Here is a 119,466-nt window from a genome sequence, read left to right on the forward strand (position 1 = left end):
ACCTCTGCCAGAATAACACTAACATACTCTGTTTAGAAAAATCAACAGTAGGCTTTAGGCAAGACATATAAGAGTGCCACAATAGGCCTGACCCTACAGTTATCCTATGATTTATAGTCTTCTTACAGCAATGTACTGTATTTGACACTGGCTAAGGGGTTAATCAGTTCTGAGCATTGGCTTGGTAATAGGGTCCTGCCCTCAGGGTCTATTCAATCAATCAGAGTTGTCCAATGCTGTAATGCCTCAGTTCTGTGTGTAGGCAGATGAGTGTGCTGTCATTCAGCATCCTGGAGGTATATGGGCTTTGAGAAGCTAAGTGAAAATTCTACCTACACCAGGGCTGTCAAGCTCACTCCACGGAGGGCACTGACTATAAGAAGTGAGGTGACCATGTTGAAAAAGGGGTCACTAACTTCTCTGCGGGCAGCCTGAAGCCTTGGACCTGCTGAGAATAGGAAGCTACAGCCATTTTAAAGAAGAGAAATGCTTGGTCTCCTCCTGTTCAGAAGGAATTGTTCTTCAGGCCCTGTTGCAAAATTTTTTTTTTCATCTTGAGCAATACAAAGGAAAATTGGTATTAAGTTGAATACATTTATTCAAAAAAATACCCAAAAATTCCTGAAGGCATAAGCTCAGGAGGAAAAGGAATCTGGAATACTTTTGTAGAGGACATGGGGGACTAAAGAAAATATGCATATACTTAAAGGGACGTCATGTCAGAACCTGGAAGAAACTAACTTGGGTGTTTCTGTTGTTCTGCTGTACAATATAGCATCCAGTTTGTAACAGATATTTCTCAACCTCTCAGTTCAGTGCTTATGTGCAAGATTTTAAACAGTTCCTAAAACAACTAGAGCTGGACCATTGAACATACCTAGATTGTGTTGCTTAGCTATGTTCCCCTCGTGTGCTGTTGCTGCAGAAATTGGTATGCATCAAGCTCTCCAGACCAGTGGTCTACCTGGGTTTGCAGATGCCTGTTACCCTGAACTTAAGGGGAATTTCAAGCAATATCAAGCATTTGCAGTGCTGGTGGTCCTTCCATCAGCTGCCTCCTCCAGGTGACCTTTAAGAATAGCTAGTACTCATAAGATGAGTAGCCCCAAAAGACAAACACTCATAAAACTTACTGCGTTTATAATACAGCATATTCAGACAGTGCTTACATTGTCTGAAACAGCTTGGCTACTGTAGAGCAGCAAGGTGTTTCAGATGGAGAAGTGAGGTTCAGAACTCCTGCAAAGCATAGGGGGAAAGCACTTTGCTTAAATCTTTTGTTAATAATCATTCACAAGGATATCTGAAGCAAAATAATAGCTCTCTAAAGACAGTGTTCTTTATTTAACCTAATTGTAGTTCTGTATGAGATTACCCAGAAGTAGGTATCAGAGGAAAACTAAAGAAGCTTTCTGCAGTTATAGTGCATATGTGTGAGGTCAAGAGTTTTTCAAAAAGATTCTGAAATACTCTCTGAGCAGGGGAGGAGTGGAAATGTGATCCTTCTCTCTGGGTGGTAAATAGGAGGGGTAGGAAATTGTGTGTGTGCATATAGGGGAAGGGAGGGATAAACGTTTCTGTTTAGACCTCAGCAGAGCTTTCAGCAGCCAGTATTTCAAAATAGAACACATTTGACATAACTGCATATGCTCTTTCTTTTCATTGACAAAAGATGACATCATTTACTTGGGTCAAAGTAGTGATGATGACAGAAAAGCTAGTCTCAGATCATTCAGCAAGGGTTTTACCATTGGTTTCAATGGAGATAGGTAGAAAATCCATTATTACCAAAATTTGTAGGTAACAAAATGTACGCATATGTGAAAAGTGCATATTTCAGAGATGGATCAATATAACTTTAAAAATATAGACCTACAGAAACTGCATTTACTTTTGTCCAGAATAAGCTTTAAACAATGTGATCATTACTTCATGTACAAAATACTTCTGCATATGAAGGATTAGACAGAATGCATTTCTTACCTCTTTTTTTCTTTTTTTTTTTTTTATTTGCTTGGGTATAGCACTTTTTCTTTTCTTCTCTTCTCTTCTCTTCTCTTCTCTTCTCTTCTCTTTTTCTTTGCTTTGTTTTGCTTTGCTTTGCTTTTTGTTTTCTTTCTTGAATAAGACATTTATATCAATAACATTAATTTATCTGCATGGAAATAGAGCTGTGGGTGTCCATGTGGAGATGATAGTTTTTTGTGTTTGGCATCACCACTTGGCCTCACCTCTAAGTAAGAAAAATAAATTGTAATATGAAGAGGGTAAAAATTTACCTGTGTTTTCCTGCTATAGGTCATTTCTGCTGAAACTCCCAAATTACATTTAAAAAAGTGTTAACGTGTATTTGTTTGGAGTGGGGGTATTTGTGGATGTGTTTTGTTTTGTTGGCACTGATGTGCCATGAAAATGATTAAAAGCATCACCATGATGACAGTATCAGCCATTAATTACCTATGATATGGCATTTGGCAAACCCAAGGAAAATCATGGCTTTCTCCAAGCACCTAATTTTGAAAATAGTTACACAGCAGAGTTCATTAGACAAAACAGGTCAGGACACAAGTTTTACCACTGCTACAGCAATGTGGAAATGTCTATCTTGTCCTCTCTAAGAGTCTGTTTATTCTCACCCCTGCACCTGCATACACTTCCTCTTGGGTTTGTAAATTGATCATCTTCAAGCCCATCTATAACATTTCGGATAAAACACCTCCAGAGGATGTATGACCATAGTTATAACTACTCCTGTTTAAAATTTTTCTTCAAAATATAAGAATGGTCTAGCACATTAAGTATAGAAAAAAATTTAAAGAATATTTTTCTTTCTTTCTATTTTTTCTTTCATTCATTCTTTCTTTTTTTTCTTTTCTTTTCTTTTCTTTTCTTTTCTTTTCTTTTCTTTTCTTTCTTTTCTTTTCTTCTTTTCTTTCTTCTTTTCTTTTCTTTTATTTTCTTTTCTTTTCTCTTCTTTTCTTTTTTTCTTTTCTTTCTTTCTCTTTTCTTTCTCTTTTTTTTCTCTTTTCTTTCTTTCTTACAAAATATTTTTGTATAATCTATGAATGTTTCAATGTTTTTTGTTTTTTTCAAATGCTGTTCACTCTATTTACCATGGGAGGACAGGTGAGCTCAGCTAAACATCCATAACCAGCACAAACTTACTGCAGGCAACAAAGTCACATTAGGTAAGGAACACAAATTTGAAAACACATCTATTGTTTTAATATTTTGCAGGCTGGTAGTGTTAAATGTGACCCCTGAAATGTGACCCTCTGAGGTAATTTCAATGGTTAGTTTTTAATGGAAGAAGAGAAAAATAGTAATATACCAATGTAGTTGCTTCCAGTTCAAGCTCAAGATAATTCACTCTTTGTTGAGAGACAGGAATAACAATGGTTTTGTGAATCAAATGGCTATTATTATTATTATGAGCATTGAAATATTTAAATCATTCTGTATGAGAATAAATGAACTGGGGAAAAAATCACTAAATGAAAAAAGCACAATTGCTGGACAATGCCATGCAGGTTATTTTTAACGTTTAGAAGGAATCTGCAATATATATGGCCAAACAGATATGTAATGAAGGTAGCATTTTTAACACGATGCCTTTGACATCTCTTTTCTTGACATCAGCATTGTAATCAGCCACCAATGCTGCCATTTCAGCAGACAGTACAAAATTACCAGTCAAGAGAGAACAAAAGGAGGCAGTTGATCTTTTTAGAATGCTTTTAAATGTTACAATTCACAAATGAATGCTCATGCAGTGCATCATGTAGTACTGCATAGTCCTGTGAAGCTTCATTAACAAATAAAATATTTTTCAGCTAACTGCTCTTTAAGGTAGCATCATGTATAAACTGGCCATGGTCTGACTATGATCAGAAGTCCTGGAGAAAAACATCTTCTCTACCTAAATCAGTTTGCTTTTGTTTTGGTATACAGTGTAAATACATATTTTAAATTTAAAACTAATATGTGGGGGTTTTCTGTCACAAAACCTTTCTGTGCAGAAAGTTTCTAATAGCTTCTTCTTCACCATGCATCTGGGTATGAGACTATTGTGCATATGGTGTTTGACTTTAATAAAGAACATGTATCACCACAAAAAACATGATTCTGTAAAAAACCACTATATAAGTATTTAATATTTTGTATCCAAATATAAATGTTCCAAGATTTTGCTGCTTTAGGTGGGCAGAGAGTGAATCAAATAGATAACTGAAAATACTCAACTACCCAAGAGTTTCAAAATCAAACAACAATTTTGAACACTTAATACTTTGTTCATTCAAATTGATACAATATAGAGGGAACTGAATTTCAGGAAGTACTGAGAGCTGTCTGCTGTACACAGAGCATTTTAATTGCAGCATATTTCAGTAACATGTGCTATGATCCATACAGAAACCATTTCAACAGTTAAGACATTGTAAACATGCTGCTGTCATGGCCTTATTGGTCAGAGTCATCACTGATCTCCTGAGTCACCACAGTAGTATAAAAACCTGCTAAGTGAAACTGGACAGTGATTTTTTTTAGTGTATTCTGGTCCACAGTTAAAGTGAGAGGAAAAAATCCAAAAGGTCTGTGTGAACTTGACCTTGCAAACATTCTTAAATCAAAATCTAGAGATCAGTTTAGTCCTAAATGTCACATATCAGTTAGACCTCAGAGAGTTTCTCAGATGCCAGTAACACCTTAAGCCCTTGTTGCAACATTTTGTGCTTCAGAAAAGGGTGGAAAATATAAACTCCACAAACCATAATGAATGTCAGGAAGGTGGGGAAAAATCCTTTCTGTCCACTGCTAGTAGCCCAGAAATATGTTACAAAAATGGCACGAAATCCTTCTTCCATTCCTCTTGAAATAATAACTAATTTAACACTCTCAGATATCTGAAGGGAATGTTAGGGAGCATGGCACGCTGCTCACTCTTTACAGGCTGGAGTACAGATCCTGAGGCTGGAGCATGCCAGGTCTCTCCTTTGGGGCTGAAGGCTGCTGAATTGAGATCCTTGCCAATGAAGTGTATAGCACCAAGCAGCTGACAGGATCCTGATACCTGATTTAATGTCAGCTGAACGAACCTGCAGAGCTGGTGACGTTGGCCAAATCTCTCGGATTACAGTGGCAGCTTAGACACCCAGCACACATGCAGACACTTGTTGAAGATACTTAAATGTAGGATTCTTAACTTTACTTTCATTTCTAGCTGGAAAGCTAGAAAATGGGATTGAAGAAGTAGTGACTTTTTTCCCAAAGAAAATGCACTGTTGATGACAGACGTGTTTCATAATACATAAGCGACTTAAAGGCACTGAGCTAGGAGTGCAAATTAAGATACTGCAAATAAAACTGACCAAGTGAACATGTGTGTCACATAAGTAGTACACGAAAAGCACAGCAGAGAAACTGCTCTCTTTTCTCACCAAAAGGTTATGCCAGTCTCTAGCTACAATGCTTATAAACTGTATTTCTTGTCTCATTTTTCTCTCAGATATATAGTAAATAGTATCTTACATTTTCATAATGTTCTTGTTCTTATAATGCCTTTTAAGGGCCTAGGAAATAGTTACGGAAGCACAGTCCGATGAGGAGATTAGGAAAGTGATTGCATTGGCCATAAACAGCAGGACACAATCCTGCATCCTGATGTGGACTACCATAGCATGTCTGTTCCATGTCCAACTATTCCTTAGGAACACACTAAGTGTTGCTCTTTTTTCTTGGCTTTGCAGTTTTCACAGACTGGGACCAACCACTGAAGCTGACAAATAAAATACCCAATGAGGACATGGTCCTGCTGCCAAATAAACAGGGCAAAGCATACATATAAGTAAATGGTTTGCTGGATCTTTTTACTGTTTTAAGATTTTCTTATGAACTTTGTTGGATTAAGTCTTCACTAAATTTAAAATATCAAGTAGAAAAATAAAGCTGCTCACAGCTACTAGAGAAGCTGAACAAACACAAGTGGAAAAGGCCAAAACTTAAACATCAGCATTTAGGAAGCTAACCACTATTACCTTTAACACTGCTGAAAAATTCATTCCAGACTTGTATCTGGATTCTTACTCATACAAGAAAAATGATTACATTAAGTTTTCTTAATATTGTGGTCTTTGTGTAAACGAAATGCAATGTTAAAATGTCACCTATTTGGAAAAAAATGACTTAGTGTATGTTAGACAAACATATTGACAGAATGATATTTCCTGCCTGAAATCAAAAAGGGATCTATGTACCCATGGGAATTTATAATACAACTGGAAGAAAATAAATAGCCAATTGTTAGTGGGAGGGGGGTGTGTGGGTGAACTTTTCAATAAGGTTTTTTTTATTTCATTATTTTTAGGTCAACTATTTTCAATGATAAAATCTCATTTAAGGAGTTGATTGGAGAAAAGAAGTGAGTCATTAGTCTGAGTATGAGGTTATTTCTAGCTTTTTGAGTGATTTGGTTTTTCCCCTCTTTCTTTGCTCTCTCCAGAATTTCCAACACAATGGAATTTTTATTTGTTCAAGAGCAGGAAGTGTTAAGAAAGCTGAAAATTTGGGCTGCTTATCATGAAGTAATCCCTGTTTTCCTGCAGGAATTGGATGGTTTCCTATGAAGTCCAGACAATATTTCCTACCTCTGACTACTACCTAGGCTAGCTGTGTTTCACTTACGATGGTAATTAAGTTTTCCACTAAATGTTCTTATAAAATACATCATGTGTACAAAGCTTTAGAGCCCTCTAGTGCCTGTCATTCTGCTTCCTGTGTGTCTCCTCAGGAGTAATTCCATTGATTTTAATGGAGAGATTAATTCAGCCTGCCCATGCACAACTGTGTGCTGCTTCTGTCATCTAAGCTGGTACCACAGCAAGAAAAGCCTATGTGAACCTGAAAAGGTCATGGTAAGGCTGCAACTGCTGGAGCTTTGGGATGCTGTGATGAACAACTTACTAGTTCTAGAAACAATTCCATAGTTACCTGGATAGCAGCACACTCCTTTTGGAACTGTGCTGGCTGGGGAAGAACAAAACAGGTTCTGTAAATTGTATATTGGTTTATATGTGTTATATACAGGCTATTGGCATAGGGCTTTTCAAGGTTGTTTGCTCAGGAGTTTGCATGAGTCTAATTTAAAATGCAACAACATTTGTAAGAAAAATTGGGAAGTATGTGCTCAGTGAAATTTGAAAAACAAAGAAGGGAAGGGAAGGGAAGGGAAGGGAAGGGAAGGGAAGGGAAGGGAAGGGAAGGGAAGGGAAGGGAAGGGAAGGGAAGGGAAGGGAAGGGAAGGGAAGGGAAGGGAAGGGAAGGGAAGGGAAGGGAAGGGAAGGGAAGGGAAGGGAAGGGAAGGGAAGGGAAGGGAAGGGAAGACTGTAGGAAATCACAAATTTTGTATCCATATTTATAATATTCATATTCTTACCTAGAAAATAATGGCCTCCATTTGCTGTTAATGTATGGGTTTACAGGAATTCATCTATTAGGAAGCTCAAAAAGCAAAATGTGATTAGGATCTATACATTACTAAAGCTACCTTCTGTGGAGGTTTATGCCTCCAAGTTGCCAGCCAGAGGGCTGGCCGTGGGGGCAGGGACAGCCTATGCTGTTTCACTCATGGTGACAGGAAGATCAGCCTGTGAGCCCCTGCGGCAATGTATGCACCAGCAGAGAAGATCATTGGCCCAAACTCCTCCCCCGCCCCTTTCCCATATATAGGTTGTTTCTAGACTGTTCCTCTTTGTTCCCCTCTTAAGTTGTACAGCATTGGTTGATTTGAATTATGTATCCTCCCCTCCTTTGTAATCATTGGTTGATACCCCTGTCCCTCTTCCCTATGGCTTTCCCGGTTGGCCTGCGTGCCAAACCCATCCCTCTTTCCCTCCCCTTAAAACCCCATGCCACTGGGTGCTCAGGGCCCTTTCTAGACCAACTGCTGCCGACAGCTTGCAGCCTCCGGAGCTCCAGACCCCGCGCCCATCCCCGCTTCTCCACCCCGTCTCTCCTTTCCCCGGACCTTCCCCGATGTGCCTCTCAATAAACCTCTGGAGAACCGCAGCCAGCTTGCTGTGCGTCCTTTTGCCGCCGCACCGCCTCGCCTCCCCGCCTGCGTCTCTTCTACAACAACCTTTTTAGTGTAAGTCTTTATATTCATACTGTATCCATATATGTATTTATAACTTGGAGACATTCCATACATTTGGACCTAATTTCACTGGTCATATTCAAGACAGTATCTTTTAGAGGACCGGGAACACAAAATATCAGCATTTCTGATTACAAGGTGAGGGGAATCATTCTCAGGGGAATCATCAGCAGTACCTACAGCAGCTATGCCTAGCTTTTTGGAAATGGAGGGGAGGCAGATAGACTTTTATGGAAACACTCAAGATCCTTCATACCCCAAAACTCTTCTCTCCTATATTATGCCAACCAAAAAAAAGAAAGGGTTTTGTTTTGTGGTGTGACCACAACACATTTTGGAGGTAGGTAAGGTCACACATCACCTCTTATTTATGCATTGCTTATGACACAGAATGGAACACCTGCATTTTGAAAATGTCTAAATGTATAAAAGAAGAGTGGAAGAGATGTGCTGAATTGCTCTCATGAGTTATAGACAACCATCATAAAATAAGGTATTCTTAGTACATGGTGTCCATAATCCAACTGTTGCAAACACAGGAGGAAGATTAAGGAGGAGACAAAGTAGGGTCTTATCATTAAGCCATTGAATGGTGTTTTGGAGTCTTGAAATGCACTGAAAAAACAGATTGGCTTACAAGCATATAACAGGAAATATTAAGATAAAAGCAAGGAAGAATCAGGTCAAAGGAGAACAAAAAAAAATAGATCCTGGAATAAACTAGAAATTATTTGAGAAGGAAACTGAGAAAAATAGAAGACAGAACATAAGATGGGTATGAATAACCTGGGCAGTGGTGACTATAGCATGGGAAACTGCCATCAGTCTGTACCACAGATCCCCATATGTAGAAGGTGCAAATAATGAGCAGGAAATTAGAGACTTGGAGCTTTGCATTAAACCAAATAATGAAAATACCTCTCTATCACTCTGGAAACATAATTTTAGAGTATTTTTCACCATGGTAATCACTCAACAAAAGGCTTTTGACATAATAATGTTCAATGCTGCAGTGCTTAAAAGTCATGCACTCAGCATATTCAAAAAATGGAATTCATAAAGCTGAGTCAGAGATCCAGCTTTGTCCTACATTGTCTGGAGGGAAAATTAAGTCTGTAGGCTGGGTTTCAAGGCAGAGAGTATGTGAAACATGAAGATGCATGATCTCACCCTATCAGAGAGTTTCAGTGTGCCTAAAATGTCTTGCCTGCATTTAAACACCTGTTTCATGGCCACAATTCAGATTTCCAGGTTCCAAGGACCTGGCATAATTTCCTGGCCTTAGACACCAGTTTGCTCCCAGGGTAGTTTAAGTATTTGGCCTTTGACAAAAATGAGAAAAAAGAGACTGTGCAGGACCTGATCCCATATGACCCTTTCTGGCTAAATGCCCAAACAACTATTTACAGGGCAAGGCTCCTACTATCTGGTGTGATCGCCTTTCCCTTTCTGGTTGTAATGTATCTCAGTGATAATAGGAAGAGAAGCTAAGTCATGGTCAAATCACTCCAGGGACTGTCAGTACAGATGCCCTCCTAGAACACAAAAGCTGGATGTGAAAATCCTCTTACAGTGAGGAGTTAGATCAAAGAGGTCCTTCGGCAAACAGCTGAATTATTAGAATCTCATGCAAATGTGGCCAGAAGCATCAACTTCCTCTTGCACCCTTGCAGTCAGATATGATCTCAGGGATTCTAATTAGCTGTTCATCTCCAGGATCTGACATACAGTGCTGCCTAACAATGTGTATATCTAGGATGTCTCATACACCCCAGGACATAAGAATAAGATTTTCCTAAACTTAAACTCTCAATTCTGACTAAAAAGTGTTGGGATCATGTGTTTAAGTGAACGCTGACAGTCTGATTGTACGTCTAGTAAAAATACATGTGAACATGTCTATAAGTGCTTTATTCTACCTACTCTGTGGATAACAGAAAGTTGCATAGGCAGCCTAAACTGCATTTTTAGCTTTTGACTACTTGTCTCTCCTACTGCAAAAGAAGAATATAATGTGATGCTTCTGGGCAGTAGGCCAGAGAGATGAAAATGTAGCAGCATTAATATCAAAGGGATATAAGAATAATTTAAAACAGTACCTGTGCAATGAGAATTAATAAAATTAAATAAAGAAATAGAAAGTGTAAGTGAAAAAAGCACCCTGAGCATTAGAACTATTGGACTGCTGACTAATTTCCCATGGGAAGTAATAGGTGGGTTTTGTGCATCTTTATACAAAGTCCAATCAAATGAAAATGTTCTTTATACAATGTTCTGATATTAAAGAAGAAAATGTACTACTTTTCCACATATGCATCAGCTTTCTGTTTCAATGTTTTGAGAATAAAACTCAACTCACTTAACTTATTTATAGTGACATAAATCTGTATGAAATGTATTGACTTAAGAAAATTCAGAACCCTATTTTGCAAGGTGCTGAGACCCTCCTCCCCAGCTCTACGTTTGTACACACAGATTGGAAAAATACAGAAGGTTTTCTGTTCTTCTCTGCACTTAGCATTACAGTTCAAAGGTGATTCAGTGCACAATACTAAAATTGATTTCTTGGCTCAGTGAAAGCAAAAATTACATGGATATGCTACAAATGAAACCCAAGACCATTTCTCTATTTGAGACACAAGTTAATTAGCAGATTCCATGTTTTTTACAGTTTTCTGCAAATAAGAAAAAGTTGCTAGGTAAATAAGTTCAAAAATAGAACAGAATTAGTGACATTCAGGGCTATACAAAAGGAGTTTGAGAAAGTTCCAGAATTTTCCAATGAAAATTGTAGAACTCTACACCAAATATCAACTTCTTTCAGATTAGGTTTTCCAAGGAAATTATTGATCAGCAACCATTCCTGTTGTGGTTAAATATTTATCAACATTTTGGGGTTGATTGTAGATCTCATGAAAGTCAAATCTCAGCTGAAAGTTATATTTCCTGTGCATACATGGATAATTTGAGTTCAAATATTTTTTCCATTAAAGGAATATTGTAGTGTTCAGGGAAACAAAGGAATTATTGATATTTCTTCATTTTTTTATTTAAAAGAAGTGTTCTGTGTGGTAGTCAAAACCTGAATGTAGAAATACAGAAGCCTCTGTTGAACTTCTTTCTTGAGACAGTAGACATTAGAAATCCTCATTGATGTATATCAAGTCTCAATTAGTGTTGATAGAACACACTGTTATATAGGATCTATTTTGTCATTTACCTAGATCTACTGTTTGTGAATAACTGCAAAATTAATGTAAAAATCTAACTTTATTTAAAGTCTGTGGATTCCAGAGTTGAAGTAAAAATGGTAAGACTTATAAAAGGAAAGGTTTGGGTTGGAATGAAATGGTTGCAAATCTGAGTGCATTTACTCAGTTGGCAGTCAAATAATGACCCCAGACAGCCTGTGGTAAGCTAGAAGACCCCTGAGAGACTTCAGCCACCTATTTAAATTGTATGTTTCATATCTGAAACACTTTTAATTCAAACAAGTATTTGTGGGAAAGAATAGGCTAAAATCTACTCATGAATATACAGCCATGATTAAAGTAGTTAAAATTATTTAAATCTGACCCAAAACATTAAAGGTACCAAGGTTTTGAGCACAGTGGCTGTGCTATACACCTAACATTTTGCAGTACAATTACTGAAGATACAAAAAATTGAACTCATCTTTCCAGCCTGTTGATGCATTTGGATTTTAACCAAGCTCTTAAAAGTCAGGATACTGGAATAAGATTTAGCTTCCCTACAAAATGTATACATCGGACATAATTTTGTTGTCATTTCATCCAAGTGTACACAATTGCATGCAACAGTATTGCATATACATATTTGACAAAAGAAGTTGGGACTTACAATCAACAGGACATGTAAATCATTTGAAAGTCCCTTAACTTTTCTTATTTTACCCTCTATTTTATATTGAAAAGCAGTGAGGGACTGGCTGGCACCATCTCAGAGTACATTGTGGTTTGTTTCCTCGTTATGGAAATTTGTGGTTAACTTTGCATTTTGTTTTTTCTTTTCAACATTGTTTCATTGTTCTCTCCCCTTATGCTTAGAAGTATCTTGTTCAAAAAAGAAAAGATACTATTTCCCTGTAGAAATAAACCAAGGCCCACTCATGAAGAGAGCTATTCATAATATAGGGTTAGAATTAATCTAAAAAATGCCCATCTGTGTTATAGAAAAGACCTCTGATTCATGAAACTGTACTGAATGCCAGTTCAGTTTTCTGAAAGAGCCAATGTTTTACTACTACAAAGTTTAGACAAACATTTGCTCCCTCTAAGCATTAGTCCAGATCCTTAGAGGGGTAGTCATACCATGGCAGCTAATTTAGATACTTACTTCTGTTTATCATTTTCCAAAAGTGGCCAATCTAGTCAATGGGAAGAAACAGAGCCCTACAAGGGCTAAAGTCTAATAACTCTAGGGCTGTGTATCTTTCTCTTCTTGTTTGAGGAGTAGTTAACGACACTGTTAGGGATACTTGGAAACTAAAGAGAAGAATCACACTGTTTTACTACAATAATATTACTCATTCAAACTCCTCTGCCTCTTGTCCAAATAAGTGTTTCTTTCATTCCTCTTTTGCCATCATGTCAGAAGGAAACTCAGAAAGATTCATGGAGGGCAAGTGCTGTGTCATAAAGTGAAAGGAAACAGATGGTCACCCGTGACCTGAACAGTAACATTGCAAATAAGCAGCCAGGGCTGAACATCTGCACTCTGGTTTCTATAAGCAATAGGAGAGACAGAGTTCTTTGCTCAGATTCATCTGACAGTTTTTCATAGGTATTATTTTATATTTTGTTCATTTGTAGACTAAGATGTTTATTTATAGACTGAAAGGTAAATTTCAGCTTTAACCTCTGTGTGTGTGTGCACCTTTTTTTTTTGAGTCTGTTTATAAAGACACATGAAAATCTTCATGTAAACCACCAACCAAACCAGAATTTCAGTTAAAAACAAAAAGCTTACAATGCAAACCAAGGTGTCTTATGCTTACACTGATGGTGTATCCCAGAGACATTCTTTGTAGCATTGTTCTTTCATGAAGATAAGAGGACTACCAATATCATCAGAATCTTCATTATACACCATTCCATTACTTCAGAATTACTTCCATTAATTCAGAAATTCTGTGAGTCCTTTGTTTTACATCTCTAGCAAGGAATACGCTCTTCCTCAAAATATTAATTTCTGCAGGTTGACGTGTAAATTAACTTACTTGAAAGTAGCGAATATCCTTAAACAGCAGAAATATATATCATAACAGTGATTCCTCTCTTAATAATGCCTCTTTTCAAAGAACAAGCACTTTGGTTCTTTTATTTTGTTTTTTTGTCTGGAGAGTTTGGGGTTGGTTTTTTTTTTTTTTGGTCAACAAGAAAGGAAAAAAATTACACTAAGAATGGAGATAAGTAACTAACTTGCAACAGAACCTGTCAAAATGTTAATCAGTAGTTGTTTCTAATTCATTGGTCTCATTTTCAATGTATTCCTTTGTACTCTGTAGTGTAACTGTACTCTAGTTATCAATGGTTCATTGTCAAAAGACAACATATGTATGATTATCCACGGGAGTCTGCTCCAGATCTGGTATCCATTGACCTGGATGACAGAATAAACAGGATACTTATTTAATTCAGATAAAAAGATAAGGAGGACAGCCAGGAATTAAAACTCACCTTGAGAAATCGGAGGTGAAGGTCTGGCCTGAAAGCCGGTCAATAATAATAGTGTCAGAAAGAATCAGCTTCATAAATGTCCTTGATGCTAGAACAACACCTAATCAGAAGTTCTATGGAAAAATAATACAGACTTTAAGGCTACCATAAGAATACTAAAAGGCCTGGCACTACGAGATTATGTACAAAGCAGTTGTCTTGTACTTCATGTAAACTCCAAACAAATATTACGAGTCCGTATAGTCATTTTGTATACTGGCTGTACTGTCTGTGCTTAAAATAAATAGAAAAATGAGTGCTGGGGCCTTGACTCTGGGTAACACTTTCAGCATGCATCAACAGCATCATCCTGCCGCAAAAAATTATAAGCACCACACTGGCAAATCTCAGCTGGTTTCCCTGCACTTGAAGGAAGTTGTGGACCAATTACAAGAAGAATCATCAGGTGTTTAGAAATAGTACCTTGGAGGAAAGAATGAATACATTTAGTCATTTATACTGAAGAAGAGAAAGTAAAAGTGTGAGTATGATAACATGGTCCCAAAAACATCAAAGATCGGAATAATCTGCTTTCTCAGCTTATGGTGGATTGCATTCAAAGGGTAGGAAAGTAAATTTGGATAAGGTGAAAAGACAAAAACCCTGTATGATAGTATAAGAAAATGAGGCATTGCAAGAGATGGGCTGAGGAAGTTGTGGAATCTTCGTAACTGGAGGTCTTTAATACTGTACAAAAAAGGAACCATCAGGAACAATGTCAGTTGAATGTCAGTTGATTATGCTTGAGTTATTGATGAGGCAATCTGACAAAGTACCTTAAAGGACTACAGTTCAGAGAAACAATCTTTGATTCCCACCATTTTACCTAGGAAACATATTTTAATAGCTGATTGAGACAGTATCTAAAACCAAATTGTTCAAGCTATATATTTTTGATCCACAAAAAGAATTAAGACCTTGCAGACCCAACCACTGTTTAATTCCAACACAAAAGTAACTGTAGAGCTAAAACAGACATGTAAACAGCAGAGTAGTCATGTGCATCATCCATTTTTCCTGACATGCAGTGATATTCTCAAAAAACCTAAATTAACTAGGTGGGTAGTTCTCATTTCCACCCATAACTCAGATATTGCCGTCAGTGAGTACACATAGCTTTTTAAATACTAACTGTCCAGTTATTTGAGACCCAAGCCATTAAAACTAAGATTTCTAAACCTGGTTGTACCTGAGCTCCAGACAAACCCATTTCCCTATCCTGTCTGCACTTACTATTATGATGAAAGGAGAGTGGCTTTAAGTGAACAAAATCGTATTTTAAAATTCTGAAACAAGGATTAAGTATGAAAACACTTTACCCATAAAGATAGCACAGCAACAACAGATCATGGAGAATTAAACTGAAATTATATCAGATACAGTGTGATTTCATTCTGATACCCTATCAGAAAATACGGAGTTTTGCTTGAAGTGGCTAATAATTCCGGACAGCACCTTCAATAACCTCCCTGGGAAATTTGGAAACTCTGCCCCAGGAAGTAACAAATCCCAGGTAACAGCATTTCTGAAGTAGTTGTTCAGGGCCATCTCAGGCATCTGATGTGAACCACCAGTCTCCAGTCACCTGGAACTCATACTCGTCACCATGACAAATGCTACAAGTTCCTGAACCATAATCCTTCCAGTTAGCTCTCTGTAAATTCTTGATAGGAATGAAAAGGCATTTTAGTTTGACCTAGATATTTCTAAACTACATCAGAACAAAGCTAACACACTTGACTAAAAAGAAATTATTTTAAATTAAGCATATAAATGAATAGGGAAGGCTAAAGTGCTTGTATATTTTTGTAACAAAGGCCAATATAATATGTTAGAGAGATGTGCCAAATTTTACATGGTCACTTCCATCATACTCATGAGTTTGGAATTTGTCTTTTTTAATGCACAAACATGGTTCACCACAAAAGAGTGGAAAATTCACAAATGCAATTTATCTTACAAAAAAACCACAATCACACCAGACTGAACAAGGTTAGCCTTGGAAGGAAGAAGAAATAGATGACAGCAGGGGAGGATTCATCTGATCAAATGTAGACTCCTACAGTGCAAATCTGATCTAGCCAGCTGGATTACCCTTCTTGCTAGTGGAGAAAAACAAGTACACATAGGGTGTTATTCCTCACATCATATTTAGGATAGGTCAGATTAATTATGCCCCGCAGTGCCTTTGTCTTTCTAAAGACTGTAAATGGAGCCTAGGAAAAGTAGTTTGAATATAGAAGCTAGATTGCAGACTTGTAAAGTGATGTGAGATGAATTCCACTCTTAATAACCAATTAGAAGTTATGCAGAAAAAGGGAGCTAAAAAAAAACCCAACCTAGTTAAGCAAGAAGACCATCATTTTTCTTGTCAAGTTTTCCAAGGAAACATTTGTCAAAAACATAAACCAGAAAAAAAGCAAAATTTTTTCCTGGTAAGATTTTTTAAAATAAAATTTGCAAAAAAAACTATTTCAATTGAATTTTCATTACTCTTCAGATTTAAGCATTTATTAAGTTGTCTTTTCCTCTCTTTCACCAAGTGGTTCCAATGGAGATAAAAAAAGTGAAGATTTGGTACTAATGAGAGGCTAAAAGTACAGCTATAGACTCAACTCCATCATGGTGTGTCTTTGTTGACTTCAGTAGAATTCCACAAAATGAATTTGACCTTGGATGTTTTCAATCAGTGTGTTCCAAATGAGAAAAAATTGTTGTTAGTAAAGACCAAAGAGGGAAATAAATCAAAGACACAAAGGGCAGCCAGTCGTCCAATTCTCTCTGATGCTCAGTGGGAATTGGGTGCTTAACAGCCCTTAGTATCCTTGAAAATCTCCTCTTGGGATTTGAAAATGAAAAGAGAAATGGGTGACCTTGTTTACCTTCCAAAAATTGCTTGGTGAGAAGTTAGATACTTCTGTTGTTTTGGGGAGGGGGAAAACGAAAGAGAGGCAGAAACACTGAATAATTTTTTATAAATAAAATTTTACTACAGTGGATCATTCCAGCAAGAAACTGGGGGGAAGGGATGTCATTTGTTTGTTTCAGTTTTCAAAATGTGTGTTTGAATCAGTTTGCTTTCCCTTGTAAAAGGGAAAGGTAATAAAAAAACCCCATGTCTAGATCAAAACAGTTCGTGTTTGGAAGGGAGCATGTAAGATTGCTGCAACAATGACAGTCATAGCTCTTAAAAAAATGCAAGTATGGGAAGCACATACTTTTGCAAGATTATATAGGTATTAATTAACTCAAAGAGCCAATCAGTCTAGAGAGCTGTCTCTATCCCTTCTCATACATACATTAGATTCCCTGTCTCTTTTCATCAACCAAATTGAAATTAAAACAACATGTGTATATCATTTTCCTTCACACGTGGTGTGGGGGGTAGGAGAGCAGAGTCATTAATATATATGGACAAAAGTTTAAGATTAAAACATGAATCTCATTCCAGTTGTGACGATAAATAGGGGTTGAAATGAATTCAGGTCTCTGGACCACTTTGCCTTAACCCAACCATCCATACAGCAAATTACCTGGAATGATTAGATTGCAGAATTGTACCCATGGGCCCCTTACCCATTAAGCACGGGGTGCTAGAAACTCTGTCACTGCTTCAACAGAAATGAAAAGGGCAGCTAACATTATACAGGATGTTTCTGTTCTGCAGCAAGTGCCAGGAAGGCAGCAGCTTCTAATCCCTGCTAGGGAGTTCCCCTGCCCTTCCTCTTTTTTACATGCATTTGATTGAAAGCTTTTTACTCATTCCTTGCACAAAAAGGAAGGTAAACACAGCTGTAGGATTTTAATGGCCTGAAGATAAGTGCACATATTTTTGTTGTTTTGGTATTGCAGGCTGTTGACTGAATTTCAAAGAAAGCAGTAACAACAGAACAGTGAGGGATTGTACTGACTCAGGAGATGCATTAATATTCAGGCCATTCTACCAAATATGCTTGGGAATATTGTCAAGTATAATAAATTCACCACAAACTCCTGAACTGCTATACATTGCAGGCTACTATAGGCAGCTGGTGAAATCTAAGGTAACTGACCAAAAGCATGAATACGTGCTTTATAAATGATTCAGGCCTCAAGCTCCCTTTGACTAAGTGAGAATATGCAGCCAGGTATAAAATGAATAGAGGGGCAATGGCCTTTGTTAAAACAATATAAATGAACACAAGCATGACATGGTTATAGCATGTGACTGTACTCGGAGCATGCTGTACATATCTGATGTCATTACTTGTATTAAGTTCATTGTGTGAATGCTGACAAAGAAGAAAAGGAATTATTTAAGGTCTGTGAGTCCATTCTGTTTTAAAGATCATTTAGCTCCACGCAGTCCAGTTACAGCTTGCAATGAACATTTGTATTTCTGGGTGGTAGAAAACTAAACTCAACACCATACAGACAGTTAGAGATGCTCTGAGAATGTGTCTGTCCACTCAAAAAATAATGGCTACCAGAATAAGCAGTATAGAAGGCTGAAGCAGAACTGAGCCATAATTCTCTACACATATGTGCATATACCTAGTGTACACAAATTGTCTCTCAGTATGAGAGTTTGCTATACATATCTACTTTTCTCTTACAGATGCGAAACAAAGGATTTTTACTACAGTCACTATGCATCTAGAATGATTCTGAATCATTACTACTTTATCCAGGCTCTTTGCAACTCAGTATCCAAAAAATAGCCCTTTGCTGAAATTTTCTACAGTTACATGAGCAAAAATCTTTTTCACATTAGATTCTCCTTTTCCTACTGGAATTACATTTCAGAAATGCTACTTGACTCCCAAAAATAATGGATCCTTAAACATGCAGGAAAACATCTCTACTTTCCTGGGAAGCATTCAGGTCTATGAGAGATCCTCAAATTGTAGCAAAATGAGCAAAATGAGGTGAAAGCCTAATAGAGGTTGAATTTTACTGTTTTGATCTGATCGTTGTTAATCCTCAAGTCCAAACTCCTAGTCAGAAGGACCAAAAAAAAATTTACAAAAAGGAATAAACAATGGGAGATTCATTGCACAAGACAAATTATTAAAAACTAGATAGGTGACTCTTTTTACATTACACAGCTCATCATTTAAATACAATATAAAAAAACATTTACACTTTCTAATCTGAGGGAAAGTGTGCCTTCTGGTTACTACAATTTTATATGTGGTACCATAAAGAGATCACCTATCCTGAAAAAAAATGAATTTAAGATGGTTGCTCACTCAGGGATTACCTACAGTTTTACTGACAATATCACTTGCCCATACACAGCCACTTCCATATATTGGTCTGGTAAAATAATATACATAGCAAGCAGAGCATAGACCACGGCAGTGAATAACTGAGTAAACTTCCATTTCAGTTACAGTCAAACTGTAGTATTCACTGTCTGTTATATTTGTTTAATCTGCACATAGCATTATTGCAAATTTGTAGATTAATGGAGAACCACTCATACGAATGATCAGCCATATTTATACATACACAATCAAAAAATCATTTAGATTGGAAAAGCACTCTAAGATCACTGAGTCCAACCGTTAACCCAGCACTGCCAAATTCACCACTAAACCATGTCCTAAGTACCACATCTACATGTCTTTTAAACACCTCCAGGGATGGTGACTCAGCTGATTCCCTGGGCAGACTGTTCCAATGCCTGTCCACTCCTTCAGCGAAGAAATTTTTCTTAATATCCAATCTATATCTCCCCTGCCACAATTTTAGGCCATTTCCTCACTTATTACTTATGAGAAGACACTGGCCCTGATCTTGCTACAACCTCCTTTCAGGTCATTGTAGAGAGAAAGTCCCCTCTGAGCCTTTTCTCCAGGCTAAACACCCCCAGCTCCCTCAGTCTCTCCTCACATGATTTACTCTCTGGACCTTTCCCAAGCTCCATTGCCCTTCTCTGGACTCATTCCAGCAATTCATTGTCTTTCTTGTAGTGAGAGGTCCAAAACTGAGCACAAGATTCAAGGTGAGGCCTCAGCAGTGCCGAGTATGGGGTGATAATCACTGCGCTGGTCCTGCTGGCCACACTATTGCTGATACAAGCCAGGATGCCACTGGTCTTCTTGGTCACCTGGGCACACATTGGCCTGCGTTCAACCAGCTGTTGACCAGCATCCCCAGGTCCTTTTCCACTGGGTAGCTTAATATAACTCTTAAATTCAGTGCCTGCGTCTCTACTTAAATCAGATGTCTCTGCATTCATGCATTCTGCACATACAATTGGACAAAGAGAAAGGTAAGAAAAAAAGCAGGTTTAAAATGCGATGAGATAAAGCATTTTAAACCTAAGCCCAGCATTTCAGGACTGAATCATTCTAGTGTATTTAATTACAGGGAACACTGGAAGCAGTATCTAATTAGCTGAGCACTTGCAGCCTCAAATTTCTCATGGTGTTTTCAGGAAAATATTTCACAAATATCCATCATTGCCTGCATGGGCTGTAAACAGAAGAAAAAAAATCAAGCACAGAAATTCAAGTACTTTCAAAACAATAATCCTTGTGTACAATATTTTCAAACAATTTGGAATGAGAAGATAAATCCTTATGCTGTGAAACAAAATCTTCATGAAAATCTTAACTGCAGTCTTATGGCTGCTTCAGCACAAGAATCAGAACCCAGAAAAAACTAGATGAACCAACCCCTGATTCTTAGACTATTTTTGCAGCCCTGGCTCAGTTCTCTAGAATAAGACAGCTGCATTTACAAGAAATTCTCTCTTTGTCTGGCATACTCTCTTTCCTCCAAATCTTGAATGCTTTGAAACATGAAATCCATAATCAGATTAATTACACAAAATGAATCAGGTACATTGGTTTTCCAGTGGTGTCATGGTGACATGACAGCAGGAATTCCCAAATTCCACAGACATGAATAATCCAACAGCCTGTATTCCTAGTGTTATTCTTGATATGGATTTCACCATTAAACTCAGACAAGTGACTGTAATATAAATAGGAAAACTTGACTGGAAACACATCAGGGCCTTGGAGAGAAATTGGATTTTGACCCAAATTTTATGTCTGGTACCAATCTACACTGGGCTAAGTCAAATCACGACCTGACATTTGGGCAACTTCCCAGCTGGCTTTTACAGTGACAGTTCTGGCTCACCCTTAATGCTTTCTCTAGTTTTGGAGATACAAGATAGGGGTTGAGGGTTCTAGTTTTCAATAATATTCTCTATTTCAGGCCCAGACAAACAGAACTAAATTTAGTTAGAGCTATGCAGAAAAGTCTTTCTCTTCCAAGTATATTCTAACGTAAAGAAACATTGGAGATAATATCTTACTAATTTGAATATTATTTAACTGAAATTCCTTACACTTTACTGTAAAGACATAGCTAGCAGTATTATCTTTGCTAATGAGATGGCTTCCTGAGAGTTTGATACACAAAAGATTAGAAACACCTATTGCATTTATATCAGTGCATGAATGACAAGTAATGACAGTTAAAGAATCTTTAATAATAATCATGATAACTTCCTCTGGAAAACACTCCTGTAACTTTAATTGATTTACAGTATTTTGTTAAAAGAGATGGAAGTTCTTATGAACAAAATGAATATGTCTTATTATTCTGAGTTTTAAAGGACCTACAGTTTGCTCTGAAGAGATCTTATAAATCTATGAAAGAGTTTATAAGCAGAATTTTTATTACAGTTTATATATTTGCAAAGATTAAGGTGTACAGTAACTACTTTATTTACCAAGTCTTATACTAGAGGGGCAAACATAATAATAGCAATTAAAATGGAAAACAGCAGGAACAGAGCACAGCAGTCTGGTTACAATGGAATTCCTGCTGGTAGGACAACAGGAACACATCAAACAAGAAGCCGTACTGAAGAGAAAAGGAGCCAGCAAAAATAATGAGCTTTTAAATTATAAACAGAAATGGACAACCTTCTCTTTAAACAATGTAAAAAAGGTGAATATAAAATTCAGTTACATGAAATAGGCAGAAAGCCACTATGAATAGAAACACTGTAGACAAGTTATTACAGAATGAGGGTTGTTTGCTGCATGGTTGTCAGTGAAAATGTATTGCTCTTATATTCCTTTCAAAATTAAAATGCTGCATCTGGGGACAGCTGTTGACTGATAAGGAAGGACTGCCTGGATTTCACTGACATTATTTCTCTGCAACAGCATGTAGAAATTAATTTAGTTAAAGGGAAGACATGAAAATAAAACTGAAATAGAATGCATTTAAAAATGCCTCTTTTTCAAAACCTAGATTTTATTATTATTATTGTCATTGTTGTTGTTGTTATTATTATTATTATTTAGTTTTTATTTCCCTTCAATTTCTGGTGCTGAAATATGTTTCTTTCAGATGATTCCCTCCTGTCTGCAAATCCAAATAACTGAGATGTAATGACAGTTGTGAGCATTAGGAAGAGTGTTCTATACATGTTTTGATTGAAGATTTTACATTCTGTATCCTATTTTTAAAGGCTTTATATTAGTTTAGTGAATATCAACCAATACAAGATTTGTCTGGAAATGGACCAATAGCCACACCTTTGCTGTCATTTGTGCACAATGCCTAGGGATTTAATGGAATAGAATACCTGCTTTATATAAAAATACTCATTTTAAAACAAAATGAGATTGGGCTTTTTTTTTTGCCACCTAGAATCAGAAAGGAAACCATAAACAAGCAATTCCCAAATGTTACATTGGATGATGGTTCTCATACATCCATATTTAGGGATATTTTTCCTGGAAAAAAAATTTGCTTTTGTGTTTTTCTCACTGAAATTCAGTATCTCTTGCTTGGAAATAATCTCATTTAATATTTTCTGACATTCTATGGGACTAAAGGTTCATTCCAAACATTCCCAGTGGAAGTCTTAATTATAAGTTGCCATGAAAATTTAAGTTATTGAGATACAGCCCCACAATTTTCCAGTTTTTCTTATACTACAAAAGGTGGTTCTTGTCCTAGAAAAGATGGTTCTTCCAGATGCAGCAAATGCCTGAAAAAATATCCACAGATCAAAAATTTAATATTTTAGAGAGGAGACAGAACATTTTCTCCTGCTCAGGAACGGAGCTCAAAAACATTGCTACTGTGATCCCTAGATCTTCTGATTCTGATGAAATTTTATTGCTGTGACAGTGTCCTACTCAAACACCAGTGTCTAGACTCATATGACACAACATTAATAATTTACCCTTCTATTTATAAAGCTCATCCTCTTTTACAAGTCAAGATGCTCTAAGATAACTACTCAAGATGTTCAGTGTATTTTAAATGAGGTCACAATAACTTTTGATAGCATGACAAAGAAGGCCTTTACAAAGCTTCCAAACGGCAAAGAAATTTAAAAAGCATTAAGTTTGCAAAAGGAAGCACTCACAACAAAAGTATCAGATAACCTTAACTCTGCCTTTTCTGTATGTGAGTGCTGTCTTTCGTGGTACATAACTACCTATTCTTCTTACTAAAACAAAAGTCTCGTGCTTTCTCACTCAGGGCCAGGGTGTACTGTGCTCAGGGAACACAAGCTGTTCAATACTGCATTTGACCCACATAGTTTATTTCCTGCACACAGCCAAAGCCCTTCTCCAGGTACTTCAGCACAATTCAGTGTTCTTGGCCTTGCTCGTGTCTAGCAGGCAGTGGGACAGTCTGGTCATGAGCCTGCTCGTGTCAGTGAGGATCTTTCTATACATTCCACTGCACTTGTGCTTGACCTGAAGGAGGTGGATGTCCCATGGAAGAGCAGAACATGGTCCTTTAAGCAGGGGTGGTGGCATGACACATAACAATGGGGAACAGCTGAGTATGAAATCATTCCATAGCGAAATTTATTGTTCTTGTCGTATAGGTTTCCAGTGGAAAACAGAGACTCCTCCCTGCCCAACAGAAAAGAAAAAGAATAAACAAAAAGCAGTTTATTGGTTATTTGCTTTGAAAAGAAAAATGTACTGATCTGAGCAAAATACATCTCTCTGAAATAACTCCAAGTCTATATGCACTGTCATGTGTGGCATGTAAAGAAAAGCATTTTTCTCAAAACTTTGTATTTTTATGCATCTACCTTCATATTGAGTCAGAACACAGAAAATCTGGTTCAGAAAAAAAATAGTTTACATGTGCATTATGATGCAGAGGAATAAAAAAATTATTTTCATGAAACTACTGAAAAACAAGTCCCTGAGGCACTTTCAATCCAAATCTCAGCTTTCCCATCTACTACAAAAACACAAGATTGCTTCCCTCTTTTGAAAATTGGGGTCTTTTCAATAAAATGTCCTTCCTATTCTCCCCTTCTACTAACTCTTTCTCTCCTTGGGGATAAAAACATACCAGCTTTTCTTGTTACAGTTCTCAGAGCAAAACCATCTCCCTGGCAGCAACCAAGCAAAAATCTTTTAAGTAAGTGACTCTTAAAAAAGGAGAAAAAAGAGTCTATGAAACTCTGTGAGATCAGTTTGGACTCTTTAAGATAATTCAGAGCTGCCCATCAAGAAGAACAATCCTTGGTTTTTCTCTGCCAGGTGTCTGCATTTCTTCTTTCTCCTGGAATTTGTATAGATGCATGGTAAAGATCAATAGAAAACCAATGCAAGTGAAAAGTTTTTAAAAAATCTGTTTTCAGTTGAAGTTCTGGTCTCACTAACATTACTCACTTCTTTTTGGAGGCTTTTTTTTAATATTAAAATCTTAATCATACAAAGGGATCCTTTTTAAAGGATAGCTGCTCCCAGACAATGCCAGTGAGGAGTTGCTGGTCTGACTTTTTTCAACAATATTCATCACAGGAAAACTTCCATGGTTGTCAGGATGGAATTTATATAAGTCAGGAAAGAAGAGAAACTTGAATAACTGTGTCAGCATTTATCTGTGCAAACAGTGAAATTCACAGTTAAACAAAACAAAGGAAATCTTATTAAAATTTATATTAACTGTGTGGTACTTGAAAAACCATTTTCAAAAGTGAAGTTAAATGTTATTTAATAATTTGAGATAAATGTTCCAAAGAATTAAGTCCTGAAACATACAGAAAATATTTTAAGATAATGCATTAATCACACACAATCAGTGAGGGGTTTGGCTTTGACCGTAACACAACAAGGCTTTGATCTGTGTTTTCCTAGGGCAGACACAAAGTCAAGTTTTGGCAAAAGTCAGTATGTTGCAAAACATGAGACAGCCAACAGAGCATCATTGGTGCTTACTAAATATCTTGCCTATTTATTGTTTCGGAAATCCTACAAATAACAATAGATCAAAACACAGGTCCATGAACCAGTGCAGATATTAGCTGTCTAACTAATATATTCACCGAGCTTTTTTCAAACAGCATCCTTGAGAAAAACACCAAAACCAGATGGGTTTGCTGCTGCTTTCTTAGGCTGGCATTGCGTTCTATTTTCAAAGCTAATGTTTCACAGCCTTTTTCTAAACTAAAAAGCATCTGACTCAGAAAAATGTTCTTTTCTATATAGAGAAAGAAGCAGGCAGGATTGCTTTCCAGTGCACATCTGCGCCTCTCCTGAGAACTCAGGGAATGACTCGTGACTGCAGGAATGAATGATTCCTTAACCAACTGTGCCACCATGAGGCCGGAGAACCCAAGTGCACTAAAATCACACCAGTATTTTTGCAATCAAATGTTTTTAAAGTTAAGAGCCTTCATAAGCACCTATCTTACATATGTTTTAGAAATTTAGAGATTTAAGAATTCATAAAGTCAACCAGAGAGAAAACACTATTTTTATTCTAAATTACTTACAAACGGTTTGCCAAAGCACTGGAATTCACACTGACTTTTTTCTCTTTTTTATTTACCACTATGTATAAGAGTTTCAGAAATTACAGAGTATGAAGAATAATAATAATGGTTTTGAAGATTACATGGATTAGGTATGGCTTCATTAATATGAATTTCTTTCCAGTTCTTGCAAATTAAACTTAAGTAGTTTCAGTGTCTATTAAACGTATCAGTGTCACGTGGGGCCCAGAAAATACCTGTAACTATACTGGCAACCCAAGGGACCCAAACAGAAGTTCACAGTAAACATTTAATACATATTGAAAGCTTTAAGATGAGCACAAAGCACAGCAGCAGTCACGGCTTCTTGGATGAGGCAACCGGAGTGAAGGTCTCAGCTTTCATATCATATCCAAGCAGTTAATGCGTTCCCAAAAAATAGCAACTAGAGTCCTCAGCCTCCTTCCTCTACAAATGGATAAAGATCCACTTTCCAGGAGCACTGCTCTCCCACCAGGTAGGGGCATGTAGTGAGGGTGAAATATGGACAGTGTAGGAAGGAATGAGAGGGAAATGGCAGACAAGAAAGAGGGAGAAACCTTGTTTTCCTATTGTAATTGGGGCCTATTTACCAAAAATTTTAGGAAGTGGGGAGCAGAGAGCAGAACTCATGTCTCCCCTCCCACTCAGATGCTCCCATCACCATGTTATGGATCCATATGTTGAAGATCAACAGAAGACGGCTTCTTTCACCCTCAGCAAATAAGATTCCCTGGTGTGCAGGGTAATCTCTTGTGGGTCTCTTCAACTCAAAAAAATTTGTAAAACCCTTCCATGGAAACTGTACCTCTGAGATGAAGGTGAAGATAAGTAGGAAAGTGAGGAAGGTAGTATGCAGACTCAGGGGCTGGCAGTGTGGCTTGTAGAGTTATTTCCCTTCACTCTGAATCATTAGGGGCACCAAACTGCCACATCCTTAGAGATGATCCAGACACTACATCTGATGTTTTCCCCTTTACTAAACCCCCAGAACATCTGCAAGAAGTGAGGTGAAAATACGTAGAACAAGATTTACCTTACTTCCACTTCAGATCCCATTCTCATTTTTAAAAGCGCAGACAGTAAAAAGACAATAGAAGGAGTACATTCCATACAGATCACAAGAAAGAACATTCAGTTCAAAAAAAAGACAAGGTTACTCAGTGCTGTTGCCTATGTGCAAGTACCTACTTTGGAGACAGTAATTTTTCAGGTTCCATCAACAATATGGACAAAGAGTCTCAATTCAAACCCTAAATGTAGGTAGGAAGTTGCTTTTGAGACACCACAGGATTTCTGAAACACCTACATGATGATGTCAAATACAACACAAATCTCCAGAGAACATGCAGCTGAATCAAAAGGTCTACATGGGACCTACCTTTCAGCAACAGAATCATGCCCTAAATCACAGTAAGTTCTATTGGTATCAAGGACTCATGCAGACAATTACCTATAAAAATGCTGCATTTCAGTCTTCTAGTCCACAACTAGTTGTCATATGTAAGGGTTGAAATGAAACATAAGAAGACCTTGCACACCATCTAGACCATCTAGAGAGCCAGACAGAGGTCTCTATCAGCCCTTTGAGATGCCTTCAGATGCCTCATTTGCATCTTAGGTGCCTCTCCAGAAGATCTGGAGCTTCCACAGATTCTGTCATCACTGCCAGTCCATGCAGATGCCTTGAATTCCTAGTGTGCCTCAGAGCAGTGAATACCTTTGTACAGGTAGCCAAATAAAGATTCTAATAAACTTGATTCAACCCAGTTGAGATAAATGTCTGCCTGTGAAAGCAGCAGCAGCCAAGTTTCCAGAGCAGAGACTGAACTCAAATGTCATCTTCACATAGGATGTAGATATAGCTGAAACATCTCCCTCCCTGAGGGAGGACTCTAACTCTTTCCTGTGGTTTCCAGTCTGGAAGACCTGTGAATCCTTCTTAAAGATTAAAAAAAGTATGAATAGGAATAATGGGCATTTATAGAGCAAACTACTTAGAGGAGACTTATGTTGTAGGTGTCACACCTCTAATTATTTAAATTATTTAAATAAAATAATTTCTTATTTTATTATACACTTAAATTATTTAAGTGTCCACTAACAAAAAGAAATGGAATGTAACTTCCTTAAGCTGTTATAGAGAGAGTGAAATCTTCAACTGCTCTTCCCTCCTGAATAAGAAAGCTGGAGGAGATTTAAGCCAAATATGTGAATCCTAGTCTAACTGCTACCCTAGGGAAACGCTCTGGTGCTGCTTCTCTGCAAATTCTCGACTGACTGGGTTAGCTGATCTCTTGCTCAGGGGCAGCAGGTGTTATGAATCCCATCACAGATACCTGATACCTATTCTGCATCCTAGAAGTAACTTTGGTATCAAGGATGGAACGGTAAAAAACTTTGAATGATGATTCTTAATAGAAACCTTTTTTTTGCCTGTTTTCATTTCCCAAGCTTTTCATTTGCCACAGGACTGGCAAAAGAGAAAGATACAAAACTGCCTAATTAACTTTTAATTTTCTAAATTTTCATATTTCTTAGTAATAAAGTAACAAAGAAAAGAATTTTTAATTTTAACATTATTCATTTAATTTCATCAGTATATTCATTTAATTTCATCAGCTAAAGCACACACTAATTTGAGGGACTGGACAGGGAAACGTAAGTTTCTTCATCGGGAAGGGTAGTGTTGCGGTTTGGAGGATGTTGCAGCAGACTTTACCCTAGAGCTTCTCTACCCAGCCCGGTTCAGCGCCTCAGTGCTCCAAACCCTCTGTCCCAGGGCTGGACACTGCGCTCTCACTGGCCGGGGAGCCATAAGGCTAGCTCTGGTTCGTCTGCTTCCACAACCAGCGGTGATAAAGGAGGCGAGGAGGGTCTATGCGTTGTGTCCATGGAAGATGTTTATTTGCATGGTGCAGCAGAGGCTAACGACCTCCCCGAGGCAGAGATGCCTCGAGGGCGAAGGCCTCACATGCTCAGCACATGTGGAGCATAGACACACGTGGAGCATAGACAGCAAGATGGCGGAGGGTAAGGGGTTTTATAGGGAAACAGAGAGGGGCAGGGACAGCACACAGGCCCAGTGACCTCTGGGACAGGGGAGGTAAGGGGCGGAGTTAGGAGTACAGGAACCAATAGGGGAAACTGAGGGAGTGGCCAGGGCCACGTGGGGTTAGGGTACAGGAACCAATAGGGAAAACTGGGGGCGTGGCTAGGACTGTGTGGAGTAGGGAAGGCAGGACAATAGGTGACAAGTACAGTCGTTAAGAAAGGGGTGTGGGGAACTTGCAGCTATTATCACAATAGGGTAGCATTTTAAATTATGCTCAAAGAAGTTGCTCATTCTATTAATTATTCATGCAATGCTTTGTAACTAAAACCCAGCATACTCACACACATGTACCCACACACAAGGTGTCTGTCTGGAAGTTCTACTTTAAAGAAAAGAGTCAGTATCTTCAAATTTCTCAACTTCTCAAATGTGCCCCTGCCTTCCTCATTCTCTGCTGCCTCATGTTTCTGCAGCTCTTGCTCCTGGGTTGGGGCAACCCCTGGTACCAACACAGGCTATTGGATGAACAGATCAGGAGCTGCCCTGCTGATAAGGACATGAGGGTGCTGGTGGATGAGAGGCTGGACATGAGCTGGCAATGTGCACTCACAGCCCAGAAAGTCAATTGTATCCTGGGCTGCATCCAAAGCAGTGTGGCCAGGAGGGCGAGGGAGGAGATTCTGCCCCTCTGCTCAGCTCTGGTGAGACCCCACCTGCAGTGCTGCATCAGCTCTGGGGTTCCCAGCACAGGGAGGACATGGACTTGTTGGAGTGAGTCCAGACAGGTGGCACTGAAATGATTAGAGGGACCCTTCCCATGAGGAAAGGCTGAGACAAAAGGATGAAAGCCTGGAAAAAAGAAGGCCTCTGGATGACCGAATTGTGGCCTTCCAGTACCTGAAGGGAGCCTACAAGAACGATGAAGAGGGACTTTTTGCAATGGCATGTAGAGACAGGGAGGAGGGGAATGGCTTTAAATTGAGAGTAGGTTTCAAAATTAGGAAGAAATTCTTCAATGTGAGGGTGGTGAGGCACTGGAACAGGTTGCCCAAAGGAGTTGTGGATGCCCCATGCTCATGGGTATTCAAGGCCAGGTTGGATGCACCTCTGAGCAACCTGATCTAGGGAAAAGTTCTTCTTTTTTACTACACAGCTTAAGACAGGACTCAAAAATAGGTTTTTCATTTATAAAAAAATGTCTCAAAAGATCTAGTTGGATCACTTTAACTTCTAGTTCTGAACCCCATGTCATAACAGGGTTAGCAAATACACCACAGCACTATGAAAAGCAATACTTAGATACTAATGGGAGAAAATTAAAGGCAAATCTTATCCTCAGAACTACAGAAAAACCAAAATTATTTTTCAGAAGAAAATAGTTGCATGGCATTCATATGTACCCATCCACTCCTTTGGAATTTTATCATAGCTTTTGCTACATACTAATTTTTTTTCCCAGTTTAGTTGAATATTTCTTCAGTTCTTCAGATTACCTCAGAAAACAACCATTACTTAAGATTACTACCTCATTTAATACATCACATTACCAGAATTCCTGAATAATACAGAGGTAGCCATAGCTTATTTCTCAGTAAGGTGTTTCTTATAACATACTGATCTTGACAGCTCTCCAGACTCGAAGAAAATAAGATTATCAGAATTTGGGAAAGATCAGGAAAATCTATCATATATATTACGACTTTGGTCTTAGTTTTTCTATGAAGGATACTTTTTCTCATGCAGAAGACAGAAATGGATGCAGCATCCTGATGCTAGCATTGTGATGTGTATAGGTACTTTCCTGCTTTGGTATGTTAGAAGCTTATTCATAATTCATAGTCTTTTTTTCCAAGGACATATCATGAAATAGGCTGTAATTAATTCAGCATGAACATTCAGAAATGAAATTATCCAAAGTCAGGAAATGCAAGTAAAAAAAAAAAAGCTAAAAAGCTTTTTTGTTTTCACCTTGATGCAAGTAGGAAAATATATTAGGCCCCAGATTGCTCAGTTTGTTTTTGCACTTAGTTTCATGCAATGTAATTGAAATTCTCATGAGAGAAAGGCAAATGCATTTGGTCCAATGTGTTTTTGAACAGAGTATTGTGAGAAAATTATATGGATACTTAAATGCATCTCCAACTCCTTTATAATGATATAGTTTTCCACATATATCAAATTTCATGCATATTGATTGTCTCCAGACAACTTAGAGAAAGCCAGTTAGATTTAGAATGCTTTATTTTGACTTTGTGCTCCTTTTTAAGATTTGACTCGGCAGACAACAGGCTCTTTGGGAGTCATTACTTCTATGGCAAGATCATCCTAACTTTGACAGCCCATGTGGTCAACTCACATTTTACACAGCCAACATTTTATCATTACAGTATTATATTTTTTATAATGATACATGAATGCATGCACAAACACTCAAAAAAAAAAAAGCAATAATTAGCATTACGAAAAACTGTTTTTATCATTGTGCTGAACTGCTCCAATAGGAGCACGTGAATGAATCCATCTCAGGCAAGGCTACTTCAATCATTCCAAGATTCTGAAGACATAAAAAACCCCTTTATTTTTTCCCTTCAATTCAAAATGGATAAATGTATTTTTTCTGTCTTGTTCTGAAACATCACATTTCTGTGCCAAAACTATCCTTAACATCACCCAGAGTGGACAGCATTTAGCTCTGACTTCAAACCAAGTCATAAAACAAATATTTCATGACTTGCAAGGTGTAGAAATGAGAATTAACAAGACTTTTTTCAGCTTCCAGAAAGAATACAAAGGTTTACAGTCCAAGTCAATATACAGCTATTAGAATTAATTATTGATATGATTAATATTAATGTTACTTATTATGAAGGGCTGTTGGAGTAATTTTTAGATGTCTATAACCATTATGAATTCCACCTTTTGTCCTTCACACCTATTTATAACTAGACCCCTAGCATTCAAATAATCTTATGTAAGAGGCAGAAAATGTTATCTTCAAAAGTTAAAACTAGCTGTGGATTGATTTTCCTGAATACAATGGTATAATATCATCCTAAATCAATTTCCATCTATTTGAGAAGACTGCCCTTTGCATTTTCCAGATTCTGTCTAATTTCACATGAATACGGTATGGTCTTTCAGGGGCTGAAGATCCAAGTATTGCCTTTGATTAACTAACTAGTAAGGTAGTGGAGGTAAATAACCACACATCAGTTACCTTATATTTTCTGCCTCTGTATAAATCTCTTCTTTCTGTCATTTTAATTTACCTTGAAGCAGGTGCCTAATCAGTTAAAAAAGCTTCCTCAGAGTGACTGTGGGTAGATATTATGCAGTGAAACCACTATGCAGGATTGGCTAACTCAGAGTTGTGTTCAAGGTATTACAGGCAGACACAGTCGCCCTTCACCTCCCCATGTGAAATTCCCTTCCATCATCTCATGCAACATAACTTCAAGCACCTTAGGCCTCTAGAAAGTGCCAGGTGCTCTAGATTGATGAGATGTGACTGAATGTCCAGAAGAAAAAATAATTGTCAGAAAAGGAGATAGAAAAAGCAACTACTATGCAAAACCGTTTGTGCCCCAAAACCTTTGTGCCCAAGAAAAATAAGGCAGTGATAGCAGATTTGGTAACTGAACAGTATTTGCCTGCTTGGTTCGTAGAGTTACAAGGGAAAACTAGTTACTAGAAAATGCTATCCACACTTGTAACTTGACATTTGAATAGACAGAAAATAAATATGTATTTCATGCATGTGGTCAAAATGTTGCTCAGATGTTCTACTCTTGGATGGTATGGCTAAAGCACTCCGCCTATACATTCGTAATATTACCTCAGATGCATATTGTTTCCAAATAAGGAATATTTAATATTTAGTAACATACAGTCCTCATCCTAAACAAGTCCTGACAATAAAAAAAATATGACTTTACCTCCCAACTTCACTCCCACACACGCATAAACAAAACACCTCATTCCAAAGGACAAGAAGAAAGACAATTAAAAGTGAAGTTACCCATCAGTATGCATTATTAATATCTCACCTCATGAGGACACACTTTATCACTACCACAAGTGCTGTTCTGACTTTTCAGAACCAGTGTAAATCCCAGCCTCCCAAAGTGCCCTGCCAGAATTTTCTGTTCTCTTTGCTATTAACTGTGGATCATGACTTAATGGTGGGTCACAGAAGGTCCAAAATGAAGGGATGAAGAAGCCATAGAGGAATACAATTTAAAAGTTTCTCCGTGGCTACTTGTTCCCTTGCTTTTCAGTGTTTCAAATTTGCCTGGACGAAGTGCTCTGATTCTGAGAATGGGGCTGAAGTGCAGCTACAGTTAGAAGATTATTTTCTTTTCAACAGCATAAAGCCTTTGCTCTCTACTTAGTAGGAAAAAAAAACTGATTGAAAAGATTATAATATTTTAATGTTGTCCCCTTGCTCTAAATTTCCAGCGACAATCAGTATTTACATTTTAGAAGACCTAGTTCATACTGATATTAATTTATTAATCAGTCTTAGAGGTTTTTTTACAGTTCTTAATAATTTCATTGATCATTAATTTTAAAAGGCCTCAATAAATTGTATAAAAGAAAACAAAACAGCACAGAAAAACTCTAAGAAGCCCTGTCTGAGTGAGAAACAGCAGCTTTTACAGAGAACCTGCCCATTACTGCATGCTTCTTTGGCAATCTTTGAAACAGAAACTTAGCTGTCAGACCCTGACTGATGCTTTAATGTAAATCCTCTCATCCTCACTACTAATAAAAATTTGTTTGGCGCAAATAAAGATACAAACGTACCACAAGTGGTATTACTGAAATGTTGCCACTTGAGGGCAGTCGTTTCATGTCCGCTGATAAAATGGTAATTTAGCAACAATTTCCCACGTCGGCACTTGGGCTGTTCTGAGCCAAACTCTGCCACTGATGCACAGAAACTGAAAACAAACACAAACTACCACTTCTGAATAGCTAATCTGATCTGAAATTCATCTCAGCGAAACTTTGGGGAGAGAAAGTTAATAAGCTGTGGCAAAATTTGCAATCAAGGGATAAGTGCTCAAATGAGAATTCAAAAAAGAACAGTTTAAAGGATACTGAGAAAAATTAGATGTTTTCAATCAGCTGGACCTCAAAGATGTGCCTGAAGTAGGTAAGGCACTTAGAAGCAAATATAAGTGCTTTATATTACACTTACACTGCAAGCAAATCCTGAAGGACTTGTCCTGAAGCAACCTCAGCATTGTTAGTAGTTGTGGTTGAACAAAATGAATAAAAGATGGGTGACACTCCCCCAAAAAAGGAGAAAAGTGAAAAACATGTGGGAGATCTTGAAAGCAGGGCAGAGTAAGGAGAGGCCAAATTATTGTCGATTACCCATCTCAATTGAGAACTATAAAATACTGACAAACAATAAAGACATTTGTAAGATCTTGAAAAGTTCAAAGGAAATGAGCAAATGCCAACCTAAGCTGCGTAGATAAAAACCTTGTCACACCAACTTAATTGTCATCCATGACAGAATGGAGGGTCTCATGAAAAAAGAAAGGAGAACTGGGTGTGATATATCTTGGCTTTTGTGGCATGTCAATAATAGCTCAGATAGCATTAGTGAAAAAAAGTTGAGAAATCATGGTTTAGCTAAAGCCATAGTCTAGAAAAAATCATGCTTGAAAATCTGTACATAAAGAAAAGTTATCCAATAATTTACAGTTTCAACAGCAGGACATATTTTAGATTTCCCATTGATTGTGCCACTGCATTCAACCAACACTCCTACTCTGCTCTCATTCAAAAATCCCCTCCAGCCACTGTCTCACGGAGTTAATTCAACCACATGATTGTCCTGAATTACTCTGCAAGGCCCACACTCTGTGCTTCCAGCTTCTTTTCCAAAATGTGTTTCTGCTTTACTCTTAGACTCATTCATCCACAGAAAACAACCATCATTTTAGCCTAGATGTTCTTGCTGTCTCTGTATTACAGTCACAACAAATCTCCTTGCATATCTTGACGGATAGCTGAACAAATGCCATTTGCTATGAACCCATGTTATGTAACTTAAATTGTGTATACTTTTACATTGAGATACTCATTTAAATTAAAGTGCTTCTTTCTGTTTTCTATTTTGAGGGGTTTTGGGGGGGTTTTTTGTTTGGTTGGTTTTTTTAATAATTTTCAGTAGAAAGACACATTAATTTGCAAGATAACCCAAAGTATTTTTTTTAGCAAACTCAAGTTTTGCAGCAATTAATGGACTGCTCTCTTTGTACATACTTCTTCACACCGTGAGTGTGAAACCCTCATATGCACTCTGTGATAAAAGTAAATTATATACATGTATCCAATGAGGATAGTCCTTGGATTCCATCAGTTATTTTCTCTATACTGAAGCTGCTGTAAAGGCCCTACTGACTCCTCCTATTGCCCACAAGAAGGCAGTAATAAGAGGTGAATGGATGACAGAGACTCCTTCCTTTAAGTGACAATAACTGCTCTGAACTTTGATTCTTACTGTAGCTTAAAAACTGTGAATTCAGTTCCACTGATGGAAAAACTACTATTTTGAAAGAAGAGTAGTAATAAATTTTACTGAAATATTAATATTGTGCTGAAAAGATAAGACAAATGCTTTTCTTACTTCAGAGAAACCAGATTCTTCAATATAATGAATCAGTCTATAATGAAGATGTTCCAGTTTTTATAGTTCTTAAATGACCTTCAGAAAACCTCTTTAAAGGACAAAAGAAAGCTTGTGACATAAGCATCTGAAAGGCTGGGCAGATTTTGATTGAAGGCAGCATCACATTTCTTGACACTGCAGATATCTTCTGTTCAAAAAGACTCGGGGATCTTATGAAGTGCAGTTGAATTGATAGGATTTCATTTTGTATTTGGAGTTTCCATCTAATATGAAGTAGGGATATTATTAAAATCTGTATTTTATTTCCAATGGTAGACTATCAAGGTTATCAGAACATCAGGAGGGAGGGAGGCAAGCAAGGAGCATGGAAGAAGAGAGAAATTTTTAGATTTTCATCTTACTCTCCGACACCCAAATAATTTCATGTGATCTAGCCATAAGACTGAGGGCTGCACAGTTTTAGCAGAACACCAGAAGGCAAAGCAACCCAGCAGTGGCTGGACATTACTGCGTTACCCAGGAAAGACTTTACCACTACAATTTTAAAGAATTATACTTTCTGAGCTGACCCAGTTATACTGATTCATTGCTCAGTGGCTCAAAGTGGTTTTAAAAATAGTTTGCAATCTTCCTTGAGATGAAGGAGGGTGACTGTTAAGCATAGGAACACACCTTCTGAAAGTCCTGAAAAGAAGTGGGGAAGCATTTTTAACAGATAGTCAGCCTGATCATGGAGATTACATTGTTTAAATATTCTAGAATTCATCCACAGCAATGGTGCAATTAACTACTGTAGCAAGAAAAGTGATTTTAAAGTGTTTATATAGTACTGAGAATACTATAGCTTATATTGCATTATAATTAAGCACCAGCCTAATTATTCTTAAAGACTAAATTACAAAACCACATTGCCCCAAAATACATTTCCTCTTCTTCCTTATAACTTATGAATCTTCCTCTCCAATGCTTGATAAATCTTTTCTGTGCAGAACTATGGTCCTTTGTAAAATGCTAAAATATGTTTCAGGATTAGTAGATGCTAAGTGACTAGATTTAGTCTTAGAAATATTAAATTATATGCCTCCCAAGACATTATATCTCATTTTTTAACTTGAAAGAACCTAAAAATTCAAAGGAGTAGTTGAAAACGGTATTCAAAATTTTGAAGCTAATATTGTTTCCACAGTATTAAAATCATAGAATCATAGAATATACCAAGTTGAAAGGGACCCATCAGGATCATTAAGACAAATTCCTGGCCCTGCATAGGACATGCCCAAAAGTCACACCATGTGCCTGACAGCATTGTCCAAACACTTCTTGAACTCTATCAGTCTTGGTGCTATGGCCATTTCCCTGGGGAGCTGTTCCAGTGCCCAAACACCCTCTGGGTGAAAAACCTTTTTCTAATATCCAACTTAAACCTCTCTCACACAACTTCAGGCCATTCCCTTGGGTCCTGTCACTGGTACAGAGAGTGGAAAGATTTGTACCTGTCCCTCCTCTTCCTCACATGAGGAAGTTGTAGACTACAATGAGGTCTCCCCTCAGTCTCCTCCAGGCTGAACAGACCAAATTACCTCAGTCACTCTAAATTTCCCCTCAAGACCCTTCATGATCTTTGTTGCCCTCCTTTGGGTGATCTCTAATAGCTTCATGTCTTTTTTATATTGTGGTGCCCAACACTGCACACAGGACTTGAGGTGAGGTCACCCCAGTGCAGAGCAGAGCAGGACAATCCCTTCCCTTGCCTGGCTGGTAATTCTGTGCCTGATGCACCCCAGGACAGGACTGGCCCTCCTGGCTGCCAGGGCACTGCTGGCTCATTTCAACTTGGACCCCCAAGGTCCCTTTCCACAGCATTGTTTTCCAGCCTCTCATTCCCCACTCTATACACACAACCAAGGTTCCCCCATCCTAGATGCAGAATCTGGCACTTGCTTCCGTTAAACTTTATACAGTTGGTGATTGCCCATCTCTTTAATTTTTCATGGTGTCTCTGCTGGGCCTCTCTGCTCTCAAGTGAGTTGACAGCTCCTTCCAATTTGGTGTTGTCAACAAACTCAGTATTCCTTCAAGTCCTGCCTCCAGGTCATTTACCAAATGTTGTAGAGCACAGGGCCTAAGATGGAGCCCTGTGGAACCCCACAGTGACAGGTCCCCAGTCTGATGTCACCCCATTCACTATAATCCTTTGTGCCTGACCCATGATCCAATTGCTCACCCATCCCATGATGTGTTTAGGACATTTTGTCCAGTAGGATACTCTGAGAGACAGTATCAAAAGCTTTGCTGAAGTCCAAAAATATTGCATCTACTGGCTCCGCTTGATCAGGGTGGGTTACCTTGTCATAGAAGGAAATTCAACAAGCAGGACTTTGCCCTCATGAAGTTGTGCTGGCTGTGACCAATGACTGTATTGTCCTCCAGGTGTTTTCCAGTAACTCGCAGAATCAACTTTTCCATGATTTTACCAGGCACTGAAGTGAGACTGACAGGCCTGTAGTTTCTAGGGTCCTCCTTCTTGCCCTTCTTGAAAATCAGAATACTAGCCAGCTTCCAGTGTTGATAAAGGGCTGTTTTATCACCTTTCTAATTTTTATCATAACTTAATTTGCAGTTTTCTTTTGATGCAAATTATGGTGCTTTTTAACGTCAAATACTTAATCACAAGTTCTTACTGTATATTTTGGGTTATTGGCAGCATGTATATTCTTGTGTATCTATTTAGGAGAAATGTAGCTAACTGCAAGTCATGTGATGGAAATGCAGTACAGTTTTTAGTAAAATAGATGTATTAGCATTAATAATTTGAAAGCATCCTTCCCTCTCCAGGATATTCCAAGAAATCTTGTATGATGGCTTTAAGTTGTTAGCTAAAGTAAATCTATGCTATCTTTGGGTGGGATTCAGCAGTCCTGAAGTGGAGGTATGCATGGTCTACCACCAAGAAAACATGGGCAAATTATACATTGCTCAAAGAAATGTGTAGCTTACAGTATCTAAATAAGACCACATGCCTCTTACAGAAAGTCAGTCAAAACACAGATTTCAGAAAGAGTTCAGAATTTCAGATTGCACTAATAAGGCATAGGGCACAGATGGACAAATGCCCCAACTACCCAAATATTTATATTTTAAGTCTTTTTTATTCCCTTATCCCCCTATTTTCCACACTTGCTCCTCCCCAAATCCCCTAAATCACTCCCTTTTTCATCTTGGGGTCCTGTCTGGAATCCCATGACTATTGTCTGACCCCAAAATGCTCTTCCTCTGCATCTCATCATGTGTCTCACCACAAGGCAATGACCCCTCTTAGTATAAAAGATGATTTGGAGACCAACTCCCAATGAGTCAAGATGATGGATTTTATGCCTGGATTCTGAGGCTAGGGCTCTCCTGGGGCAAACATCAGCTTTGTGAGATATTACTCTGTCTGCAAATTAATGGAGAATAAAAACAAATATTCACTTCCAGCTAATTGTCCATTTCCTACAAAGCAAAATGCACTACAAGTCACAAAATGATCCTGCCAATGATGTAGTAATACTTTTCTTCTTTCTTTCTCATCTTCCAAAATGTCAGGGTAATGGGAGCTATGTCATTTTGCTAGTTTTAGATACTTAGAAAGGTTATGCACATCCCTTTATCTCTACAGCTGAAAGCAGCTTAAAATGTTTTGTTACTTTCCAATATTAAACTTATCCCTAGAGCAGAAACTGCAATTTTTAGTCTCTCTAAAGATGAAGATGATGTACTGGAAGAAACTTGCCATGACTGAGAACTATTCCCATTTATTTAATGACATAAGGCATTGATGGTTAAGCACCAAATGAAAGTTGATGGCAAATTATTTTTCATAAATTTAATACACCCTAAACAACATATATTTAAACAACAGCAAAAAAACATAAATAAATTTATTTTAGCAATATACTCTCAAACTCAGTATAGCTTAATAAAGCTTTCAAACTTAACATTAAGGTGTCAGAAAAAAACCCCACAAACCAAAGCCCAAACTCCAGTATAAAGTAGCCATTTTACGTCTCACAAAACTACAATTATTATAAGATTAGAGTCTGGCAGAAGACATACTATAGATTGCTTGCATAAGGAACACTTTAATTAATATTCAGCAGAGTATGAAAATTAGAAAATTAATAATTTCTCTATCTTTAAATCAGATTTGCTCAAGTAAATGGTCTTGGGAAAGCTGCAGAAGCTTGGTAAATATTAATTATGTTAAGGTTGAATGTCAAACTGAATTCAACTACGTATTTATATACTAAATATTTTGGGGGTGCAATGTTTTGAAATACGTTAAAACTGGAAACTTTCTAAATAGCAATTTCAGACATGATGAATTGTATATATAGGAGCAAGAAAAAATAGATTTGAGGGGTCTTAATACTCTGGAAAAAATGGTAGTTTTTTCCATAATGACCTTTTAAAACATAATCTTCATATTCTTCAATTTTGCTTGTATCTCTGTGCTTTTTTCCCATCTCCCTGGAAGATTCCCTGAGACCTCTGCAAGATCCTACTAACTCTGACAGCAATTTCTAACCATACAGACATACCATAACCATACAGGTGTTCAGTATTCTCTGACATATGAATTAGTCAATGACACATTGCAACTGCGATAATGTACCTTAGCAAAGTTAGTTACAGACCAGGAATCTGATTTTAAACTTTTTTTCTTCTTTTATGCCATTATTCACCAGTGTCGCTGTTGAACTGCTAACAGAGAGAAGGAGTCGTGTTCTTCAGTGTGGCAAAAAATGTCCTTTTATTAATTAATTCCAACTTATATAGACTTTCAAAGATCACCAGGATTGGTCAGTTCAAAACCTCCCCCCAGGCCAACTGGCCAGGCTTGAACCGTCCATATCTCAAGAGACCGTTTTCAACAACATCCAAACTTTATCTTTGATTATAAAACACAGGAAGAAGAAGAGAGAAATTTCTCATGGGAAAGGTGTGTGCTTGCCACACACCAGCCCACTTGTTTATATGCAATAGTGAAGAGGATTTTCACAGAACTATTTAGGTTGGAAAAGATCATCAAGTCCAACCTTTAGCTGACTTTACTACAAACAACAAGTTCATTGCTCCTTTCAGCCAATACAAAACAACCAATTTGTGTTCAATTTTTCTGTATCAGGTGCAGTATCAGGTGCAGACTTTGTCTTCTTTTTTTGGCATATGAATAGACCTCTAACAGATCCTTTAATATCACAGTTCATTTGATGTCACAACAGACATACTATGAATATTGTATTTCTCAACATTCAAGAAAGTTACAGAAGTATAATCTCATACACTATCCTACAACAGCGAAGGAGGTTCTAGGCTTGCACTTTTCAACAAAATTGATGATAATAAAATGTCGATATGGGCTGAGACCATGCTGAGTGTTTTTGGGTTTATGTGTAAATAGGCACTTTGTCTTGTTTCTGACATTATCTTGGAGGTGTTCTAATTCTTCCATTTTATCACTCGTTCTTTGAATACTAAAGGCTGCAGACTATCACATCTATCCATTAGTTTCTGCATTTAAAAAATTCAATTCCTGAAAAAAATTGTCAGTTCCTGAGAATAAGAATTGGAGAATGGGTGAATTCCAAAAGCTACACCCTGCACAAAAAGCATTTGCACAGAAAGTCAGCTATAGTGCTCCTTATAAATCTCTTTGCAAAAATTACAATCAAATAGTAACTAAGGTTTCCAGAGTCCAACTAAATGTTTCCTTCTTCCTGTTACAGACATACAGGCATATGGACCAGAAGCATAATAGGAAAATTAGTGTATGAGGACATATTTCACCATAAAATAATTAATGTTTTTTGTAAATTAATAAATAAAAACAATACCATGGCATATTAAGTTTATAGCATTTATAAATGTTTATTCAGTAGACTGGTAAGCTAACTTCTAAGAATGTTTCAGCATTCAATTTCCCATATTAATGAAGTTTGGCTGCATTTTCTATAATTTTCACGAGGTATATGTTAGAATATATGTTAGAAAATACCACATGCATATTCACAAAGAGAGATAAAACTGAAGTTAATCAAAAGATTAAGGATTATTAAACATGGTGCAAGATATATAAATGGTGAATATAATTTGTAAATATATACATCAATTTATTGACTAGGAAAAACTCAAAATTTGGTTTATTTGTTACTGTTTCCATGATCTCTTTCTGAGCTGGAGAATTCTTTTGTGTATGGTACATATATATGTTCTACTGACTCTTGCAGTTGGAGCAATTCTTTGTAATTACACTACCATATTACAGATATCAGAACTGCATGATCTCATGTTGATTGGTGTGATTTTGGCAACACAACTTTCATGGATTCCAAATTTGACCTTTGCTCCTTCCTTTTTGTTTCAGATTCTCTTTTCTGGTTTGGACTTGGCTTGGGGTTTGGTGGTTTTTTTTGGTTTTTTTTTTTTTTGCATTCTCTCACACTCACGCTAGCCAAGAATTTAACTTTGTTCAATAAGTTCTCATGTGGGCTGACAAATTTACTTTGTTTGGAAAATTTAAATTACTCCGATAAAAATGAATTCTTTGTGTTTGAGACCTACAACAAGTCATAACCTGATCTTTTATAAAATCCCCAGCATTCTTGTATTGTTAGGTCAGCTGTATACTTTCTCTATCTTGCTCTCATGCAGTCTTGAAAAACCTTGAATTTATGTATGCCATTCTAGTCTTTAAACTTCCTGGGAAAAAAGGAAGGAACCATACCCAAAGTGCATATAAACTGTTTTGCTGTGCTCATAATAGGCATTTCTAGAGGAGTCAACAAGTCAGAGAATTCCAGAATCACAGAATGGTTGGGGTTGAAAGAGAGTTCTGGAGGTTATCTAGTCCAACCCCCTGCTAAAGCACAGTCCCATGAAGCAGGATTGCATCCAGGCAGGTTTTAAATATCTCCAGAGAAGAAGACTCCACAGTCTCTTTGCTCATTCTCTCTGCTGCTGCCTCTCTTTGTGTTTCTCTAGCAGGGCAAGTTGGTGTGATGAGCACATAATCCCTACAGGGGCGACGAGCACCACGGCTCGAGCACCAACAACTGCTGGGCCTTGGCTGGAACCAGCATTGCTGGGCAGCCTGTGAGTTCTGTGCTGGGCTGAATCTTCTCAGGAACAAAGGAGTCCAGGCTATGTCTCATCAGGAGCCTGAACTGGGGCTGGACAGAACTCAAACTGCCACACCAAGGCAGAGGCCTGCTGATGAGTCAATCTGTACACTCTAAAAACCTGCAGCCACCCAAGCCCACTGCATTCTCCTGCACCATTGTTGGTTGCACAGCAGCCACCATAACATTCTATGAGCAGGTCCACTGCTCAAGGTTCCTCCTCAAGGCTGAGGCATCTGACACCTACACTAAGGTTATACTTCTCATTAGGCCTAAAATATATTGTACGCTAAAGTAATTTATATATATCCAGTCGTAGCTTAATTATTCAAAGTGTAGTAAGCAGCAATGTTTGACTACTGTCTAAATTGTCGTCTAAATCAATGTCTAATCACCATCTAAACTAACATTTCAATGACCATTTAAATAATTCTCAATTAATTGTTACATCACAGTATAATTAACATTAAACTATTTCATTATTACCATTTTTTCAATCATCACTTACCATTTGATTATCATTTGATCATTAATAAAAACCTTTTAGTTATCCCCCATAATTATTACTTCTCTTGAAACTTTATTTGCAACAGGTAGACTTTTATTCTTTTTTTAACAGATGGATGATGCAGCTTTTCTTACTTTATTAGATAACCCAGGGAAACAAAATCTAGCCATAAAATTCATACCCTATATTACATACATATGTGTGTGAATTTGTAGTGGACGCTGCTCCCAGACAACAAGGTCTCGTTTTCCCAATTATTTTGCTTCTTCTTCTGAGGCTTAGATATGAACATTACCAATAAAATACAGATTCCAATGCATATAAAAGCTTCAGAATATTAAAGCACTGGACCTACAGAGTTCCAAGACAGACAAGGCATCCACTGCAAAAAATATTCATCCAAAGTGCTCAGACAATACATATATTGTAAATTAAACAAGGGAGGAAAGAAACAGAGCTGCCCAGTCCATTCTAGGAGAAAAAACATGCCTTTGTTTTCCCATGGCATTGTTAGACACAAAGAATGCTGAATAAGTGATGAACTTAGCTTTTGTATGATTAAGTGCACAAGCTGTATTTCTGAATTTTAACAGTCAACTGGATGATTTTCAGTAGCCTTTGCAATTAAACATTTGCCCTAATTCTTCCATGATGTTCTTTCACATAAAGTAGATTTGAATAGCCACATCCAGCAGCTACCTATTCTAGAACCAGTGAGAGGTCTGGAATGTTGTGCTGCTTCAAATCAACATAATTTGAGACATCAGACATCAATGAAATTATGCTTATTAAATATGGCACATGATAAATCAATGCAAAATAGCCTAAAAATACTAGTACCCGAATCTCTTTATTACATGTTATTGGCATAACCAAAAGAGGCTAGGACTTCCCTATGAAATCAGTATAAACAGCCTTTGCAAAAGACTATTTCTCCAAATAGTTAATAAATAAAGAAATGGAAGAAGAGAAACATGGCTACACAGGAGAAATAACTTTGTCAGGGAATGTTCCCTATGCAAATATGCTTTACAAATTTTTCACCTATACAAGCACACAAATTACATAATGTTAACTCTATCAAGACTATTATTTTACTTGCTAAGTTTTAGTTTCTCATTGAAAGTTATTCTGTGACAAAGGAAAAATATTATAAAGCTCCCTTGTAGCTTGCAGGGAAAAATATCTTCTCCTGAAGGAGAAGAATATATACATTTAATTAGATGAAGACATGCTGGTTCCAAGGCCTGTTTTTCACATGCAGAATTAGGACAGAGAATCTTTCACTGTCATCCTATTACATAAATATTTCCTTCCCTGAGGCTGTATTCAATTTAGAACTGGAATAATGAAAAGTCAATAGTGGCCTGACAGGGACAGGCACACATGGATGAATTTTGGCACTGTCATTACTTCTTACTTGGTGAATCTTTGAGAAAACATTAGGAAAAGCTTTAAATTCACATGCAGACATCATATCTATTCGACATGGCAAGCTGAAGCAGATTTTTTCAGCAGATTCCAAACCTCGTTCAAATTTTAACATGCTCTATTTCTCCATTTGTAAAGCAGAAATGAAAGATTCCTTTTCCCTTTCTTCTACCTCTTTGTGCATTAATGATTCAGACCATGAGATATCTGAGATACACATCTCTCTATACACCACATATACACTAATCTCTTTGTAGAGCTGCATGAGGTGAGTACCATGCTACGCTTTTTAGTGACACCAGTGCTGTCAGCACCAGTTAATTGCTCTCCAGGCTGTAAGGCAGAATTACTTTAGGGCTTAAGTAAGCAGACACAAAATGTAGACTGCATAGAGCTTAGGCAAAAGGCAAGGATTTCTATGCTCAGTCAGGGGTTTTCCTCAGTACATCCATACCCTAGTTTTAGGTATACAAAGAATTCTAAGGACAGTCAAAGAGAGTAAGCAGTCTCTGGAGAGCCACTCCGAATTGGACTTGAGCAAAATTTAAGATACTGAGAGTCAAGGCAAGGCAGAATCTAGGTGACATGGAGCTCATTTTTATCATTATGTGTATGTACAACATCCAAGACTTTGTGGGGTCCAGACTTCCTTTGAGAACGCTATTGAACATCAGAGAATGAAATTACTAGTTTTGTTTCTATATATTCACTAGTCACTATATTACTCAGAGTTTTAGACAGCATCTCAAAGTTTGCCCAGCAGGGCTTTCTTAATGAAGATGCAGCAATAATGATGAATCTATCAAGAAACAGGCTGATAGACATGTCTATTAACTTTGTCTTTTGAGATAAAAATTACACTTAATCAGACAGTTTAATGAAAATTCTTGCAGCTGCAAAATCAACAAAAGGACATTATCTGTGCAAAACATTCACAAATAACCACCATCAAACACTTAGGATACAGAGATGTTGCTGCTTGTAAAAGGATTTTCTTTAATGTCTCATTGCTTGATGATTTTCTTTTACATTTCATAATTAAGTATCGCCAAGCCCACACCACGAAGACATGTTCCATTTTGGATGTAGTTTTCACTTAGGAAATGTTTTCTACAATAATTAAATGGAAGATCATAATCCAAAGTCTCTTACAAACATTTGAAATCAAATAACTGCAAAAATTGAGAGTCTATTCCCAATCTAAGGACAACTTTCAGCTGAAAAGCCATGCAATATAGAGCAATATATCCACTAAATCCCCGAAAACTCATATTCTAGAGCAAACTATACAATGAACTGCGTTATTGATTTATGCAGTAGCTATTTTAAGAAACCAAAGGAATTTTTAAGGGGGGAAGGAAGGGAAAAGCAAGAAAAAACAAGCTTCTGCTCTGTCCTCCCACCACTCTACCAAAATCTGAGAACCAGGAGTACTTCCTACTTCCCACTGATTTTTAACCTGCTGACTGTGGAGTCCTGTCCTTTCTTCATTTGTATGAAAACAGAATTCTCTGTATCTTCCCACTTCTTTTAGGGTGGCCTTTAAAGTAACTTTCTCAGCTCCTCTCTTTGCCTTCTCAGAGTTCCGTCCTTACTCTTTTTCTGTTGTCCTATTAGATTTCATTTCAGCCATAGTCTGTCTTCAAAATATTTCTAAAATATTTTGGGGTTTCTTTTTTCTATTCTGCTATGAAACCAAACATTTCATTAAGTTCTTACGAATCACCACAATATCCTTTTTCTTGGCTTTGCCGCGTGCCCTGCCTGTACAAAGTTGTAATATTGTTACAACAATGAAGTTTCTATCCCATAACTTTGATTGCAGCATTCATTTCTGCGCATTCCTGCATCTGTGGTTTCACATGCAAAGGATGATGAAAACTGTTGTGCCTCATAAAACTGAAGCGAATAAAACTGTAACTTTGGGCAGCAGTGTCAGAGGTCAGACAAAAAAAGAAAAATATACATTTGGTCTACAAATTGAAAGTTACAATTCTGTGCTATTCAGCTACATATCCCCTTAATAATCTTTTATTGCCTTGAGATACCTGGCATACACTGTCCAACAGAACTTCTCAGATGGAGCATGCTGTCCTGCTCCACTGTCATGCAATTTGGTATCACCTCTGGAAGGTACTGCCTATGCATCCAAAACTCATTTTATACAATTTTATCTGTCTGAGTATTCATATCTCTAAAAGGACAATGAAATTCCACACATTATAAAATGTCAATGTGTGGCTAGTACAGGTCTTTCCCATGAGAAATCCTTTTGTGTTTTATAAATAAAGATAAGGTTTGGATGTTATTAAAAACAGTGTCCCAAGACTTGGACGGTGCAGACCTGGCCAATCAGGCCTAGGGAGAGGTTTTTGACTGACCAATCTGGGTGACTTTTGAAAACTCTATATATATGATGAAATCAAAACAATAAAAGCTTTTTCCTTCTTGCCACTGAGACCTGGATTCTTCTCTCTGCTAGCGGCTCAACAGCGACAGTCAATGCTCCACTAATAGTAAAATTTCATTCCTTTGTTTATCACAATAACAATATGTGAGTTCATTAAAACACCTACTAGATCTCTTACAAACTGTTCCTTGGTAATCCTTTCTTTCTTGACTGGAGAAAAATATCTTTGCAGAAAAATTTTGTGACAGTTGTACCTTCCATGCAGCTCTAGCTGAATTTTGTACTATTTTGCCAGCATCCATTTATCCCCTTCATTACACAAAACAGTATTCCACTTACCCATTGTTGAGTAAGTAATCTCCAAAAGATTATTGTTTCTTTTGTTTCATGTCTGACACAGTTTGCTCTAGTAACATAAACAGACTCAAAGAAATCCACAATCACAGCAGAAGAGTGACTTGAAAGTGGGATTCCTATGGAGGCATCGAGCTTGTGAGTGGGCAGGCGTGAGTAGCAGTAATAGAATTTTCCAATATACACTCAGAAATGAAAGAGCAAAATTAAACCAAAACAAATTACAAGTCAATTAGTTTTTACATAATTATGTTTTGGAAGGTAATATTCACTAGCATTGATACAGAATCACTATAGTACTTGGTTTGGGAAATAATTACTCTTGAGCAGAAAGCTTCAACACTCCAACCACTTTAATCAAAACCACCACACAACTTTTGGCACAGCAATTATTAATAATGAATGTGCTTCTTTTTAGCATGTTGGGAAGGAAAAAAATCACAAAATATACACACCTGCATGACAAAGAAAAGATTTCTCAGGAAACAGGCAGCTGTCTTAAGTGATAAAATATATTCCTAAGGATGACTATCAATCAACTTGAACTCCAAATGTCCAATTCTGTCCTGACTGCACTAAAGTCAGGAAGAATTACACTTGTACAAGAAAAGGCAGGAGAAGGTACCTAACTGAAAGTTTCAAAAGATGGTACCCAAAGAAACAACTGAGAACTGTAAATGCCTTGAAAACCAGAAGAACTGAATATGTTTAACTGCCACCTCCTCACCAACATTTAAAAAACTACAAGCAACCCACAAGCTTCTTTTATTTAGAAAACTAAGATTAGCTACCATCCAAAATTGTTGGGTTTTTTATTTAATTCTGAACTGATTTTTTTTGCCCAAGAATACTAAACAGAAAGGGATACAGAAAGGGAAACGGGAAGCAAAGCTAATAGAGAATGAAAGCAGGTACTCTACAGTTTCAGAAATTGCTTTACACAAATTTTTAGGAGTGCTGAGACATTACTGAGAAATATGCCTAAAACCAAACTAATGGCTTGTCCTAGATTTGGATTTAGGAAAATATGTATTTTCCCTGGTCAGATGGACAGGATTCTCATGTTTCTTGTCTGGTTTTAATTGTTTTGGCAGCAAATAATAATCAAAAATATAGAGAAACACTGTGAAACATTTTTGCTGTCAAATTTTCTGCATCTGCAAAGGCATTGGGTTTTGGCAGCTCTCATGGTCTTAGTTTCTGTCTCCCATGCTATGCACTGTAAATTTTGATAGCAATCTTTTCCTTACTTCTCTTTTTTAAAATGAAAGATCTGTGTTGCAAGAGGCTCTCTGCTACACTGCAAATGAAGAGATGACAATCATTTGGAAAAATTTCTTTTTAAAGGGTTTTACATAACAGGACCTGGACTCAGTGATTTATCTTAAACAGGCTCCTCCACTAAAACAAGCAGGTGTAAAAGAAGAAATCTGAAATCAGGACTAAAACTTTACTGAATTTAAAATCTGTATTAATGGCAGTCAAATAAATAGGCTGGTACAAGAAACCTGCAGATGGGAATTAGGTTGAAGATTCAGTAGGATGCAGAGACAGAGTTAGGTCATGAACAGCAAATGTCAGGATTTGCCTATTTTTGTTTTTGTACTGTTGACAAATAGCTCTGGCAGCAAAAGGTAAAGTACTACATCTCACTTTAACATCATAGAATCATAGAATGGTTTGGGTAGGAATGCACCTTTATAGATCAGCTAATCCAAAGTCCCTGCCATGGGCAGAGATAACTTTACACTAGGTCACTAGATATCCATTCACATAAGTAAACTAAAGTATACTGAAGACCTATGTACGTGCCAGAATTGTCATGACAGTACTTTTTTTTCTTTAAAAAACAACAGATTTCACATCCTACATTGAAAAATGTGAAAAAACGAAGGCTGACAAGTCAAGTTAGAAAACATTATGGCTAATGCCAGAATTGAGATTGCTTAATGTCTTAATTTCTCCCCTTATGGCATATGCATTATAGCAACATTATATTGTTATAAGTTATTTTTCCCATTTGTAAAAATGCTTTATATTACAATTCTAGTAATGTATTTTTAAGCATTGAAAATGCTATGATGGGACTATTGTTCCTACAAAGTTTAGAAAATGTATACACAAGCAATGAAGCTGACAGTGGAAATGAGAAAACCCAAGCAGGTTTCAATTTAAAGTGTTAAGAAAGTCAGACTCTGTAGTAAGACAATGCTGAAAGCCCCAAGAGAAAAGAAAGGAGAACACATCTGCTCCTACTGACGTCAAGGAGGCTAAGGGCCAGGCTCTGCCCCTGGGCACACACAACTACCATTACTTTCAGCTGAAATAACTTGTAACTTAGAGTTCAGCTGTACATTGTTCTTGAAGTCAAAACTTCATAGTATCGTTAAGTGTCATAAATTATCATCAGTGCATCTTCCTCGTGCCTAACAATGTTGTACAAACTGAATCTTTGACAGTTCCTCCCTTGAAAATGCGAGTACCCCAGTGTAAGAAAATATGCAATCAGCAACAAGAGGAGGATACCGAGAAACACTGGCAGAGGCTGTATGTATTCAGAGTTTGGTTATTCTAAACTATTTACAGCCAGATCATATTACTTGAAATTTCCTGTTGCTGAAGATTAGAAAATAATATACTGGATGCTTTTTAATTCATATTCTTTTGGTAGTTATTAAGTGATCAATCAGAATTTACTTAAAAATTATTCCCTTCCAAATGGTTTGGAAATGGTTGCAGAAATATATCACCACTTTAAAAATGCTTTCTTGATTATGGTTTCAGTTACAAAGAAGTCTATTTGAGTATTGTTGGCATTGTAGTTCTGGCAATGTTCTTCTCCATCATAGTACTTTTGAGTCACTGTTTTTGGCATATATTACACCTCAACCAACGAAACAAAACGTGTTAACTTACCTAATTTACTTACCAGCTTATAAAGCTATAATGGAAAAAAAGAAAAGAAGAGTAAGGAATTAAAACAGTGGTAATGGAATTTGCTTTTAAAAAATATCTGCAGAAGCAGAATTTCCAATTTAAATATTTTTAAATATTGTCTTTTCTTAGTAGAAAGCCAATAGCATTTTTTATTTTGTGCATAATTTTATTTGTAGGATCTGGAATTATTTCAAATAAACAGTTCCAGATGGATCAGCTGGGTATTAACTTAAGGGGTGTAACTAAGCGTTCTCACGGTGCATGCCTACATTGTATTTCAGCATCAGTGAGACTGTTTTGATATCCAGTAGGAACTGTAATCTACTATATTCTCCACGGGAACTGTAAAATAATGCTCAGAATCTCAAACTGCACTGCTATTGACATGTGACAACTGGTTTTTTCTGTAATTTTTTTGAACATTTATGTAAAATTTTTGCCCACATCTGTTAAAAATATTGGTAAAAATTCCTAAGAACTGTTTATCCATTGTCTTGTTTTCATTTAAATGCAGTCTGAGGATATCCAGAAAAAAACTGTTATTAAATTGTACATTAGTATTCAGTTAATTATTAAAAGGAAAAAAAAATAAAGCTTATGGCAAACTATGACAAATAAACTGGTTATAACATAATTATCTATTGCTCTTCAGGAAACAGCACATTGGCTTGCATTGCAGAGACTCTAAAAGAATCAGAATTTTGGAAGACATGAAAATAACTTACCACAAATAATTGCCATACAAGCAAGTCCATAGGAAATAGGCCATTTAGGCAGAAAAAAAATGGATGGCAGATCAGAGTTCTTTTTCATACTTGGTACAACCAATTTTCCTAGTTTCAGGAGTATAAATTGTCAAGAAGCCTGTTCCAGTGATCCTTGTCTCTTCTTATGTTGTTGTACTAGTGGCTGTGGCTAATGTTCTTCACAGTAGCTGTGTAAGGTGCTGTGGTTTGGATTTGTAATGAAAACAGTGTTAATAACACAGGGATGTTTTCATTACTGCTGAGCAGTTCCTACACAGAATCAAAGCCTTTTCTGCTTCTCATACCACCAATAACCAGGCTGGGTGGGAACAAAGAGCTGGCAGGGGACACAGCTGGGACAGCTGACCCCAACTGACCCTGAGTAAGGATATGCTACATCACATGGCATCTTGCTTGGCATATTAAGCTGGAGGAAGAAGGAACAAGGGGACTCTCAGAGTGGTGGTGTTTGTTTACCTGACTAACCATTATGTGTGATGGAAACCTGTTTTCCTCGAGATGGCTGAACACCTACCAGCAGATGGAAAATCTTGAAAGAATTCTTTGGTTTGCTTTGCTTGTGTGTGGGGGGTTTGCTTTACTATCTTTATCTAAACTCTCAAGTTGCCTTTTACTGTTTCAATTCTCTTTCCCACTCCATTGTGAGAGATCCTGAGCAAGTGACTGACTGACTGGTCTAAACCACAACGGCTCTCCATATAACCTCTGCCTTCATTAGTAAAACATCTTGTAAATTAGATCCACTTTCACCAACCCTCATGGTTTATGTCATTTTTACTAAGCAAACTGGTAAAAAAGCCAAGTCAGCTACAGGAGACTTAATTTTATTAGGAACTTCCTGAAGGTCCTAATGCTCATGAAAAGTCTTATATAATTTCTACATAAATATATATGCTCGCCTATATGAGCAAGACTGTGATTAAGTATTTCCTAACAGGAGAGCTTCAGAAAGCTCCAAATGCTACTAAATGCTGCAACACAATCTACAGAATAGACTTTTGATGCATTAAATGCCTAGGTAAAATCAAAAGGGCCTACTTTGAACATAGACCAAGAACTCAGGAAATATACACACATTCTCTAAGCTACAGAGATGCTGAAGTCAAACCCAGAGGCAATGTACAAAGGTATCTTCTCCACTTTCCTGTTACAATTCATAGCTCAGGTATACATGCACACTTGCCCTGTTTACTCACTTTCTACAAATTATTCCCTGGATGGACTTGATTCTTGCCATTTGTTCTCATTTTTCAAATTAGCTGGCCACGTACTATTTGACCCCTTGATCTAAGAGTCGGCAAGTCACTGGTTAATTGCAAAGAAGAAAGAGTTTTCTGTATAACTATTTGTTAATTGTAACACTTTCTACTGACAACTGTTGCCACAGCAAACTTGTACAGGTAAGCAGAAATACAGCCAGGTAAACAGAATTCCCTACCTATACTAGCCACGGTTGGTATGCCATAAAAATACACTTTCCTTTTTCAAAACTTTACAGCACTGCTAGCTCAGAGTCATCCTATAATAATCTAATAATACTTTGGAATTTTTCTTTTTTTTCATTTGTGATTTCCAGATGATGAGTCTCTAGTGTATAATCAAAATTTTTCACTTTTTTATTTCCATTAACACTTCATCCCAGCTCTATGATTTTACTCTTTATCTGGTTAGCATGTTATTCCAAACATCCTGAATATTGCTAGTGGATTTTTATCCAAGTTTAACTCATTTATAGTTACTTACCAAGACCACTTCTAAAAATGCATTAAAAAAATTGAAATCTAAAATTACTTTTTCAAATGCTACCCCTAGCTTTTCTCTAGAATGGTATCTTCTCTTAACAGGACCACTTTTTGCCATACTTCATATTCCTAACCTTTCACATGTACACCTATCTCTATTTTCTGCAGTTTATCAAATGGGCTTCATAGAAAAACATCCCTGAAATTCAGTGTTGCATGTTATCACAATTAAGTGACGTAACTGAATATTCCTACATCTCTTCTCATTTCTTAAATACTAGTACTGTCTGAAAATCTCCAGGAATAGGGTACCACCTCTGATTTAACAAATTTAGATGGAGCTTTACTCCTCTGACTTGAACATACTCTTGATCTTAATTTCCCTGTGAAAACAGTAACATCCTTTTGTATACATTCATTTATTTCCCTTCATTGTTTTTCTTGTGCTTCACCTTTTACTCCAGTCAACAATTATCAGGAAAGCGAGTATTCAGTCTGAGGAACAGAGCCTTGATTTTTCACCCCTTCTTCACTAAAAGAAAGAGCTCAATTTCTTCATGTCAGGGTTTCTTAACATTTTTACAAGTGATGCACCTTTTTCTGTTTATGATTTATTTTAACAGTCTAATTTAATTTGAATGTTGGCAAATCTCACCTCACCCTTTCTGTTTCTAACCTCTAAGACACAACTTTCTCCTTCTACTACTTCTGCTATCTTATTTGAAGTCACTCCCTTTGGAAATAAGCAGTCTTCCATATACAATGTTCTTCTCACTTACTAAGAAATTTCCAGACTTGCCCCCTAATCAGATGTGCAAGCGATCTCACTATTTCCTTCTATTTTCCCTACAGCATTCTTTTTAAAGCTGAAATGCTTAGACTTCAATCAATTTATATTGACATTCATTTTAAACTGATTGAATCCATGATTACTAAATCAAAGATCATATCCTATGAGTAGAACGGTCTTTTTGAATGTTGCTAAATGATGAATATCTATATGTTTTTTCTACTAAAAATAAAATCCTATAGGTGTCTCATTCATGTGTTCTTCCTTGTTTTTGCAATTAGGTGTATTGAACAGTATTAATTAAAACCCTTGGGCCAAGAGCATTTACTTCTCTTGACTCTGGAATTTACTGCTACCAAAGAAATAATAGAAATTAAATAATAATAATTCCTACTCTTGCACACATCTAGGATTTTCTAGTATGCTAATCATTTAGTGAATTGTGTTATGAGTTGGTAAACCATATAGCCCAATAGAAGAGAGGCTGCCATAGAAACATTTTTCCAGGCCTAGTCAGTAGCAAGTCTGAACACATATTCCTAACACACACAGAAAGTATGTGTACACAAATACATATACATATAAATAAGCACAAGGCCAACCACACAGATCAACATAGACAGAAACATTCAATCAAACACAGATGGCATGAAGGGTGAAATCCTGTCCTCCTCTCTAGCATGGCTTCCTGTAACCTGAGGTGTGACTCTTGCTGCTGGCACTTACACCCATGCAGAGACACACTTAAGAGCACAGGGAGACCTCTCACACAGTAAGATTTAGAAACAGAGTCTAGTCTAGGAGAGACTGCGCTGATCAGGTGCAAGGCGTAGCCAGACAAGCAGACTGCCCAGCAGTTTGTTTACACAGGACTAGCCCTATTTACCTCCTCATCCCCTACTTTCTCACACTTGCTCATTCCCATATCACCTTAATCCCTTCCTTTCTTTGCCTTTGGCTCGTGCCCTAAACATCCCATAAATCTTACCAACCCCAAAATGCTCTGTTATCCATCCCATAAAGCGTCGTGCAGCCCTAGGCAGTAACACCCACACAGAGCTTTTTGGTTGACCGCTGGGTGTGTCCCTCACCTCCAAGGGAACTGAGGCTTCCCTGGGAGGGGCAGGGCATGGGCTCCCTTTGTCTGACCTGCCTCCCCCACCTGCCCAAGTGCTCCCAAACCCCTCTGTGCGTGGGGAGATGAGCCTTTAATCACCTATCCTAACACACTGTCTACTGAGATCAAGTATCGCTGTTGAGATGCTGCCAGCGTTGCACATTCAGGTCTGCAATGCCAATCAACAGAAGAGGTTCAAGGCAGCCCAAAATACAGCAACTGTAGAATTGCACAGGTGAAAAGCCGTACCATAACTACTATAAAAATAAACATAATGAATTTCCAAAAGGGAACTTAGGTTCAAGGTTTTTATATTTTATCTGAGACTGAGAACTTTACCTAATGGAATTCCTCTTCTCTTTGCAGCTTTCCTCTACCACTACAGATAACCCTTCTATCTACACCCAGACCACTGAAGCAGCTCTTCTCATTTCAGACAATGAATATCGTCAACATTTTCCAGCTCGGGTCTACTCCAAAACCTTGCTGAGGCACCACTTCACCACCGGGTGAACTGAGCAGGCACAGCCCCTTGGAAACTCCCGTGTTTGTTTTTTCTGGGAGCTCATCCAGCGTGACTTCTCTTAACCAGACACAACCCTACCTTGCTCGTAAAATACGAAGAGCTCTGAGACTACAATGACTTGACACGCATTATCAATCCACACTGCTAGGTGTTATTTATGCACCAACCTAGCAGTGCTTGTCCTGCATGGGATGGGTCGTGGGATGGTAAACTGTGACAGGAATCCAGTCTTCTTTATGAGCCTGTCGGTCACTCAGCATGTGCACAGCACTCTGTAAGTAACAAAAATAGACATGCTGCCTACTGCTGGGTCTCAGAAATATCAGGACGCCCTTGGTAGGGGGGAAGCATGCCCAGGTGACCTTGAGCACAGCAAAGTGCCTGTCCTCTGCTCTGCCCGTCCAGGCACAGAGCAGGAGCCACTGCCAGAGGAGCTCCCCTGCATCCCCGGGAGCACTGCGTTTTATTAGGGGCTCGAGCTGAGGAGCGCTTGAGTGCCCCGAGGCCGGGAGGTGAGAGTGGGAACTGGGAGCTCACATACAAGCACGAGGGGACTACAGCGGATTTTCCTTCAAACGGCGGCTCCCAGGCACACAGCTCTCCCCGGGAAAGCTCTCCCTTGGCTCTGGCCTTGCAGCGCTGCGGCGCCTGTCCTCCCGCGTTGCCCCGGCCGGCCGGGCAGGCGGTGCCGGGCCCTGGGCTCGGAGCGGGCGCGCAGCCCCACCGGCCTGGCGGGAGCGCCGCACTGCCCGCGGCCGCGCAGGGGACTCCCGGGAGGGCACGGCGGGCGCGGGGCGGAGCGGCCCATCCCGCCGCCGTGCCCGGGGAGGGTCCCCCGGCCCGCCACCGCACGCCGGAGACGGTGCCGCCCCTCGCAGGCTCCCGGGCAGTCGGGCACGGGTGTTCCCGCGGGAGCGGCGGTCCCTCCGGTGCGGGTGGAGCGCCAGGGCACCGCGGCGCTCGGGCGGCCGGGCGGCGGGGCCGTCTCCCCCTCCGCGGCGGGAGCGGAGTGCGGCGGCCCGCGGAGGGGGCGGAGAGGATGACTTCATGCCGCCGGAGCGCCGTGAATTTAGGAGCAGCAGCTGCCGCCGCCGGCGGCGGGATGTGGGGGTGAAGTGACAGCGGGAGCTGCCGCCGGCTGAGGGAGGACCAGCGCCGGGCACCCGCCGAGCCCAGGGGCTCCGGGCCGCCACCAGCAGCCGCTGCGGCAGAGAGGGAGGGAGGGAGGAAGGAAGATGCGCTGAGCCGGTCGCTGAAAGGTGAGCGGAGCTGCCGGTGCGGGGGCGGGCGGCGAGCGCTGCAGCGCTGCCCGGCCGGGGGAACGCGGCGCTGCCGCTGCGAGCCGCTCGCTTCGGCTCTGCCGGCCGGGCAGCGTCTGGAGCGGTGCTGGGGCTCGTAGCTTCGGTCTCTTTCCCTCTGCGCCCTTCTGCCGCGGTTCCCTCCAGAGGCGGTGAGGCTGCCCTCTGCGAAGCGCCACAGTGTTGTGTTTTATCTTCCACGGCCGAGATGTGCGGTGGCTCAGCGCCAGCTCCCGCTCGACGGCCCGGGCTGTTCTCGGTGCCCGCGCCGGGGGCACTCGCCCCGTCAGTGGCGCAGCAGAGCGCGGGGCGAGAGCGGGAGGGCTGCGGCAGGTGCGGGACTGCGCCCCGGTGCCCGGCTCTCCTCGCTCCCTGCGCCTTCCTGGAGTGACGGGGAAGACATCTTAGGGCAGAAAGGCTTCAGGGGAGCACAAGCAAAAAAAGATGTCTTCTCATACACGTTCCTGGATTTGTAAGTCGCTTCACGGGAAACTAAAAAGTGTGGAAGTTGGAGAACCGGTCCTTACACCAAAATGGATTCTGTCGACTTCTTCGAAGACTTGTGTGGCTTTTTTTCCTTTTATTCATTTTTATCATCTAGCCCAAGGTTCGCTACAAACAAAATAGCAAAATTCAGATGCATTTGTTTGTTAATGGAAGAATTAGTCAGTTGCTGTTCCATCATATCACCTGTAGAAGTGGCAAAAACAAGAATGCATATAGATTGTAGCTTGGCTGTTGACATTGCACGCTGTGGTACGTACATAGGTCTTAACATCAAGTGAATGTGTTTGTAATTGAGTAGAAGGAAAAAAAATTGCCTGACCTATTTCTCTGCCTGATGCACTGATTGTTGTTGTTGGGTTTTTGTTGGTTGGTTTGTTTGTATTTTTTGTTTAACTTTGTTCTGCTAAAAATAAAAAAAAACCCTTGCCCTAAAGCAGGTATGGCAATACAGGAGGTTGGCGTGGAGAGGCAGCTCATTAGAATAAGCGCTGTCTGCGTATGTAATGGTTAATGGCTCTGTGTGGTCTGGAAATGGAAGAAAAGACTGTGTCTCTGGGAAGTAAAGGATTGGGAATTAATCTGTTCTTAATGAAAAAGGAGGAAGGATGCTGGAAGTTGAAGGTTATTTTATTCAATGTCTATTTACCTGTGTGTTCATTTTTAAGGATCCTCTTACCCAAGCATTCACAGAGAAGCTCAGTCTGTTGTGGGATACTCGGTTGTGGTTGGCACCTCTGGTCATGGTACTAGAGTGACAGAAGTAGTGCTGAGGGAGGTAACAGGGAGTTGCTTTGTTTGTTGTCATTATTTTCTGGGAAGATGTTTAAATACAGTCAGTACTGTTGCTGGGTATGCAGGAGGCAAATGATGGCTGCAGGGACAGAAAATGTGTATAAAAAACAATTGAGGCTTCACAAGGCTGAAACAAAGAGTGAGTGATAAATCGCAGTATCAAAAATCAGTCCAACAGACAAATCTGTTCTCTGAAGCACGGTCATGAACTATGATCCTCTATAGGCTTGTTGCTTTAAGCATGTCATGGCACATCCAATATATGTATTTCAAACTAGAAAAAAAAAAATCTCATTTTGTCAAACCTGTGTCTTTCATCCACCATGCATTTATTTTTTTCCTGTAAAACACTTAGAACCATTGCTTAGGACATTTCTATTGTTTTTTTTCCTTTCTAGAAAAAAGCATGGTTGACTGTTTTAGAGGTTGCAATGTTTGGCTGATTTCTTCTCTAGTTGCATTTGGTTGGAAAAAGAAACCACGTAGCTGAGTTCAGATGCTTCACATAATCATCCATCCTTTATATAGAAAGTCGATTTCTTCACTGGAGTGAAGAAATCAAGTAACAGCCTCCTAGTGAGTTGTTGCAAGCACAGGGTAGAATGAGTACTCACTAATGTTGACACAATATTATCACAGCAAATGTAGCTCTTTATGCTTCCTAGCAAACCTAATATCTCAAGATTCTTAGTTAATATTTTTTTAAAACAATATGGTAGCAGAGATGAAGTAGTTGACCAAGAATCACCCTGCAAACTTGAATTGCTTTTGTTTTTACCTTGTGTACTCCAAAGACAAATGGTGTCATGTGTATGTGTCCATAGAAAAAAATGTATATCTAATTGTCACTGTGAGTTTAGTTCAGTGCTGGAACTGATGTAAGTCCATTTCCTACAGATTTATTTCAAGGAACTCTTCTTCCTCCTTCTGTTACTATAACTTCCATACTTCTGCCAACCAACGAAAAGCATCTTTACTGTGGTTGATCTGAGGCAACAGCACCACTAGCTGGAAGAACAGCCTAGTTGGCCAGTTGGTTGGTGCCAGGCAGACCAGGTAGCAGCTGAGATTTAGTTTTCTTTTCCTCAGAGGTTCTGCTGTTTTGGAGGACTTCATCTGGCTTTGTTCTTCAGATTTGTAAGACCTTAATTATCTTTGAGATTTCTAGGCTGTAGTCAGCCTTTGAACCAGCAGGTTCATTTACCCCATTTTATTAGTGGGGACCAGATGGGTATGTTTGCAAAAGGCATGTTTCCTTAGTAGAACAAAGTGGAAAACCCAGTGACCTTGAATGCATTTGAATGCATTGGTCCTTTCCAAGGGCTGAGATGAAACACTTCACTTAAATACATTTTCTATTATTATGAGAATGTTTAAAAATTATGTTTCCAGGTGCTGTTTGAACTAACCGAAATAACCATGTTTCAGAGCAAGCAGGTCATTTTTCACTTACATTGTTGCTAGGCTTTCAGTTGGATTATTTTTTCCAATTTAAGAATTCCATAAAGAGAGGCTTGAGCAGGATATAAAGGAACAGGTATTGCACAATGAACTTAAAATATGTACGTCAGTATCTGCAAGCAATCAAGAGTATTTCAACAGCAGTGATACCATTTTTATTGTGAAGAACAAATGCATTCACACTTTCCAAATGTATGTCCTTCATGTGCAATAGCTAATGTTTCTGGGAGAGAAAAAATGGTACTGAAAAATAAATGCCAGGCACAAACCAAAACTTTGTCTCCTATGATGCAAATGGATTTCATGTTGAGCTATTGTCAACAGAGGTTCTTTATGTGAGTGCCCAGTCAACTGCAAAGATAGCAATCATTAAGGAGAACTAAGAGTTTTATCCATTTATAATATAATATAAATGGTGGCAACAAGACAGGTATTGATTATCTTTTTATTTTGAATTTGACATAGTCAAGTAAGTCAGCACTTCACAACCCAGATAATGAGCCCCCGAGTTTAATATGAACTACAGAGCTAGAAACACAGAGTTCTATCTCTTCATGTGCTTCTTGAAAAAGGAAGCTGATGGAAGCCTTTCCCTTGAAGGGGACTGCGTGTAAACAGCAGCACAAGCGTGGATCCATTTATATGTATTGCTTTCATGATGTGTTGAGAGACTAGCTTTGAGTGTCTCCCTATTGTCTACTCTTAGAAAATTACTTTATTAAGACAACATTATGAAAGAAAAGATCTGCTTGTACAAGAACTGTATGTTTCCAGTATAAAATATATCCAGTCTTAAAATATATCAGAGGAGAAAGTAACACAAAATGGACTCTTACAGGAGAGTTGGTGCAAATGTCCCAGCCAAATGCCAGATCAATTTTTTTTTTCTTTTTCCTTTAATTCGTATGTTAGAACCAACAAGATATGATAGTGGGTTTTGTTTTTCCTAACATACTGAAGACATGCTGTATTTCTGAGCTAGTCGTATTTCTGTGATTGTAAAGTCTTCTTCCCTGGCTGAACCAAGTATAAGACATGAACTCTGAGGAAGAGCAGCAGTAGAAGGATTTCCATGTCAGCTGGGGTGAACTTCTCACTAGCAGAATTTGGTTTGTTCTCTCCCCTTTATTAAAATGAATTTAAAAGTTGGCTACATTGCTGTTCTTTGCCTTTACAGGACTCTTGGGGAATTTAACCTGCCTTTATGGCAAATGCCTGGTCTCTGCACAGTTCTGTATCCATTTCTGCACTCATGTCTTAGTTTCTCCTACTTTGACTGCTTCTTTTTGTCACATTTTTGTTCTGGCAACTATTCCAAACAATCCTAAGATGTATCGAAGTTATCTTGGCAGCTGTTAGCTAGCCCGTGAAATGTGCTGCAGCTTTAATGAGATCATATAGATCTTAATATAGCCATATAATTATATATATTATATAATATATATATTTGCTAACTATTCACTCATTTGCCTTCTACCTCCTACAGAATTTCCACTTAGACATATGGTGAGCACATAACTGTGGTGAAACGATCTCACCACCTGTTGTTTTAAAATAGCACAGATGCTTATTAATGGTCCTTCCATGATACTGTTTATAGTACATGTTAAACCTCACTTAAAATACTGTGGATCATGTTGGTAAAGGATATTATTACTTCAGCAGCAGCCTTAAATTGATTCCTGTTCAGCATCTTGACTTAACTTGTTGGTCGTTAGTAGGTAGGAGAGAGGTAAACTCCCCAGAAGAGTCAAAGCTGTGATGCTCATTCAGTGAGCTGTCATTGAATCCTTCTCAAGGTGTTCTGTGGAAACGCCTGCTGCCTTTTGGATAGCTAGTCAGCCCCAAGAGCTGCAAAAATCATGAGCACACAGATTCTCTACACTCATAAGTCTTGTGCTCAGCTGATGTGAATTCCTTCAGACCTAGCTGAACAGCAGCTTCACACGTCAAAGCAAGGGAAAGTAAGTAATTGCAGAGCTTTAGCCTTTAGTGACCAAGACTGTTGCTTAATATATATGTATCTTTTTTTTTCATGGAAAAGTAATATCTAAACTGATAAATTAAGTTTAGGTAAATAAATGTTCCATCAATTCCTGTTTCCTTTGTTCAATCTCATGAGTCACTTGGATTCCCAGTTTTGCTTTCAAAGAATTTCTAGAGTTCTGCCTATTTTTTCTGGTCTGCAGCTCTCTGCATTTGTCTTGGATTTTGTTGTTGTTGCTGTCTAACCCAGTCAAACTGGAAGTTAAAAATGTATTTCTCCTTTGAAATCATCCATCCACAGGTAGACCAAGAAAAATTCTTGATATTAAGTGTCAGTTTGCTGAGATGTAAATTTGAAAGTGCAATTAGGATAAACAGACTCAGCTATTTTCAACCTTCCCAAGGTGCTTTTATTGTTGAACAAAAAGTTCAACAATAAAAGGAGCGAAAGATGTCTCATTTAAATTTAGCAAAAACTCCTCGTAACTAGGAGGATGAGTGCCTTTGGATTTTTTGTGATTTTTTTTTTTTAAAATGAAATACATGTGAAAACCTTTATTCCTGTGGTACATGACAGATGGCATTGTTTGGGCTTAGTATTGCTAATAAATTTTTTTAAAAGTTGTTCACACTAGAACAGTGACTGTCAGATACCAGTTCAAATTATATAGGATGGGTAAAAACCTCTTCATGTTCAGGAGAAAAACTCTGTGTTATATTACAATGTAGCTTGTGAAAATATAAATCTGCTATTAAAAGAAAATGGCTGGCAAAATTCCAGTAAAGGATGCTTAGAGAAGTAATGAATAAATTAGGTGGAGTAATCATCTTATGATACAATGTCCCAGTGTTTGGTGCTCAGCATTGGTTAGGAGTTCTGTGGGCATAAAGCAATATTTGCACTATTGCATTTAATTGCAGGAGGCATTGTGTCCTCTCTGCATGTGTTTGGTTGATCTGATTTCTGTTCACAGGCTCCACAGTGTCCTTGGGCATGATTCAGAGCATGTGGAGTGTAAGGAAGAAAGTCTCTTTGTTTTCCCTTAAAATTTGTTGCCTAATGGTTTAATTGGGGGCCTTTTTAATTGACATGATGGGAGTAATGTTAAACAATTGTTTCCTTTTCAGTTTCTCATGAGTCAAGATTTTCTGTCACATTCTTTTTTCCTCAAGAACAGAGTGGTCTTCCTGTATGTACTCTTTCTGCACATATGGACTCTATTTCATATTTGACTTACTCTTTGACTCTATTTTTTAGACTTCCTGAAAATTTATTTCTGATGTGCAGAAAAGTTTCATAGTACAATAATTTCATATTTATGTCCCATTCCATTCCCATTTTTTTCACTACACATATTTTTTCCAGACTAACTATGTTTCAGTTGGGCTGATCTCTTGTGTCCCCTTGAGGTTCCTTTTCATTGTAGGATCAATACAATAATATGTTTATATGACTTTAAGGTACTGGTGCCATTAGCAGGAGATACAAAAGTTGATAGTTGGATATCAAAAATTCATTTTAAATGTAGGAAAGAACAAACTGTAGGGTGTAGCCTTACAGAACGACAGAAATTCAGTCATAAACCGTTCTTTTGTTTTGTGTTACTCTTGTTTTAAAATAGTTGGATGATGGCAGCTTTACTGAGTTGGGCTAGTGTTTTTGAGCACAGACATGGGAAGCCGAAAATAAGTGAATAGGATTTGTTAATGCATATAAGAATTGGAGCATGTGACAATAATTCAGACTCTAAAAGGCAGGCATAATGTGCAACACTTTATTTAAAAAAAACCCAAAAAACACACAAAACCAAAAATAGACTGCTGCATTTTAAGTAACTGTTATTTGTAAGGTCTCGTGGAGTCAAAGCGTGATAAGAGATGTGAATGGAGTCTGCATAAATATAGAAGCTGTATGACTTGAGAAAGAGACATAGCTTATCAAAATGATTACAGCATGCCTTTAGAGCCTAAGGGAACTGCAGCTTTTTGTCAGTGAAATAAGCCCATTTTATTGTATATTTGTTTATATATAGGCTACTAATGTTTACAAACACCAAAACCTTTTCCAAGCAAAATATTTGTCCTGAATTGGGAGTTCTCTTCAGTTACTGTGAATAGCTTGAGGCTTTTTGGAACACTTTTTATTTTATTCCCCTTTCCTATGTGTTTATTTGGCTGCAGGGAGTACAGGTGCTGATTTACTGAATGGAAGCTATAATATTATATGGTAGTAAGAATTGTATTGATGGCAGCGTCATTCACACTAAGTGACAATATGTAAAAATAATGCCACCACTGCTGTGTATCCTTTTAAAGTCTAATTTTTCTGTCTGTACCTAATGTGGTACTACTTGGGCCTGACTGGGGCAATGGCAGTATTCTCTTCAATTTTACAAAAAGCAAAATCCCTGCTACATGGTGAAAAACAGGTGCAAAGCTTTCACTCATCCCCAGCTTGTGCACAAAGCATCTCCAGAACAGATAAAGTTTGAATGGGTATTTATAGAGGAGGAACATGATAGCCTGCACCCGGAGGAGCACAGACACTGTATAAGAAATTTAAGCATGTAATATCACTTCCTCACTGATACTTTAGTATTTGTTACATGTTCATGTAACAGTAGGCTTTTAATATTAGCTAATAATGGGGAATGACTTCATTAGCATTTAAGGAAGGAATTGCATGAAAGTGTTTTGCACGATATAATTCATTAGCTAATTGTCACTCTAGAACATACTTTTCAACTATACACTCAGCAGACTTAGGTAATTGCTGTACAGACCAAAGAGCAAGAAGAAACATTTTTCATATCCTCTTTTTCTCAGATACTGGGGAAATGTATTATTTATGTAGCCCTTTTCATCATGGAAGGGATCTCAAAACGCTTTTCAGCACTTCCATTTTCATTGACAACATTTGGAAATAAGGGGTGAAAGCTGTTGTTTAAACATTGTTTTCCCACAGTTGTATAGCCAATAAGACTGCAGATCAGAGAGTTATTTATGCAAATCTCCAGAAAAAGGTACTGATTTCTGATGACTGCTGCAGCACACTGAACTGTGCTGTTTCCTTCCAGGCAGAAAATTTTCTTTCCTTTCACTTTTGTGCCTCATAGAAGCAATTTTTGAAGACCATTCATCCGTTACAGACTCCTGCTCTGCTTGTTAAGCAATGTTTCTAGTGGGATAACACACTGTGCAAATATATTTTGTGTAAGTTTTCTAGGTCCTTCAAGTCCATTTTTTTTTGCATTTCTGTTCTTCCATCCTCCTCTAGCATTCTTGGTCTGGCTAAGACAGGGACTGGTACTCGTTTTGCAAGTATATTTTTCTACTGAATTTTTAGTGTAAAATTTGAGTTTAAAGTTGTTTCTTTCGTGGTAGCACAGTATTTCTTAACTACTGTCTTAAACATTTATTCGAAGAATAGGTTGCATACCTTAAATAACTGCATATGATTTCTTAAGCCAACTAAACGGTAGAATTCTAGAAAAAACAAAACTGTAGCACTGTTCTGAGGTCAGTATCCAAATGAATGCCCATCTTCCTGTGGTGGGATGTTGCTTTAATTTCCTACTTCAGTAGGAAATTAATTCAGGGAGAAAAAAAGTGCTGAAAACATTCCAAGTTTCCTCTGCTTTCTAGAATGTGTAATCTGAACATTGTGTATTTTTTGACCCTAAGGCAGCACCTCAGCACTTCATTTTGATGTCCAAGCATGTGTGTGGCAAGTAAACTCTTCTATCCCGCTCCTCTTGAGAGGAGCAGTTGCCCATGTCTCTGTGCTTAGCAGTGATTCATTACACTCTCAGGGCTGCTCTTCAGTGTCATCTTTCATAATTCTATTCTTGTATGAATTTTGGTGGCAAGTATGGAGTTTCTGAGTTTGGGTGGGGTTTTTTTTATGGAATGGCTGTCAGCAGGATCAGAGTTGCAATCTTTGCTTGAAGTTGAACGATATCTGTGAATGCTGCTGAGGACTAGGACAGTTTCATATATGACTGCTAAACTGTTGCCAAGGATTTTTGTGCATTTTTGACTCAAGTCAACTTGTTCTTCTGAACAAGGCAAAACTTGTTCTGGGAATTGTTGTGGGTTAGATGCCATTTTCCAGTAGGTGATTTGAATGTTGTTTAGAAAATAAATTCTCCTTTTAGAAGCCTTTTAGTTTACCTGACTCTCCTTTGATGTGGCTGCTGTTGAGGCAGGCCAGATTTTTAGCTAATTTGTCTGGCTTTTCTCTGTTCAAACTGCTGAAAACAGTGGAAGCTTTCTGTGCATCTTGTGATATCTGTCTTTCAGCTAATGTTGCTTCAGTGACATTCTTCTTGAACACTTACTTAATCATATCTGCCATTTGTTCGTTTGAAGAAATTTCAACTTCCCATCCCCCTTTCTGAAGTATTCCTGTTCTGCTCATAGAGCAGTAATTTCAGTGAAGTGTTCTACTTTATCTCTGTTTTTTAAGCATATTTGAAAGCCTTATTAAGGAAAGCAGAAATATTTTGGAGTATCATGATTTTCATAGTAACAGGTGTAGATACTTTCAGTAGTTTTACTTTCTACATGTGGGATTTTTTATGAGTGATGTGAAAATCCAAGATAATTCATAATTAAGCATCTTAAATTTGTGGATTCTCTCTTTATAGTGCTAATTTATAATGTGATTAACATTCTGATAATAGTGGCCAAAATAGTAAATTTTTATTTTGTCACTAAAGCTCCTCTGTTGTAAGAGATCCTTTTGTAAGTAAGGACATAGATGTGGACAGATTGGAAAGGAGCTACATAGGAGTTCAATGTCACCAGAAGAATGGGAGAGTGGATCTAGTGCATGTCCTTCTGGATGAGTAAAAGAATATAAGATATAAAAACTTGATTGTATATGCATACTAATGTAGATATGTCAGTTGTATGTCCAGTGGCTGAGTTTTTTTCTGTCTTCTTCCATATGAAGTGCCATCTCTGTGGAACTAACAATATGAGCCCAATACGAGTGAAGGAGTAATTCCTTTTATGAAGATTATTAATAGCAAAATTTGAGTAACATGAAGTAAAAGTAGGTATGATCTCTGCTCTGAACTTTTCCTCTCCTTTTTTCTTTTCTGCATGCATGGAACGATTTGGGTATTAGTTAGGTGCTTCTATTTTATAATTTGGGCATGAAGTCGTCTTAACGAACTAAGAAGCAAAGATTTCTATGTTGGGTATTTTGTTTTATTCTTATGGGTTTCTACTATTCTCTCCACCTAGCCAGCTCACTGAAAGCCAAAATCTTATACTTGGCTTGAAGGCTGTTTATATCTAACCCAGCTGATGTATCACTAAAGGAGAAAGTATTCAGAGAAGCATGAAAAGATTCAGTAGCATTAAATAGCAAAGGATAAGGGTTTATTCCATGCAGGAGCAGCCTTTGAAAGCTAAAAGCAAGCTAAAGAAAGAGGCATTAATTGTGGGAAGTTAATGTAAAATGGGAATCAGAAGAGATGATTTTTCAAACCCTTTCAGCTACTGAAAGCATTGAATCAGAGGTCTTAGGTTTACAAGTGATCAAGTATAAAGAGAGATAGAAAAGAAGCCTATTAGGGATAAAGTAATGTTGTTGAAGTGGCTATTACCTACCTGCCTACAATCAGCTGAGTGTAAAAAGAGTCTCTTCTCTCCTACCCTTCAAAATGGTTTTAGACGCATTTGACCAGAATTGTTGGTTATTTAAGGTGGCATGAATGATATCTGAGAGTGAGACATAGCTGAAGTCAGTAACTGTGTGGTTCTATAAATAAGGAAGGTTGAATGCAAGGCCTTGCTGAATGCTGGCTTGTCTGTTAACTGAAAGGACTAACTCTTCACAAGTTTAATTCATTTTATTCCTTGAAGTGCTTGATTGTTCAAAACCTACCCAAAGCAGAACACTGGTTACTTTCTCTTTGTATTCCTAGTTCTGTGTTTTCTGATTGCTTCCAGAGCTTCCTGACAAATTTGACGAAAACATAATTCTCACCTTTGTAGTCATTTGCTTGATTTAACCTGGGAAATCTTCACACAACTGTATCTGACAATAACCAGTTACTCCTGAAGGATCCTTTGAAAATCCTTTTGTCTCTTAACCCAAGAGGAATAAACAAAGATTGGAATAAGCTCTAAAGTGCCAAACGAGTGCCTCACCATCTGCACTTGGGTAATCCACAGCACACTTACTTGGACTGCACATAGGGATGTTCTTTCCATGGAAACTGGAATGATGGTGCAGAGAGTGGGAATGCCTAGGTCTCATCCTGACATTTAATCATGACAAGTTTGCAAAATACTTGTGAAACATGCAATTTTAATGTTTGGTCTCACTGAGTGGCATGTTTTGCTTTGTTTTCTGCAGGTAGACTTTCATTTATTATAATTTTAAAAGTGACGAAACTACTCTGCTACCTGCACTGAGCAGTACTTCAGCCCTTTCATATGCTGGAGCAGGTCCAGTAGGGTCTATCAGAAAGTATGGTTTAGCCCTAGTTTTCTGATGAAAGTACCTGTTTTGGCAAGTAAATTCTATTTCCACAATTGCTTGGAAGGGGATATACTTGATGCTTTCCCATCTATCTGAAGCTAAATAAAATTACATACTTACGAGGCTCATCTCAACAAGCGAACTTTCTGCCAGGTGCTTTGAGGGAGCTAAAATTGTGTTCCTTCAAATAACCCATTTCAGAAACAAGGTAGTGAAACAACTGTTGGTCTGATAAATCTGAGGCAAAACAGGAGAAAAAGCAAAGCTGTAAGTGTAAAGTATACTGAAGGACAGGATTATAATTAATGCAAATCACTGATGGTTAGTGAAAAAAGATCCTGTCAAAGAGACCCTGACTTGTTGGCTTTACATATTTTGGGGGTTACAAGAAATATGCTATTAAGATGTAAGTTCATACCTATTACTTACCCACTGCAGCTTTTTTTGTAGCTGTCATATATGTGTGATGAATGACTTGCCAAAAAGTGGTTCACAGTGGCGTTTAGATCAGTATTGGCCCAGAGTGTAAGCAGCTCCTTCTGTGTCCACTCTGAAAAGATTCCTGAAAGAAGGAGTTGAGTCTTACCTCCTCAGAAAATACCAATGAGTGTCTGTTTGAATGAAAATACTGTTTTTCCCTTTCTAGCTCTGTCTCTGCAATTGTTTGCAATACTTGTGAGTGTTCCTTTACCTTTCTGTCTATTCCCTGACTACCACCCCCCTCCCTCACCCACCTCCTCAAGAAATAAAAGAGGGAAGTTTTTCCTACAGCAGAAAGTAGACACAGAATTCAGAAGTGCTCTGAAGAGCTGTGAATATCTGGAGAGCTACATGATTTCATACAGCTTCTCTTTTGTACCAATTGGAAAAATCTGATTTCCTGCTGATAATTTACCTTGACACACATCTTTCTTTTAAAATCACACTCCGAAACCAAAGAAATGCAAACTAAGTTTACTTGTTCAAAAGTGTTGGTACTCAGAATATATAAGTACAGCAAATTTCTCAACAGTATCTTAAAAATACCTCTTCATAAGGCTCACTGAGCAGGTTTGTTAGATTAATTCAAAGGCAGCACAGAGCAGATTAAGAGTTCTCCCAGTCCATTTAAAAGACCTACATGACTAGTGCTGTTTTGTCTGTTTACATGTAATGCATCTGTGGTCCTGTTCATTGCAAACTTAGATATTAAGTCCACAAAAATGGCCCCTTTCTTGCTGTAAAACCATCAAGCTGTTGAAACACTGGAACTGGACATTTCTGTTTCCTTTCATGTGACTCCTCACTTTGTTTACCTCATTTAAATATTTTACACCTCATTAATTTCTTGTCATTATTTTCTGTGTCTTAGTTCTTTCTACTTTGTACTGGACAATAAGAACTTTGTTTTGTCTTTTTGCATTTTAAACTTTGGATACAGGGTGTTCTCCATTACAGCTCCTTGTTCCATCTAAAACAGGGTAAGATTCTTCCAGACATCAGTGTGTTTCCTTTGAGAATGTGGTTTAATGTCCCGCTCTCTTCCCTACTCCTCTTGTAGCAGATAAAATGAAGACTTGACTGCTGTGAAAACAGAAGACTGCCAGCTGTGCCATATGCATGTTATCTAGTAGCATGAAGAGAACCTCTTGTATCTGTTGCATTGTCAGAGGATGCTGACTGGGTCTTCCAAATTAATTATTTAAAATGGCACATGAAACACAAGATGAAGAAATGCAAAGAAAAAGCTCACCAGTTATAGTGAACAAGATCTTTCAAGGAGTCTCTGAGAAGCAGCTTAAAAAAAACCACCACACCAAACAACACTAAAAAAAATAAAAAAAAACAATCACCAAACAAAAAGTCCCCAAACCCTCACAGTTTAGAAAATACTTATTTTTGAGGGCTGTGGCCAGAACACCATATGAGAGTTGCTTTTGAAGGATCCTTTGTTTTCAGCCTCTAGCAGTTCCAGATCACTCTGTGTTTGTATGCCTCCCATTTCTTCTTGTTTTTTCTCAAAGAGCAAATATGAAGGTCAGCTCTGGGCTCAGACTATATGTCTGAGTGATGGTTTCATACTGTACATCTATTGCTTTTTTTCCTAGCTTCATTTAGAATTTCCTAGTTAGAAAATAAAAGGCTTTAAAAGTTCATAATTGCAATATACTGATGAGGAAACCTCTGCAAAAATGCATAATTAATTTTTTTCCAGATGCTGTTAACAGATACAATTTCTTACTAGTATTTTGTATTATTATATAAAATTAAAAAAATCTTTTAAAAAGAAAATAATTTTTTAATGCCTGCGTGCCCTTTGTGTTCCAAAGGCTCATTTGTGGGCCAGTGTATAAAGGAGATCATCGTTCTGCCTCTTGTATAAAGGAGGTCATTGTTCTGCCTCTTGTATTATGCTACTCAGCTTGTAGGTATAGTTTATATGTAAAACTTTATTAGGTAGAATATGTATATGTGTTAAAAGCAAAATGCGTAACAGCCTTTAAGCTATCATCGAGCTGAAGGCCAGAGAATGTGTGTTCTTGCAAGTTGAGGAGTTAAGTATGCAAATCCTCATCTTCTCTTGAGAAATTACATATTTTTGACTGTATGGGTAGAATCTGATGAGAATTAAGCTAGTGAAAATTCTCCAGTAAAGTTAATTAAAGCCAGTATCCTGAGAACACTTTGCATTAATTTTGTATCAGATTATACTTCTACTTTCTTCAACCTTAATTAATCAAATCTTAATGGGTATTCAATCTATAGAACTGTTTGGGGCTTAAAAATATCAAGGGGTATGCTCCTAATTGAATACTGGTACATGGGAGGGGAGGGGTAGGTAGATATTGGTTCCCTTTTCTAAAGGGGGAATAGATTCTGAGCCGGAGGAGAAAAAGGGCAGCTGGTCCTTCAGGACAAGAAATGGCAGCAGAAGGGAGGCAGCGAAGTAATTAACAGGTCTTTCTCCAGATGAGAAGGTGGCCTTTACTGTGCCTAATTACACAGCCAGTAATTTAAAACATGCTGTCATGTCTCACAGTTGGATCCTTCAGTGCCTGGTTCATGCAGGCAGCCTGCTGGAGTCTCAGGCCTGTGAGCAGGAACCCAGGTAGTCTTTGTCTGAGATCACAAGCTGAGAGGACAGATTACTTGTGAAGAGTTAGAACTCTCATCCTTTGTGGATTAGTGTTGTACTTTAATCCTTCGTAGATTAATGGCTTTGGTCTGTAATGTCACCAACAAGCAAGGCTCAGGCAGTCTGTACTAATGTCCTGGAATCATCTTGCTAAGACTCGGTTATGTGTCTAAGTTGAGGGCTGTATTTCACCTGTGACGTGGTGGTAACACCAACTTCTTAAACCCGCTAATCATGGATTAACCAATGTTTCTGTCAAACACTGCCCTTCACTTCTACAGTTCTCTTAATGAGACTGGGCTCTTGAGCCAAGAAAGTATCTGGGAATTACATACAGCTTTTAGGAAACTGAACTCAATACTCTGATCATTCCCATTTAACTAAAAGCAATAGGCATCTAGAACTGCTGGCCAGACTCTTTGCATACCATTTGTTTCACCTAAGATCTCGTAACAAGGACTCTCTGATACTAAACTTGCTAAGAGGCACCAGTGTGGCATCACAGTCATTTGGACAGCTGCTGCAGAAGGTATATATTGATGTGGCAACTCAAGTTTAGTGGAGGCTACAAAAAACATGGGGTTGAAGCACACAATGTGCAAGCAGGGACTGCAGGAGCTGAGTTTGTTGAGCATGGAGAAGACATTACAAGGACATGTAACAGTGGTACTCGAGGAGGCATTATGGAGGTGATATAGACTTTCCTTGGAGATCTGCAACTAAAGGATAAGTGGCAATAGTCACAAGTTGCAGTAAGAGAAATTCCAACTACATGAAAGGAAAATCCTTCACTTAAAAAATGGTTAGCACTGGTACAGTGTGGCAAAATGCCTGGGGAACCTCCAGCCTTGGAGATGCTCAAAATTCATCTGAAGTCCATGAGCATCCGGACTGATGTTTGAGGTTAGCCTACCTATGAGCAAGTGGTTGTTGGATTTGATGGCCTCCAGATATCCCTTCCAAATTTTTTCTGTGATTCAGAGTGGTGGTTAACTAGGTGTGCCTCTACATGTGCCACAACACCTACAGACCTGTGAGTCCTGACTCAGGGTCCGAGTTTAACTCACAAACCTTCTGTGTGGAGATAGGGAAGAAGTGAATCTCATTGCTCATCTTCCATTTAATAGCTTCACTTTAAGGAAGGAGGAGAATTGGAATCCAGACTGTCATCAGTCTCAAGGAATCCATGGACAGAACCACCAGTATAAAGGGTATCTTGAAACTGGTTTATCAGTTACGAGCACAACTGTTTTCCTTCTGGTCCTGTGCCTTTTTTTTAGACGAGGATACCTGACTCTGTAGTCTTACGATTTGTATGCTGAAGACCAGGCAACCTCAGCTTCTGATCATGCTCCTTAGATTAAATGTGTCAGTTTTAATGGTCTCTGGAGTAAAATACATGAGCAGTTCTGGAAGTCATCTCAGTTTTTGGTATTACACTTAAGACAAGCTTTTCTGTCACACAGTGCTTATTTCCCAGGAATAAGCTGATCTAAGATCATGCAAGAGACAGAGCTTCAGTTATGCCTGAGGGTGTCCAAATGCAGCAGAGCAATGTTCAAGTGCCAAGATGAAATGGGTCTCAAACTTCTGCGTGTGGAACAGAGTGAGGGCAAGCTGCTTTTCTCCTGAACCTGCAAGATGTGACCACAGTGCTTTTTGTGAAGAGATGACTTCTGTTTTTTTATATACTGCCGAGTGAAGTGAAACTTACTAAGACAATGAGATGTGAACAAAATAAGCAATTCCATATTTAGGTATTAATGACTTTGTCATTGTTTAATGTACCTTACTCTGGTGCAGAAAAACACAGATATGTGACAACAGGCCTTGCAAACTAAATTTATTCTTTTATAAAATCCACCCACGTAGAAGATATTCAAGAAAAGCTCCATCACATGCTGAAATCTGTGAAACATAATGCAACCTTGGAAAGTAAATTAATTTAAATTAATAACAGTATATTGCTCATATTGTACTGGGGGTGGGGCAATAACATAAGAAACTACAGAAATCCAATAAACAATGTAGAATTTCAATACTGTTTTGGGATTTTTTTTGTGGTTTGGTTTTTGGTTTGTTTTTTAATTTTTAATTGTGAATATTGGCAATATAATTCTAGGAGACCCTGTAGCTTCTTCTCTTGAAATGTGTTCACTTTAAATAACTGCCAAAGTCTTTCTGTACAGACCTATTAAGGAAAGCTAGTGAAAAATATTAATTCTGAATGAAAAAACACCTCTGATTCTCAGAAAAAAATAGTATATTTGGTGGTAATGTTGCTAGTGGCAAAATATGAAGTAATCACTTTGTTTAGAGCACAGTTTTTTTATTTATGCATGCTGCACTACTATAGTTTTTACTTTGTTTCTCCTGTTTGTAATTCTTGCTATCATATAACAAAACTGTCACTGGATTCTAGCTACTAAATTGTGTCCTGGTCTGTTTGGTGTTAACTATGATCAGCACAATATTTTCCAGACTTCTTCAAAGCAAATAGAATACTCTTGTGACATAGCATGTTTCTGGCTCCGTGTGTTTTAAGGAAAAAGATATTCAGCCTTATAATAGCATAATGAGGGTAATTTCCTTAATGAAGCATGTGAGCTGATTTGAAGTACTTATTCTTCTAGATGTACCTCATCAGAATTTGTTTCAAAGAATCTTCTCCTTATCTAGTGTCAGCCATGGTTTTGTCTCTGGAGCTCCTCTGCACTATTACTGTTCAAGAGTGCCCAAGATTAGTAGGAAGAATGCAGAAAAAAAGAACATAATAGGAAGCTGAACAGAGCAAAAATTATCTGAGTCTCATATGGTTTTGCTGTGAAAGACTTGGTTGGTGTTGTTGTAACATCTGAAAGACATAATGCTGTGCTGCTTCATAAAAACTTCATGCAGTAACATTAGAGCTCAGTGGAATCTTTGATTACCTGCTTAATAATCAGACTAAACCAGTTTGCCTCTGTTGGCAGTGTAATCATAACCTCCATTTAATCAAATTACAGGTGGTGGTTTGTTTTGTTTAGTTTATCTGCGTTATTTTTTCTTCACGTTGTCATTTAACCAGAAAGTTAACTGAAATTGTTCCAACTAAACTTCATTGGGTAAGAAGCATTTGTTTGGTTTTGTGTGTGATGAATGAAAGAAATGTGCTTGTGTTTTATGCAATTATGGAGGGTTGGTCTGATTTTTAAAAATAAACAACTCCCCTTTTTTCTGCTTATATTCCTGGAGCAAATATGGTGAATGCCTTTTCCTGTTCTACTGTTTTTATCATGAGGATGTCATAGCACTTAATTTCTTCTTGTCTTCATATAATATCCTCATGTGATTGTCAGATTCAGAGAATCTGTGCACATTTACATGTTCTCAGCAGTCCAGTTGTATCTTTTTAAGAAAAGGAAAAAAATCCTTCAGTATTCTTTTCTTTTTTGTGGGGAAATTTTGATTAAGCTTGATTTTACTTTCTGTTGAACCCATTAGCTTTTGCAGTCCCTTAAATGGTATCCTGAAATAGGCCAAATAAGAGGAGAACTTGTGAAAAATAGCTTTAATGACCCTAAGAACCATCATGTTATGTAATGGGATATAAGTGGCATTTCAGGCAATAACCAATTTTGACTTTACAGATAACTTTGCTGCTTTTGGCATACAAGTCAAATGGCTAGAAGATTTGTAGTGATTCCCAAAAAATACCTTGTCACATATAGATCGCTGCTGTCTGGTTACAAATGTATTAATCCAGTAATGACATAATGAAAAACAGCTCTATGGAAAGGAGGGGACACATGTCAAGACATGTGGTTTCAGCAGTGCTTCACACAGAAATGAAGTGCCCAGAATTTGTGAATCTTCATCCAAAGGTCACTTCTGGGGAAATAGTTCTCTATTTCAGTTAGCTTTCCAGATTCTTGATATTTTTTCTTCTTTTCAGTTTATAATTAGTTACATATTTTTTTTAAAATTTCATTGGTTTTAATAGCTGAGTGCTAATGTTTGAATAATTCTTCTAGGGGTTGAGCAAGAAGAGTGGCTAAATATAAAAGGGAGAAAATATTGCTTGATTCTGAAAGTCATATTTTAGAGATATTCCTGACAAAGGGTTAACAAGCAAATTACTTAGTGGGAGTAGAAGCATTTTGTGAAGAAAAATTTAAAACAGAAAGATTCTGAGGCTGAGCATTAAGATGTGGCTTATTTGAACGTTACTTCATTCAGACTGCTGAAAAGCTTTTCTGAACTGAAGATAAATCATCTTTCCATTTTTATCTTGGCTCTGATTTCAATGGAGTCTGATGAAAACAAATATGGAATGTTATCTCTTATGCAAATATTAGTGCTATTTGTTTGAAAATACTGGTGTTGTTTCTACTGGATCATGAGGAGGCTGTAGGTATAAGGTATGTAGTAGCAATTTAAAATTTTGTTAAAGGGTAGAAAAGATAATTCTTGGTGGTTGAAATAGCACATTTCAAATATATTGCACTAAAAGTTAAAATTTACTTACCTAAAGGTTACCTGTGAAGCACATGTTTATTGAAGCTTTTAATCCAATTGAAAATAGCCATGTTAGAAAATGTGGGCAATAATTGGTTAGGAGTAGAAAAAAAAACTTCTTTGCCTTCTTCCTCCCCCCCCCCCCCCCCCCCCGATTTCTTCCCTGAATGTTTTTTTACAGTTGGGATGAATTACTGACTGAGATTAAATCTAAATGGGGTTTTTCTTCATCAGCATTGGGTCTTGAAGTTTGCATTTGATCTTCCAATTTTATGACTGGTGTCCTACATTTCAACATTACGTTAAAATTCAAAAGTGGTAAGAGGCTTGCATTTGCTAGTTTATTTCAGTGCTTAACCCTAAACACTTTTACAAAGGTTAGTTCATACTCGTTTCTGAAGCATGACATCCTTTGTAGTATCTCATGTTGGTCACCTGAAACTGAGAATATGATCTCTAGATACTGTAATTATTCACCCAAACTTGGCATATGGGCAAGTGTTTTCTTTTTACCTATTGTTCTTTTGGAGTGTTTACTTTACGAACAAGATAATCAATGCTTAGAGTAGACCCAGAAACAAACATGTTACCTCTTGCAGTGTGTTTGCATTTTTGGCACTTTTGGCTCCTCTGACAGGCATTAGTTCAACTGAATAATATGGTGTGATCTTGAAAAAAACTTGTCATTTAGTTTCTATAGTGAATGCTTACTTGGAAATAGCCTGAAAGTTTGAAAAGGTGGTATATACTCCTCTTTTACCTTTCTTGGTACAGAAACCTAAAAATGTCAAAGCTAATCTTGTGTTTAAGTTATTTAAAGTATCAGATAAGATTCCTTGTCCTCTCTCATGTAATATAGGGCTACAGTCTTGGGGAAAAACACATTGATTCTGCTGTCTATAAAAAGTCAAGGCTACAGTGATCATGTGCGTTAAGTTTTTCTTGGTCTGTGATGGTAGAAGCTGGTGAGTAGAGAATGTGCTTTACTGTCTATCTCTTGTGGTGTTAACATGCTTATCCACATAGCCTTTGCTTGGAAAGGGGCTGCTCCCTATAAGCTGTGAGATACCAGGGATGAGATCCTCACAGGTTTGTGATTTCTCAGTCTTAAGGAAAGTGACAGAGGGGCAGTCTCAGCAGTTGTGGGGTTTAGGGAAGATGCTGGAAAGCACAGTAAGTACTTACGATCATTTATAGCCTCTGACTGTCTTCTGACAGATACAAATTTTATGGTTGGGTAGGTGTTGGCAGTGAGGAGGCTTTAGGGGCAGCCTCTCTGAGCAGAGGCCAGGGCTGCTCCATGCTGGACACAGATCAAGTCAGCTGAGCCCCTGCAGCTGTATCCTGCCCCTCACCTCAGCTGTGTCCTTTCCCAGGACAGGGGTGTCCCTGGGAAAACATGTTTAAGCAAGGGAAGAAAAAGACCAAAACACACAGGTAGAAGAGAAAGAAACAAAGGTAGCAAGACACAGCACAGGGAACACAAAGACTGCAGGAGGAGGAGGAGGTGTTGCTCCAGGCACAGGAGCAGAGATTCCACTGCAGCTGTGGAAGAGACCACAGTGGAGCAGGTATAGAAGCAGGTATTCTCCTGCCAGTGAGTGCCATACCAGAGCTCCCTGCTGTTTCATGAAAGAACTCCAGCCCACACTGGAGCCTGTGGAAAGATCCCATGGGAAAGACCAATGCTGGAGCAGGGGGAAAGCATGAGGAGGAAGGCACAGCAGAGAAGAACTGTTACAGAGTGACTGTACGTTCCCATTCCCTATCCCCTGGGCTGCTGGGTGATAGAGAGGGGGTAGAGCAGTCAGAAACTAAAGAAGTAAAGCTGACCCTGGGCAAAGGGTATGAAGGGAGGGTCTGGGACTTTTGTGGAGGGAAGGTGTTGTTCTAACTTGGCTTTGTTTCTCACTATCCAAGCCTAGTTTAGTTGGCAGTAAGTTAGTCTTCCCCAAGTCAAATCTGTTTTCCTTGTGCTCATAATTACTACAGTATCTCCCTGTTTTTATCTCAACCTACAGGTTCTTTCACTCTTCATCTTACCATCATCTCCCTCATCCTGTTGTGGGGGAATGAGAGAACAGGGTGAACATCAGCCAAGGTCAACCCACCACAGGTAGTTCTTTAAAGCTAATTATTTTACAAATAAACAGACAACAGTTTGGGATGTAAGGCAGTTCTCTTACAGCTTACAGGAAATCTGCTAAGCCTGCAAAGGCTACTAAATGCTAAATATGTCTAGCTGAAAGTAGTTATGCAGATGGAGCGAATATGTAATGATACCCATATTGGCAGGTATACATATGTAAATTTACATGGGTAGATACAGTCATTTTCCATTCTCTAACCCTGAACGCTCAAACTGTTGCATAGGAACATTTCTGGTTTCTACCAGTTTTCTCTGGTGTTATGGTCCTTCATGTTTGTTTAGGTATAAAGGTGGACAGTTTTATTTGGGATGAGATAGAAGCTTACAGATAGCAGTCAGCATCCCAAGATTTTTGCCACTAGGAATGACAACTACAAAATTAAAAATAAAATAAGTTTCATTTCTGTCAGGAGGCACTTCAAGATGATTCTCTTCCTGCTCAGTCTGAGAGTCCTTTTGGGTTTGTTTCCATGCACTTTCTTAATGTGTTCTGCTCATATGTCTTTTCATTGCCTCCCAATTACCTAATTATTTTATTCTCTTTATTACAAAAGTTTAGCTTTTACTTGAACAAGGCAATTCCATAGTGACTATGAGATGCAGATTTTGTTACTTCAGATTTTTGAGCAACATTTTTAATATTTTTACCTTCTTCCTCTTTTAGTTTATACCTGCAGCTTGCCTTTTATGGAGAAAATGGTATCCAGGAACTCACATCTGTGGGTGCTTCTTACTCTTGAGAGGTTTTTCCCTGTGCCAGGATTTAAGAAGTGGAAGTCTTCAGAAATATTCTGCCCACATATACACTCTTACTGTAAGCAGACAGCTGGTACTTCCTTTCATTATCCACCAGCAGGTAGTAGAAAGAAGGGAATCTGTGATTTGCATGGCCTCAAAGCTCAAGTAAGCTATTCAAATATGGGTGGATTTGTGTAGACTGACAACATTAATTCTTCTTGGGAATTTTGTAAGGGTTTCTGTAAGTTCTACTGTTTCTGCTTATACCTGTGTGTTTATGATCATATCCAGAAAACATGGCTTACACTTCATTGTATTTCATTGGGTTTATGCATGTGACAAGATCTGTATGTTCAGATTCTTGTTAGGCTTTTCTAACATTTCCTAGTGCTCAGCAACTTCTGTGAAAGGGAGAGTTGCAAGGTAGAAGTAAGAACTTGAGCTGCAGGAAATAGGTGTTTGGTTGTATAAGTGTTCTTGGCAAGAATATAAAATGTCTACTGTATGTGGTTTTTAATAGGCCATCTTTTAAAGTGATTGGGCAATTTGTTATGGTTGGCTGAAATCAATGAGCTCTGTGAGAGTCCAGAAAATTCTACTTTGCTTATATGCTTCCACCACAGGCTTATAAATTGCCCAAACTGTTACCTCCATTTGGCACATTCTTTTCGTAGGTGAAGAATTGGAACATTAGAGAACTATGAGTTTAGCATTTGAGTTTTAGTTGCACTTGAAATTGGGGAAAAGAGAAATATTTGACCATCAGATCCAAAGCTGTAACTAACAGTGATTTTAAGTAGCTGTGGTTTGCAGAACTTGTATGCTTCTCTATTGTGGTTGGGTATTGTGTTTGTCAGGGTACCTGGGTTTGCATCTAGAAATGCACCTTAAATCTGAGTATCATGGGCAGATTGTGTAGTGCAGCATAATTGGTAATTAAGTATTAGTATATGCAAGCCTTTCTCTCTCTCTTTTTTTTTTGTGTTTGGGTTTTGTTTGTTTGTTTGCTTTTTTTGTTTTGTTTTGTTTTGGTCTAGTTCCAGCACATGGAAAGTTGTCAGGAAAGTACTCTATAGTGCATAGTTTCCAGTACAAAGTGTACAAAATGATCCTAGGAGACAAAGGATTATTTAGCAAAAGAGTTGTTGTTTGTTTTGTTGTTTTCCTCTTTGTTTATTTAGAATATTTTTAAACATGGACATGCAAAAGAGGTTGATAAGGTTCCTATCTTCAAGCATATTGTGGCAAATATAAGGGATTTCTTTTGGATAGGCTAGAAATTATTTGGCTTGTCTTCCAAATTCCCATAAATACTGCAAAGTATAAAATACAAACGGCACATAATAACGGATTTCACCATTATAAAGAGTTTTTTATTAATGCTTTCTTCTGCTCCACCTGATTCTGGATAATTTTTGAGGTTTCAAACTGATTGTTTGCCGCAAAGGAGATCCTTCCAAGTGTTTCTGCTCTTCAGGTCTTGATCTCTTTGCTTTCAAAACAATATCATTACAGATTTGAATCTGAGCTGTACTACTTATGTGGTTTTAAAGAATAGAGACTTGGAGTGCATCACTCTGGGAGAGTCCCACTCACTAAACCTCGCTGAATCATATTCTTGGATAGCTTGGCTATTATGCATGTATGTGGTTATGCATATGAGTGTGGAAAATTACCCCTTTAAGCTACCTCCTGGATTTAGTTTTGAGAAGCTTAGCACAGTCCACTCTGTTTAAGAAAAAGTCATCTTTAAGACTTAGGATCTTGCAAACAATATGCAATTGCTGCTCTCTTCCCCCTCTTCCTTTAAAAGACTGCAGGTGGACTTCACTCTGCAGGGACCTTAATTTAAACCTTGCTCTTATTTTCTCTGGCTCTGACAAACATCTTTCTCTTTACCTCAATTCTGGACTGACACACTGCTCTCTAAATGCAACTGCTGCTGAACATGCTAAGGTGAACAAGAAAGAGAAAAGAATAAGAGGTAAAATATTTCCTTTCATTAAAATATTCTGTACTTGTAGACCTCCTTCCTTTGATCCCTCAGCCTGATGCATTGCAAGGCGTTTGGCCCTCTGGAATTAATTAATGCTTTATTAAGAGACTTGTGTTTATATTACTCTATGTATTTTTACAGAGATTAGTTAATTTAAGATTGCCAATTATGCCAGCTATAAGAAAACAAAATATATTGTTCCACTCTTGAAGCAGCAGTACTAGAAAGCTGTAACAAGAAAAATGCTGTTGAAGGCTGGAAAGATTGAAGGTTTCACAGGACAGTTTCTCAGGGGCTGCTTGAAGATGCCTCAAAAAGCAAATACAGATCCAGTTTGTGACATCTGTAGTGTGATTTAAAAAATTTGGAACCTTGTTGTAAAGAATTCTAAAATCAACTTATTCGATAATGAATTGCAATATAGAATATTTGCATATGTGTTCATTCTGTTGAAATGGTTAAATCTATAATAGACTTAATATAAAGAGAATTTATTTTCCTGAGTGGTAACATACTCTAAATAGAGAACTTTGCCCTTGAATGAAACAGAATGAAACAAAGAACAATTGAGAATTTTTTTTTCCTCTGATAAATAGATGGCTCTTATACACAGGAATAACATCTGGCAAAAATATAGGAATATTTGTGATATTTACCTCCCTGTGAAAATGCAGCAGGTATGTCTGGAATTTTGCAAGCAGTAACATTGGTATTTTTAATCCTAGGTAGCTACCAATACTTCCCAGGTGACCACTATCTAACATTGTGGTAATATAAGGGGTCCATTATGAAGAATCTGTAAAGTATTCTTGCTGGAAACAAGTCTAAAAAAAGCACATTTGAGACAATTATTTCAGGAAGCCCTAAGTAGGCTATGCTGTTGCATAGCAACAGAGCTAGGCAGTCCTTAGTCTCTAAAGTAGTCAGTGTACACATGGGAACAGAATGCAAAATGATGGAAACCTTGAAAAATGTAAGTCTGAGAATAGGAGAAACCAAAGTGAAATTATACACAGTATAAGATGTGAATCTATTTTGTGAGGTATAATAAATTGAACTGCTTTTAAGTTAAAAAAACTGAAATGCTGTTAGCCAAATCATGCACTCTTTTTTGTAGCTTCTAGATTGTAATTAAAAGAAAGGCAGAATGTCTGATGGCTGAGAAAACTAATTCAAATGTAAAGTAGGTTTTAAATGCCTGCCACAGAAAAAAAAAAGAAGGATTGAAAAGGCAATTTGTTATTAACAAACCAAAAAGCCAGCCAGATAAACCAGGAATGTGAACATCTTTGTGCCACAATACATTAATCAGTATTTTATAAATTGCCTTTTCCATCCATTTTTTTTTTCTGTGTCAGGCATTGAAAATATACTTTACATGTCTTATGTTCACAGGCCTTCAGGCTAGCCCAGTGGTATATATCTTTACAAATACTGAAAAATTTGATGTCATTGGGTTTATTTTTGGAAACTCCAAGGTTGCATGTGAAATGTGAGATCTTAACAGAAGCATATTGTACTATAGCTGTTTTATTTTTGTGAGAGGTAATTGACTTTATTAAAAGCAAATAGGAACCAGTATTTAATATTTGGAAATACGTGGCTGTGGTTGATATTGCTATCAAAAAAAGGCAAATCTTTTCCTTTCAGTACCGTATTTGCCACTGCCCAAGAAGAAACAGTAATAAGCTCAAGCTCTTCTGTTCTGGGTGCTGCAACACATACTTTCATGATGAGTCATGACTGCATGATTTTAATAGGTAATCACATGCAAACAGTTGAGCTACTTCACCAGAAACTGCTGAAAAGATATGTAATACAATAAATGTTGCTTCTGTTTAGAAGCTTACACTGCCTTAAAGATTTGAGGAAATTTCCTTGGAAGGGGGGACAGTGTTTTATTTTAATAATAAGGGAGAGTTTAAGGACAACTAAACTGTGGAGCATTTAGATATCTTGAATATTTGATGGCCAGACTACACATTGTACTGAAATATTGAAGAATCCTAGCAAATAGGTCTGGAAGAAACCTTATGAAAATGCTGATGCATCCTCCTTATACCCCTCCTCTTATAAATGCTAAGTTATAAATGCTGTCATGATACTGTTATCTAGACATTTTCTTTTTGCTGTTCTAAATGCTTTCCCTTTCAAGGGCTTTTGTTACCTGCAAACAGCTGGTGTAGATGCTGTAAACATATCAGTCAAATTGACAGAATGCAGAACATCACAAAATGCAGATTTTGGTTAGCTTGGGAATGGGAGCAACCCATTGCAATGGGGGAGCCAAGCCCTGCATTCAAATCAGTGGCCCTGTGTGAAGTCCTTGAGTCACATTAACCCACTGTGAGCTTTCCAGTAGAGCAGCTGGAAGAGTCCATCACAGTCTTCCTTTTTGGTTGTAAACTGGTTTCTCTAACTGAACTCTTGAGTTAGTTAATTGTCTAAGGCAATTGCTGCTTCCTCCCCATCTCCATATGCTTTTCTCTTCCTTTCTGGTCTTGTTCTGCAGACAGATTTCCCTTTCTGGATGATACCTCCCCACCTGAAATCTGATTTTTCACATCCGTATTGTATTTTTGTAATGCCATCATATTCCCCTAGCCCATCACGTGTGTAGATAAGTCCTGGCAGTGCTAGCTAATGTCTTCTTGCTAACCATTACCTTTACTGACATTTTAAAACAATGAAGAGCAAGCTCTTACCCTTTGCATAACAAAGCTGTGTATTTTAGCAGATTGGGTATATGTTAATATAAAAGAGATAGTCTACATTACTTGGCTTGTAACAAAAAGCTTGAATCTTCATGTTAGTTTCATGGCTTGCTGTTAGGAATTGCAACAACTATAATGAATTACTTAGGAATGTCTAGATATTCAAATCTATAGTTCAGCTGAATATTTGAGCCCTTATTAAGAAATGGAGGCTGCTTTGTGCCATGGAGCTATTTTTTGGAAAACACAGCTGGTTCCCATTTAAATGGAAAAGTGCACCACAATGTACTGCATATGGTCTGTGTGCCACTTCTTGTTTGTTTTTTGGATTTTTTGGTTTGTTTTTTTTTTTTTTAATGAGAATGAAGGCTTTTCCTTTTGGGGGTTTGTTGGGGGGTTTGTTGGAGGGTTTTTTGGGCTTTTTGTTTTGACCTCAAAAGATTAGTACTAGTAAAGTAAAACCTAGCAAGGTGTTTAACTGCAAGGTAAAAGATAGTGAGGAAAGTAGATCTTACATGGACAAGCATTTTATGGATGTTGAATTAGAAAATTTAATGGACCAGACTCCTTTTAGGTCATTTAGAGTAGTATTCATAGAGTCATAGGATACCAGGTTAGAAGGGGACCTCAAGGATCATGTAGTCCCACCTCTTGGCAAAAGCATCTCCAGACAAGATGGCCCAGCACCCTGTTCAGCTGCATCTTGTAAATGTCTAATACTGTAATGTAAACTACCACTTCCCTGGAGAGATTATTCCAATGGATGAGTGTTCGCATTGTAAATAATGTTCCTCTAGTGTCCAGTTGGAATCTCTGCAGTGGTAACTTGTACCTGTCACCTCTCATGTGACTCCTTGTAAAAAGGGAGTCTCAGTTTTCTTTCTAACCACCCTTCAGATACTGAAAGATGGTGATAAGGTCTCCCCTAAAACCTTCTTTTCTCAGGGCTTAACAAGTGCAGTTCTTATGGTCTACTAGATCTCATTCTTACCTCCTTCCATAGCATTAAGATTCTGCCAAAAATTGGAAATCTGTTTCATAGAAAACCCTTTATCTGAGTGGCTTCCACATTACTGCCTGCGTACCACTGATTGTTTGAAAGGCTCATACTGGTCTGCGAGTAATTTCACAGAATTATTTTGCTATCAGACCTTCCGTTAAAAGTTTGCTAAACCTGTATTTTTTTTTTAGTGGAAAATTGTCTGTAAGGAAAACAGTGGCTCACAGCAGATTGGCTAAAAATATTTGCTGGTTACTGATCATGACTGTTCAGTGTTTTGGTTTTTTTTCCCCCGTGGAGCCAGATACAGGCTGTTGTATGTAGCAGTGACTAAAGGAGACATGCTGTTACAAAAATAGTCACTACAGTGCTTATATCAAGTTCTCTAAGGAACAGAGTCTCAGCTAATGAGACCTGTGTTGATCAGTACCTTTAAATCACTGGTTGTGAATGCTGCCACTACTGACAGAAGTGTCAGAGAGAATAAACTTGATTATAGCATGAATCCTGAATTAAAGGCAAGGTTAGGAAGATACAGAGCTTCATAAGCAAAGCCCACACAAATTTCCCTCCCCCCTAATCCCCATTGCCTCTGCTAAACATCCTGATGCTAAGCAGACATCAACTTCATGTTCCTGCAGCAAGTCTTGTCTTTTCTGCATGGAGCATTTCCAAGATGCCAGTCAGTTAGGAATTCTCAATAGACTGGTCTTTTCCAGGAACCCAGCTGTTGAGGAAGAGCCCGTTCTTGCTGTTAAGAGGTGGGTTTTGTGTCATAGTCATCATGGGCTTATTTCATCTTGCTGTTCTGTAAGTAGTGCTCCTGGATTGCAATATAAAGCCCCAATAAACAGGCTTTCTCCAAAGGCTGAAAACAGTCCTTTTGAGCAAACACTGTATTTGTTCAGTGTAGTGTTACACCTGTGGTCTTTGGTTCAGAGTGCCACACCATTCTAAGGTGCTGCATACCTGGCCTCACCTTCCCAGAACCTTAAAACATCAATATCACTCCTGCTCAGATAGATGTGAGGATGCTCAGCAGGGCTGCCAGGTGAGTGTCATGTGAGGAGCTAAAATGCTCTCATCTGGCTTGAGGCCCTTATTTATCTCTGTGATTATGAGGTGCTTGTGATAGATTTAGTTGATCATAGTATCAGTGTCCTGAAAAGCAGTGCTTTAGCTCACTCCTTCCCTTCGCAAGCCAAGAGGTTCATTCACAAACTGCAAGTAAAAAGTCACACAGCAGTGGATGCCTTTTCTCTCAAACACATCTTGCTTACCATTCAGTATTCTCTTTAGGTTAGGCAGTGAATTAGTAATGGTAGATTCTAGGTCATCCTCTTCTGCTCTCTAACTTAGTATCCCCATGTGGATATTTAAACATTGTAATTAGTTTCTTCCATAGGGTGCTAATTTCAAAATATCTAAACATTTATTGTTATTTATAATTACTCCTCAAACCATCAATAATGAGCTCTGCTGTATCTTTCCAAAGAACCAAGGTCTCTGTAGTATTGCTTCATTGGTTGTGTTTGGTTGTTGTTGTTGTTGTTGTTTTGGTTTGGTTTTTTAATTTGCTGCTGTTATTTCCTTGCCTAGTTTTGTGGAACAGTGGAAGCTAAAACTAAATTTGTGAACTCAAATTAAGTGGTAGGTGAGAGACCAAATTCTTATGGTCATGGGCATAATGAAATTTGCCTGGGCAAGGACATGATAAGAATGGTAACTGTTTGACTTTTAGTTCTGTAGATCTCTTTAGGTAAACTGCAACTTAGATAACATAGAAGGAAAACCTATTAACTGTCTTTGTGAATGATCTCTTCGTATAGGTTGTGAGCTGAAAGATGTCTAACTTCATAGTGCCTTTTTATGCAGATTTAAACAAGCTTAATTTTTTTTTCTGGTAAAAATTTCATGTGGTAATTTTCTTCGTTCTGTTTTATTGTATAACCAGTTGAATTGCCCACTAATTTCTATTAAGATCTTAATAGCACTAGAATTGCTATGTATAGAATGTGCATCCTAAAAGTATGGTAATTGTCAGAGCTAAGTGACCTGTTCTACATTACTGTTTTACAAAGCTGGTCACTTCAGAAACATCAGGCAGAAAAAACTACATGAGGCATTTTCAAAGTGCAGATTAAAATACTGCCCAGCTTGGTAGCTTGCATTGTTATTAATACTTCCTTTAATTAGCTTTCAAGAGTTAATGCTGTTTTCCTGTTCATCTGTGTCTGTGCAAAAGCACACCATTGTATAACACAATAGATACAATCTCTGTGGAAGAAAAACGATTTTGTTAAATTGTTCCTCTGTTTTTGCTTTCAACATAGAAAACCATGCATAAGGTAGAAATGTAGGTGCAGGTTGCTGTGGAATAGATCTATATCCTCACTGGAAAGAGCCCAGTAGCCTTTTTTCTAAGTTAAGGCTAGATTTGGAACCAAAATTTATTTTAAAAGCATAATTATACACCTTCTCTAAATCAGACATGCTATTAAATGACAAATTCTCTTTTTCTCTCTCTCTCTTTTTTTTTTTTCTTGTTCCCTTGTGAAAGCTGAATATAGATAATTACATTTAAGTAGTGTGCTGATCGTGATACAACATTTAGCAGCCAAAGCCTGGGAGAGTTTTATTTGAAAATCTCTTATTTGATGCTGCCATTAAGCATAGATGGAGAAAGAGCAGGAGTACACATCGAAGGATTGTACCCCTCAGCCTTGCACTGCCGATTTGCCAAGAAAATGGTAACTCTGGTGCTCACCAGCAGCTTGTGCCAAATTCCATAGACAAGCTGTATGTGTGTCAAGTGCCCATTCTTATTCTGTCTTCCTTTTAAAATAATAAGCAGAGATACTTTAAATTCACTTGGGCTTCTTTTAGGTATCTAGTCCCTTAAACAGACTAAATTCAACAGCCCTAGGTACCTCTAGCCCAATAGCAGTAGAGACAGTGATTTTTAATTCGTGCTGGTATACTGGTATACCACATAGTTTCTGTACTTTCCCTCCCAAACTCTTGAGAACAGTGGCCCTGTGTAATACTGGGTTTCACTGAATTATTATGGAACACAGTCAAATTTGGATTATATGTCTGAACTCATCAATAACTTTTTGGGATTTTTTTTTTCAATTACAGAGATTTGACAGTTATTTTCAGAAACTTAAGACATAACATTTGCTATATATGGCATGGAAATAGAAAATTTAACATAAATTGGATTGTGGAGTTAAAGGAGTATTCTGGTAAATTCCTAAAAACACAAATACTGATTATTTCTGTATCTGTTAAATTATACTGTTCTCATCATAGGATCGTTAAGGTTGGAAAAGACCTCCAAGATCATCAAGTCCAACCATTAACCAAGCATCACCATGTTCACCACTAAACCATGGCCCTAAGTACCACATCTACACACCTTTTGAGCATTTATAGGGATGGTGGTTGACCACTTCCCTGGGCAGCCTGTTCCAATGCCTGACCACCCTTTCAGTGAAAAGAATATTCCCAATATCCAGTCTAAACTACACCTGGTGCAATTTGAAACCTTTTCCTCTCATCCTGTCACTTGTTACTTGGGAGAAGAGACCAACCCCCACCTGGCTACAACCTCCTTTCAAGTACTTGTAGAGAGTGATAAGGTCTCCCCTGAGCCTCCTTTTCTCCAGGCTAAACATCCCCAGCTCCCTCAGCCACTCCTCACAGGACTTGTGCTCCAGATTCTTCCCCAGCTCCGTTGTCCTTCTCTGGACTCACTCCAGTACCTCAATGTCCTTGCTGTGAGGGTCCCAGAACTGAACACAGGATTCAAGGTGCTGCCTCACCAGCACCAAGTATGGAGAGGCAATCACTGCCCTGGTCCTGCTGGCCACACTGTTGCTGATCCAGGCCAGGATGCCATTGGCCTTCTTGGCCACCTGGGCACAGCTGGTCAACCAGCACCCCCAGGTCCTTTTCCACCGAGCAGCTTTCCAGCCACTTTTCCCCCAGCCTGTAGCATGGGGTTGCTCTGATGCAAATTCAGGACCCAGAACTTGGCCTTGTTGAACCTATCCTTGGCATCCTTCTTTTCTCCTTATGAATGCATGTCCTTGGATACTTACCCTACCCCTTACATTTAATATGGAATATTAATTAATGATACAGGCATATCTGGATACACTGGCTAAAAATCCAGAGTAAGAATTGTGCCTATATACCTCATCCTTTGTAATTCCTTAAGTACTTACAGATAATTTTCAGCACAACTTTTTGTGAGGAAGGAGTTGGGAAGGGAAAGTCTAAGATACCCACATTTCTAGAAGTTTATGAAAATAAGAATCTGAGGAAAAGAAAGATGTATGAAAATCCCCTGGGCTGTGATGCAAACTCTAACCCATTATCAGGCATAGTGATTCTACATGGGAGGAAAGGTAAAGCACAGCTGGGGGAGATTTCTGATGGGATAGTATCTTATCAGTTACCAAGGCATCCAATTTTGCAACAGCAGGTTTCATTAATCCTTAGTCTCACACAGCTGCTTTCTTCAGTTTGCTGGTTCAGTTGGCAGAAGCAGTGAGGTTTGCAGCCTTCTTGTTTCAGTTTAATACCACATAGCAGAGTACTGGTTCTGCAACTTTTTTTAAAAGTTAAATTTGTAGAACTAGAGGGACTGTGACCACAATCCTTAATGCAGGGTTACCTGTTAATGCAATTATTTAGGAAATTCAAATTATATTTCACAGAGTTATTAGCAAGTTCCACTTCTTCCACAGAGACTGAAGGGGGAAAAAAAAATTTTTTTCAAGTGAATGTTAATTCCTTAATGACTGGTTCACTGAATAAGTACAAGCTGCTGGGCACTGAGCCATTCATTGGAAGGGGATCTCTTGGGTGATGTCAGTGGAGTTCCATATTTGTGCTGTAATGTCTCAAGATCATGCCAATACAACAGAATGGTATTTGATATTTAGGCGAAGACTCAGGAAATTTTGGAAGTGTCATAAATGTATGTTTGATAACATTCTTTTTTGATCAGAATGTTGTTAGTAATTCCATATTGAGCATACAGAAAGTGAGCATTTAAAAAAAGTTCTCTACAAGCACATTTTTCTATGGCTTTATAGCTTGTCTCATAGCTAAAACTAAATAAGCTTGAGATTTCCCCTGATGTTCTCATTTTTTATGGAATGTTTCAAGAGCAGAATAATCTTACAGAAGCATATTCTGTAGAGTGCAGTTTGTACATCCAGGGAATTGCTCTTGGAGTACAACCTGATTTATTTTGCAAGTCTTACAGCCCTGCAGCTTGTTCCACCTCAGTCATAGTCTTAATCAGAGGATTATTCTGGGCCTGATGCTCTCATATGCAGCTTTCAAAGGAGCAAAGAGAACAACTCTGTGGTGGAGGTTTTTTTGGTTTGCTAAAATTAAATTAGTGTCTTCATGGGGGTGATAGCTATGGTGAGTTTGGATTGGTCCTACACTAATACAAAATCGAAGCCTGTGTATTGATTGTTTTCACGGTTTGCACTTTCTTTTCAACAAGTTCGTTGCAATAAAAAGCATGAACTAATATAAGTTAATTTTGCCTAAAATCTTTTTGTCTCTGATTTTGGTGAATGCTATTCAATGAATGGATCAGATAATTCCAAAACTGGTGCTGTTTTCTCATAAAGACTGTCCTCATTGTTTCCCCATCACCTTTGCAAGTTACATGCTGAATTACAGCATGGTTGATATATTTGACATTGCAGTGTCTGCACCTTGGGCAAAGAACAAATGGTAGACTTCTCAATATTCTTGATTTGCTTCAATATTGTTGCAGTGTTTCAATAACAGGGCAGTTCATAGGAAGCAATGCACATGGTCTCATGCTCATTAAAGCTTTTGTTACTAAACAGAGGCACTGTGCTATTTTATGTGTATCAGACAGGCTTTCAGTCAAAGCTGACCTGTTTTCCTTCCCCAGGTGGTGGTGTTAGATTTTATGGGTTGATTTTTTTTTTTTATTTTTTTTTTTGGTTGCTGGTTTGTTGGCGTTTTTTTGTTTCTTTGTTGGTTTGGGGTTTTTTAAGTGGTTTTCTGTTTCGTGGTGGTTGTTTGTAAGAGTAAAATTAGCCTGTCAGCCATCCAGTGTTTGGCATGGGACACCAAAGCTTGATAGCAGTGAACTGCTTTTCAAGTCAGTCAGTCTTGCAATGATACTTGATATAGTTATATTTAGACTAAATAAAATATGGTGTAGAACCCTTTTCTTGGCTTCTCAGACACATCATATGTACACCCTCATACAGCTGACTGAGTCTGGGGAGGTGAGGAGTGGAATGAAGATGAGGCATGAACAGGGTTTGTAAAGTTATTCAGAGGTGAGGGTGGAGAAAGATTGGCTGTTGTCTTTTTTGTATCTATTTTTAAAATAAAAAGTGTTTATAAAAAATGAGTCTTTTTTTTGTTTATTTGAAGAGAGAAAGCTGAACCCTTTGCTGCTGTTGATGTTTGTGATGACTTCAAGAGCTTCTTCAGTGTCCAGCACCTGCAGTGGGAACTGATTAAAAAGATTAGTGTGCTCTATGCAAATGTGAAGTTTTGACTACTTTAGAAATAACAGCTAAAGCTTCTCACTGTGGGCAGCTGTGAGTTGCTGCCTGTATGGCCATGTCTTCTGTTTGCAGTGTGCAAAACCAGAGAAATTCAGCTTAGAAATGAAGGAAGCATATAGCTATGGGGGTGCTGCTTTGGTTTAGTAGCTCTGTAATGTTTCTTTTTTTTGGAGTACTCCTCTAGCAGAAAGCTTCCCTGATTCCCCTATGACATGGAAACATAAAACATGACGAAAGCCTGGTTGCCTAGCATTTTGCAGGAAACCTGAGATGCATGCACGTGAAAGCATCAGTAAAAGCAATGTGATCAGCAAGAGAAAGTGCTCCTCCCCATACTCTGTAACATTTTATAAATTAAGAAAAAATAAAATTCTAATAGCTTAGATCTATAGAATATCTTGCAGCAGGAGTGCAAATCTTTCTCTTACTAAGATTGAAGTAGCATCTTATATTCCTTGTATCTTAGGCAGATCTTGCATTAATGCACATCATCACATTATTCCATAATGACACAAAAAATAATTACTTTCTAATGAAAAGAAATTCTGAGTTTATACCTAGCTTACAGAGCACTGCTTTCAAACCTCTGCATTATAGTTTAGCTATTCTGCTTGCTCTGGTAGCATATCTCCACTCATTTCAGGAATGTTGTGGTAATGCATTTGCTTCAGGGCAACCACCACACCAAAATAAATTAGTTGAGCCTGAAGAGGTCTGTATCCAATGCCAAAACTAGTACTAAAAAGAAAATAAAACATACAAAACATAACTGTGTCTGTGTATGAGTACAGGGTTCTGCATACAGAAGCGTTATCGATTTGTACTTTCTTACTCGTTACACTCTGCTTTTAGTAGAAAAGAACTTTGTTCCACCCCCTACCTACCTCCTACATCCCAGCTAATATTAAAAGCAGAGACAACTCCATAAAGAAATTGTGTTGCTGAGGTCATTGCTTTTATAAAGTACTCACTATCACTTTTTGAAGCATAGAAAATGAAGTTGGTTAAAATACTGTTGAATACAGATGGCATAAAATACACGCAGCGTTTTTGCTTCCTACTGTGTTTCTTTAATTTCTCATAATTTTGAGACTGGTTAACCAGTAAAAGAAGATGCCTCAGTCTACCCCACAATGGGAGCCTTCTAATTCTATTCCTAATTCATAAAGTCATCTGTTTTTCTGGTGGTCTAACTGGTGGTTTTTTTTTTTCTTTTTTTCTTCCAGGTACTGCTATGTGGATATTTGTTAGCAATGACTGATGTGGAATCTACATATGCAGACTTTATTGCTTCTGGAAGAACAGGTAGAAGAAATGCGTTACATGACATCCTTGTGTCCTCTCCGGGTGGGAACTCTAGTGAACTAGCCTTAAAGTTATCAGAGCTTGATATAAACAAAACAGGTGAGTGTGTTTGGGGCTTTTAATATATTTATTTAAAACTAAAATCAGAAGAACTACTACACAAAGCATGATTTATGTGGCCACATTATTCCCTTGTCCCTCAGCAGCAAAAATATTTATTTTTTCTAATCAACATGGGTTGCCTGCAGTAAGAATCACGTATTTCATAAATGGGAGGGATGGTTATTTGCAAGTAAAACACTTCACTGAGAATAGGAAAGTTGTTCTGCAGTGAGTGCCTAGTGGCAGGATAAATTTCATGTAAAATAGAATATAAGGAAGACAATAAGGAAGTTTTTATTAAAACCCAAGTCTTCATAATATCCTTTAATGGAAGCTCTCCGGTTTGAAGCCTGTAGGGGAAGCCACGTGTCTGCTGAAAGGTTGTTCTGAAATTAACTTTTTTTCAGCTACCAAAGACAGAGCAATAGGAATGCATTGTTGTATGTTTTTCCTGGATCTTTGTTTCTGAGTAAATTGTCTCTTTCTCCTTTCTGCTAATACTTTGTCCTTCTTTTAAGGTGATAAGCAGTAATGCAATCCTAAATTGTTAATATTACCAAAATTTTTAAGTGGTTGTGCACATTCAGTTGAGAGGAAGGAGGGACAGTGGACCTTACATGAAATAAAAATAGTAATATGACTGGGTATTTATTTTAATATTAATGTCATATGAGCAGGAGTTAATGAATGGATCTTACAGATTTTAGAAAGCCCTTTTCAGATGTCAGGGAAGAGGTGGTTTTGCTTATAATAATAATAGCAGAAGAAAACAAATGCAGCAAAGGAGAAACCATTGATAAGCAACTGCCCTATTTGTGCACAGACTTTTCTCAGAGGTGAAGACAAGAGTTCTGAGAGGCAGTCTCTTCACAGGACAGGCAGATGTGGGCAGCATGGTGTTGAGGTGGTTGTAGTGCTGTTTTGAAAGAGGGGTTCTGGTTTTGGCTTCTGGACTAACGTACATCCAAAGTCATTCCTTCTGCAGTTGCCAGTTTAGAACCTGTAGGTTCTAGATGCATGCAATTCTAGCAGGGCATGGCCTGTAGTTCATTTTTATTTAAAAAGAAATTATTTCTAAGTATGTGTGTAGGTGTGTCTATTTATTTTAGTGGGGATAGGTATAAAAAGTTGGAAAAATAGAAAGTAGGTGCCCCTTGAAAGGCATAATGCCATTGTTCCATTGTGTTTTAATTTTCTTCAGTCTCAAATTTACACTTATCAAAATTATCTTCAGTCTTGTTTATTTAGAAGATAAAAGCAATCTCTGTTTTTAAGTTAAACTGTGGAGTGGTTATAAGCCAGAACTGTGTTCTTTTGTGAGCTATAAAGACAATGCTGTTCTGTGCCCGCAACATAATGTTGGTATGTGTTTTGTACATGCAGTTAGCTGTCTAATGATGAGAATGGTTTAAATAACTGTTAGGCTAATTTTTAATACATAATTCAGGAGTCTCTTTAGTCCTTCTTGGTGTTCCCTTTTGCAGCCTGGCTAACTTAATCAGTGCAGAAAAGTATACAGAGCTGCTCATAGAATTACCTTAGACAGTAGAAACACAGAAATGCCTGCATACTTCTTCAGGCAGTTACGCAGTTTCCATTAGATACTGTGAAAATACATTTAAATTCTGTATTATTAGTACAACTAGGGGCCAAGTAAAAGCCTCCAAACCAAAAATACTGGAAAAGGCATTGGCTTACCTAGCTTTCATAGGAGTAGTAGTGCATTATCACATCATGTCTTTCCAAACCAACACAGGCTAAAAAATATTTTGCATGTCAAATCTGAGTTCAGAATATATTAGTGCTTGTGGGATGCATATATGCATCACACCTGACAGGATTAAAAAGAAAACACATGTTTGGGGGTTATATCTTATCTCTTTCAAGGTGTGTGTCAAATAATTTATGCTAAATACAACCTAATTATATAAATACAGACATCAAGTTTTGATTCTTTCCTTTTCTTATATTCTTATTACAGCTGCATGCATTTTCTTGCAAAACTGCAAGAAAAAAACCCCTGTGATTGCTTTCAACTGCATGGAGTAATGGCAGAGTAGGATAATGCAGATGTTAAAGAAAAAAAGGTGGTTATAAAACATATGTAAATTAAACTACCCAAGCTTATTTAGTACATTCACTTTGAAAAGCCTGTAGATACATTTCCCGTAAAAAAACAGAATAGCTTTTAACAGCTCTAGGCTTGTTCAAAGACTGTATTTTTCTGTTACACAGTAGTTGATCCCTGAAGTGAGTGTTGGTTAATCCCCTCATCAATGAGCCAACGACAGATAATCAGGAGTTTACTGCATAATTATGTGTAATACATATAATTACTGTATGATACTCTCCCTTCAAAGCAACTGTCCCAGTTTTCTTTGTCCATAACAAGCTAACAACCTGTTATTATCTGCGGAATGGATGTATTTACCAAACCCCAAAATACAGATTCCAAGGACTCTGTGTCAACACATTTTATCTAAACTAAGTAAAAGCAACACTGTTTACATCTGATAGATAGAAAACTGGAAGAGAAATCATAAGACAGAAGCAAAAGAAGGATTTTGAGTAGGGAAATCAGCAGGTAGCTCTTAACACTCTCAAGGTAACCAATGCAGCTGAAGAAACTTGGTCATCTTGCAGGTGGTTGTAGCTAAATGAAGTAGTGAGGAAAAAGTACAATGAAGAACAAGGACAAGTCTCTAAAGAACTGATCTGTAAAAATACTGGTTTTCTAGGTGCTATAGAACACAGAAGTGAAAAGGACATTTCCTTGTAAAAGTTGCAGTGGTCCAAGCATCTACAAGTAGAGGGGGTAATAGGGTGTTGAAGTCATACAGAACTGGAATGAAGAACTGACTGTAGAAATTAGTGATTGAAAGTACTTTATTTTAGTCCATGGTAGGAATGTTTTGTGTGTAAGCATGGGGAACAGTGAAAGACACTATAGATAGACACTGATAGTCAGTAATGTTCCAGGAAGAAAAATGAATTAAAAGCTGCACATCAGCACGACTAGTAACTAGCCAGCTGACCAATTCACACAACTGTATGGTGGCTTAGAGTATTGTATTACTTGGTTTTGTTTCTTTTTTTAGCACTGCCTGCTGGTTTCAAAATGCTGTGTAAGAATTGCAGTCTTGCTCTTAAGAGATTCTAGACATCAGGTTTTAAAGGAAGAATAGTGATGTGCTTACCAATTTTGGGATTCTCAGAACTTCGAAGTAAATTTATTTCTGTAAACATATTTTAAAGCCTTTAGTAGGAGGGTTTGCCAGCAGAAAGAAAAAGTCTGTGGCACCAAGATAGCGTTTTGTAGATTAAATGGATTTAGATTAGTGAGTTTTTTTAGTGAGTTGAAAAGAATCTTTTAAGAAGTGGTATATTAGAACCTTAGTGCCTTTCCCTGAATCTCTGTGCTCCATGTTTAACACTAAGGTAGCGAAATGTTAAGGCTTTTTGTCCAGGAGTGATTTTTATTTTAAACCCTAATACCCTGCAAGAGTATCTTTTGTGCTTCAGTTTTGTTTGTTTGGGTTTGGTTTTCTTTGGTTTTTTTGGGTTTTTTTGGGTTTTTTTAATAAGATTTCTACCAGGAAAGTTTGGCTTGCCCACATAGTAGTAGTCAGAACAAATGGAGGGCAGAGCAGGCAAACAAGGAACAAAAACCTGAGATTACACTCATGGGGTCTTTTGCAGTATCAGAACAAATGTAGGAGGTTTTGTAGAAAGTGTTTGGACAACTAGGACAAAAGGGATTTCTGTCCAATAGTAAATAATCACATGTAGATCCATCCTGATGGAATCCTTTCTAATCTGAGAGATAAAAATAAGGAATAGTTTTCTGAGAAAGTGCCTCGCAAAAAAACTGTGTATTTATTACTCAACCCATAATGAACAGAAAAAAACCTCTCTGTTTAATAAGTTAATAAGGCACATAGGCAGAGGGGAAATATTTTCCTGCCTAAATACTCAGTGCATGCACAAAACACAGCTATCGTGTCTAAGCTGTTTGCAATGTTCTTTGCAAGGCAGAGAACTTTTCCCCTCTACCTATGTGCCTTTTCTTTGACACAGAAAAGAGAAGGTGTTTATGGTGCTTATTTCTATAAACAGAAATAAATCTGCAGATGTACTGTGTGATCTGAAATGAGGAAACAGTAAATATCCACAGTGAGAACCCTGCCTTTATTCTAAAGATCTTTACATTAAAATTAAGAGGGACTGCTACCTCTATTTAAACCTCCTTACAGCCTAGTATTGGAATTTTCTTCTCTTAACCGCTGTATCAAGCCTGTTCAGTACAAATTACTCAGAATCCTTGCAAAATACAAGAGACAATGTCTTAACATTATTCCTTTTTATGTATCTATAGCTGATCAGTCCAGTGCTCAGGGACTCACATCTCACTTGCACTTACCTTCCTGTTGCCTGAACCTGTGAAGTCTAATTGTTAGATAAGATACAATACTTTGCATATAGATGTTTAAAAGCATTTGCCAATGTTTTTCTTGGCTTTTTCTAGTCAAACTGTGAGTTGTCTGCTCACTGTGCACCCTGTAGGATGTGTTCTGTTCCTCAGGTCATTCTGTGGTTTGCAGTGAGACAGCTGGACTGAACATTGTGAACATGGTGCTGAAAATGGATGCTCAGAAATAAGGCAGTTTTAACAAACTCTTACTTTTATTGAAGTTGCATCTCTTTATAGCAAACTCTGTTCAGATTGGTGCAAAGAGGATTTTCTTCTCTTATATTTTTATAATATCATAGTGAAAAAATTTTTTAAAAATACCCTAATGTTTTTGTTAAATTAATTGGTTTTTAGCTACTTTTGGTCTTTACCTAAAATGATAGTGGTGATTGCAGCTAGGAATTTGCTTCTCAAGAGACACTTTCAAAAACAATGTGTAGTTATCTTAGCAGTAAAGAGTTTCATATTTCAGGTTCAACTTCTTTTTACTTTGTTTCTGAAACTGATGGATGAATAATCAGGGTTCTGGTAGCAAGACCTTTTTATGTTAGGGTGGATTACTCATCTTTTTCTTCTGTGTTATAGAAGGAGAAGGAGATGCACAACGAAATCCAAGTGAGCAAAGCGGGGAGGCCCAAGGGGAGGCAGCAAAGCAAGAAAGCTGACATCGGACTTTGACCGAGTGGAGCAGCTGCTGGATGTTTTCAGGCTGCAAGAGTGTGCTGGAACAAACTTGTTTCCATAAGCAAGCTGGTAGAAAAGAAAGTGCATGTGTCTTCACTGCTGGAACCCACTCAACACAATGCTAAAAGTCGGGGTACAAGCTGTGACAGAAGACAGAATTTACTCTACCTCTGTCATTAGCAATGGTTGAACGTGTATTGATATTTTGGGATAGTGTCATCAGATGGATCCCTTCATAATGACTACTTGATGGGAACACTTTTAGACAGTAGAACAGGTAAATCTTGTAGCAAATGGCCTTTGAAACGTCAGAGGATCTAATCATGTATTTTAAGCAAAGGCTTGTGTGATCCTCAGAGTTTAAAATTCTCTGGCCAAAGTGTTTGCCCATTATAAGAACTGTAAAGAAAGCACTGTTTTTAGAACTTTGCATCTGTTTTACAGCTCTGTTATTTACAATGGTTTTTGTATTGTATGACTTAGATGCTCCACACTGCCCCTTCTCAACTGCTTATGAAGAATATTTCTGTTACTGTGAATTTTTCTACCACACGTTTTGAAAGGGCTGGTTTTTTGCATAAGGTGGTGATGTGCACATGATAGATCTAAACGTCAGCCGCTAAATTGATTATGTCTAAACTTAAACGACTGAGCAACACTCCAATTTGTTACTAGATGAGCCTTCAAAACGATTTGTTAATGTGAATACTTGAGCGTGTGTTGTGTCCTTGGTACAGTTTTGCCACTCGCCTGTAGTTAGTTGCATATCAGAGACTCAAATTGAATCTTTTATGTTATTCTTCCCCATTTTTCTAATTTTACTCCCAATTTCTTAATCTTTCTCTGAGATATTTTTTTAAAATGTTATTCCAAATATTTTATTGTTACGGTAGTTTTAAGAATACATTTATAACCTTACATGGGTTCAAATTCAAACTAATTCCATGGTGCTAGAGGTTTTCCTGATTCACATTGTAAAAGAAAGGCCTTGTTTACACATGGGAAAATAACTGGCATAGATTATTGCCAATTATATATTCTGAAATGAGTTTTAGAATGCAGGATAGTCCAGTGAGTGGATCCTGGGCTGGATCCAGCAAGGGGTTTGATTTTTACTATTCCTTGCCTTTGCCTCAGTTGATCAGGCTGTTGAGTTTGCACAGCCAGTAGCCTGTTACTGATGCACCAGAACAGCCAAGTGCTAGAATCTGCTACAGAAGCCTTTTGGCTTTGAGTTGGAAAGGGAGGTGAGAGTCTTGGCATCTAGCACCCAAAGACTAGATTTTTACCCATTTCCTCTATTCCAAAATGACAGTCCAAACTGGGCCTTCATCAAAATACCAGGATAGTTTGTCCATCCAGGACATCACTTAAAATATCTACAAATTAATAACCTGTTCTGCAGTAGCTGTTGCTGACTGATACTTTTTCCCCCTTCATCCTGCCCCAATAGACAAGGCCATACATGAGGCTGAATGCTGCAAAATGGGGCAGCCACACCTCTGTGTGACTAAGGTGAGTGAAGAGAGTGACTGATAGTAAACCATGGCAATCACACAAGCACCAATCACAAGGTCAGAAGATTTGTTTTCTTTTATTAATAGGAGGTGATGTCACTTTATATATAGTATATATATATTATATATATTTTTGTGTTGTTGGTTTCAAATGTTATGCACTTTTTAATGTTTGTAAACTTTTACTAATGAATAGTGTGATTGCTTCCTGAATATATTAATCATCAGTTAACAAAACATCTTTGTGGCCACAGCTGTTTGTTTCTACCATATGTATCATAGTACTTGTCACCTGAAAATCTTTTGTGAGATATGTGGAGGAAAAAAACACTTCTGATCAGTATTATGAGATCATTTATTAGTGTTAATAAAAAACAAGCCAGCTGTATGCTTGTGGCTCATGAGTGTAATATTAACTCTCACCTTTTAGTGTTTGGAAGCTGAATGCCTTGCTGTCTTATTAGCTGTCAAATGCCCTATCTTCTTGGTAAGAGAAGTAGTCCATTTGCTTTGAAAATACTGTTACCTTTAAACTAATTTTCATTCATTGGTTTCACTTGGTGTTCCCTTCAGACTTAACACATTATTATTGACCTTTTTTTGAAATTATGTCTCCCCCTTTTGCTCTTGCATCAAGTCCTCAAGCTGAACTGGTTGCCCCTTTGTCATGGACTAGTTATTGTCAATCTAGCACAAATGCCAGAAGGAAATAAGATCTTTAGAGTTTTTTTTATAGTGTTACTTTATTGATGATCCATGAAACATCATCAATAAAATGTTGCAGAAAAAGGCAATAGTGAAATAAGTATTTACAGTATATTAAAGTGATGGTTTTCCTTATTTTCCTTCAGTGGTTTTCTTTATTTCAGTATACTTTCCTTCTTAATTCTTTTGTGTTGTTAAATAAAATTAATTTCAGCCTTTCCTCTCTATTTTGTACCTGTTTTTTCCATTTCTCCTCTTTTTATTTCCTCTTGTTTTAAACGAAATATGGAGGCTTTTGCTGGTTTTTGAAACACATCTCTCTGTGATAGAAAAACAGCGTTTTTCATTTTATTGGAGTAAAAGGCTATTTATGTTCCTCTTCCCCCGAGAGTGTATGAGTGCTTGCTTTATCACTTGAACTGTGTTTGCTGTCTTAATTTTGGATATTTCTGTAGCATCCATAAGCAGGCCTCAGTTAACGTAAACGTAGTTAGTCTGTCAAGTCACAGCACTGTATCTTGAGTGTGATTGTTACCAAAGCAATTACAGATGAGCTACTTTAAATATATTCACACCTTTACTTCTGTGCAAATGCATCATAAAACAGAGACACTGATGGCAGAACCAGACTTTGATTGGGTTATTTTTGATTTTGTTAGTTATCTTTTTTTGTTTGTTTGACACTCTGGCTTCTGTTTCAGTATCTTCTTTATATTTTATTGTTCTCATGATAGTTAAATGTTTGTTTCACCCATGATTATCTTAGAAAGATCTTCCCAAAAAGCTCTATAAACATAGTAAAAGTCAGATCTGGAATATCAGCATGATAGAGTAGTCCTTATCCTTAAACGGTTTGGCTTTGGTGGGATGGTGGTGGGTTTGTTGTTTCATTTTTGGGGGTTTTTTTACTGTCTCTTTAGATGGGTGTTTTTGGTGCTTTCTTCACTCTGAAGGACCATCTTTTAAATAGTTTCTGTACTCATGTTCTTGTTTCTATAATAAAGTCTGTGACTATATCCACAAACATTGCACTTGCAGGGTTCAGGTTCCCTGTCCACTTGAAATACCCAGAACTTCTAGAACTAGAATTGGACAGAGATACTAATACTTGTTTCTTCTGCATATCTCCATTAATTTTGGCCATGTGGTTCAAAAAGCACGTGTTAAAAGATAGCAGCAAGCACACACATTTGTTACTTCATCAAACTATCCTTTTCGAGGTAATAGTTCACCATGATCTTCCATAACACAATGGAAGTGAAATGTGAAAAAATGTCAGTATACTTGCTCCTCATCTGTGTAATTTCTCTTGCATTTTTTTCCACAATTTTGAAATGGGAAAAGGTGTATCCTTGTAAGAGTGCAAATGGATAATTAATTATCTGGTGCTCAGAAGGAGCAACTACCAGAGTGGTTAAGATGGAATTTCTACAGTATGAATGCCTTTCTCAGCTAAATTGGAGAATTTCAGGTGTTCCTAAGGTTTGTATTTTGTGTTTCAGAAACGTCACTGAATTTTGTTCAGAGGAAACACTGAGATATGCTATTGAGACTGAGCACAGCACTCAGCTTTGACAAAGTTTGCCTTACCTCAGCAATATTCCCATGTTAAACTGCTGTATTTTTGCTGACTTGTTATATGCTTTGCTCTGCATCTCTTTCTGGCTGGTTTATTTTCTTTCCTGTGGTTCCCTGATGTAAAATAATACCCTAGAAATACATGGAGTGCTGTACTACTTTATATTGACTGACTAAAGTCTTGCAGAGGAAAGATTGTTTCACCTAATCTTTTTGATCTATGCACAAAGCGGGTTCTGTTTCAAAGTTCTTGTCACAAGAGAAGCAATGGAGCCAGGAAGGAAGTGTGAATTCAAGAAGATAGGCCTACAATACAAGGAGGATATATTTTCTTGATAATAAGGCAGATGGGCACAGTACACAAAACAGCTTCCTCCATCATACAGTGAACAGTTAGGATGTGTTGATAATAGCTAAAACAAAGACAAGTGTTGTTCTACTTTAGGTGGTAATTTTGATTTCAGAACCAACTTCAGGCTCTCAGCAGTACTCTGGAAAAGAAGCATACATAAATCTGTGGCACATACCCTTGAGACCAATCATAGTATCACCAAGTTGTAAGGAAATCAAAGATATCTCGTTCTCTAACATAAAACACAGAATGCTCTTAAAAAGCAGTAATACTTAACAGATGAGAAAATTATAAAAACAAAGGTAGTAGCAGGAACATTCTCACTGTTCTCTACAGCTTCAGAACTTTTCCCTGCAAGAGAGTAGGGACAGAAGTTATCAATGTGGATGTTTGGTACGTTTCCACTATTTTCTACAACATACTGCCAATATCTGTCTGAGAAAATAATGGTCAAAGAATGGTCTGGACAAATCAGAAAGCAAGGTACTGAATCAGTTCCTATTGTTGTTAACTCACTATCTGACAATGATTTACATAGCGAGTTAACTAATGAGTGTTAACTCACTATCTAATAGTGAGCTAACTAAATATGAACAAATTTTAAAAGCAGAGCGTAAAGCTAAAGAAAAATACAGTGCACTCATGCTTATAAAAAGCATCCATGTTTTCTGAAAGCAGCAGCACTTCATGTTCTATCCTTTTACATTGATTTTTACATTATGGCTTTGGAACTGCTGATGTTTTAGGATGGAGGACAGGACAGACTTGTCAGCACGTGACTTTTGTGTACAAATGATCTTTTGGTATTTACAGGCAACACATGCTTCAGTACCCTGAAACCAAAATTTTATAAAAAGACCAGTGCTAGTGATGACTTGCTTATGAATTCTTAAGGTAAGCTTTTAGGAAATTAGCCTTTAGCATAGACTTCCAATTCTGTTTGCTAGTAAGAAATTCTCTGGTGCTGATCCATGAGTGTGGTGTGAGAGTGTTGGTAGCCTAATGAAAGTTTGACCGAGGTAGATGATCTTGAGTGCTCCCAGAATGTCTGAGATAAAAATATTTATAAAAATTCCCCACTACCTTCTTTTAATAGCAAAGACAGATAAGTGTTTTGTATTTGCTAAATAATAAACCTGTTTTATCAGTAGTTAATCAGTTAATGCTTAGATCTGGTTTCTTAAAAAAACACCTTTTGATCCTGAAAAATTAATCAGGCTTTTACATACAAAAGGATAAGGGATGATTTTTTAAAAAAAGGTAGCTTGGCAGTAATTTGTAGGAAATAGTGACATATTACCTGCAAGAAGGATGGGAGATCCTTGTTGAGCAGCTCTGCAAACCAGTAGCAGAATATTAAAGCTGTCTGTCATTCAGTCAGTACCAGTGTGGCCCAAATACTTCATATGTTGGCAGGTGAGTTGATCTATTCTGCATCTGGTTTGGTGCATTAGCATGTAAATTATGTCTCATTGTGTTCATCAAACATGAGTATTGCTAACAGATACACAAAACACTTTTTAAGTATGAAGCCAGAAATAGAGGCTTCCAAGGCAGCAAAGAAAACATGGTATTTTTAACTACATAGCATGGTGACAGATCCGTTCCATTACTCATTTTTATTTGCATGTCCTTTTTTCAATAAAAAAGAAGGATAACACATGATTGTGCAAAGAAATTCAGAATTACGGCATGCACACCAGGAAAACCATGCCCTTTTCCTAACAGAATTCAGTTATTATTTGGTACCTCAAATGGCAAGTATCTAGCCAATGTGTATTAGCCATATCTTTGATGTGGAAATCTTTTATCATTAAGTTTCAGAGAAATTTCACTGTGATTCCTACTAGTGCAGTCAACTCACTTGCCTGTAAAATGTCCTCTGTTATCCGCATTCTTTTCAGTTCAGTGAGTAGTAGGCTATTGATGCAAGAACACATGTACTGTAATGATATCTCTCTGCTGCTTTAATATTTCTTTCTATCAATAGAACAGGACATATAGGCGTCCTTGGGGCAGGATCTGCCTTAAAACATGCTGGGACTGCTGTCACTTGTGGGAACCCAATAACTGCTCCTGGAAGAGACCATGCTAGGTTTTTGGTGCAACGGTATTATAGTTACAGATGAATGTAAAAGACCAACATCACGCATAAATTTGGGGAGGGAGGGGGGCTTTTGAGTGTTACACAGGTAGCCTGAAAACCATATCCTCACAGAAATGTGGCTACTAAATTAGATCCAGCAAACTTAAAAAGCTTTTAATTCTTTAAGAAGTTTTGCCATAACCCATACAACATGCCATTGTATTTGGAAATCATTTTCAGCCTAACGATTTCTTTTCAACAAGGCGATGGTGTACATTTTTTCAAAATACATTGGTTAGAAGATGCAATAAAAATTAGAAAAAGTCAATCTGACTGTACACTCATGAAAAAGTGTCATTCCTGCACATTGCCCTCCCTCAGACACAGCATCTGCAGGTAATGCTTGTGATTGTCGCAACACAGTGTATTTTAGTTTGCTTGGAACAGGATTTTCAAGAGTGGAGTAGAACCAAACCATACCATCTATCACCAGGCATATTTTATCAATTAATTCTTTCTTCCTATCTGATGTTCAAATGAAAAGAGATTTACTCTTCACTCTGATGTACACTTCTGAATATCCATGTGATAATAAAAATGGCTCTACTTTAGGCTGAAGTGTAATAGGATGTCTTGTAGTTATTTGCAATGTCCTATGGATCTGTACATATTTTATCCCTATATTTGCACTGAAACTATACTATATATTTTCCAATTAAACATCACAGACTAAATGGAAATATGCAGCATAAAAATACTGTGAGATATTTAGCTTTTTGAAGTATACACTCCTGTCTTCCTGGAAATTATACACAAGTACAAATAGGGCACAACTTAAGTGTTTCAGTAAAAATCTTTGTTATCACAGACTCATCTTTGATCCTGCAATGCAGTCAAAATGTAGACTGTGTAACATCTGATTATAGTCATCATTTCCCTAGCAACAGACTGATATCCTCACTCAATACATTGTACAGTATATTTCAGGGAACAGGGCTTGCCAGAAGGGAAAAAGATGGATGACTCAACAGGTCTTTTTCATCCGTAATTCTTTCATCCGTGGAAAGAATTAAGAACTGTCTGGACACAAACAATATCCTCTTTTGTTTGGAAGTGCAAACACCAACAGTATATAATAATAATGATTCTGTAGAAACTGCTGCTATTACAGTGTTACAGAGCTCTCCCCCCAAATAATAAGAAAAGGCAAGCACCCCCGAAAGGAACTGATAAATGGCACACGGACACCTCCTGGTGGCACTGGGGTGTATTTTTAAATAGCAGGATTCGAAATTAAACCAGCCTATAGAAACACAGGTCCAAACAGCCACGATGGATTTTGGATGATTAAGGGGTTGAGAAAAATCTTTGATAATCATGAGCGAAGTATGGTAAATACATCTTTTACATGGCTGAATTATGGGCTTGGCTTTTGTACTCAATCTCTTAAAACACATTATTTTTCAGAACTTCCCCAGGAAGTGCATCCATACCCCATAAATAACATTGCCATAACTACGGGAAATAAACCAGGGGTTTTAACGTCGGCCTTGCAGCTGGTTGCAGTAGATGAACTGAAATCAAAATGCATTATTGGCTGGTCTTGATGTGAACTCTGATGTCTGCGAGCACAGCCCACAGAATCCCAGCCTGTGTTCACCAGTCTGGCAGCACAGACAAAAGAGTGTACCTTCCTGGTGACCTTTACTGTCAGGAAATTAACAATCTGAGTATATCAAATAGGCTTTAAATTAAAATAGTTCTCATAGCAAAACCAAAGAATAGTCATCTGATATTTGTTGGAAGTTTTTGCTTACTGGAATTCTGCCCCCCCTCAAAAAAAAAAAAAGAACAAAACACAGAAAAATACCCAAACAAGCAAAAAAAATTGCAAAAAAACAACACCTTCAGAAATGTCATCAAGGCAAACTCAGAAGCAGGGAAATTCCAAAGTATTACAGGGTGTTTATGACAGACCTCTCTTTCCTGGTGTTATTTCCATGATCAGGGACAAACAGCTAGGTGTTAAAAAGACAAATAATGAAGGGATCTGGTGGCTATTACCATAAGTAGTCCAAGATGTTTCAAAGAAAAAAGGAAAACAGAAGAGAGCTCTGGTGAGTAAACCTATTTTCTATCTTCTTTCCTGATGTCTGAAAGGTGACTTAGTGCTGCAGTGGGTTCAATTTTATATCAACAATTTTTTTCTCTTTCCACCATCTGTAATATGCCCCTTCTCCAACAAGTCTTGTGACCATTTAGGATTATGAATGGGTCAGGTTGGAAGGGACCACCAACCTGGATCATCTGGTCCAATCTCCCCACTTAAGGAGGGTCATTCTAGAGCACCTTCAGTGCTATTTGATGCAAATTTTAAAATTGTTCTTACATGAAAACTTGAAAACTTCCCTGTATGAAAAAGCTGTGGATTGATTTGTACCAGTGATTTTATTTTAAAGGGACACTACTATATTTCATATTATCGTATATCTTTGCACTCACATGTAGAAGGAGGTAGAAGATATTGTCAACTTGGAATGTATTTCCTTTCCATCTCTACTGTGTTCTTTTCTGTTTAAACATTTGAATAGTGCTGCAAAGTGACTTTAACAGAACTACCATAATGAATTAAACCCGTGGTAATATCTGAAACTGAATATATTTAACAGAATTTAATACAATTAAATATAATCTAATACTTTTTTACCTATATATGTTTCATCAATGTTTGAATTGATTTCCTTTTTTACTTATTTCTGCACCATATACTTACATTTCTTTCTCCACTTTCTGAAGACATTGCTTGTTTAAGCCTGAGACATCTACTTTTAATGCTTCAAAAATTAGTCCATTTGGCTTGTTTGAGTCAAATATAAAGGCTTTTTGAACCTTTTTACATAGGAAATATGCAGTTTCAGACAAGCATGTGCACTCTGTAGGTAACAGCTTCGAGGTGATTCTGCTCCTTTGCCTACAGCACAGGGAACACTTAGGATGGGTTTTAGAAGGATCCTAGTGAGGCTTTTTTTCATCATGTGGGGGCATACTGACTAAGAAAATCAATCTATTCCTTGACTCAGCCAGGAGTAATAGGTTTTTGCCCACTTAATATATGAATGAGTTCAGACCAGTAAAAGGCTCCCTCTCTTACTACTTGTTTCTTGAACCATGCAGTTCATCAATAAAATATCTGTATTTATATCTAGACTGATATATCTTTATTTATGTCTATATCTCCATCTAATCATATGGATTAGATAGAGCCATATGGAGATTTACTAGCTACATTTATACAGATGTAATCATACAGATATATAGGGATTTTATAGGTATATATTACATATCTCTTTAATCTCCAATGAGTGTAACAGTACAATTTCCCAAGCAGAGGAATTGCTCAATTCACTAACCATAATCACCTGTCAATTCAGTTATTGTTTTTTTGGTCTCAGCAATAGGAAAAGCAGAATATGTTTTTCTTGAGCATTATAATACCTAACAAGTCCAGGTAGGACGAGATTATTTTTGTCTTTGTTCAAATGCCTTTGTAATAGCACATTAGCATTTATATTCCAGTAAAGACAGTACACCAAGCTTTTTGCAGACACATTACTGGACAAGGAAGCAATTTTATCTTAAAAGGTTTCATGGTGCAGTTTGACAGCTTGGGCTTTGAAATTTGTGATTTCTATGAAACAGTCTGCCAGGCTGCATCACAAGGAACCCAAAATATGCTGTATATATAGTGAAGGTGCTGCATATAACCTCAAAGCTTCACACATAGGAAAGGTTAGCCCTCTCTTTCAGTTACCATCTTTTAGCTATAAGTCAATATGCTCATTCATCCTTGCCGGAGAGCTGAAATAAATGTTGGAGGGAAGCATTCTCCACAAGGATTGTTTTTGACTAAGCTCATTTAGTGGCTTTGAATATGACAGCCACTGAGTAAAACACTCAGAACTGCTTCCTAAACCCTTCATTCTTCCAGAATGTTGAGTTCCTCCTCTTTTAGACAGCTATTCATCACTTTTACCAATGATCATTTAAAGTCAAAACTCAAAACCTTAAATAAAAGTTCTAAACATAACTCCAGGTCCAGATGTTGTGCCCCTTCCTGGTTGAATGTGAGATCTCTTCCTCCTTCCTGTTGAAAGCCACAGAAACTTTGGGGCATTTTGCTCTTTAAAGAAAGTACCTCATGTATAAATGAAACCAAAGGCCAGATGATCATGGGAGTACACTGCATCTTAGTCTAACAGTTGTTCTTCATAGGACACCACTTTATCAAAGGATGTAGCAATAGTGCCTGTTTCCACAAGTTTGAAGAATAAAGCTTTGATCTGTGACATGAAAGGTTTAGCATCATTCCCATGCTTTGTCTGAGGCTTTGAATCTCCACCATCTACCTTCTAGACAAGAAAGTATTGTGGTGCTGAGATTATCAAGCCTTCCTTTTAAAGCATTTCCCCACTGTGTAGAAAGAAATTAAAGGGCTTACTTACCTTCTCCGAGGTGAATGCCTTAACTAGTAGATTACCTCACAATGGGTCCAAAACTACACTGATTATTTTCTGTAAGGAAGAAGACTAGGATTGATAAACTCATCTTCAAAAGGAACCACTCAAAAGAATTTACATACTTAATAAGTGCAGTCAAGCCAAAGAAGAGAAAGGCATCTCAAGCTCAAAGGGAAAGATTTACATCCTTGACAAGCAGGTCTTAGACACCACCTTGTGCTATTCTTTACAGGCTTATGTCAAGGCACATGACTTCTGCAGATCCCATTTCTGTGCCCATAACCCAAAGTCAGTCTAGGCATCTTCAAAGGACAAAGAATTGCAATAGTTGCATCATTCCCATGAACGCAGTCCAACATTTAATAATTCTTCTCACAGGAGAGATCACAAAGCACAACTGGTCTGAAATTTAGATATAACCAACATTTTCCATCCAACAACAAGAATAATAAAACTCTCCTTAAATTATAATTATTCAACCAAGCATTGGCATCCAGGAGCAGATTTCCTTCTGGCATTAATATTCCAGGCTAAATTTGGGAGAGATTAGTGACAAACAACTGATTTTGAAGCTGTCAGTTACTGTTTTCTCATCCTAGGTCTTTACCTTTATAATGAAACCTGCCTTTTTCATGTATGATGTTGATAGTTCATAAAAAAATCTCAGAACATCCTTTATCAAGAGAAATGTAAACTGGAAGAATACAATCTAGGGACAGAAGAAGAAAAATAAAATCTACAAAGTCTTTGGAGTTAGTCCTTTTCTGACCTGGCAGTTGCTTTTATAGTATTCCAAACAAATATTTTGACATCACTTTTAAAAATAAAAACCTAGTCTTCACTAAGAAAATACATTTAAAACTAATAGGAAAATGTATCATTTATACAGCTGTGTTTAACAGAAAGATTTATCTTATATACATAAAAATAGGTATATATGTGACAGAAAAATATACCATAATCTGTAAGTATGACTGGAGAAATCGAATAAGTGAGACACTGAAATTAAATGGTCATCTGAAAAAAAGAAAATTACAAGTGGGCATTTTCCCTTGACTCCATCTCTCTAAAATCCATTGTTCCTGAGTGAGACTGCTGAGGCAAATTCAGCTCCTATGATGTAAATCTAGGGTAATGGTGTTGAAGTGAATATTGCATTTATTTATTGGCTTTGAGGGCAGGAACCTACTGTACCCTGTAATTTCTGCATCAAGCTCATGCTGTAAATCAGTTTCATATTTTATCAGGATCTAAATCTGTGCATATATACATTTATTTTTATGGCGTTGCTGCAAAATTTTTACTACAGGTCTATTGGTGGAGGTGGGGGGGAGGTGTCCAATGGTGTAATGGGGTTCTTTTCAGTGCAAAATGTCTGTATCCTAGAAAATTATCTTTAACAGAATCCAGAGAAGATATTTCACAGCTCACTTCTTTCTTTTAACATATGACTACAAATATTGTTGCTGCTTACAGCATCAGAACTGTATGGCAGTATCTGAGAATAGCATATTGTTCTGAAAGTTCAGAGGACCAAACAATACATTTGAAACACAAACAAAACCCCCATTCTTCAAACAAAACCTTGATTAATTTTCTTCCCCTCATATTTATTTGACATTCAGCTTTGAGACTTTAAGGAGTCATGAGGGAGGGTTATTATTACTATTACTATTACTATTACTATTACTATTACTATTATTACTATTGTTGTTGGTTTTGTTTTTATTATATAATACTGAGTTAATTTTTCTTTCATCATAGCTTGATTATGCAAAATTTTCTCAAAAAATAGTCACTTAAATGGAACCGTGGTAAAATCCATATAACAGTAAAAAATAAGATCACTGCATGCATATATTTAATACATGGCAACAGATCAATTAAATCTAATGGCATGCATCAGCAACAGACATCTTCTACCGTCTCCAAGTTTTATCCTTAGGACAACCCCACCCTGACTGACATGCCCATGAACTCGAGTAGTGACACCTTTCTACATCACCATCACCTTTTTTTTTTTTTTTTTACTGGGAAGGGTAAAGAGGAAGGTCTTACATGCTAAATCCTTTTTACCAGAAACTTGGTGCTTTTTGGAACTTATTGATGATATTTGAGGAGGTCAAGTGATATCATCAGTACACTTGACTTTCTCACTGTCCAAAACAGGGGCTTTATAGGACAGCAGATGTGATTTCCTTCTAATGCAAACTATTACAGTGAGCTGGTACACACAAGTTTTACTTCCCTGTGGGACCAAGGGCCCAAGGGCACAAACCCAGGTCCTACCATTTAGATTTTCAGTGCTGTGTTTCAGGAGGGTTCATCCCATGCTTGCTAGACCCTGCAGACCAAATCTTTTCTAAGATATGATGTCTGGTAACTGTTCCACATTTTTTGTTCACTCAAAATATGTAAAGAGGAAGGTAATTTTGTCAACATCACATACTTCCAAGTTACACTTAATTACAGTAAATACATGTGAGATTTATTGGATTTGAATCCTTTAGAAGAGATGACAGAGGAAGTTAAATTTGGAAATTAAAACATTGACAAAACAGAGAATACAGCAGACAGACAGTGTGCTCAGAGATTGCAGAAATCTGATGAACATCATGCTTCTGGTTCAGTTTCTAGTTTACAGCAGTATTTTTAAGAAAAGGGTAGGACTGCTAGATTTCTTCGCAATGACAGGGCTTATTTGCTGCTTCTGTGAGTACCCTTCCTCTGACTTTCCCAGCCTCATTCTTCTTTTTGAAGTGTGTCATTAGCAACTCCAATTCTAGAAGCTTTGAGCTTTGTCTCCAGTCCTGTTGGTCACAGAAATTGTTACCTTTCTGTTCCAGCTGGGACTGGACATCTCCAACAGCAAGTCAAACATCCCAGACTGGAGCATCTTCCAAGAATTGTATAGACAAGTCAGAATTTTGTTTTCCTGAATAACTGTAGATGAACTTTCTTTCTTTGACACTTCACCTTGTCCCATTTCATGCTTTAAGTCTTCAAAGCCTGAGTTACGGAGTGAGATCCTTTTCTTTAAGAGTCTCAGAAAGCCATTTGTAGTCTCATAGCAGATGGATGCAGCATAGAATTCACAAGCTATGAAGTCACATAGCAGATGGATGCCTATTGAGGCAATCACAGATCATGACAATCCCTTCTTCTTCCTCTTTTTTACAAAAAACATTTCTCGTCAAGTTTCTCAAGCATTTTGCTTGACTGTATTGCACTAAGCAAAGAACACCTAGAAAGCTTGTCCTGTAAGCCAGTGCTCTGTACCCAAAACAATGACAACTTACACTTCTGGGGACCTGAGTAGAAAGGTAGCACTGCTGGTGGAATGTGGCTGGACAGAGGCAAAGATGCCAAAGGACTCCACAGGCACTTTGGCAGCACAAGCTTTACTGTCATCACTTTCATAAAGTCTTGTTTGGAAGACTACTGCAGAGAGAGAGCTCTCTCCTCTTCCCAGGCTAGCAAATGTTGAAGAACTCACTAATGAAAAAGCTACAATCGATTATTACAGTTATGATAGTTGTAATTAGGGATACATGCTTTTTGTCACCTGTTAGTAAGATTTGGATAGAGGATGACAACTCTTACTAAGTAACTGAATTTTACTGGTTAATTAAGCAATATAGGAGAGAAGATTATGTAACAATCCCTGTTGTGCTTTACTGAAAAACTCTGGGATTAAATGCCTTTGGTGTTCAATATAATATTGTAATTTCAGGATTATAGGATTCAGGAGGGTTATTAGGCAAGCAGCACTACAATTTTTGAAATGGTATTTGACCACAACACTGTTTCACTCTCTACTCCTACTTACAAGTTTCCTAACTGCGCTGAACTTTTACAACTTTAAGAATTCACCTCAAATAAAGAACAGGGATATTTCTGCACAATTCTTTCAAGCAAAATCCTCTTTGAAATGAAGGAGAAGTTTGCATAGTAACTATAAGAATCTCGGAATAAAGTAAGAAACTGTAAGAATGTGAGGTCAGATCTCAGGCTGATGGCTTTGGAAGCACATACTGAACCCATGAAAGGATAAAAGAGAGCTTTGGCATCCACTAATAACAAGGGGTCATATTTTTTTCTACACCAGTTATGTGTGTGTAGCCTTCTTTAGTCAGAAAGTCAAGCACCCAGGTCAAGCCTTTTAAGAATGAATACCACTTTGCTAGTTATTATTAAGGAGAAAAAAATTCACAACTTGCAAAATGAAAGGCAGAACTTGGAGAAAAAAAAGATTTCTCAGTCTGTTTTCCTGCTCCACAGCAGATATATGACTAGTCATAGACAGCATGATCGAAACATATAAAAATGGTATTTCACACGTACTCTCAAGCATAGAGAATAATTTATACTTTTTATTATTAATATTTCTGGAATTATGGAGTTGCTGTGAGAAAAAGGCAGAATAACCTTGTTTTGTTGTTCTAATATTCAACAACAATGCATACCAAGTCACCCAGTTTTCACCTAGTTTTGGTTGGATAGTACTTTTCAGTCTTGATTATTCAGCATGGAGCTAACCAGACCAAGAATTTTTTCATACTTTAAGGATGTGCTTCCACTCACACAAAGAATTTATTCTGGTTATTTAAAAAAACTTTAGCTAAAAGTGATTACTGGGAAAGGAAGAATTTTTGTTTCTAAAAGAGTTGTCTATCTGAAAATGAAGCTAAACTAGTTTCCTTGCCAAGGCCTACAATCATATTGCGTGTTTTCCTATACCTGTAGAAAACCATGTGCCTGTCAATATCACTTCACAAAACATTACTAAAAGAAGCATAAGAACATAAATCATCTGTACCACAGTAGCATCCAAATTCAGCTTCTCTACTGTTTTCATGCTGGTTTAATGATCCATAGGAGTAATGGGAATGTTTCATAAATAAAAAATGTTTTCTATTAAAATGGTGTTTCCTCAAATTGGGAATGGCAGGAGTTTTAAAGCTGCAAACAAAAGCCTTGTAATGTTATCAGGAAAGAAAAAAAATCTCTTCAGCTAACAAAAAAAGGGAGAATTTGCCTTACAGGGTGTGCATATGCTATTTTGATAGCAAATACAGATTTCTGGATTCACAGTGCAAACAGGAACAATGCAGAGCTCCTGTAAATTAGTATCAAGTAGAATACTGCATGCTGATCCATATCTCCATAGATATGAAACAGTGACCTCATCCCTTCCACTAGAACTGAGAAATCTGTTATATACAAAAATAGCTGCACAGTAATTTTAAGCCATTGGCGAGAAAAAACCAATTACCTCAAAGAATGTCAGTGGCAGCATTTGCTTCCAATTTTTTTTCTGTTTATGGCAAAAATAATAATCATTTTGTTAGCAATAACCAGATGTTTATGCATCAAGCATATTAACTGAACTGGCATGCACACAACTATAGGATAACATACACAAGAGATGACTGATTAAGATAATGAATGATTAAACACATCAGCTGATGGAAATTACATTTGAGATTTCTGTGGACGACTTTGAGGCAAATACAGAGCTGGAAAGAGCTAAAATGACAATTCAAATACAAGGTCCAAGGTCCAAAAAGTTTGAGGTCTGAACGTCAGGAAACTGAATGACTTAAGAGACATCTATTCATTCATAGTACACTGTAGTTCTGACACAGAAATAATAGTGCAAGGAGATGATCAGGTTCTGCCAGGAACTGTGCTGGACTTTTATATTTGAAATTACTTATAGAATCACAGGATGGTTGAGGAGGGAGGGGACCTCTGGAGGTCATTTTCTCCAACCCCCTTGCTCAAGCAGGGCCACATACAGCAGGCTGCCCATGACAGTGTTCAGGTAATTTTTGAACATCTCCAAGAACAGAGACTCCACAACCTCTCTGGGTAACCTGTGCCAGTGCTCAGTCACCCTCACAGTAAAAGCTGTTTCCTAATGTTCAGAAGGAACCTCCTGTGTGTCAGTGTGTGCCCACTGCCCCCTGTCCTCTCAATGGGCAATACTGATAAGCCTGGCTCTGTATCCTTTGCCCTCTCACTTCAGGTATTTCTACACATTGATGAAATCCCTCTGAGCCTTCTCTTTTCCAGGCTGAACATTCCCAGCTCTCTCAGCCTTTCCCTACTGGAGACATGCTCCAGTCCTTTCAGCATCCTTATGGCCCTCCACTGGAAGGCCCAGTATGTCCATATTTCAGTTGCCCTGGGGTATCCAGGATGGGACTCAGTACTCCAGATGCAGTGTAGCACTCACCAGTGCTGAGTACCAGTGCTGAGTAGAGCAGCAGAGTTTCCTCCCTTCGCCTGTTGGCAGTTCTTTGTCAGTGCAGTCCAGGACATCATTCCCTCTCTTTTGTCATAAGGGCAAAGACACCAAAACTTGAGGTAACATATCCTGTAGGACTGGTCAGTAGGGAGGGTATGTCTATCTGTAAATATGGGCCAAAGGCTATATTCAGCAGGCATGCAAAGTGCTGACTTGTAAGACATAAACAGGGCTTATTTTACTGTGACTCAGTCACCATGCTCTAAGCAAAACTCTGCATTTGTCTACTTGTACTGCAGGCACTTAAAAACCCTCTTAGTCACAGATTTATGTGAAGTGCAAACAGCCTCAGCTCCTCAAGGCATGGCTTAACAGCCTCCATCTATGCCAACTGCATATGGTGATTTTATATAGGACGCTGGACAAGAGAGAAAACTTGGGGTACTTTGAGATGCCTAAAAATCTCCTTTCCCAAGGTCAAATCACATTTGTATGCTTAAATTTGGTCAGGAAAATGTAGGTACAAGTAGTCTTTACCGACTCTGCTCTCCCAGGTTTTGTTTATGGGACATAAAATGCATACAAGGGATAATATAGACATAGTCATCCAAGCCAGATAAGAAATGCAAATGAGGAGCTGGCCTCATTTCGTTCTGCTTACAATACAGAAATCAGTGAGTGGAATAGTAGCCAGAGGGAATTGAAGACCCTGAGGTTGCAGGAGCAATTCTTGAGAGCAAAGTTCTGGAAATATACATTTGAAAACCTGGACAGAGTACTTAGAAAATTGCCCAATCTGAAATACTGAGAGAAAATCAAGCCAAGGATCTTACGCAAGAGACTGATTTTAAATTATTCAGAGGAGTAATAGAATTCAGTGGTGTTTCTACACCACTTGCAACTGAGCTGCCAGTTGCAAGGTATTGCTAAGCCAGCTCATTCTAAAGAACTAGGTCCTCAAAAAGCAAGAATTTCACACTGGTGGAAATTGAATGAAGTGGCCCCTAGAACTAGAGAGAGGTAGACAGAGATGCAGGTAAGAGGACACTGTATGGCAAAATTTTCAGGAAGTGTAAGCAGTCAGTGTAAAGTGTAAAGGATTTGTGCTGGCTTAGTGGCAGTTAGATGCACACAAAAAGTATATTCGAAAATCCAAAACTGGTCTTGAAGCTCAGTTGGAGTTCCTTGTTTCTCCCTTCAGTTTTAGCTAGACCATTTATAGAATCAGTTCTCTAAAAGTATTTAAAGAAAAATCAAAGGAAGGAATCAATAAGGAGAGGGAAAACCAGCAGTGTCTGCCAGCAAAACATTCCTTTTTTTTCTCTCATTACTGCTTATGTTTGATCTCTGACTAACTCCTTTGCATTTTAATTGACAATACTTGGCACTGCCTGATACATTTATGATCTACATGGCCTTCCTGAACATACACAAAAATCTACTGAACACTTAAAACCTGATCATATGTTAAAGACTAAGAAGAGGCACATAGGAGATATTGATGTATGAAGACACAAAATAAAAAAAATATTTATTGAAGGAATTTTGCCCAGCCCATTTTCTCTTATTTTATATGTTATCTGTTGAGAAAATAAAATTGAATTCCACTTAAAATCAACAAAATCCTAACCAATCACATGGAAGTGTCACGAGGAAAATGAAACAAATAAAACAAACATCCCATCATAAAGTGTTATAATCAATGTGGAATACTGTCTTCTCAAAATCTCCTTTGTACCCAATATTAAATGAAAGCCAAAATCACATGCTTACATTTTTATTTTGCAAATATTTACCTGTCTTCAAGCAAAAAGATGATTGTGAGTAAGAGGCAGAGGGGACAATTTCAACTCTTCATTCTGCTTATGATTTTTCATGCTTTCATTTCCTCTTTCCATGTCTTGCTCTGCCAGTGTCAGTAACAGCCTGAGATCAAAAGGCTTCCATAGTTGCTGGATATAATTTTCACAAGTAATAGCTTCTATATCCAAATAGAGGGGTTTTTACACACAGTCTCTTAGAGCAAATACCAGCTTAATCAGGCTCTGAATTCAAAGTGTGTCTCATACTGTTGGATAAAAAGAGAAACCTTGACTCAATTTCATTTATGAGATCAGTGTATGTAAATCTTTTAAATCAATATGAAATTTCACAGTAAACCAAAGAAGAGAACCAAGGAAAAGCTATGTCTAATCAAATACTACCCAGTGAATAAAATAATCAAAGATTTTTGCATCTCTGAATCCTACAGCTTGATCAAATGGCATGAAATATTTAAGAATTTATTGTGAAAACTATTCTGTGCTAGCATGTGTCCCTTCTGTTTCTGATTTCTGATCAGAAATGGAACTGTGCCACAGTCCAGTTGTTGATATAGTCCAGTATGATGCAATCAGTGTGATGCACTGCCCACTCCCCAAAGTGAAAAGCATTGACTAATATTTCTGTTTTTCTTCCATGAGGCTGTGTGTATTTGGTGAGTTTTTATAAAGATATGGAAAACTTCCTGCCAGATGGAAAATTAGAAAATAAATTGCAACACTTTGTTCTTTACATTAAAATCTACAGTAATTATTAAAGTCACTCATGAGCAACAATTAATCACCATGAATAATGTTTTACAATCTACTATGTGCCAAAATGTGTCAAGACTCTTTCATAAGCACTCATGAAGCTGGAAGGATCAGTGGAGTTGTATCTTATGCTGAAATTAATTTTTTATCCAAGTATCTAACTACATAGCAAAGCAAAATTATACAGAGAAAGCCATCTCAGAGTAGCTCAGACTGAGGGCCTCCACATTTGCCACAATAACTTTCAGGATGTTGATTATTTCCAGCATACTGATCTATACCTAAAAAGCAATGTATTTCCTGTTGAGCTAGGTGTTAGAGATGCTGGAGCATCAGTTTTCATCCCACACTCTCAGTACATGTAATCACTGATATATCTTAACACAGGAAAACCATGTGGGGCATGCAGATATCTAGCATTTGGGGGTAAAAAAATCACAAATCATTATTAGACAGAACTCTCACCATGGCCATGCACAAATGTTACTGGTAAGAGATAGAGGGAGAAAGGCCAAAGACATGTGTCTTTGAAAGGAAAAATAAAAAGAGACAATCAGTGGGAGATCAGCTATAACTAGAACAGGCCTGGAAAATTCATTGATTGGGCTCTTCATTTAACTTAAGGAAAGTATATCCAATTTAATCATACTTGTATTAGACAAAACTAAATGTTCATCTAAAACTAATGAAACTTTAGTGGTTTCTTTCTTTGTAAAACTATTAGGTAAAAATTATTTACGAAGGGCTTTTACCATGGCTATGGATTCCCAAAGAGAAGAACTGAAAATGTGAAAATTTAGTCACATCTCACAATGTGATAAGGAATGATATGCACTACATAATCTCTCCAGGTTTTTGTTGAAGAATAGAAGGATCACAAGATCACATTCTGGGAAAGAAGCTGAGTATCTTAGTGTGACGGTGGCCCTGGCTCGCGTGGACCCGCCCAGCCCATGGGCCGACCGGGAGGTACCATTGTCGGCCTGAGAGCCCCCTGTGCCCGAGGCTGAGTGGCCTCATCCTGGGCATGGGGATTGGTTCTGTCTCCTCCCTCCTTGTTCCCCTTTTGGTTAAAGTTCTGGAAAAATCCCCTTTGTCTCAGGGCCCACTGCTCTTCGGTTGGTTGATTGAACGTGTAACCCCTCCCTCCTTCCTCCTTGATTGTAGAGCCCTAACGCCAATCCTGTGTTCCAGTTCCCCCATTGGTTACCTTGGTTCTCTCCACCCCCTTCTCTGTCCCCTTAAAACCCCTCATCCTGGAAGGTTCGGGGCCATTTTGTTGAGGTCCTTCCTCCCCTCCTTTGTTTTCCTATCAATAAACTTTTCCTGACTTCAACAAAACGGACTGCTTCTCTCACTGCGCCGAAAGCCGGTTCTCAGCCGCTCAAACCAGTCCCGGAGTTCTGCCCCTCTGGCACTGCCTCCTGGCAGTTGTCTCCCGCCTCACCGAACTCGGCCCCAGAATAGGGCCCTCGCGCTACAACATCTTAGGTGATAAATAAAAAAGGAAACTTTTCTATCTATTCCTTCAGAATATTTTATTCTGAAACAAAATCTAAATTCAGTCCAAATTTCTAGTCTTACTAGGACCTAATATGACCTGCTCCTCTGCATAGTGAAGAAATACACTATCAAATTACAATATAAATATAGATTAATTTGTAATGCCATTTTAACTTCTTAATTTAAAAAATTTGCCTAAAAGGGTGACATCACCTCATCTCATTGACAGAATCTTGGTATATCTGTATAAATTTAATTTTACTTACTGTGCAAGGCATTTGGAGGGCTCCAGAAGAGCAGAATATTTCACCAGCTGGGCAGTCAATTTGTTTGTACAATACATAGATACACCCAAGTTTTACATGTCTACCTAGCAAAGTCCATCTTCTAAGTGAGCATTTAGGAAAGACAAACACATAAAGTGCTTTGTGGAAATCTCTGGCTTTGCAAAATCAGCTTTGCAGCTGTGTTTTGTTTCTCATTAAGCTCTCACTTTTGGCTTGTGCTGTGCCTTATAAAACAGATTGTGTCCTAAACCAGCAAGCTGAAGAGTGGAAGTATGTTGGAAATTAAACACAAACAGTGCAGGGGATTTACCAAAACTCGATTTGTTTGGTTTACATATTCATTACTCTGAATTGTCCACTTATTTTTTAAGAACTAGCCTGCTAGTAGAACTGTAATAACGTCCTAACATATAAAGACTGTTATACAGGTTGCAAAAGCCAGTATATGGAAATAAGAAAACATCAGAGGTACTACATCAAGTGATAAAGTCACAGTCCCTGGTCTCCTTCTATTATTGGCTATTCAGCTTGAGAAAATCTACCCAACAGCATGGCAACCTAAAATTTAAATTCATATTTTCTTTCTCTTTTGGGTATTATTATAACTTATTATAACTCATTTACTCTTATATTTCCAGTTTAGACTCAACTTTATAAATTGAGCAATTCATGTTCTGAGAGAGTAAAAAGTCTTTATTCCAGTGCTGCTTACTAATTTTTATTGCGGCCTCTGGTCTTGTTCTGTCTAATTTGGGAGAACCACAACAAACAAAACTATACTGAACTGAAAAAAAAAATGGGTCACTAAAAAGACTGATAGCAAAATCACAATACTCCATTCCTGAATATAAATAGTGACTATAATCCAAAAAAGAACAAAAGGCATTCTTGTAGGAATTCAGCTGAGGAATTATTTTAGTAGAAGAGTAATCATTCTTGTCGGTAGTCCTCAATTAGTGTTAACTGTAAGAAAAAGCTTATTAGGAATATTTAAATTTTAAAGATCCCCTGTGCAAGCATATCTGAATTCCCAGAAGCTAGTTATAGTGCAAAGTGTATTAATTAAA

The 119,466-nt window shown here is 37.8% G+C and overlaps 2 protein-coding genes across 2 annotated transcripts; one reads left to right on the forward strand and one right to left on the reverse strand.

Annotated features, from left to right (window-relative positions):
- Window positions 1–23,369: 23,369 nt before the first annotated feature.
- LOC146442151 (uncharacterized) lies at window positions 23,370–57,677 on the reverse strand. The gene is made up of 5 exons (XM_085049849.1): window positions 57,612–57,677; window positions 56,887–56,920; window positions 56,643–56,831; window positions 55,209–56,593; window positions 23,370–23,783 (listed from the first exon to the last, which is right to left on the reverse strand). Exons 1-4 carry the CDS (start codon window positions 57,675–57,677, stop codon window positions 55,431–55,433), a joined length of 1,452 nt encoding a protein of 483 aa, XP_084905975.1. The 3' UTR covers window positions 23,370–23,783; window positions 55,209–55,430.
- PKIA (cAMP-dependent protein kinase inhibitor alpha) lies at window positions 56,220–99,477 on the forward strand. Its single transcript, XM_085053081.1, has 3 exons — window positions 56,220–56,389; window positions 91,693–91,870; window positions 96,930–99,477. Exons 2-3 carry the CDS (start codon window positions 91,720–91,722, stop codon window positions 97,007–97,009), a joined length of 231 nt encoding a protein of 76 aa, XP_084909207.1. The 5' UTR covers window positions 56,220–56,389; window positions 91,693–91,719; the 3' UTR covers window positions 97,010–99,477.
- The last annotated feature ends 19,989 nt before the right edge of the window (window positions 99,478–119,466 follow it).

Source organism: Lichenostomus cassidix, chromosome 2 (genome assembly GCF_008360975.1).
Source record: "Lichenostomus cassidix isolate B80296 chromosome 2, HeHo_3.0, whole genome shotgun sequence".
NCBI lineage: Eukaryota > Metazoa > Chordata > Aves > Passeriformes > Meliphagidae > Lichenostomus > Lichenostomus cassidix.

Coding starts and splice junctions, on each gene's coding strand:
- LOC146442151 (XM_085049849.1), bottom strand. CDS start 57,677: ATGACCAGAGGTGCCAACCACAACCGAGTATCCCACAACAGACTGAGC. Junction 56,921..57,611: donor GCTTCTCTGTGAATGCTTGG/GTAAGAGGATCC, acceptor CACACTTTTTAG/TTTCCCGTGAAGCGACTTAC. Junction 56,594..56,642: donor GGAGCTGGCGCTGAGCCACC/GCACATCTCGGC, acceptor GGCGCTTCGCAG/AGGGCAGCCTCACCGCCTCT.
- PKIA (XM_085053081.1), top strand. CDS start 91,720: ATGACTGATGTGGAATCTACATATGCAGACTTTATTGCTTCTGGAAGA. Junction 91,871..96,929: donor GCTTGATATAAACAAAACAG/GTGAGTGTGTTT, acceptor TCTGTGTTATAG/AAGGAGAAGGAGATGCACAA.